Below are 131130 nucleotides of genomic sequence, written 5' to 3'. Positions count from 1 at the left end.
GACGCATCAAAGAACGCGTGGTGTTGTGAATCTGAAATTAATATTATGTTATTCCGGGCAAGTAAATGGTGAAAAATAAAATGGTGATTGACCACGGAAATTTTTTGATAATCGACAAATTAGACAGACTTTGATATTTCCACTCTTTTCAGCCAACTGGCAGAAAAAACTCAAAACACGCCCCCTATTACCCAATTAGCAAAATTCGAAATTAATTTTTTCATCAAATAATTTCTTTATATCTGTAGACTTGCCACAACAAATATTTTTTCAATACCTCTCCAAATATGTACTTGAGAGTTAAAAACATGCACTCGTCTAATTGATAGGCCTCGACCCTCCAACCTATGAATATTCAAGAGTGGGCTTGTCTCATCGAGTTTGTTTACAATATGCAGCGCCATCTTGGAAAAGCCGTGACGTCACCGCGGTATCCTCCTTGGGTAACAATCTTAAACTTGTTCGGTCATACTTCCAACAAGTGAGTGCGAAGTATGAATAAAATAACGAAGATGAGCAGTATTTTCAGCAAGGCAATTAAAGGACAACATCCAACACATCTTATTATGCCTTGGACAGATTATTTTAAGAAGTTATTAGTGGTGCAGGATAACAATATGGACCATGGTCGGACTACGTGAATAGATTCGTGTTATGGTGGAACAAATCAACCGTAGCGGTACAATTCAATAAAATTGAAAACAGTTAAAGCTGGGGCCAGTGATGACCATCCACCTGAGGTGAGCTCACCTGGTGTGGTTTTTTGGCAAACTTTTTCAACACCATACTGATGCATGGTTAATATCCCAAAGCTTGGTGTACCTCCATCCTATGTCCAGTATTTAAAAAAAGTGATAGATATTTAGTGAGTAACTACAGGGGTATATATTTAACCCCTATCCTTAACAAGGTTTACACGGGTGTGTTACTTGAGCGCATCAAAGATCGGAACATATTGGTCGAAGAACAGGCTGTCTTGAGAATCAACTATGCCACGGTGGACAACTGTTTTGTACTAAATGCAAAAATCCCGACAACATTGAGAAAACGCAACGGCTGATTATACTGCTATGTTATTCTATGAGCTCATTAAATGCCGCTTATCCAGAAACTTAAGTAAGGCACTCATGGTTATGAATAACAAAGTATCGATGACGGTTAGAATAAGTGTGCAATTTGGTCAAGAATTTGAAACTAACACAGGTCTAAAACAGGGCGGTTCGTTATCACCTCTGTTATTCCAACTGTTCACCAATGATATTGTAGCAGAATTGGGAAACGCTTTTATAAAAACGGGTGATGTCCTGAGAGATATCTATATTCTACTATTCGCCGATGACATGATCATCATGGCAAATAGTCCTAAGGAGCTTCAAGATCTCATCGACGCCTTGATGGAATACTCTAATAAGTGGGGCCTCTCGGTAAACCTAGGTAAAACTATAATCATTGTGTTCAGAAAAAATGGTATTTTAGCAGCTAGGAAGAAATGGCAATATGGACACGTTGAAATTGAGGTTGTGGACGCATATAGGTATCTTGGTATGCTTTTCCACTATAGTGGGAAATGTTCAAATCAGGTGGAGCAGGCAGCTCATTTGGCCTACAAGGCACTGTTTACAATGAATGGTCACATGTCGAAGTTTAAATATATCGATGTTAAAAATAGCTTAGACATATTCAACACCTACGGTGGCTGGGAAAGGACATGGTGATTTGTTTTTTCAATGACGAAGTTTTTTTTAATCTCAGTTGCCTGACTTACGAATGACGAAGTTATTTTATCTCGGGCGCCTGACTTACGAAATGACGAAGTTTTTTTTATCTCAGGCGCCTGACTTAGTAACTCAGGCACCTGACTAACGAAAACGAGACTGGTTGATACACGCGGCACTGGACATTTTGACAATTTGACATAAAGACCGAAGTACGGTTCCGAAGTGTTTAAGCATGGTAAGTTTCACTATTGTATAATGATAAACACCAAGACCGATTAAACAGTCCATCATCAGTCAGTACTTTGAAACCGTACTTCGGTGACCACGTCTCAATGTCTTTATGTCAAAATGTCAAATTTCCAGTACCGCGTGTATCAACCAGCCTCGTTTTCGTAAGTCAGGCGCCTGACTAATTTAGTCAGGCGCCTGAGATAAAAAAGAACTTCGTCATTTTGTAAGTCAGGTGCCTGAGTTACTAAGTCAGGCGCCTGAGATAAAAAAAAACTTCGTCATTGAAAAAAAAATCACCATGTACTTTCCAAGCCACCGTAAACACCTGTGTGACCCCAGTCTACGAATATGGCGCGGAGATATGGGGCTTTTCTAAATGTCAGGCCATTGAAAAGGTCCACACTGACTTTCAAAAAAGGTTACTGAGGCTGAAAGGGTGGATGTCGTCCTGGGTGCCGACAAATGGTACCCAGGTTCGAGATCGACTGGACAATAAGCACCCTGGGTGCCATTACACGAGACAAATAGCACCCAGCTTCTTTTTGCCTGGCTTACTGATCTTAGGGACGAAGACGTTTCTTGCAATCTCGTTTTATCGCGCGACGTGGTACTCGTAGCATTGGCAGTGCGCGAAATAAAAAGAACAGATAAACAGAAAAAAACGCGTTTAGGCCTATAGGTTTTTGAAAGCACATTTCGGATGATTTATTCAGAAAAAGTATATATGAGGGATATATCCGAAATGTGCTTTCAAAGACCTATAGGCCTAAACGCGTTTTTTCTGTTTATCTGTTCTTTTCATTTCGAGCACTGCTAATGCCGCTAGTACCACGGCGCGAGATAAAACGAGATTGCAAGAAACGTCGTCCCTCAGATCCGTAAGACAGGCAAAAAGAAGCTGGGTGCTGTTTGTCTAGTGTAATGGCACCCAGGGTGCTTATTGTCCAGTCGATCTCGAACCTGGGTACCATTTGTCGGTACCCAGGACGACAGCCACCCTTTCAGCGTTACTGAGTGTTAGACAAAACACCCCTAATAACGCTGTGCTGGCAGAGTATGGGAGACTACCAGTCTCAAAGGAAACACAAATTATACATGTAGTAACTAAATATTGGCTAAAACTGCTGGGGATGGATGACGATAGGTATCCGAAAGTGTGTTATTCGGAGCTACTTAAGTCTAAGAGTAAAAATTGGTCGAGGCAGGTCAAGAATCTACTACAGGGCTAGGTCTAGGAGATGCATGGGCTGCACAGGGGGTCGGGAGTAGCAATTCCTATCCCTTGTGCGTCAACGAATCAAAGACTGCTATCAGAAAGCCTGGAATACCGAGTCTAGGGCTATGAGCCGGATGCAACCTTTCGTTGATATAAAAGAGAACACCATCTTTGAAGTTTCGGAGCACTTAAAAATCAGCAGTAGTAGCAACCGGAAGACAGTTGACCTAACCAGGATGAGATCCGCTGCCCACAAGCTGGAGATTGAGATGGGTCGGTGGCACAAACCCAACGTTACACAACGAGCCGAACGTATCTGTCTGTAAAGTGTGTTATACAGGGTAGAGGACGAATTCCACTTTGCCTAGTTTTTACGGGATACACTGACCTTGGGAATAAATGTATTAACAGATACTACAGAGCAAGGCCAACCAGGGAAAAATTCGTTTTGCTGCTAAGGTCAACTAATAGGAAGGACATACATAACTTAGAAAATATATTGCTCCAGCAAATAAGGACAGGGAAGCAGTCCCTGTTTAACCCAGTTTTGTACTTTCTAAAGTTTATAGGTTGTATTTTCTAAATTATATTGGACCACCCCATATAATCTTATTGTAATATGTCATCATAAGTGTTACCATTTGTTACCATAAATGCTACTTTGTTACCATCCTCCTATTTTATGTATAACCCTGTACAACAGGCCAGTAGGCCTTATTGTCAATAAATTCATTCATTCATTCATATCTGTAGGCCTATATGATAGTCGTGCATGTATTTGTTATTTTCACCAAGAGAAAACAAGGAGCAATTTCAGTGTTTAAAAGTTAAGAGTTGTTGCGCCTCTTTGTCGGGGGAAGGGGAAATTCTAGCTCTTGGTCACCGTTAAGACGTCTTTCCTGTATTAACTTTATCAGTTCTCTTGTACAATCCGACACGGATGTAGAGCAAACATGCAAACATGCTCTACACCTGTGATTCCGATCACTGGTTGTTCTGGGTACTCTTTCTGGGGATTCTCTGAGGTTCTCTCTGGAGGGAAAGAAATCCCCCCCATATTTATGCATTGGTTTGTTGTTAACATGTGTCTAAGGCGACAGTGATATCTCTCCATGGTACAAGTGACGTGGTGGGCGTCAACTTGCATCATTGGATTTGTGAATCAATAATTATCGCCTCCCTCTAGAAGAAAAACTCAAACTCAATAACCTCACGTACCGTAAACAATTCCAAACTCAAAAGTACACATTATAATTGGCTTGTTTCCTTTTCCGTTTACCTTTCCTTGGTTGCTTCAATACAAAAGTTACTTTTAGTATTTCGCTAACATGAATAGAAATCAATTGAATAACCTTAATTTGAGAGGCCATAAACTAAGTACTTTTACAAGGACTTTTGACTTTAAAGGTTAACTGGAGTCTATACTTTTAAAGGAAGTACCCAACATTCTCACAGAGTTACAAGGTAACTGTGAATTGAGTTTTTGTAAAACAATATTCGCCAAGAAAGAAATTCTGTATGTAAAATGTATAACTGTGACCGAGTCTCGTCACGTATGAAGCCGACTCATTCTCCAAAGAAGACATGATATTCAACCCGTTTATCTATGCCAGTATTGGTGTCAATTGCACGTGTATTGCATGCATGATACACACGAATGCACGCAGAAAGAATGCTCGAACAAAATGTCATCAATGTCACGATTTTCTAAACATTTTCTAGTCTGCTCTGATGTAACCCTGTTTGATGTCACTAAAAGGTGAATATTTATTCCTGCTTTGAGCCCTTTAAAAAAGTGTAAAAAAAACTCACTTCGCTTCAAATGATCGTCAGCACGAACGAACCGAATCATACTCCCATTTCCACACGTTACAAAAATAGTGCGCATAAAAAACACACTTCGTTTTCGAGGAAATGTTTCGGACAAACACTTGAAATACACGAGACAACCTCTTTGAAATTGTGAAATAAAAACGTCTAGTAGATACGAGAATCAGCGATTAACGCACTTTCAGATTAAATGGCTACCAATTCAATTACTGCGCCAGGGTACCAATTCCTCAAGGGGGGGGGGTCCTCTCACACTAATCCGACACTCCAAATGATCCTTCTTTTCCTTCTATTTGGTATGATGGCCGATTTGAGATTATTGAAACTCACCAAATATCATCCCACATTTGAACAATGACAATTGGTTATGCCCTTCTTCGTCACAGCTGTGTCGTGTTGGGTTCACTTAGTCCCATTTTAGGGGTATTTATTTCACAGACAACAAAAATATACGTTTCTTTTTCATGGTGGGTCGAAAAAACTTTTAGGCATCCAAAGTCGAGTTATCCCGCTAGTTTAGGGGGGGTCATCTCACAGATGAGCTCTTACTGCTGTCGTTCGTCCCAGGCCCTCATTCATTGCTAATGAATGTTCTGACAATTAAAATTTGGAAAGCAATCCGTCACTGAAAGGCTTGCTTTAATAAATTGAACTGAATTTTCATGTTTTCATGTATTTATGTTATAATTGATCTGAAATATTCCTCATAACTTGAGACCGACACTGACAAAATATCTGCGTTTAGTAAAATAAGCGTACTACAAAGGCGTCATTGGCAAAAGTTTGCTTTTAAAGCATGCTTTACTTCCATCTGTTTACAATTTGACTTCAAGCTACAACACAATTAACAAACAAGGAACAAGAATTTTTGCGCCAGTGTTATATATTACACGTATCATTTATTCAACTGTGAAAATGTCATGCCTATATCTCTAGAAGAGGATGTTTAATTAAATCCACCGAGGAAAGAAATTAAAGGTAGTTGCTCAGGGTATGTCAGTGCTGATTTAGCAATTGTTTTGGCACAGACATGTTATTGGGAGTTTCTGAAACCTGGAGCGCTGCTCAATAAGCAGATAACAAGAAACTACTCATTCTACTGCTGCTGCCGACGTACATGTACACTTGTGATGTGCGTTGATCGGGCATGTGTTGAAATGCCGTCCAGTGGCAGTTGATGTGTTTTTCGCTGATTTGTGAAAGATTCAATAGGCCTTATCTTAAAGCTTGACCGTCGATTGTTTTCTGGTTTTCATGTAGCTTTGATAGCAACTGTCATTCACGGGGGAATGGTCCGTCACTGTATGTAGAGTTTTTGCGTTTTTCCGTGGTCCAAATGGCAATATTTCCACTAGGGGTGAACAGAGCTAGGAGCCAAGGCGACGCTGATGGTGTATTTAAAGAAATGAAACATCGGATTAAACATCCTGCAGAACGAGGGGAATCAGGCGTTTCCGGAGAGATATATGACACTAATGGGTTGTCCTCATGCAAACACCTTGGAAATGCATTTTAAAAATGTTTCGTCCTGTAAACAGGACACGTCATCATCACGCATGAAATGATCATAAATACCATGAAATAATTGCGCAAACTGCCCATTCACTATGGTCTTCATATGCTTATCTAACTACTTAGCACTTCAAATCAGGTATTTTAATTCACATAAAGAAGAAATTTAGGAAAACCCTGCGCCGTTTGACACTTACGGGATACAGCTGATTTTTCTCGGGTCACGGCAACGCGATAGATACAAAGTGCGCGCGGATCGATGACGTCACGACATTTTATGATGACGCGGCGCTGCGCTATCCCGGAGCTGATCTCGGAAACGGATTAGCAGAATCTGTCTATTATGGGAAAACTCCCTTACGAGACCTGACCACGACGTAACCGAGAAGTTCTACGTCACGGATTTCATGCGCGTGCACCCATGTGATACATAACCGTGTTACACGGAAAACGATAACACTGCTGGACTACACACTCGACCACGCATAGAAACATTCGAATAAAGATGTGTTCCCGAGTTAAAAATTCGTTGTTATCGTATTCAGACAAGAGTATGAAATAATGTAGGATTAATGATTTATTGTCAGAATTTGTATCATATTTGACTTTGAGACGGATTTTTGCTAAACCACGAAGGAGAATTCGCATGTGATTAAACCTTACCTCTATTTGATACATAATCCAACCTCTAGTAATCGTTACTTCATCCCTCTCCAAACATGTTCCCTTCTCAATGTGTATTCGGCAAAAATGGCCGCCTGTATGCTCTCGAGTATTAATAGTTTTGCAACTTAGCATCAAAAAGCAAACAACTGCGCAATGACACCTCGACCGCATGTTTTTATCAGGAAAACTTGGCTGAACTATTTCTTGATCACGTGTAACCTTCTTGTAAAGTCTGCTTTGGGTTGGGACCATTGTCAGTTATTGCCATGTACAAATGTACAAGACCACTATATCAAACACAAAGAATGATCATGACCACTGGGCGCAGTAATAATAAAAGCTGCACTAATTCATCCAACATCTTGACCTAATTCAATGGAAGGTGTGATTGGCTCTTTCAGACAACAACATTTCAACATCAGAGGGCATCAGAACTATTTCTGTGGAGCCGAAATAGTGACGATATTTTACAGGTAATACTATATTTTAACAAGCATTATTGCTATTTCACGCACTTGGATTATTCCAAAACACACTGAGGCAACATCTTGGATACTTTTATTAGAATTTGTTAATTTGGGTTTTCAGTGAAGCGGGAAACAACAGCGAGAAACCGCTTTACATCGAGTGATACGTTTAAGCTAATCAACTGCTCTGGCAAATACCCATCTGCAAGCAACTCATTTGCGACGATGGTCCAGGGCAAGCGAACATTGCCGAAAGGAAGAGCACTAAACTGAATAGGAGACTGCCTTACGAACGCACACGCTGAATCGAAACATGCTCGCTGCAGTGACGGCAAACTCTCCACAAGTTGAACCAGATGCCTCTTAAAATATTATATTTCATCCCTTTTTACTTTGCTTTTGCCATATCTAATCGATCATAGCTGCCAGCCCTTCAATTATCCTGAAAAAGCGTGGCAATTCAAATTGACTATACCGGTAACAGACCGCCTGAAATTGACAATTAACTCGAAGCCGTGAAATCGATGTTTTAAAAGACGCCGCTGCCCAGTTTCTTTTAAAAGTTTGGAATCTACGGCATGCTGATGTTACATAGGAATGAGCTACTCACGCCACATTTTTCATCGACTCACGGCTCATTTTCACGTGTCACTCCTCATTTGTCACGAGTGACCGCGGCGGTTTACATACAGATCACTTTTCGCTCGTTCATTTGTCACTTGGATTTTCTCGGCGACGCACATGGACTAAGAAGAAGAAGAGATGGCAGCCATACTGCTCCTGGTGGAGAAAAGAAAACGAAAGCGGAGGCGACGGACTAGAACAATGTGGTGCAGAGACCATTTTATGCAGCGCAACGTGTTGGGAGAATTTCACATGTCCTTTCGCTATCTCATGGACCATCCTGATGGCTTACTGGACTTTGCGCAATATTTCGCCAAAAAAGTATTTTACGCAACGGTCCCTAGGTGACTTTTCCTATTCATAATACACAGCCTGTCCATCCTAGATCGTGGTTACATGGGGAGTAATCGTTGTAAAATTAGGCCAAACGCAAAGACAGTTAACCCGGGTACCACTATGTTTACGATGCGAACGAGCCATATAAGTCATTTTCAGCATTTTTTTCATTGAACATTTGCGGGTACAGCGTCACAGGGAGCAGCATTGAACGGTAAACAGGTTCACATCATATTCAGACAACGGCTTGTAACGGCCATATAGGAAACGATTCGTATCACGCATACATTGCATTCAGACATTTGAGCTTCCAAGCTTTGAGAAATAACAGGTCATGTGCGAATTTGGCATGTAATTTTGGTAATTTACGTGAGTACATTTTCAACCCCGAAAAGTGTGACGTGAAGTTATGCTTTTATTCAGTAAAAATCGCTAGGCATGTCCAACAAGACATGTGTCTCAGCTGCCTGGGTGGGTGTGGGTCATCACTCATCCATACTGGTGACTGACACCATGTATCGAACTTGACGTACTGGGGTAAAACATAATGGTCGCTCCCCCATTTCGCTCGTTTCGTTTCGTTGCGCAAAGTCCAGTAAGCCCATCCTGATAACCTGTTATTTTTTAACTATCTGAGGATGTCATACCAAACCTATGCGACCTTGAAGAGGTTGGTTCTAGATCAACTGCAGCTAACTGGCTCAAATTGGGGAACCCCGATATCTGGGGAGGAGAAGCTTGTTCTCACGCTAAGGTAAGAAATTGAAAAAAAAACACTTGTAACTATGCTATATGAACTGTTTATTGTGTTTCCAAATCGAAATTGCCTGAATATTTACGATACAGCTGAGATGGTCCAGGATAATTACTAGTACCTGGCAAAGCGCCAAAGTGGGGAGTTGGATGCAATACTTCGTGCCTATATGGTGCACTGGATGAAGACCAAGATAGGGGCGTGCTGGCTCTGCTTTGATCAGAGCGTGATTGGTCTATGTTTGCTTGCTTTTTCAAATCATTCAAAACATCAATCTGAAATTCAAGGAACTGGTCATCTGTGAAGGAGTCTACCCTTGGCATCAACGACTTAAAAAACTTAAGTCTAGATGATTCCTTGTTCTCTGCAATGCGCTCCTTCATCGCTTTCATGAGCGCAGGCGTACAGTCGTCATCAGCATCACATTTTCTCTTCTTGAATTTGCGTTTTTCGGTAGGCTTGCTAGCCTTATTTATCTGACTGAGTGTATGATCAGGATTAGTGCTGGTGGCACGTTCTTTGTCGATGTCAGTATCGTCGAAGCCGTCAACTCCAGCGTCATGTGCTGCCTGTGATATAATTGATTCTTCTTCACCATCTGTTAATACTTCTGCCTCACCTTCCGATTCAGTAGGAAAACTATTTATACCGTCGTTCGTTTAGTTTTTACGGCAATGAGAAAGCTCATCGCTTCTTCAAACTTCTATGGCTGTTTGTTTTCGTTTGATGTCCCACTACCCTACTTCCTGTTTTTTCGTCTGTTGATGACGTTGGATAATCCTCTTGCGAGATTGTCCCAAGTTTCCTTGGCCGTTATACCTGAAAAAATATTGACTTATCATTAGACATTGCCATAAATCTCGGGTTTCTGCTTTTCTTTGCAGGCATTTAGCTACGGTCCTTTGCCTCTGTGTGTGTCCCATTCCATATGTCGAGATCATCGATTGGGAAACATGTTCTGGCGACCTGTGAAGTTCTTTGGAAAGTGCTGCAGCCCGTCGAGCTACCCAAACCAACAGAGCAACAATGGATAAGTATGGCAAAAAGATTTGGCAGCTTGTGGGACTATCCTTTCGCTGTAGGCGCCATTGATGGCAAGCATATTGCTCTGGTGAACCCCTCCAATAGTGGTTCAATGTACTACAATTACAAGGGATTCCCCAGCATTGTGCTCATGGCACTTAGTGATGCGGACTCCTGTTTCACAATCGTCGACTGTGGACAATACGGACGGGTATCTGATGCTGGCGTCTACCAGGCATCCCAGATTTCTCAACTCTTGCAGGAGAATAGGTTGAATATTCCCGAAGATAATGTCATAGTCAGTACATCCGACCACTATATCCCATATGTAATAGTTGGTGATGAGGCGTTCCCTTTAAAATCCTATTTGATGCGTCCGTTTGCAGCCAGGACGCTTGATCGCCACAGGCGTATATATAACTACAGGCATTCTAGAGCCCGTCGTACAGTAGAATGTACTTTCGGCATCCTGGCGCGAAAATTCGAGATATTTCAACGTCCCATGCGTCTCCAGCCAGACAAGGCAGTGACCGTGACAAACGCGGCCACTGTTCTGCACAACTTCATCAGGAGAAGAGATGGCCACATGACAGACCACACTTCAACGGTGCAGTATGAGACTGATGATCGACCCAAAGGAGACGGTATGTTACCACTTGCACGACATCAGCGTGGTGGTAGGACAGGTGAAGCTATGGCCGTCAGAGACAGAATCACCGACTTTTTTAATGACCCAGATGGAAGTGTTGATTGGCAGGATCAACATGTCTTCAGAAATGTAGTTATCAGTGATGATGAAAATGATAATTGACTTTTCCTCACCTTCTTTGTAGGGAGGTAACTTCTTATCTAGGTCAAATCTGCAGGCGCTGGTCCTTATCCTTGTAATCTGGTTCACAGGGATTCCATAGTAGAGGTCTCTCTTGTACTAATGTGCACAGTTTCTCTTTGTTAATCCCTTCCATCATTTTTCTGAAAAAATAAATATACATAAAAGTGCTGCATTTTTGTTATTGTTTCTCATTTTCAATCGAAATTAGCTATTGTATTAATGTGCAAACTAATGAAAATGCCGAAAAGTAGCTATACTCACAGTTTCGAAGGCGACATCGCTACAAATGCACATGGACGTCCACTTTCAGCTCATTTCACAAAGAATGAACATGTCCAATCATCGCCTCACTCGTGAAATGACATGAAATGACGTGAGACGACGAATGCGGGCAAAACTTACAAAATTCACTTCAATGAGAACATGTCAATAGGTTTTCCAATGTCCATTCATCAGGTCACGAATGACAAGTGACAAATGAGTCGTGAGTCGATGAAACGTGAGGTCTATGTAACTTCAGCGAATGATAAACTCCTTGCCTCAATATTGCATGAGAAAGAAATCAATCTGCAGAAGTATAGAGATTTCTGATAAAAAAAATGTTTCCTTTTTGACGCACGCCACCCGGTCTATAACGAACATGTTATTGTTTTTCTCCAAACTCATGAGAGCCAGGAAGACGGTCGGAATCAAATTCTCCATTCGATGGACTGCGAGAAAAGGCATTAGCATGACACTGTGAGCCTACATGCCGTCAACGTAATCGCAAGTGCTCGCACACAACGATCCCGATGGCCCGTCGCCCAGGCGTCCGCCTGATAAATGGTAGATCGAGCAGTCACCGGAGTCGAAAGTACATAGTGCTTGTGAAATTTGGCACTGTACTTCTTGAGGACCGCAAGAGCTCACATACCGATCCCGATGGCCCAGTGGCCCAGACGTCTGCCTCATAAATGGTAGGTCGAGCAGTCACCGGAGTCGTAGGTCCACCGTGCTTTATGAAATTTGGCACTCTACCAATGTGCTGTTGATGTTACCGCAAGATCTCACATACCGATCCCGATGGCTCAGAGTCCCAGGGTTCCGCCTCATAAATTTAAGTTCGAGCAGTCGCCCGAGTCCAAGGTACACCGTATGAAATGTGGCATTGTACTATCAAAACACCTTCGCTGGTTCAGGCAACGAGACCATACGCATCGCTTTATTGATCAAAATGATGTGTTCTTTTTACGATGTTGCACCCGATATCGTACTATCATCGATCAAGTGCGGATGAGAATAAATGTAGGATTGTTGAGAGACAATGTCCTTTCGAAAATTCAATATCAGGCCTAACGTGAATAAAACAGTACCGAACGTTAAGGACCGAAATGTCATGAAATATGTAGCATTGTTTTCAAAAAATGCATTAAGGCCTAGTTTTAGTCGCAGCGGTTTGTTGGTGTACTAACTGCTTAGGTTGTCAGGGTGTCTACAAAACCAAGACCCAAGACCCAAGACCCAAGACCCAAGACCCAAGACCTACAAAACCAAGACCCCCATCTACAAAACCAAGACCTACAAAACCAAGACCCCATCTACATCTCTCCTTTTTTCAGCAGGAAGTTGCAATTTATCAATAAAACAGAAGCTCCTATATAAACAAGCTCTTTGATGCTTTGTACTCAGATTCTGTTCAGAACATTTAACACTGGTTAAGCTTTTCCAAGAAAATAAGGATCTCGGGGTAAGGATATAACACAAAAGCTAAAATACCTTAAATAGTCCTCTCGAGGGTATTTGTGATAATATAGCCTAGCTTTCTAAAGGGTTAGGGTGAATGAAAAAAAACAACAATGTAATTACTTCTTGGGCAGGTACTATGGTACTAGGTACTAGTTTGGAGTAGGTTTGTTGATGGGTCTTGGTTTTGTAGATCTTGGTTTTGTAGGTGGGGGTCTTGGTTTTGTAGGTCTTGGTTTTGTAGACACCCGTGTGGGTGTCTACAAAACCAAGACCCAAGACCCAAGACCTACAAAACCAAGTCTTGGTTTAGTAGGAAACCAAGACCCAAGACCCAAGACCCAAGACCCAAGACCCAAGACCCAAGACCCAAGACCCAAGACCCAAGACCCAAGACCCAAGACCCAAGACCTACAAAACCAAGACCCCACCTACAAAACCAAGATCTACAAAACCAAGACCCATCAACAAACCTACTCCAAACTAGTACCTAGTACCATAGTACCTGCCCAAGAAGTAATTACATTGTTCTTTTTTTTCATTCACCCTAACCCTTTAGAAAGCTAGGCTATATTATCACGAATACCCTCGAGAGGACTATTTAAGGTATTTTAGCTTTTGTATTATATCCTTACCCCGAGATCCTTATTTTCTTGGAAAAGCTTAACCAGTGTTAAATGTTCTGAACAGAATCTGAGTACAAAGCATCAAAGAGCTTGTTTATATAGGAGCTTCTGTTTTATTGATAAATTGCAACTTCCTGCTGAAAAAAGGAGAGATGTAGATGGGGTCTTGGTTTTGTAGGTCTTGGTTTTGTAGGTGGGGGTCTTGGTTTTGTAGGTCTTGGTTTTGTAGATGGGGGTCTTGGTTTTGTAGGTCTTGGGTCTTGAGTCTTGGGTCTTGGTTTTGTAGACACCCGAAAGTATAGTGTGTTCAAAACTTCAGGTAACAGCAAATTACAAGTACCTCATATATATCTGGGGAACAAAATATCATCCAACAAATCATATTTTTTGGCGAGTTCGTGGTGGGGCGTTCCCATCATCTCTTCGACGTTGCAATCCGTTGCGAACACTGTAGGATCTGGTGCAAAAAAAGTAACTTTTCTCCAAAAGCATCCAATGGACGCTAAATCGTCCATATATAAGACTTTGACTGTTTGAATCAGATTTCTAATCATGTCTTTGACGGATGCTGCCAGTTTTCTCCAAAAGCATCCAATGGACGCTAAATCATCCATATATAAGAATTAGTCTGTTTGAATCTGGTTTCTCTCTATCTCTCTGACGGCCGCTGCCGTCCAATGAACGCTATTCGTCCGTAGGATATGTTGCTAACTCATATATAGGTCTATGTTTTCTCCCAAAGAGGCCTGATCAGCCAAGGGTTTGCATCATGTACGTTTAAGCATCTAATGGAACTGCTTTCATCACAAATATAAAATAATTATTTGAAAACAAATATATGTATATAGACGATATAAAAGAATTATAGGCCTATGAAATACATGAAAAATGTGTAACGATTACATGCAATCACACAGTGACCACACAGATCACACAACCGTAATACATCTTGAGACGGATCCCCATCCGTACAGACATCCGTTCATGGCATACGCGTGCGCACCAATCCCTTGATCCTGCCTAGGTCTATAGTATGATATGATCAGCTAGCATTGGCTCTTTAGGCGAGGGCTGTCCAATGGACGCTTAATCGTCCGTACGAATGATTGAGAAATAAACTGTCTTCTCCCAAAGCATCGAATGGACGGTAAATCGTTCATTGAGGCCTGATCAAATATTTAGGCGAGGGTGTCCAATGGACGCTAAATCGTCCGTAGGCCTACCACTGATTGAGAAATAAACTGTCTTCTCCCAAAGCATCCAATGGATGTTAAATAATCATTTGAGGCCTGATCAGCTAGCATCGGCTTTTCTCGTTCATCACTTTAGATAAGGGCTGTCCAATGGACGCTTAATCGTCCGTACGAATGATTGAGAAATAAACTGTCTTCTCCCAAAGCATCGCTTTTCAGTTAGGCCTTCATTGGCCCTACAGTGATTGACATTTGTTCCAGTGTCAGAAAGCAACAATTTTCTTTTTATCGCCACAACAACGCTGATATGATTGGTAGTTGTTTCAGCGGGCATGACTTGGGACATCCAGTGACACAGCAAAAAGTAGCGACGGTACTGCCAGAAGTAGCAACAACTCGCAAAACGGGATCCTTTTCTGGCTGGTGACTGGACCACTCTGTTGGTCACCATCATTGGTCACCATCAAATTAGACCTACAAATATCTTGTTTGGACATAGGTTGAAACCAGTTCTGTAATAATACCAAGGTCTCATCGAATTCGCAAACAACAAGACTGTTATGATTAAACCATGTCTGGTGTCTTTAAACGTAGTCCTTTGCATTGGTCGTATACTCGGAGTATCAAACTCGCCCTAAACAGGTCACTTGGCATACGAAATATGTGAAACTCCAACATTAGATTGTCTTCATTTTTAAAAATGACTTGATCTTTGAAGCAAGTATTCTCACAACCTGAGACAACCTGATATAAGATTGTCTTCATTTATGTCTTGATATTTAAGAAAGCATAGTCTCATGCTGAGACAACCTGATATGACGATAGAGACCAGCATAAGATTGTCTTCATTTATGACTTGATATTTAAGAAAGCGTAGTCACATCCTGAGACATTCTGATCTAATGATAGAGACCAACATAAGATTGTTTTTATTTAATGAATTGATCTTTGAAGAATTGTCACATCCTGAGACAACCTGCTACTATGATGATATAGAGACCAACATGAGATTGTCTTATTTTTCAAAAATGACTTGATCTTTGAAGAAAGCATTCTCACAACATGAGACAACCTGATATGATGAAAGAGACCAACATAAGATTGTCTTCATTTAATGAATTGATCTTTGAAGAATTGTCACATCCCGAGACAACCTGATAATATGATGATATAGAGATCAACATAATATCATGCTTCAATGGACGATTTAGCGACCATTGGATGCTGTGGGAGATTTCAGTTTATTACTCAATCAGTCGTACGGACGAGTTGGCATCCATTGGACAGCCCTCGACTTAAGTGATGAACTAGAAAAGCCAATGCTAGCTGATCAGGCTTCAATGGACGATTTAGCGTCCATTGAATGCTTTGGGAGAAGACAGTCTATTTCTCAATCAGTGGTACAAACGATTTTAGCGTCCTTTGGACAGCCCTCGCCTAAAGTGATGAACATTAGAGAAGTCAATGCTAGCTGATCAGGCTTCAATGGACGATTTAGCGTCCATTGGATGCTTTGGGAGAAGACAGTCTATTTCTCAATTAGTCGTACGGACGAGTTAGTGTCAACTGGACAGCCCTCGCCTAAAGCTATGAAGAAGAAAAGCCAATGCTAGCTGATCAGGCCTCAGTGGACGATTTAGCGCCCATTGGATGCTTTGGGAGAAACAGTCTATTTCTCAATCAGTCGTACAGACGATTTAGCGTCCACTGGACAGCCCTCGCCTAAAGTGATGAACAAGAAAAGTCAATGCTAGCTGATCAGGACTCAATGGACGATTTAGCGACCATTGGATGCTTTGGGAGAAGACAGTTTATTTCTCAATCAGTCGCACCCATTGGACAGCCCTCGTCTAAAGTGATGAACAAGAAAAGTCAATGCTAGCTGATCAGGTCTCAGTGGACGATTAAGCGACCATTGGATGCTTTGGGAGAAGACAGTTTATTTCTCAATCAGTCGTACAGACGAATTAGCGTCCACTGGACAGCCCTCGTCTAAAGTGATGAACAAGAAAAGTCAATGCTAGCTGATCAGGTCTCAATGGACGATTTAGCGACCATTGGATGCTTTGGGAGAAGACAGTTTATTTCTCAATCAGTCGCACCCATTGGACAGCCGTCGCCTAAAGTGATGAACAAGAAAGCCAATGCTAGCTGATCAGACCACAATGGACGATTTAGCGACCAATGGATGCTTTGGGAGAAGACAGTTTATTTCTCAATCATTCGTACGGACGATTAAGCGTCCATTGGACAGCCCTCATCTAAAGTGATGAACGAGAAAAGCCGATGCTAGCTGATCAGGCCTCAATGGATGATTTAACATCCATTGGATGCTTTGGGAGAAGACAGCTTATTTCTCAATCAGTGGTAGGCCTACGGACGATTTAGCGTCCATTGGACACCCTCGCCTAAATATTGATCAGGCCTCATGAACGATTTACCGTCCATTCGATGCTTTGGGAGAAGACAGTTTATTTCTCAATCATTCGTACGGACGATTAAGTGTCCATTGGACAGCCCTCGCCTAAAGTCATGAACAAGAAAAGCCAATGCTAGCTGATCAGGCTTCAGTGGACGATTTAACGACCATTGGATGCTTTGGGAGAAGACAGTTTATTTCTCAATCAGTCGCACCCATTGGACAGCCCTCGTCTAAAGTGATGAACAAGAAAAGTCAATGCTAGCTGATCAGGTCTCAGTGGACGATTAAGCGACCATTGGATGCTTTGGGAGAAGACAGTTTATTTATCAATCAGTCGTACAGACGAATTAGCGTCCACTGGACAGCCCTCGCCTAAAGTGATGAACAAGAAAAGTCAATGCTAGCTGATCAGGACTCAATGGACGATTTAGCGACCATTGGATGCTTTGGGAGAAGACAGTTTATTTCTCAATCAGTCGCACCCATTGGACAGCCCTCGTCTAAAGTGATGAACAAGAAAAGTCAATGCTAGCTGATCAGGTCTCAGTGGACGATTAAGCGACCTTTGGATGCTTTGGGAGAAGACAGTTTATTTTTCAATCAGTCGTACAGACGAATTAGCGTCCACTGGACAGCCCTCGTCTAAAGTGATGAACAAGAAAAGTCAATGCTAGCTGATCAGGTCTCAATGGACGATTTAGCGACCATTGGATGCTTTGGGAGAAGACAGTTTATTTCTCAATCATTCGTACGGACGATTAAGTGTCCATTGGACAGCCCTCGCCTAAAGTCATGAACAAGAAAAGCCAATGCTAGCTGATCAGGCTTCAGTGGACCATTTAACGACCATTGGATGCTTTGGGAGAAGACAGTTTATTTCTCAATCAGTCGCACCCATTGGACAGCCGTCGCCTAAAGCATGGAGGTATTCTTAATAATACCTCCATGCCTAAAGTAATGAACAAGAAAAGCCCATGCTAGCTGATCAGGCCGCAATGGACGATTTAGCGACCATTGGATGCTTTGGGAGAAGACAGTTTATTTATCAATCAGTCGTACGGACGATTTAGCATCTATTGGACAGCCCTCATCTAAAGTGATGAACGAGAAAAGCCGATGCTAGCTGATCAGGCCTCAATGGATGATTTAACATCCATTGGATGCTTTGGGAGAAGACAGTTTATTTCTCAATCCAGTGGTAGGCCTACGGACGATTTAGCGTCCATTGGACACCCTCGCCTAAAGTCATGAACAAGAAAAGCCAATGCTAGCTGATCAGGCGCAATGGACGATTTAGCGACCATTGGATGATTTGGGATAAGACAGTTTATTTCTCAATCAGTCGTACAGACGATTTAGCGTCCATTGGACACCCTCGCCTAAAGTCATGAACAAGAAAAGCCAATGCTAGCTGATCAGGCTTCAGTGGACGATTTAGCGACCATTGGATGCTTTGGGAGAAGACAGTTAATTTCTCAATCAGTCGCACCCATTGGACAGCCCTCGCCTAAAGTGATGAACGAGAAAAGCCGATGCTAGCTGATCAGGTCTCAGTGGACGATTTCGCTACCATTGGATGCTTTGGGAGAAGTCAGTCTATTTCTCAATCAGAGTGGTCCAGTCACCAGCCTGACAAGGATGAAGCAGTTCCATTAGATGCTTAAACGTACATAATGCAAACCCTTGGCTGATCAGGCCTCTTTGGGAGAAAACATAGACCTATATTTGAGTTAGCAACAGATCCTATTGACGATTTCGCATCAAATTGACGGCAGCAGCCGTTAAAGAGATAAAGAGAAACCAGATTCAAACAGACTAAGTCTTATATATGGACGATTTAATCTTGGCACTGAAAGAGTTAAGATTATAATATATTATACCACCTTGACTTACCTTTCTGAAACTTGGTGCAGACGACAGTAGTAAGCTAAGAAGGCCGATTGACTCCTACACTATAAAGTAAAGGAATTCTGAAAATATTGTTTCAAAGTTTATTGGATATTTCCAGTGCCCTACATGATGGTATGATAGCCGTTACTAGATTCACGTATGTACAAAACGTCAGCAATGATGCCTATTTACATTTTTAATCATTTCAGGGTCTTACACACAACTTCCTCAACATGGACCAGTCTATCAATCCTATTTCAATAAACATGTACATGGTTGTACATACATGTATACATAGTCTTGAAATTGAAAAGGGTTGCCATCCCATTGAGTTTCAGTCATGCAATTCAACCAAACTGCAAAAGTTCACTCGACGACAAAATGTTTAAGTAACCGAGAAACAGATTTGAACTTCCATAGATCATCATTTATCTGCTGGCCGGATATGATGAAATCAATAGGCAGCCAAAAAAAATTCAAAGCTGCTATCGCCAGGCAGGAGCAGTTTGGTGAGTTGCTGAACAATCCTTGCTGAAAGGGAGTCTATAGGTAAAAGCCAGGTAGTCAGATAAGGTTACAAGAAGCTGATAATAGGGGTCTCTCCTATCTCACAGGACATCAAACTATTCACGCTTGTACGTGGAATATATTAAATGCTGAATCAAACATGACCCTGTCCCCAAACTCTCCATATTAGTCACATGAAGACTACTGGGTTGACCCCTAACTTCTGCCTATAGTAACCCTTTTAGAACTTTTGATTGGAAATGAGGAGAATAGATCCTTATTAGCCAAACAAAGGGAACATATTGTTTAGGTCAATCAAAATAAATAACTTGTTTTACATGACCGTGCCCCTCAATTTTTGGCGCCACCTCAACAATTTTTTATATTTTATATTTTTCTCAAAAGCCTTTTTTTACTCATTTTATAATCATTATAATCAAAAGATCGTCAGAGCACGCGCACAATCTACCGTCTATTGATAGAACCTTTTAGTCGTTCAAAATCATCTTGTGTTTTACTCTGCACTGTGTTGTCAAGGTGATCCGGTACTCTGTGCAGACATGGCAGACTGCCATGTGGCGCGTCATTCCCACCTTTTTTCATCGATTTCTCGTCACATTGACGATGGTTTTCGTAACTTGCCAGATTGTTCGTGGGGCCAGACAGGGGATTATTGTTCAGTTTTAACCACAGTTTTAATCGTTAGTTCATTAAAGGTTTTCTTCCATTTATACTCGACCTTGACCTTCCTTATTTCAGCTGAAAAAATATATAAAATTTAAAATATAAATGCCCTACTCACCAATATTTTCCCAAGGTGGAGTCATGTAAAACAAGTCATCAATTTTTGATGGCCTTATGGAATGGAGAGATCGGTATTAAATCCAAACAGTGGGTAGTTTACATCAGACAAACCAATTTTCCAAAATGAACCAAGGTCCAACGACCACTCAACGAGACAACCTCTGACAAACAAGTCTGTTCTTAAAGCGACAAAAAATGGACGGACTACTTTATACAAATACCTTTAAAATAATTAATTCATGCATACATTCATTAAAAAGATTTCAACCACACATTCATTGGTTGCCTTATCAATCAAGGGACGGATTAGTTTAATTGTTTTAAAATCACCTGGCAAAAAAATATACAATTCGAGTAAAGAAGTAAAACATTAACACAACTAAATCATTGTAAAAATAGTGCAATACATCAAGCACTAGAATAAGTAGGTCTTCGGTGCTTTTTTGTTCCACACTTAAAGGGGTACACCGTTTTTACTTGTGGTCCAGTTAAATAGATGTCCGCGAATACACAATGCCATAGTATAGGTATTGTGAATACGAATTTGTTTAAAGTTGGTATTCATAGTATTTGTATATCAGTCTACACAACGACAATGTTGAAATTTATATTTCGTAAGTATTTCCGCAATTGGACATTTTTAAATTCAATTACAAATTCAAAATTTTTAACGAACGGCGTAGGCCTTTAAGCATATCAGAATGATAACTGACTAAGAGTTTTCTGACTTCAGCAGATTTCACTCTTCGAAAGTTAAGAGGAAGCGGATGTGTCAGGTTGTAAAGTCTTGTCAAAATACAGTTCTATCACAGACTTGCAGGTTATTTACATAACATTACTTACACAAATTAACAAAAACATTTGAAGAGTTCAGATGGAAAAGCCAGCAAATCCATTTTAGGTCGTTTCAAGGAAACACAACTTTTTTCTTCACCTCTAATGGTTTTCTGTGTTATCTTCTGGCAGAATATTTGATGGGGTCTTGCGGGTTTAGCTTCGAGTAGTTACGTATTAAAATCTTGGGTACTGTCAGCTTTATTTTACCACGGGCAAAATTATCTCATTTTTAGGAATGGTGTTTAGTGGCTTTTACATCTTCACTTTTTACTCTTCACTTTTCATGCAACAGGACCTTCTTCAAAATGCAAGGTCCCGGACGCGCCCTGAAGGTAACAAAGCTAACAATCAGTGAAAAAAAGCCAGAACTCAGTCACTGTTACAATGGATAGCATTGCATCTTCTTAAAGAGTTGCCGTCTGCAGGAAATCAAGGAAAATATCTTCTGGGGTCATAAATTGACAAAGTAGGAAAAATTGGGGTTCTTTATTGACTCCAATGTTTTAGAATAATGTTTATGGGGATGGTTTGATTACTGTACTGCCACTACTGGAGGAAGCTTCTGACCAGAATGCGGCCGCGAAACAGCCCCAGTTTCAATTTCTCGCAGGGAAGACCGCAATCTTTTCAATTCACTCTTCTGGACATCGACAATTTTTTTCGTTTCTTCTAAATCTCTTTCTAGCATGGCGTTCTTGTTTGTTCCTGCGACGGCGGCGAGAGTAGCAGCTGCCATGTTAGCGCTGTCTTTGTTCTTCCTGTGGAGGCCAAGGGCTGCTTCAAGGTCATGCACACCGGTGCGGGAAATTTTCAACTCTCGACGAAGGTCGTTGATTTCTTTGATCAATGACACGTTCTCCTGCAAACGGAAAAGAGCAAGGTTATCAATAAAGAATGTTCCGTTAAAAGTTTTACTGTTTTTTGTAATTAGAACTCCAAGTAACATGCTAACACGGAAGCCTACTAGTGTCCAATTAATAACCGTTAGTGTAAACACGGAAATGTTTGGGACTGTTTTTCTTTCATGTATCAGGAGGCGAAAGCAAACATTAAACTTGCAAAAATTAAATTTAGGCAGTAGGTGCGGAATTACCTCTACGCCAAATGAAAAATAAGCAAATTGCAAATTTTTCACTTTGTGATCATTACCCGATTTTTCCAGTAGGGTACCAACAAAACTATTGCCGCCACTGCATGGCGCCGACTGTCACTACGGTATTGCATAATTGTGACAAACGACAGAGATTTTAGGTTTAAAATTGATGTCACATTGACGCATTCTCTAGTGAGGCTGGGATACCTATACCATATTGGCTTGCTAGACATAATCAGAGTTCACCACTGCAGTAACAACTTTTTCAAGTTTTTGCAAATTATATTCAACCACTAGCTGGTAAGTCGGTCACCCTCAGTTACATCAACAACAAAAATTAGAATACTGTAAACCTAGAAAAGTTGTTGGTTATTTTTAATTTGCAGTCTTCTGAAATTAATTTAGCGTTTTGACAACTCTGTGACAGTATCCAATATAGATTTTTTTTATGACCGTAAATGTCGTGATTTTCTGTAAAGGTGAAAAATGCGAACATAAAAAGCATGCAAATATTTCGTAGTTTACAGTTCTTCTACCGCAGTTTCAACTGAATTTACCTGCATGATCCTGACGTTATCAGCGCGGTGGATCTCAGTATCCTTGACCAGTTTCTTCCGAAGTGATGCCACAGACCGCTCCAAGTGTTCACGTTGACGACTGTACTCTTTCTGGATGTCGGCATCAACGCTTGCACTCTCAGTCTGAAGAAGATCATATAAATAGTCAGATCTCACTCTCTGACTCAACACATTCTTAATAGTAGGCAAAGAATCTTCAAAATCCCAGTAATATTTTTGTGAATTGCCCTAAAGTGGAACCTCCCTTAGCAGACACTTCTCTATTAAGGACAACCTCTCTATTAAGGACACTAGGTTTGGTTCCAAATTGGTGGTTTCCATTCAATTTGACCTCTCTAATCAAGACACCTCTCTATAAAGGACAGCACTTGTCAGTCCCGAGGGTGTCCTTAATAGAGAGGTTCTACTGTACTTGAGAATACCAGGCTCCTCAAAGCCAATTCTATTTACTTAGAGCTTCCACATATTCGTAACTGAATAAACCTTGTTTTAAATAGCAATCCAGATTGACCAGAATGCAGATGAAGAGGGGATGCCCCAGACTATCATATCAGTGACTATGCACTCAAAATCCTGGACTATTCTAAAGATTATTTCAAAATTTCATGGTCAATTTCAAGGTCTTTCTGAAAAGAAAGGGGGGGGGGGCTAAAGACCATTAGCTCTCTCTCCCTTGGCTCCACTTGTGAACAAACTACTTCAGAAAATGAATTTATGTAGCTCTGTCCAATAGCTTGATGTTCAACTGTATTCTCATCCAAGCGGCAGTGGAAAAGTGAGAGCATAGTGGTACATGTAGAATTTAAACCCGGCTATTACAGATTTCTGATTTTGACGCAACTAGAAAAAACATGGACCAAAAACTTACAATATCTTCCTGTACGTGTTTCTGGTACAAAGCTTTGATGCTTTCCTTGAGCATCTTGGGGTCGAGGATGTAACCCACGCAGTTGTGAAGATCTGTCTTGAATCGTCGCACAATAGCCTCACCATCACGAACCTGACAGAGAAATAGCTCAAGAATTAATTTCAGGAAGTTTTACATTTTAACTAATTTAAGGGAGTTTTATGAGATTTAAAATTCTTCTTCAACATTTCCACTTCAGAAGTATGAGGATGAACATTCACCCTTCAACATCAATGTGTACAACTGTGGTTCCTAGCATATCAATAGTATCCAGTGAGTCCTTTCTCAGCATTGGTGTTGTGAATCTGTGGGAGATTTACACCTTCACCACTCTTTGGGATCTTCATGGTGCGGACACCCAGGCACATGAACACCACTTCAATGTCTGATGATGATGATGGCAACAGTCAGTCTAGAAGTTCTCACCTTCTGTCTCTCTTGGTGCATCTCTTTGTCTGTGGCTTTGAGTTTCTGTCTCAGTTCTGTTATGTTGAGTTCAAGTTGAGTGTTCTGTTTGTGGAATCTTTCTAACTCACTCTCCATCTACAAAACAAAGGGCACAAACATGAAAAAATACACAGCAAGTGAAAAAATTAGCATTTTCATCTCATTTATTGCAAAAATAAGGGAAGTGCTGTGGTATAGTGATCGGAAGGTTGTTATAGGCTCGTCAAGTGCCACTCAGTACTTCAGTATATGCACTACTTTTTTTAAAAGAAAGGTATCCGGATAAGGCTGGGAAATGAATGTAAAGCGCTTTGAGACATAAAAGTTGTAGAGTATGAAGCAATTTAAAAACCTTCTATCGAAAATAGTGCTTCCCCTCAAGATATCATCAATCTCAAAACTGAATTTTTCAATTCAAATACAGTAAATAACTCTGCCGACTGTAATGTTGATTCAAAGTCCTCAAAAGAGTTCAGAGGAACCTCCCATCAGCAGACACCTCTCTCAGCAAGAGACAGTGGCTTTGGTCCCAAATGGACAACTTGGACCCTGCCCTTTTTAGGAGATTATTGTGACCCACTCCGGCAAAATGAGGCTGTTGCCAGTGTTGGGTAAGATACTTGAAAATAAATTATTGGTACTGGCTTATTCTGCACAAACTATCTTAAAAAATGATGCCTGATACATGAGGATCTCTTGATGATGGGCTGAGAATGGACTCCAGAATATATCACTCTCTGAAGTAAAAAGTTGAGAATCCTTGTCCAAAAATTGGTTATTTACAGACAAGCATGGGAAGGAGCAACTTATTTTGCTGTATTTCATGGCTTTAGTGACCTCAAACACCTCTAGACATTGTTGAAATACCCAGGTAAGTCATAAAATCATTTTTCTCCAAAAAAAATATTTTCCTCCATTTTTCCCTTTTTCCTATATACGCAACTTCCGCCTCCTTTTTCCAGGACCAGGTCACATTTGTCAATCACAATGGTGTCCTTAATAATGAAATGGCCAGGGCCATTGTGCTCACCTCATGTGGAGGAAAGATGGATAAAGAGCATGGTCTTGTGTCATGTAGTGTTAGGTTTGATGTAGGTCCAAGCAATTACAATTTCCCCAAAATGGCCAATTTACAGTACATTCGACCTCTGTGACCTTGAAAAGTAGGTCAAATCAAAGAAGACCCGGGTGACACATTGAATGGTTGTTAGAATTAGATGTACCTATGATATAAAATTGGTGCCAATCGGGCAAGTCATTACTAGGAATAATGGCATTTTGAAGAATTTAGGATTTGGCCCCCTCCGTGGAGGCCAAACGGCAAATCAGATCGCACCAAACTTCGGTACCTGAGATCACCTGACCAAGGGGTACATGTGTACTTAATTTGTGATCAATAGTCATTGCAGTTAAGAAACGTGCCATAGTTACGGCCCGACGGCGAATTTACGCCATTTGACCTCTGTGACCTTGACAAGAAGGTCAAATTAAAAACCTGTGTGACATATACTGTATGGTGGTTAGATGTACCCATGATATCAAATTGGTGGCAATCGGGCAAGAAGTTAAGGAATAATCACATTTTTAAGGTTTTTGGATTTTGCCCCCTGGTGGTCAAGTGGTGAATCATATTGGACCAAACTTCGGTCCCTGAGATCACCTGACTAAGGGGTAAATGTGTACCAAATTTGGTATCAATAGTCATTGCAGTTTAGAAACGTGCCATCGTTACATCCTAACGGCCAATTTACACCATTTGACCTCTGTGACCTTGAAAAGGAGGTCAAATCAAAAACCCGGAGGATATATGATGCACCTTTGCTAGAAGTACCTACCATATTTTTTTCAAAATTTCCCGACTACTATTAAGGGAGATATTGCATATTTTCACTTTTAACGTTTGGCCCCCTGGTGGCCAAACCATGAAACGAATCGGACCGAAACTTGGTCTCCCAGGTGTCATTACATAAGGGTACATGTGTACCAAGTTTCAACTCAATAGCTCTAACAGTTACGAAACGTGCCCTGCTAACGGACGACGGACGACGACGACGACGACGACGACGACGACGACGACGGACGACGGACGCCACGGTATGGGATAAGCTCACCTCTGCTAAGAGGTGAGCTAAAAAGGTTCTGCTGAACTTGCCACTTTACCTCTTGAATTTGTTCCTTCATGGCCTTGATGTCATTCTCCCTCGGTTCAATCTGTTTCTTCAGCTCCTTGATCTTATAATCCAAGACAAACTTGAACTTCTCCAGTTCTTGATTCTTCTTCTTCAGATCGTAAATACGCTTCTCCTTATCCTGAATCGTCTCGTCACGCTCCTGGATTTCTTTCTTCAGACCGGCGATGTCCTTTTCAAGATTTCGAATGACGTTGTTCAATTTAGCCGTTTCTGCTTGGTATTTCTTGATCTCCTCCTTGTGATCGTCAATCTCTTTCTGAAGACTTGTGAACTGGAGGAAAGAAGTATTAGTATAAATAGTATGTATGAAACAAAAGTGTGAGTAGTTTTAATCATTATTGTCATCATCCAGGCATTGTTTCACTGGCAAGATTTTGCAAAACGATGCACCGACTTACATATTTGAGGATCAAGAAAGAATTTGTTCAAAAATGTTTAGACGTACAGAAATAAGCCACGTTCTTGTAAACCTGTATGATCTCCCAACTTTCCTATCAGTTTATACCAATTCGGAACTAAAATTGACTTATCAGTCAATCTGAAAACTACCGAGAATACCGGTAGCATTACCATGGCAAGAAATTGACTTGAACAAACTCGTCAAAATAACAATTTCTACGAATCTAATGAAGCCAGGAACAATAGGGTTCTTGCCGAGGTACTTTTCTGTCAATCCTGACAGAGTAGTCGGTAGTTTAATTAGCCATTTCCCTTGTGAAATAACTCAACTACTTCCAGGATAAAACCAAGGCAACTATCAACATTCAAGCAAGTATGGATTTATCTATATCTGACTTAGCGGAAAGAATTAGCTGTATGTATACCAATTTGTTGATACTGCAATGAGCCTTTTGACAGGATTGTAGGTTATTCAAATGCCATGTCTGAATCGACACAAAATAAACAACTGGGGCCAGTTGCCAGATCTGTGTCAAGAAGATCGGCAGCATCAACTCAACTAAACATTACCTCCTTCAGTAAATTTCATTACCGGGTACAATAGTAGCATTAAATGCCCTTACTGATAACACTGATTTCAAGCAACAAGGCCCTGATCCCTACCTTCTTCTTCATGATACCAGTCTCGCCCTTCAGCCTCATGTTCGCCTCCTTCTCATCTCTCAACCGACGCTCGTACTTATTCTTGATATCGAGAATCTCCCGATCAGCGTCTTCTTCAATCTGTCTCTTTGTCTCCTCGTACTCCCGATTTTGCTGCCGAGCCTCGTCATTTGCTTGTTCGAGCTGAGTGATCTTCTCCTGGAGTTTCGTCTCGTAGTACTCTGTCAACTCCTCCAGGGCGCGTTCTTTACTCTCCTCCATTTCCTGCAGCTGACGCTCATAATCCTCCTGCATTTTCTGACTCTTGGCCTGCAGCTCTTGGTACTTTTCATACTCCAGCATGAGTTTTTGGTTGTTGGCCGACTCGAGATCCTGGAGCTCCTTGCTGTGTTTCTCCATACACTCTTGTAACTCCTCTTCATGCTTTGCCTCCTCTTTGTCCTTGTCGGTTTTCAAAACCTGACGAAGAAAACAATTTCTAAATTTGGCTGATCGAGATATACATTGTACATCATTGATAAAACTGCCTGATCCAGATAAGTGATTGTTGTCTTGTGGAAAAACATCGAATTTTACACTAAAGGACTGAAATAGTCCTTAAAATAAGAAATTGAATAAACACGTCCAAAACATCCAAATTGATCACGAAGTCAGACAATCAGAAAAGTACAAATTGATCAGTTTGTAAAGTTATGTTTGTGCTTTGAGTTCAATATCTCTTGCCATGGCTACATGCACTTGACACAACACAGAATTAGATTATCACTCCTCTCAAAAGTAAAGCTCTTGGCCACATTTCGTCATTCACCTCTTTCCATATGCGCGCATCTTGCGGTGGATTGGCCGAACTTTGCCAAGTTACAGAATCAGGTTCTGCTGATTTCGACGTTACGTCAGGCATAATGCCGACCCCATAAGTCAGCTATTTTGTTACCCAACAAAAGAGCTCCACTACGAGAAAGGCTGATCAGGAAAGTGGCCAATTGTTCACCTACCTGATTTTTCGTCTTGAGAGATTCCATTTCTTGTATGAATTTCTCTGTGAGTTCCTTGATCTTCTCATTGTAGTTCATGTCCTTCAGCCTTAGCTGATACTCATTCTCCATCTTGAGTTCCTCAACACGCGTCTTGTATTCACTCATCATAGCATTCTAAAAGAAACGGATTCAAAACATTAGACAGACAACTCTAAATAAGGGCCAACATTTCACAATACCCGTGTTTCTTTAAAGCGGGACTACAGGCAGGTGCGGGGGGGGGGGGGGGTTAAATTGGCCATCTTTGGGTGACTTATTTGAAAAGTTAGGGCACTGGGTTGTGTTTGATTCGTCACTATTTTCGCTAGAGTTTTATTTTCCCTATTTTCGCTAATAGAGGGTCAAACACCAAATTTATCTCGTGATAATTTCCTCTCTAATGCATTAACCTTCAAGTTATGATCATAAACGCTGAATTTAATCCTCGTGAATCCTAAAAAGGTCAAAATCGTTAACATTTAAAGTCGTGAAAATTTCCAGGTTTACATACAGTATCCAGGTTTAAATGCCAAAATGGCTGCGGCCCCAGAATAGCTAAATTCTAATCCTGCTTACCTTCTCCTCCAAGTCGCTCTTGGTAATGAGGATCTCCTCAGCCCATGCCTCTTTGTCTCGTTTCAAACCTCGTCCCTCCTTATCTTGGATCTTCCACAGCAGGATGGAGGAATCTTCGGAGATTGTCACCAGATACTGATCATCATATGTGATCTTCATCTGCAAGAGAGTCATAAAGATAAATATTTTATTTATGTGTCACGAAAAAAGAAAATCGCCAGCCTACTAAGGCTTATGAGACACAATACAATAATTTTTTATATTCGAATACAAGATGGTGGCGACATAAACTGTGTTTTAACTGCGTATTCAGTTACGCAATGCATAAATGTGAAGACGTATGTAGTCCGCAACCCGACCAGCCGCTGGGCCTGACAGAAGCACACTCAATTTTTCTTCCCGTGAGATAGTCCTTACATCCACGCCAAATGACGTAGCGAAATAATTAAATAGATGGTTCCTCTCTGTGTCATATTTATCACATTCCAGAAGGAAATAGTATTCGTCTTCAACACTATTCTTATCACCATTTCGCAGGGGTATACCCTTGTATCGTCCGAGTACTACTGCTCGTTGACGGGGCACTTGGACTTGCTCACAGAGGTACCAGTGACAAAATTTGTTTTCAACACCACGGCCCAGAGTTGTCCCGAGTTTGATTGACATTTCAGACTTTGAAAACGTGCAGGAAAAATATATAATTAGATTCAAATCTCTTATGGAGGTTTTCTGAGCAAAACTCCTGTAATGTTTGCCATTGCCACGTGAAGATATCATCTTTTTGTTACCTTTGCAATAGCCTCAGAGTGACCCTGATGTTCGGTCCATTCTCCTGGCACAGTCAATGGGAACTTGATGGATCGGAGCGTACCAAGCTGGGTACCACCGAATAGCATACGACCAGAGTGCGACATCGCGACAGAGGTCAAGGTCAAATCGTTGGCGTCAATGTCCCTCAGAATCTGGAATTAAAGAAACAATGAATGGAAATTCCATGGAATGCATGAGTGCATTTAGTTTTGCAAAAGTAAGCAAAAACCATGTTTATGATGATAAAGCAAAATCACTTCAACTCGAAACAAACTTCCATTTCCATTCAACAAATCAATTGATGTCAAAAGCACTTACCTGTGAATCTGCAATCTCTTTCAGTGTCTTATCAGAGCCAACAGCAAAGGTTGTCTTTCCATCAGGTGTAACCGCAACGCTGGTATAGCTACACGACTTAATGACGCTTTCACCAACACGCTTCCCACTGTAGGAGTCCCACTCGTACACGGCACCCTCCATACCACAGGAGATAATCTTACTGTCGTCTGCGCTCCAAATGATTGAACGAATCTTGCCGTTGTGGCCCTTCAGGTTGGCAACATTCTCGAATGTTGTGGAGGAGTAGATTTGGATAACATTGCTATGGACAGCGGCGAAAAGATGGCCACCATTACTGAAGGAACACTGGAACAGAATCAAACACAATCAGAAATGGTTACTAAATTTGAAATCCTGTTTAGACGCGCACCTCAGAGTAATAAATGCCAAACTACTAGAAATCCAACTTGTACATGTACATGTAGATTGTACAGTGAAACCTCCCTTAGCGGACACTTCTCTACTGAGGACAACCTCGCTATTAAGGACACTAGTTTTGGTCCCAAATTGGTCGTTTCCATTCAATTTGACCTCTCTAATCAGGACACCTTTCTATTAAGGACAGCAACTGTCAGTACCAAGGGTGTCCTTAATAGAGAGGTTCTACTGTACTTCAGAGCCAGAAACATTTATGAATGGACACTGATAAAGTGATACAAAACAAGTGTCTTCATCAAACCTTGCCATTCTTACCTCTCTGCATCCACGGATAGTGAATTCCTTGAAAGTCCTGATATCATCAATGAGCAGATTCATCAAGCGTAGTTTATCACTGAAGCCAACAAGGATGTAGAGGCCAGACGGATGCAACGCTATACTGTACGCTTCCTCGGCAAATTCTTTATACAACTCGAGATTGCTGAAAGAGAATGGGTTAACGCATTGAAAAAATAAAGACACGTCATTCAGAAAATAAATCAAGAGGACTCATGTGCTATGCAAATGCGTGATGATCTTCCCAGATGGTGTTTCTCAAAAGGCATTCTTTCAGAGGATTCTTAAGGAGATTCCAAAGCTACTACAGACATCTTGTATATGTCAACTCTTGTTCATTTCAGTGTATTGGCATCACTTCCAAGACACAGAAATTGTTAACTGTACAGGTTACCATGTAACAAGACCAAAAATACTGTAAACCCAAAGACATTTGGGGCGGTTTTGTGAAATTGCAACTTTTGTCTATTTTTGATTTAGCGCTTTGACTGCTCGAAACAGTTACTTTATTCAAACTGTCTTGCTCGTGGCAATATTTTTTCGCGATTATCTCAAGGTGCTAAATATGCGAAGATAGAAGGCTCGCAAATATTTCTGGGTTTTATACAGTAGTTGATGGAAATTGCACTTCACTTACCATGTTTCGAAATTCCATATCCTGACCGATCGGTCCAAGGAGCACGTGGCAATAAGGGGCTTCCTGCTACAGACATCCAGCCCTGTCACGTGACTGTAATGGAAACCCTGAGCAAGCACTTCAAAGTGTGCCTGGTCACCCTTGCCGAGATCAGCGCTGGAGAGGGTGATGTTGTACAGCTGGTTGAAGTTTGTGGCCGCCACCAGTCCCTCCTCTGATGGACTCACGGTCAAGGTCATGATCATCTGCTGTTCAGCTTTGGTAGGATCGGAACTGTTTTGATCAGCTGGAATCTGAAGTGATGTATAGACACAGTTTGAACAAAAGAAGAAAATAAGATTGCAATTGGCAAAGTTTTGACGATCACATATTTCAAATTTAAATATATCATTGTGGATACGAAATGAAATAGTCATAGTTCTGGAAACTGCAGTCTCCTCCATTGTTTGTTTGATGCAACTTAAATCCTCCGAAAACTTGAGGCTTGGTAGGTAGGCAAATAACTTTTTTATCAACAGTAACACAAAAAATGCCAAGGGACTTAGCATGACCCCTAAAATGGGAATGAAGCTAAAGAAAAGCTAAAGAACAAAATTGTTTCAATGGAAAAATCTGCCTTTTGACTCAAAGGTTTTTATGAATACATGTAGGTGCAGGTGACAGGGTCAGGTTGCATGAAACAAAAAATTTGTTAAGAATGGCCTCAAATGTCTTGAAAAATTCACGGTGACATCTTCATTTATCAAATGCTAGCACATGCGATGGACATGTACCTTGCAAAAGCTCTGTGAAAAATACACACTCACTTTGATTTCTCGGATTTTCTTGAAGTATTCTTTGTCATCAGTTTTCTCAAACAGAAGAACAGTTCCAGGTCCACAGGCACAGGCAAAGCCCTTGGAGTAGGCCACTATGGCGGTGATCTGGGGTGGACCCTTTGGCCGTTCAATTTCACCAATGGCACTTCCACTGAAATAGAATAGAAGTGAAGAAATAAGATAAAATGCCTTTTTAAGTGTTGACCATAAGTACCACCATTTTGGCTAGAACTTGAAATCCTAAAGCAATTGGAACTCCTTCAAAGCGTAGTGAATGCTCATTTCAAGGGCCGGAGTCTTTGTTCTTTGTTTTCCAGAGAACAGCCTCCAGGGTTTTAAATGAGCATTCAATTCAGAGAAACAATCAAAAAGACAAAAAGTCATTTGTGAAAATAACGAGTTAAAGTCACCCGCTGTTGCCAAAATTTCTGATACCATGACCTTTGCCATTTTCTATTCCAGGAACAACCACATAAGGAACTCCTCGATAAATTAGATCAAGATACAATTTTATCATTAAATCAAGGGTCTTCCGGCCTACATGTACAGTAAACAACTCCAAATTCCAAAATCAACTCCAAATTTTAAATTATTTCAGGGTTTTGAGGGTCCGGGTTGATCAGAAGACATGCAGCCCTACATTTCAGGTATTGGACTGCTGGAGTGGTGGCATATTGGGGGTAATTTCAGCTGATTTTTAAGTATTTTCCAACTTTCACTAGTCAGAGTGGTGGCTTTTTTTGCTGAACGTTAGTCACCCAGACCAGTGCGGACCAACGTGTACATGGGTCCATGACAAATGATAAGGGCCATTTTTTCATTGACCACATGCATGATAACTTACAAGTCTTTATCTGTATCTTTCTGTTGCGCGGCCAGGTTGAATTCATGCTTGAGCTCCCCAGCTTCAAAGAGCATCAGTTTTCCCATGTCTGTCCCAACAACCACTCTCTCGTCAGACACCCATGCTTGACTCAAATAATTCTGCGGTTCCAATTTCTGGAAGGCAAACTGCTTTAGGTTGCCCTCACTGTAGCGGAAGAGTTTGAAGATACCATTTCCAACCACACAGAGCTGCGTGTTGTCTTGAGGGTTGAATGTGACCTGAAATAAAATTGAGGGACATTTTTTAATATGAACAGACATCTGTTTGTCATTTTTGTAGCTTATGACGTACGTTCTTTACATGTACTGTATGACACTGGCCAACCAAAAGAATATTTGATTGTGAGCACGCAACTAGCAAAACTTAATTCATTAACTAACCTCAAAATCTGCCAATTCAAGATCCACTCCTTTGACCTTTTGACAAAAATAATACATTTCAGTGTGATTCAGTCATTTTACTTCTGTTAACTTTTTCAGGTTGAAAAGCTTACCTGATAAACTGGTGGATTAGTCTGAGGATTTGTTGTTTTCGTCACAGCCATTACTTTCGATTTCTCCCAAGTCCAGTAGAGCAGGGTCCAGTCCGGCTGACCACCTTGGGCAACAAGATATTTGGAGTCTGGGGAAAATGCCAGGCTCACGAATTCTGTAGATGCCACCTCTGGTGAACTGAGGACCTTTCTCCTCCTCAATGAATGCAGGTCATAGACAGTGATGGTTGCCTTTTCTCCTTTCTCAGCAATGGCAACATAGCGGCGATTTGGACTCACTGCCATAGCGGTCATGCCCTGGCTTTTCTCAGAGGCTGGGATGAATTTCTGTGACTTCTGGTCGATGTTGTACAGGATGCAGTTGGCACCTGACGGATAGACGATGGTCTGTTCATCTTGAAATGCGATGTTGCCACTGATCCCTGTTTTCAAGCCAAAAATATGGCGGGGTTGAGCGAGGGCAATCGACATCTTGGAGGATTATTTACGACCTGAAAACACGATTTTGCAAGTTTTTTAAAAGATGAAAGAATAAGAATTAACTTCCTTTCAAGGACACTTAGATTAGAAATACAAGAAGCCAGATACAGGACACAATGTCATGCATAGAGAGCTCAGAAAGTTGCCAGTCAGATACACAACACTTTTCATGCACCTTACAGATCGCCTTTTGATTGTTTGATGTTAGCAACAAGAAAGCAAGCATTGTTCGATTTGAATTCTGCATAGTATAGTTGCAGTCTATTCATCATACATTTCCAAACTACCGGTAGTGCCATCTTTGTTTTGTGTGCACATGTAGACATTTTTTCTCCCAGCCTCGATCAAGGCAATATCTTAGCATGCTTCCAACAGTGAAATTCAAACCACCTGAAACGAGGCCAGTTGAAAAAACATGAAAAAGACAGATGGCGCCTTGGATATTTGCAGAGAGAACACAACGAATTAGCCACTGACCAATGAGTGTATTGATGGCAGACTGTACTCAATACCCAATAGACATCATCATACCAGTCAGAGGAAGCCACTGAAACCTGAATTATAACTGTTCGTTCTGCCTATGTGTAGGCCTTGAAATCAAAACTTATAAGGCGGGAAGACACCCAATTTAGAACTATTTTGGCCTTGGGTACAGGAAAATGTGAAAAGAAGCTTCAAAGGCCATTTTGGAGGGCAGCGTCTGCCACGGCAGCGGTGGCAATTGTTAAATTCAAGCCCAGCCCCGAGCAGGTTTGTTTTGACTCTGAGCGACCACCTCCAACTGTTGCGATGATGTCTATCGCTGTACAATACAAGTAGGCCTACAATCCTACTGCCGACAGTACTTCGGCAAACAAACATTTGTCACTTTCCTCTTTACGGTACCATACCTCTCAAGAGGGTCTGAAGTGAAAGAGTGCTGTGAATTTGAATGAAGAGGACACAACTGACATGGACGTCATTCTCATGGGACATGAGATGACTGTAGTCTGTACTACTAGAGTGTAGTACCGCAAGTTCGTCTTACTGGCCATAGGCCTAACATGCAGTCAGAAGCTTTTTGTATACATCTTAAAAATGGCATCACGCTTTTTCACTTTGTGCGCAATGATTTGCGTATTTTTGACAGATTTGTTATTTCCCCCCCCCCCCCCCCCCCCCGACTACAGCCTACAGTCAGTGGACAATCAATAGACCGACATGTCAAAATCCACTTGTTTTTAATGTTCAATTGGCCTATACTTAGGACAGGTAGGACTACGATGTCAACCACACATACATTACAGTACACAATCATAGCCTATGTGCATGTATTTTGTGTATTCCGAATAGCCAGGCTAGAAGACAGAACTGCTAAATTTTACATCAAAAATGTCAATGATTTGCAATGCTTGATTGCCGGAGGCCAGATTAACGAATAAATGGATAAACAGTACATTCAAGTAAAGTTATTTCTATAAATTACCAAGGTATCTCCCACGAATTCGTTGATAAATGCAGTTTGTTCCCAGTTTCACTGCTTCTTTCACCACCTGTTATGGGGACAACGTTGCTATGGAAGCATGAGTGCGCATACGTTCTGCGCAGAAATGTGGACCACAATGCACTCTGATACAATATGGTTGCCGGAAGCAAAAATTTTGTCAAATTGGTCCAAAAAATCTTCAAAAAACCTTGTCTGAATCTTTCAAATTTATTTCTGTCATGTCTATCATTCACAGACTGGTGCACCTAAACAGTATCAAGCGATTTAGCGTTCATCAAGTTTTGTCAATACTGATCTCGCCTTTTTATTCGTCAAACATTCTCCGTCAACCCTTCAGTACACTGTTGCACGCGACATCTGGTAAACCTGGTAGCGAGGTTAACTGTCATTTTGGTGTGAAAAATATACACACAAATTTGGCAAACCTTGTACCCAGCCTGTCTTGTATGGATGCCAGTGATGACAGTACATTTTCCACACTTTCTTCGGATATGCTGATTTATGAAAACTTTATCGATGAAGAAGAAGAAAGAGATTTGTTCAATGAAATAGAACCTTATGTGAAGAAGTTGAGATACGAATACGACCATTGGGACAATGTGAGAATGTTTTTCTTACTCTTCTATATTCTACTAGCCTACTACGATTTTGTAAATCAAAGTCAAAGAAAGTGGCTATTCTTACGGTACCGTAACAATAAAAATTCAGCGATTTTAGGGATTAAACTGATGATTAGGGGACAAGGATTAGTGTTACTGTTAGGGAAGGGTTAGTGTAAGGAGTAGGGGACAGGGTCTGGGTTAGGTTTGGGGTAGGATTAAGGCTCAAAAGTGAAAATGACCGCCGTAAGAATAGCCAGTTTTTCGAAACCAACAACGATCATGCGACATTGATATTGTTACATCACACCATCCTCTGTTGAGTGTCATATGCGCATGCAGGGAGAATTATGAGTTTTGTGTAACGTCAAGTCATCGAGAGCCACAGCAAATCAACCTCATAGTAATAAAATTGGTATCAATAACACAGACTAAAATTCCAAACAGGCTTTGCACAGTGATTTGTGAAACATAAAACTTTTTGGGGGGTTTTGGTTCCACTCTGAATAGTGCCGAGGATTTTAGAAATGGTCCTGAACATCATGTATGTTTGTGATAAGAAGGCAGGTTTCTTTGGGTTGTCTATGTAAAAATACTTTAATCACAAATTAGCACTGGTCTACTGCGAGTTGGAACCATGGTCAAATCTGGGAAACATTACCTAACTATCAACTCTAAACGTTTATAGATGACGATACCTTTTTGACTCATTTTTGTTCTTTTATTTATTTCTTGTCTACTTTGTTTTTTCCAGGCTATTCATGGTTATAGAGAAACAGAACGAAGAAATTGGACAAAGAAAAATAAAAGAATTATACAACGAATCCGAGACCTAGCTTTTCCTCCTGAAGTAGCACAGCTGGCTTACGTTCATATTCTCGATCTCCATGAAGATGGTCACATCAAGCCTCATGTGGATAGTGTAAAGGTAGCTGTCAAACATCAGTTCACCTTATTTTTTGGCACTGGCCCCGCTATAGTCAGATACCTTCAGGGCTGCGTGCGCGTACCAGTTTTCTAGGGGACAGGGGTCATTTTGAGTTCAAAATACAAGAAATAGGGTGTAAAATCCCCGAGGAAATGAAAAAAGGATCACCTCTTAGAAAAATTTCTAGCAATTCGGGGTCATGCTAAAAAATGAGGTGAAATAAATATGTTAATAGGTTAAACTCTTACAAGAAGTTCCTGAGAAAGGGGGTCCAAATTTATGTGGCAATTCCCTTAAAAGGGCATCGTTTTAGAATTTTGGTATGATTACTGGCCCCCGTAAATTTGCGTGAGGGAGCCAAGATTTTAGCTTCGGGACCCCAGGTTGAAATCGAGGACTGTCTTTCACCTTAAAGGATTGTAATTCAGAGAGACAATAAACGTGCTTAACAGGTTGTTATAATTAAAATGCAGTGCCAGTGGAGTAGCCTAGTTTTAGTCAATGAATTCTACAATCGAATGGAGTGGGATGCTGCTAAACTTGATAGTTTGGCTTGTTAGATAAAAACCATTAATATATCATATATCTTTTGATATATATATGGTAAAACCTCATTTGATAGATTGTTATCTAGAAGTATGAAAACTTACTCTGACTCTTCAGGCCTCCCTCCACAAGGGCTGAGCAAAAAATCCGAGAACCAACTGATAAAAAAGGTCTGGCCAAAGCATTTCAGTCACAACACTTCAGAAATGAGAATATTTCAACTGATTTCTGTCATGTCTGTTTTCGATTTGCAGTTTTGTGGAGACACAATTGCTGGTGTTAGCCTACTCTCTTCAAGTGTGATGGGATTGGTCCATGAGAAGGATGAAACAAAATGGGCAAAGTTTTTACTCGGCCGGCGGTCACTGTATATAATGAAGTAAGTAATGATGATGTTTTCTGAAATAATGAGAAGTTGCAGCATTTAATTTTAAGTCATGTGACGCTATGAAATTTTAGACTTAGTTGAGAAAAGCAAATTTTAGACCTTGTTGAGAAAATGAAATTTTAGGCTTTGTTAACCCTTTGAGTGCCAAAACCGTTGTTCGCAGGTTAGGAAACCCATCCGTTGAGTGCCAAAACTGTCGTTAAGACATTTTGAACTATTTCTTGAAGATCAAATTCACTTATGACATTGACAAGATATAGGACTACACTTCTGCAAAGTTTGATGAAAATCCCAGCATTGATTTTCTTTTAAATGACGAAAATGTATGTACACAAAATGTGCACAGACTCTATAGCAGATTTAATTGTGTACTTAGCCCTGCAGATGGGTGATCTTGGGATAAATCTTGAAACTCGAACTCTATATTTCAGGGGAACTGCTCGGTATGACTACAAGCATGAGGTGTACGGAGGCGATAAATCTGTCTTCAAGAATCGGCCGATACCACGTGACCGCCGCATTTCTGTGATTTGCCGGAATGAGGTGGCAAAATATAGCTGACAGGACTAGTAAAGAAATTAACAAGAAAGACTTGATCAAAAGATTTTCTAGACAAGATAGAAGTCAACAGGATAAAGGATAGATTCAAGTCCTGTTGACTTAATGTGTTTTTGGGATGCTCTGTTAAAGGGCCAACTTAAGTATAAAAAGACTTGTTGGTTTTCGGTACAAAACTTGCTTCCAGCAACTTCTCCAAATACAGCAACTTCTCCAAAAACTTCTCCAAATACAACAATGCAATAGAACGGCGGGTAGCCTTTGGCCTGGCTGAAATTTGCCAACTTGGGTATAAGACTTGTTGGTTTTCGGTACAAAATTGGCTTCCAGCAGTCCCGCAACTTCTCCAAATACAACAATGCAATAGAACGGCAGGTAGCCTTTGGCCTGCCTGAAATGTGTCATCTTGGGTATAAGACTTGTTGGTTTTCGGTACAAAACTGGCTTCCAGCAGTCCCACAACTTCTCCAAATACAACAATGCAATAGAACGGCGGCTAGCCTTTGGCCTGCCTGAAATTTGCCAACTTGGGTATAAGACTTGTTGGTTTTCGGTACAAAACTGGCTTCCAGCAGTCCCGCAACTTCTCCAAATACAACAATGCAATAGAACGGCGGCTAGCCTTTGGCCTGCCTAAAATTTGCAAGCCGAGTCCAAAACTGCCTTGCAACACTGGCGAAAATTATTAACAGAGATCAGAATTAGTGTGATGCTACCAGTGGCGGTGCATGGTGTCAAACAGGGGCATTATCCTCCTTGCTAGGTAAATCCCACGCCACGTTGTCCCTTTAAAAATAGGGCAAAAAATATTGAGAGATCTCCTCACAAGGAGTTCATATGACAAAAGCCACTTTCCTTCTTTTTTCTGCATAAGCATCAAGCACCAACTTTTGACAAAGAAGGTCATATTTGTGGCCCTTGCAATTTCTGAACTAATGCATTATCTCATCATCATCATCATCATCAATAGTGGCTTCGTGGCCCTCCTGGGTCTTGGCCTCCTGTTAGTCGTCTCAAGTAAAACATATCTTTCTGGGTGGAGTATGCATGCTAGTGCGGGTAAAGTGTCCAATAAACTTATGTACATATTTACACCGTCAACACATTTAAGTCAGTTTCCATATAACATAATAGCTAGAACTAAGAACAACCATTCCATCATCAGTACGAATATATGTCCTTCGCTGCCCAGTGGCTATCTAGTCGGCTTTTGAAGCATTCGATGGATGGCGCCATGACTACCTCTTCTGACAGCTTATTCCACTCTGACACCGACCTGTTTGTGATGAAGTGAGACCTAGCCCTGGTTGTGAAACGGGTTGGCTCCAGCTTGAGCGGATGGCCCCGGAGGTTTCTGTTTGTGCTGTATGGTATTTTGAGCCTCGTCTCTAAGTATCCATGTGTTATTTTGAACAAGATAATCATGTCGCCCCTCAATCTCCATGTCGAAGACTTGGCAACTTGAGGCGTCTTAATCGTTCTTTATAAGGCAAGTTTTTAAGGTTTCTAACAAGCTTCGTTGCCCTACGCTGGACCTTCTCTAGTTTGTCTATACGGCCTTTCTTCACCGGGCTCCATACTTCCTGTCCATACTCCAGATGAGTTCTTACAAGCGCTTTATATAGGAGGGTGAAAATACTGTGATTCATGTAGCTGAACGTCTTTTTCATAGTTCCAAGTGCTGCGTTTGCAGTCTTTACGATTTTATCAATGTGTTGTTCAAATGACAGATTCGAGTCTACAATTATTCCTAGGTTCTTCTCCATCTCGACCGATGCTAGGTAATGTGATGAGCCATCCGGGTTCCTTAAGTGATACTGACTTTGTAGAGGCCTGTCACCCAATCTCAATCTCGTCTCATCTCATCTCAATCTCGTATGTGAAATGACCATGTAGAATTAGCGAAATGAGCGGATTCTGTACAAAATATGATATAATTTCATACAAAATGGAACTTAATGAATTCATTCAGTTTTAATTTGTTCGATACGCCACAAAGATTATTTGAAAATCGCTTTTTACACTCGTTTAGCCATGACTCGCAATGAGGGCATGAAAACTGGTCTGTAGGGACAGTTTAGTTCAGTCGGTAGTCGTGTGCAGTGCTGTATTACCGTACCTCCTTTCGTCTTCAGAGTTCAGGCATGGCGACGGTCATCGCGACAAATACTGGCTTTTCCAGGTGATTGAAGCCCAGAATCAGCTCATTCTGCTAATTCTTGGCCATGGCCATGTGAAATTCATCTGTCGCTTCGATCAGCTGTTGCTATATAAATAATATTTAACTGTATGATGAGGACGGTAAAAAAAGGAACGTTTTGAAAAAATTCTTTGGTAAATTTATGGAACTCTCAATCCATAAACACCTTGAAAAGAGCTACCCCAATTGCCAATGGGAACTTGACAAGTGAGTTAGTCAAATTCAAGAAAACAGGCGTTTTATGGATTTGAGTTGAAATATAAAACAGGTTCAGTCCGGTGGCCACATTCGACCTGTACATTGCATGATATGCTGAAGTGAGGAATCTCATTATTCTTTTCCAAGAGCCCACTAAAGAATTAGCACGGAAAACTATGCTGCATTTTTCATGGCATATTTTGTATGAGGTCATCAACTTGCATTGAAGTTTCACCCTGTGATGAATGAATAGGATGTCATTTGTGTTACCAGGTGGAACTTCTTTTCTTTCAACTAAGTCCATGGAAAGAAATTTTTCTGATGTTTTCAAAAATTTGGCAAATCCACTTTCCAAGTTCCCTCGACGAGATGGTATCCCCCTTTCATTATCATCATCATCATCAGTCAACTGTGCAGCAGGCTGCCTGAAGCTAACCTTATCCCCTTGGTTAGTAGGCTCATCTCTCATCTCCATCTCCTAGCTTTGACTGGGTGTAAAACAGGAAGGACATACGCTGGGGCCTGGGCGTCTCCTACCATGCCCCGGGACCATGCGTCTGGCATTTTCATAAATTAGGCAAATCCACTCTTTGTCTTCTTGTTGATACTGGAACACAGTCTTGTTAAACTTGCCGAGTTCCCTCGACAAGATGGCGTCATCTTTACTTGGGGTAAGGAGGGTGAGCACATCAGGTACATGAAGATTGATCACCCAATCCTGATTGAAACGCCACCCAAACTGCAACATGCAATGCTATTATCAGATATTCCCCCCCACCCCAATTTTTCTGGATGCCTGATAAAACATACCAATGCTCAAAACAGTTGTAGTTTTGAGTTATGAGCAATATTCCAGCCTACCTTGATATACATATACATACATAACGGTACTGCAATAGGCTTTTAGCCTGTAGCAGGTTTTTTCTTCATTACTTTTGTTTGCGTGGGTATGGTGGGGTGTGTACGGAAGTTGATAATTGATCTAGGTTCTCTGCTGTAGAGTTCGGATTTGTAATGAGTGTCGATCATATTTTTAAACTAGTTTAGCGAGTTGGCATTCACTGCTTGTTCTGGCAAATTATTCCACGGATCTATGATTCTGTTGGTAAAGAAGTACTTTCAGATATCTAGTTTGGCTCTTGGTTTGTTTAACTTATACGAATGATCTCTGGTTTGATATCTATCTATGTTGTAGTAACCATGGGTGATCTTGTAAGTTTCTATTAAGTCCCCGCGAAGTCTTCTATAGGATAAACTCGGGAGTCCTAATTTGCAGAGTCTCTCCTCGTAACTGATGTCTCTTAATCCAGGGATTAACTTTGTTGCTCGTCTTTGTACGTTTTCCAGTACGGTTATGTTTTTCTTCAGGTGGGGGGCCCAGATGACATTTGCATATTCAAGGTGTTGCCTTGCCAAACTTTTAAACAGTGTCGCAAACATCCTAGTATCCAAATGGTCAAAGGATCTCCTGATCATTCCAACAATCTTAGCTACATTGTTAATGTGATTTTCAAAAGTCAGGTTTCTATCGATGATCACCCCCAAGTCCTTTTCGCAATCTGATTCTGAAACCTCATGTTTCTGGCCATCTTTCCTCAGAAAGTATTCTGCTTGTGGATTGTTTCTTTCGAGATGCATACTCTTACATTTGTCCATATTAAATCCGAGTTGCCATAGTTCGGTCCAATCATCAAGGTTGCTAAGATCTTTTTGCACCGACTGTGTCTGCGCAGTTGTTGCGACTTCTTGCTATGAGTTTGGCGTCATCCGCAAACATTATTGCTAAGTTCTCCATGCAGTGAGGGATGTGATTCACTTAATAAATAAACAATGTCGGACCAAGGACACTGCCTTGTGGCACTCCGCTGGTCACAGCCGCCCACTCGGATGCTGCTCCGTCTACCATAACCCTTTGCCTCCTATCTCTTACGAAGTCTCCAGTTATAAATATTTCCTCGCACGCCGTAGTTTTGTAACTTGTTTTTCAATCGCTCATGGGGCACAGTGTCGAAAGCTTTAGATAAAGTCTAGATAAATTACATCTACAGGGCTACCTTGATCTAATAAGTCGGTGATTTTGTCAAAGGAGGTCAAGAGCCGGGTGACACAAGATCTACCTTTTTGAAATCCATGTTGGGTAGCAGAAAGCTGCGGGGCTAAGTGATTGTTCAGTTTAGTCTTTACATAGCCTTCCGTTATCTTGCATACCACTGATGTTAAGCTAATTGGTCTGTAGTTCCCGCTCCTGGACTTGTCTCCTTTTTTGTGTATGGCTGTTATTTCAGCTAGTTTCCAGTCGGCCGGCAGTATACCTTCTCTTAGCGACTTGTTGAATATGATACACAGAGGGCTTGCTAATTTATTGCTTAGTTCCTTAAGGACTCTGGGGTGAATTCCGTCGGGGCCAGGCGATTTCGATGCATTTAAACTCTGTAGCTTCAGCAAGACTTCTTCTGGGGTGATGGAGAAATCGTTATTAATGTCTGGTATATCTCGAGCACTTGGGTAGGCACTATCAAATAAAATCTAATCATCTTCAATCAATGTGTGACCAGTCTGAACAGATAAAGCTCCTCAAATGTGAAATTTTAAGCCCTAGATGACTGAAATCGGTTGAGAATTACCAATTCTATGAGATTCCACAGTTTTCAAGAATCGCATAATTATCTAAGACTAATCTCTATTGTTTTACCATTTCTGGTATTTTGACCCTAGGATGACGGTGCCCACACCAAAAGTGCCATTTTTTATGTTACTAGCAACATAGGAAGATTGCATATCAAAATAAACAGCAGAACAAGGGCATACACATAGAAGCATAATATTTAACGAATATTGACATTTGGGTGAGAAATAATGGTTTATGTAACCATAGAAACGAGCAAATCCTGACGTTTTGCTGAAAATCCTTGAAATTTGCAATTCAAGGCCTCCCCTCCTTATTCATGTCAAAAGAGGCAAAGCTGCATACAATCACTCTTTCTGCTACACTGTTGGTGAGTTACTGAATATGAATATAAGACATTTCCCCTGGTTACCATGGGAACAAGTTTGATTGACAGGTGTAATGAAGTGAAGTTCAAGATACACTGACCATCCAAAATGAGTAATTTCAGGGCATTGATTGCAACCCATCTGTAGAAAATCATTCATATTGTGTACAAAAAGACATGGTTTTCATCAACAAAGTAGTATGAAGTACAGGTCAGCAGTAACAGGGGGGAGGTCCGGGGGGGGGGCTACCCCCAAATCACATTTTCCAGTAAAATTTGGATTCTTGGCCAGAAAAGAGTGTCTTTTCCCCCAATATTTCTACTGCCCTGTAAAACCTGAAATCAGCCTGAAGATCATCATACTTACAATAACATCATACAAGACCCTAATCCCACAGCACAATCAGATCTCCAATTCGTATGTCTGCAATATTATTTCATCAACTTCGAGGAATACACTGCCAGAGTCAAAGTCATACTGAATTGTGTACTCAGGCGGGTCGAAATTCTCAACGACCTCTTCAACAACACCTGAATACCATGTGTCAACCTTGTTATCTTCAGACCATTTATGCCTGATGACTTTCTGAACCAAAATCTTTGGATCCTTGATCAGTTCTATCAACCTCTCACTTTCTGGATCTACTTCACTGGACATCAATTTTAACAAGTTGCTTTTTAGCCTATCAACAGTGAACGCCTTCCCTTTCTCACTGACCTGGACCAGGGACTTATCAGCGGTTTGCAACAATATCCTTTTCCGATACTGAATTTGCACTTTCAGCATACTGCGCTTTTTGCCTGCTGTCACAGAATTGAGCATCTCATGCATGCGCTCTGCAGTCAGCCACAATCCCCCACATTCATGCAGACCGGTAAGAATGTTCTCTTTCAGTTCTCTGCTCCTTTCTTCCTTATTTTCTAGTGTACGCTGTTTGTCCTTTAATCGTTCTACTTTGGCCAAGTGAATTTGTTTGTGAATTTCCTTTTCCTCAACCCCTCTTATGCGCTGTTCCTTCCTTGCCCTCGCAATGATTTCTGTCTGCTGCTCATGTGATTGTTCTTTCAGCCAATCATCGGTCTCATTGTTTCTGTACAGAAGTTTAGATTCCAAGAATTGCGTCGATGAATGGGGACCACGGTTCAAGAGTTGGTCCAACTGACCGAAGACTCTTTCTCCTGAGAGATTGTTACATTCACAAGAAGCTGCCTGCTCTAGTAATTCCTTTGAGGGTTGGTGATGAATGCCTCCTGGCAGCTGATCTGCCAGTTGTCTCCTCATTGTCTCTGTTGAGAAAAGCTGGTAAGACGGTATTCTAACGACGAGCTACTTTATTGTCATATAGGCAGGTTACATGGCTAAGGAAGAAAGACCCAGATTATACTACAAAATAGGCCAAGGCATCTAAAGGCCTGGATATGCTAATTACTTGGACTGCTTCCAGCATCCATCAACATCCCCTCTTCTTAGATGAAATCTCCTTCTCAGGTGGCTAGCTGTAAACTCGGTCACTACTAACTAGGATATAGGACATTCATGTTTATAAAGTCATTGTCAATAAAAAGAGTCTCTTAAGGCATCTAAACAAGAACCTGAGTACTGCTTTGAAATGTGTCAGCACAACAAGTTGTCATCTAAGACTACAGAACGACTAGAGCTTATAGACCAATATCAGATATAGATTCATATATGCATGTGATGACCACGTCTGAGCTTGGCAACTTTGTCAATGCGCATGGCAACCATAAATGAAGTCAATAAACGAAGTTAATGATATCTTCTTTATCTTCAATGAAATACAGCTACAATTGCGGTGGCAGCGATTAACGAAATGTTTGCCTCCTTTGGGATCATCACTTAATTTCTTGCGTTGGCGTTAAAAACGGAAAAATTGCATATATATCAAAGATAACTAGCTGGATAGCGTATTGTAATTCAAATTCAAAATTCAAAATTCAAAATTGTTTATTGTGACCTTATAAAAATGTTTTACATAGGTTGAAAAATTACAATAAACTTGTGCAGCGTGCAGACAGGAGGAAGGAGTAAAAGATTAGAGAGTTTGTCAAGCAGGGATCTGTCTTAGGAATGTACCTTGCTTGTCAAGATAAAAGAATATTTACTGAGCACAATATCTGTGAAAACTACATGCATATATAGAAGTTACACAGTTGGATTTAAGCACTTTATAAATCCGTTTAATTAAATTAATATACAAATAAGAAGTTTGAGGCAGAATGGTAGAACTTGATATGGATTAAAAATGGAGAAATAGATTAAAATAAAATGAGATGACTAGACTAGGTTATACTTTGCTTCCTTAGGGCAAGAGCCTCTTTGCAGAAGGAGGCTACCTCCTGTACAAGAGTTCCTTCAGAGTTAACCAAGTAAAAGTAGAGATCATTTTGATTTAGAACAGTAGCCATAGGAGGTATGCCCTTAAGCATTGGGTTTCTGATAGCATTGTAAAGAGGACAGACTAACAGAAAGTGGAGCTCGTTTTCTATGTGTTTGTTTCCACTCACTAGGCAGGTAGGGCATATTCTATCCCCTCTCTCCAGTTTTGGCTTGGCATATCTCCCTCGTTCAATTTCTAAAGGGTGGTTGCTGATACGTAATTTAGTTAATGATGCTCTTTACCCTTGTCCTTAATTTGGGTTAGGTAGTTTTCAAATTTTTAAAATTGTCTTTGATATTAGAATAAAGATCAAGTTTCCCTCCCTCCTTATTAATGGTATTCAGTTCCCCCCTCCAGTACTCTGCAAATTTGTCCATCAGTTTTTTCTTAACAGTCTTTCCATCTATTGCTTCCAGACTGATATTCAGGGCGTCTCCTATCTTTCTAATAAAAGTAAACCATGAAAATACACCAGTTTTGTCTAATTCCACTGATTCATGAACATCATGAGTTAATAGTTTGTTACTGGATGTACCAGTCTTGATATATTTGTAATATTTTAGGGAGGACACGATTGAATCAATTAAGAGAGGGTAACGGCCTAATTCACCCCTTACTGCCAGATTACTGGACTTTTTAGAAACGCCTAAAATGTATTTACAAAAGGATAGATTTACTTTATCTGCTGGAAAATCATTCAATTTTTTCCCAAATAGAGTGGCCCAAACTGGCTGATTTTGTTTGAAAATATCCGCCGGTCCCCAGATCTCCGACCCATACAAGGAGATTGGCTTGATCAATTGATCAAACAGTTTTAGGTACACCTTGGGATTAATATTTGAGTTTTTGATACATGATGACAATTTGAAAAGGGCTTTTTTGGTTCTGTTTGCCAGGTTTAATTTAGAAGCAGTGAATGAACCAGAGGAGTGAAACTCCACCCCGAGATAGCGGTATTTCTGGACATTCTCAATTGGTGTTTTATTTATGGAGAAGATGTCTCTACATAAATGACCGTTCCCGCTGAATTTCATCACTTTTGTCTTCTTCGTATTAACTTGGAGATGCCATTTTTTACAGTAAGAGTCGAGACTGTTTATAGAATTTTGTAGGCCGGTGGGTGACAATGATAATAGGATTAGGTCATCAGCATACATCAGACATTTGATGTCCTGAGAGTGAAGAAAGGGAGTGTCACTATTCAAAGGTATACACTCAGGCAGGTCATTTGTAAAGAGATTGAAAAGGTTAGGGCTCAAAATCTCACCCTGTTTGACCCCTGCTGTAACATTGAATGGTTCAGTCACTTGTCTATCAACTTTAACACGCGTTACACTCTGCTTGTACATACTCTCTATTATGTTAAACACTTTCCCTCGGATATTCTGTTTAAGAAGTTTGAAGTATAAACCTGTGTGCCACACACTATCAAAAGCTTTCTTAAAATCTACAAAGCAAGCATACAGGGGCCTCTTCAGTTTTTTAACATATTTTTCAAAGAGAGTACGAATGATGAACATATGATCAGCTGTCCTAGCTTTTCTCTTAAAGCCAACTTGATAAGGATTAAGAATCTCATGCTTTTGCATATACTCGTCAAGCCTCGCATTTAGGATTGAGGTAAATGTTTTGGACAGACAGCTGTTCACAGTTATCCCCCTATAATTACCTGGGTCTGATTTATCACCGTCCTTATAGATATTAACTATGTAACCGCAGCTCCAAGATGCAAGGAACTGACCAATTAGGAGGATGTGGTTGAAAATCTTTGCATATACCTTTGACATTTTTTCTTGGGAGGCTTTCAACATTTCATTGCTCACCCTGTCTGTGCCAACCGCTTTACCGCTTTATTGCCCTGTGGACCTCCTCTTCTTTAATGGCAAAATCAAGGTCTGTGAAGAAGGGTGCAGATTTAATGATAGCAATCTCACTCAACATATCAGGTGGATCTGGAGGGGGATCCTTAGAAGTTAAATTTTTGTAATGATCTACCCAGGACTTGGCAGGGATATCATTCCCCGGTTTTTAAGTCTGGGGAGTTAAAAAGTTTAAGATCGTCAACCAATTTCCAGTATTGTTTTGGATTTTTGGCGGACATAGACTCCAAATTGTCAATAATCCTCTGTCTGCTTTCAAACTTTTTCCGTTTTACCACCCTTTTATACAGACTTTTCTGAGAGAAAAATCTTCCTCTCAGATTTGGGTCGTTTGGAGATTTGATTAATGATCTACCTAACTGTTGAAGATCTCTGCGTAAAATAGTACAATCCCGATCGAACCACTTCTTTTGTCGTGAAGAAGTTGCGGTTTTCTTCATTTTGTTACTACCCTTGTTTTCAAGAGACGTAGACGCTGCTGTTACTAAAATGTCATTTAGATCACTCACTGCAGCTTCTAGATTTGAACTGGAAAGGTCCTTTTTAAGGAAACTTTCTATTTTATTTGCACAGGACGGGGCAGCGAGTGCATTCTTGAAAAGTTCAGTTGAGTGCTCACTGTCCCAACAAAAGTTTGGAGGTATATCAGACATCCCCGTGTTGTCACTAGGTTGTCCAACCTTGTTTGGGGTAGTAAAAGAAATACGCAGAGAAATCATACAGTGATCAGTCAAATCTTCAAGGAGATCATGTACCTTAAAATATTCAATCTGTGAAAAAGTGCTATAATGGGCAAGTGCGTAGTCCACTGTGCTACTACCATTCCACTTATGGCATGTAAAATTACCCTTTGTATCACCAAGAACCCTACCATTCAGGATCTTAAGTCCAGATGAAGTACAGAGATTTAAAAATTTATCGAGGTGAATGGCTGGATCAACGACTTTATCACAGTTATTCCTATGTAACTTTACGATTTCAAGAGATTGGTCCGATACATATGAAGCAGGAAGTGGGATGAAGGAAGTATCATCATTTGAAATAAAATCAGGCTTGACCCCCGTCCTGGTGTTAAAGTCACCCATTAAAATGACTTTGCCCTTGGTGGAGTATGACTGAATGTCGTCTAATAAAATTTCCCACAAGTCAGAGTCTTGTGATTTAGAGAAAGTAGAATTTCTTGGACTGCAGTAGGTTACTCCAATAAAAAGATCTTCAGGAGACTGAGTGGGGGTAGCCTTCACTTTGCACCAAGCCAGATCCGAAGATCCGTTTCCGAATCGTTTCCTCGATCACTGGACCCAACGTTGGACGACCTCCTGCGATCTGAACTAGGATTTGAGCCGTACGATGATTTCCGTTTGCCGGTATTGTGATAATCAGGATCATGGATCTGGGCCTGGGGGGAAGCACTCACGATGCTCCGGGGTCTTCGATCTCCGCAGTTGAGCTCGTCTGATTCATATTCATTGTCTTTTTGAAATCGGCACGCATTTTCGAGTGAGGTGATTGTTTCTTTAGCGCACATTAGATCAGTTTCGAGAGCCTTTCGCTCACGGACTATGTCACCCAGGGTTGCCTTCAAAACTTCTAGTTCATCACTTTTCGAATTCACTAGTTCCTTTGCCATGGCCACCTTGTCAGCAAGTAGCTTAGTTTTAGTCAGAAGACCAAGTTCTGATTTATGTTTGACTATCGATTCCTGATGAATCAGATCTTGCGCGTTAAGTTTCGTTTCTAGACATTTGATTTTAGCCTAAAGACCTACGGTAAGGTTTGATCGGATAGCCTTCAACTGATATTCCAAGTTTGCCTTTGCAGTTTCACTTTTCTTAAGATCCTCGCATAGATGCTTATTGGCCGACCGAAATGATTTTACTTCCTCCGATGGTGGAGCAACCTGGGGTTCAATCGTGACTGTATTTGGCATAGCTGAATGTCTTTCAATGTTCTGAACAAACTGCTTTTCCAGATTATCGATTCTGGATGAGAGTTTTTGAAATAACTTTGCACAGTTTACGTGGTTGGACGAGGTCTCGACAACATCTGGGCTGTAGTCATGGTGCTCTGCGGCCGCTTCATTTGTACTGGAGTCGAGGGACGCGAGATCAGTGATTACAGGGCTGGTGTCAGATGGCTTAGGGTTCACGGCTTCAGGGTGGTGCACGGCATTAGTAGTGACGTAGGGAGGCTTTGGTTTGCTCGGTAGGTTGTTAGATACGAACACTGCAGTTTCACACAGCAAACATTCGTACTCCTGTTCTTCCTTTTCGGTAGCTAGGGCCAAGTCTTTCGGAGACAGCTTTGAGCAGGTAAAGTTGGCCCATTCATCGCATGAAGAGCAAGCAAGCATGTCCTTGTTATCCTCAGCAGAGCAGAACATGCATGAAGTTGAGAGGTGGTTTTCGTGTTGGATTGTTTTTGCCGGTCTCTTTTTTGACTTCCTGCTAACCTTCCTTTGGAAACCCTGCGCTGAAATGTCTTCAGGAGTAGCGGTCAGTTTCACAGTCGACTCAAGGATCGGAAGGGGGAAGCACTTGCCAGCTATGTTGGCAAGGATGTGTGGTAGATGTTCGACATGCCACATAAGGTAAGCACTTCCTTGGACCAGAATCGTACCGGAGTTGAATATCGATACGAATATTTTGTCTGAGATGCCTACATTTTTCCCTTTGTCATCTGGGGTGGATTCGTATACGTAAATCGAAGAGAATTTAACACCATGATCCAACTTTTTGGGTGGACCATAGATTGTGGAGCAAGCGATCTGCCATTGATTGACATTGTTCACACGTAGCACTACACACTCGCTATACTCCTTGAATTCAGTAATGAATTGTCTGTCCAGCAGATGGTCATCTGACTGGGTAAGGGGTGTATCACCAGCTGCCGCCTTGCCCTTGGAACATGGGATGCATGTCAAGTCACTTGATAGAAGTGCCAAGGCAACTTGTCAGGCCTATACCTCTGTAGTTATTACACTCTTTAGTATCACCTTTCTTATATATAGGACACAAAATACCCGTATTCCATGCAACAGGAAAGGAGCCAGAATGTAGAACCTTGTTGAACAGTTTGACCATTGCAGGTGCTAAAAAGTCCATTCCATTTTTTAACATTTCATTTAGAATCATGTCTTCACCACACGCTTTGCCATTTGATAGTTTTCTAATTGCAGTCTTCACCTCTTTGAAACATATAAAGTAGTCTAACTGACCCTTTTGCTGCTGAAGTTTCTTTTTTGTTTCTGCAAAAAAATCGTTATCTTTTTCATTTCCATCATTTTTCACTAGAAGGGACGAAAAGTAACTATGCCAGCTATCAGCTGTAATCTGATTGCCGACTGGTGTGTTTGGGCTCTTGTTGATTTCTTTCAGAATTTTCCAAAATTGGTTTTGCTCCCGACTGTCAGCGTCATTAAGTTTTTCCAGAAAGCTGTTCTCAAAGCTCTTTTTTGCAGCTTTAGTAGATTTTTTGAATCTCTTCAGCGATGAAAAATAATTAGACCGTATGTTAGGATCATGTGGATTTTCTGTTAATTTTCTACCCAGCTTGTTCAGCTCTCGTTTTTGAAGCTTGAGATTATTACAGAACCAAGGTTGGTTTGCATGCTTAATCTTTAAAGACTTCTGTCCAGCCACAAAAAGTATGTTTGTGAATTCATCAGATAAAGCGTCCACATGGATGTCACGTGCATCCCTAGTCATAAAGTTGTCAACAAGAGTTCTCACATCAGTGGTATTAAGAGCCAGTCAAAAGTTTGAGTTGGAATCACTCGCCCAGGTGAATTTTGGTTTAGTCGACTGTTCCAGATCAGTTTTGGTTTGGGTGTTTTTCATTGCATTTTTCTTAAATAAGTCCACCTCACACCGAATCCCGGCCGAGATTTGGCAATGGTCAGATAAATGGTTGAGCGAGATCTTTTTGTGACACACAAAAATCAACGGTACTAGAACCTGCAGGCCCAAAGTATGTGCATGATCCGAGACTGTCTCCATTTGTCCTGCCATTCAGGATGCTCAGTTCATGGTTCTGACATAGTTCTACAAGTTGTTTGCCTGCAACATTTATCACAGGGTCTTGGTTTATTCTATCTGCCACTGGGGTGTCTATGGCAAAGTTATTAGGGAGGGGTAGACAGTCATTAGAATCATTCACAATATATTCTTTAGGTCTACTCGTTCTAGAGTTAAAATCACCCATAAGCATTACTGCACCTTTTTCTTTGAACTTCATGATATCCGTTTCCAATATTTCAAGAGTAAATAGTGGATTGTTAGTTTCATTTACACAGCCTTGAGGAGGTATGTAACAGGTACAAAAAAATACATCCTGCCTTAGGCCAAAAAATGATTTCTTCAATTTGACCCATAGCAAATTTTGACTAGCACTGTCTAGTAGTTCAATACCAGGTTCAAGTTCTTTCCTAAAGTAAAAGAGAATGCCCTTTGAGGGACGTCCTCTCCCTTTTTTCTTAACTTTTGATTTGTTGAAATACAGATAACCAGGGACAGTGTAAATTACATCTGTCGATGACCATGCCTCTATCAGGCCAAATAGGTCATGTTTTGTGATATTATTCAGACAATCATTGTCTTGCAGTTTGTCTCCTATCCCATGAATGTTCCACGAGGATAGGCGCAGTAGCGACATGATATTTACACACTTATAATCAGACAGAAAAAAGATTACATTTTATGCAGAGTAGATGATGATATGAGTCAATGATATATAAAATAGATCGAGGTTCATATTTTACAGAGATCAGTTCACACTGATTATGACTAGTCTTTCATAAAGTTCTTGTCATGTCAGGCAGAGACTATTTTTATGACAGTCTGTGCAATGCATGCTGGGCACAAAAAGTAAACTATCCTAATAGCAATGATGACAGCATGTTTAGAATTTTAACTTTCTCTTCATGAGGGTCTATTGCACTATTGGAATTTGACGGAGAAGGATTTTTCACTATGTCACTGTAGGTGCCGTCCTTCATTGAATCACGATCTGTGGCCTTTGAATGAGTGTCTGGTTTTGATTGTTTGTCTGGCGTTTCCATGTGCGCTTGGCTTGGCGGTTGAAAGCCAGGTTCGTTGTAATGCAAGGCCCTCTTGATGGCACGCGCAAGGAAGGCAGTTCCTATGGCCGAGAGATGGTATCGGTCATACACGAATGAGGCAGGGCGGTTGGGGACCTCATTTCGTATAAAGCGTACATCGTATTCCTCACATAAGTCAGCTAAGCACTCATTCGTAACCATCACCCTGTTATCGTAGATCTGATTATCATTTCTCGGAGGTAGTTCGCACATATGGAGCAAGGCCTCTGGGTGGGCCTTGCCCACAGAGTGAAACAGAGAGACATACTTTTCTGACACATTGACAACATTGTCAGGGATCTTTCTCGCGACATTGTTCGTGCCTACAAGAATTGTTATAGATTTGAATTTTCTGCTGTCATGTTTTTTGATTTCATCTTCGATTTGTTCGATGGTCGCTCCAGGTATCGCATGTAGCTCGACTGTGGTGTCCCTGCCCGTCTTTAGTTTGGACTGATCGAGTAGCTTTCCCAAGGAGCTTGTCATTATGAGGTGATCGACATTTTGGTGAGGCTGTTTGTTGTCATCTGTTTTCCACAGGTGGCATAGTTTTTGGTTCAGCTTGTTTTTTTCTACGCTGGTTCGTCTGAGGCGTCGCTCTGTCCGTGTTATAACTCTCGCGACGTGCGCCTTGTCTGTTAGGCAGGATGGGTGGATCAGTTGTCACAGGAGACGACTGACTTTCCTTTCTCCGCCGAGGGGGGTTTGCATTTTAAAGTTTTGAGTCCCACTTTCCCAACAGTACTGCAATTGTTTATGCAGGTCCTGAATCTCAAGGTGTGCGCTATTTAAGTCCGAGTTGGTACTTGATAACCTAACAGCAAGATCCTCTGTATTGGACTCTTCGTCCTTAAGAACGAGGCGAGTCTGGTACAGATCGTCCTTGAGGCAACGCACAGAGTTATGGGCCTCCTTGATGCTTCTGTTACAGTCTTTGAGGTTTTCTTTCAGTGTGGCGTTTTCTTCTAGTAGAGCAGTATTTTTGGCTTGCGCCCTTTCTAAATCTACTTTCAGTTTCTCTATTTTGGTGTCATTGCGGTCTTTTAAAATCACATTGTCAGCGATTGGTTTTTCGATATTGCCAACGGTTGGCTTTTCGCCACACTTTCTACTGCAAGACATGGATTCTACGACTTGCATTCGCTTTGCAAGATCACGGTCTCTGTCCACTGCCTGGATCTTCATCTCGTCCACCTTCTTTTCTACTGAGACGATTACGGCCTTGAGTTCCTCGATTTCAGCAGTCATCTGATCTTTTATATCGGGTTCTCGTTCGACTGTAGGCTGTTCGTCTTTCTTGTCCTCCGGTGCAGCAGCATCAGCATACGACATCGTCTCATCCTTTGCAGTGACCTCCTCTGATACGATGGCAGGGATGTCCTCATTTTCACGTTCTGATATGATCAGGATGTTGTGACACTCGGGGCAGAGGTACTCCTTACCAGGGTTACTAAGTGACTCTAGTGCGCAAACTCCATCAGGTAGCACTGCTAGCGCCAAGGTAAACAAGTTTCATTGCGGGATAATTCAGAACTGATAACTTTCATAGGTTTGGCCGTAACATCCCGGCTCCTTAATTGCAGCACCCCAGCAATTACTAAAATAGCTTAGGCCAAACGTTGATTAAAACACAAAATTATATGATTATAGAGTGCAGGAAACTATATAGTAGTAAGCGCAACCAAAATGTCTATAGTATGCTTGATAAATCAATATCAAATCCAATCAATTGTCCTTTCAAAATGAGCGCTAGAAACTATATATAGCTTGATATCCTAGAAACCAGTACCCGATCAGGTCTCAAAAATCAATAAAACCAACTGAAATTTTCTACACATTATGGCAGAAAATCAAAATTGAAAAAGGTGAGAACCTGGGTAGTAGAAGCTCGTAAGATACCAAGACACGAAAATGTTTTTAGGAGCGTCCCTTCCATAGCGATACAACAATTCAACGAAATCCTCTTGGTGTGGAAGAATGTCACAGCCTTCTACGCTAATCTTCTCGCGATGTTGGAGCTGTTCTTTCATTCGTGTGAACATCACCATTCGTGGAATTACCATTAGACCTTTAGACGAACGTAGGGATGGTCTCTCTTGATTCTATGGTAGGTGATGTTGACTGTATCGTTACCATGACACTAGGGAGCTAGAATGGCAATGACGCCTTGCTCAAGGACGAACCATAGGCTACAGAGGGAAGGAGTTGCCTTACATGTGCTCCTTTGGCAGACGGCGGTGAAGCTAATCTACCCTGTTACCCTTCTTGAATCGTCAGTCTTCTCCATCCTCTTCCACTAACAGGCACAACTTGGCTATTGGCCTATCCAGTTGAGAATGAGCTGTTCGCACGCTTGCCGACCTTACAAGGCCCTCGGAATCCATTTTCACGGACTCTACTCTCGCTAGTAACCATGCATTCCTCGGTGCTGAATTCTCAACGACAAGAACTACATCGCCGGGCTTAACGTTCCGAGTTCTTCTCCTCCATTTATGTCTTTCTTGGAGTGTTGGAATGTATTCATGATACCAGCGTTTCCAGAATACATCAGCAAGGTACTGTATTTGTCTCCAACGTTTCCTGGAGTAGCTGTCCTTCTTGTCAAAGATACCTGGGGGCAAGCTGGCTTCACACCTTAAGATCAGCAGAGCTTGTGGCGTAAGAGGCGCGAGATCATTCGGATCATTTGTTGGTTGTGTGAGAGGTCTGTTGTTAACGATGCTCTCAACTTCGCAAAATAGGGTTGAAAGGCCTTCATCATCAAACTTGATAGCCTGTTCGCGGAGGAGAGAGAACAATTTTCCTTACTGTTCGAATCTGCCTCTCCCACACGCCTCCAAAGTGTGAAGCAGCTGGTGGGTTGAACTCCCAAGATATCCCTTTCTGGGCTAGCCATGCTGATATCTGATAATGGTTCCATTGGTTTCTAGAAGTCTTCAACTCGTTGTTGGCTCCAATCAAATTAGAACCATTGTCGGAGCGAATTAGCTTTGGTATTCCTCTCCGGGCGATGAATCTTCTTATAGCTTGCAGGCAGGAACTGGTATCCAGTGAGTGGGCCACCTCAAGATGAATTGCCCGAATGGCGAAGCAAGTGAAGACTACGCCATATCTTTTGAGGGTGGTATTCTGCCCCCGTTTGACTTCAAAGGGCCCGAAGTAATCCATTCCTAGCCTTGTGAATGGAGGTTCCTCTCCAATGACTCTATCTATTGGCATGTTTGCCATCTTCTGTTCTAAGGCCTTTGCCCTGTAACGCCGGCAAATGGCACACTTGGCAACAATTTGCCTGCATGATGAGCACAATAGCTCCTGGTATCCAATACAGTTTCCTTAATTCGGTCAGCACAGCACCTCTGCCCAGGTGCCCAACTACTCTGTGGATTCCCTCCAGTATTCTCTTGGCGATTGGTGATTGCTTGGGGATCAGAAGTGGATGTTTCTGTCCTGGAGTTAAACCTGGTGCCCTTTCCAGGCGACCACCGACGCGAAGCAGGCCCTCGTCCATAATAGGGTCAAGCTTTTGGATTGAGCTGGTTCTACAAGGTTCGTCTCCCTTTTCAGCTGAAATGATTTCCTGGAAAGAACCTTCTCTGCTCATGCCTGATGATTCTATCCTCTGCTGCGTTTAGGTCATCCACAGTGATCTCTGTCCTTTTACCTCCTTTCCATTCAACATACGAGCGACAGCACCTTTGATTACTCCCCACCTCGATACTCGGTTAAAGAGGCCTATAAGCTGTGAATCTTTGGCGACAGCGAAATTGACAACAGCCCTTTTTACTTCAGGGTCATCATCAGGGATAATCTTTACTCCCAACTCCAGACTTGGCCACTGATCCTCTGGCTGGTATAGGAATTGCGGGCCATCAATCCATCTCCGATCCTGAAGGAATTGGTCCACGTGCATGCCCCGGGAAGCGTCGTCTGCAGGATTTTGATTGGTAGGGACGTGTTTCCATTGTTCTGCTTTGGACCCTTCAAGAATGCCTGACACTCTATTTGCGACGAATGTCTTATATCTGCTCGTTTTGTTTCCTATATATCTCAGTACTGCTGTGCTGTCTGTTCAAAAGTATGTGTTATCGATTGGGTAGTCCAGTTCTTTGCAAATGAGGTAGTTCATTTTCACATCAATGTGTGCTGCTGTGAGCTCTAGTCTAGGGATGGTGTTCTTCTTTAATGGAGCTACTCTAGCCTTTCCCATGAGGAGTGTGCAGTGGACCTTTCCCTCATCATTCTGGATCCTTAAATATGAGGCAGTTCCATAACCTGCCTCACTTGCATCCACAAAGTGATGCAACTGACTAGTTCTTATTTTCCCAAAATGTGGCGGTTTCAAACACCTCGGTACTGTATGACCCTGTAATTTTGGCAGGTCTTCTAACCAGTTCGTCCATCGTTTGAAGTCTTGAGCATCAATTTCTTGATCCCATGCTAGATTTTTGTGGCACAAACTCTGGAGAAGGATCTTCGCTGGCAGAACGAATGGGACGAATGGGTGCCCTCTCAGTGGGAAGACTCTCATGTGCGAGATCAAGATCTTTAATGCCCTTGGCCAAATCTTCTTCAGCTATGGTCTCTAATACCTGTCTGCAATTGCTAGACCACGTTGTTAGTCGGAAGCCGCCTTTCTTAGCCAGATCTTGAAGGTCTTTCACGAGTGCTACTGCTTCCTTTCCATCTTTGACAGATTTCAGACAGTCGTCTACGTATAAATTACGCAGAAGCGTGCTGGTCACTGAAGTTGGGTATTGGTCATTGTCTTGTGCCACTCTCCTTAGAGCATAGTTGGCACAGCTTGGAGATGATGTGGCTCCAAAGAGGTGCACGTTCATCCTGTATTCCACGGCCTCGGCATCGATGTCTCCTTTGGGCCACCATAGGAACCTTAGATAATTCCTATCTTCTTCGGCCACACGTACCTGGTGGAACATTTTTTCTATGTCCCCCATCAGAGCAATCTCTTCCTGTCTGAAACGGAGAAGGACACCAACTAACTTGTTAGTTAAATCAGGTCCTTGTAGCAGCGTTGAGTTGAGTGATATTCCACAAAACTTTGCGGCACAATCAAACACTACCCTAATCTTATTCGGCTTTTGGGGATGGTATACACCATGGTGAGGTATGTACCATACCTTTCCTTCCTCGTGGTGGTCTTTCTCCGGTATTTGGCTAGCATACCCTTTCTGCAGTAGGACGTCCATGAAGGCTGAGTAATCTTCATAGAACTTCTGATTTTTTCTCATTTTCTGCTTGAGGCTATTGAGGCGTTGAAGTGCTTGAGTCTTATTGTTGGGTAGCTTGGTGTTCTCTTCACGAAAGGGAAGTCTCATTTCATAGTGACCATTCTGAAAATTGATAGAATCTTCTGCTAGCTTCATGAAGCGCTTATCTTCTTGTGAGAGTGCTTCTTCTTCTATCCCTTGCTCTGGGAAGTCATGGTTGAAAGAGCTTCTCACTAATATATCTAGCTCTTGCATATGGTCTATCTTTTCTATAGCAGTGACAGCTGTGTTGACTGGGACAGGACACATCGGTTGATCAGCTTCTTCACCGTCGCGTACTACATTCCATGCAATCCATCCTAGACGAGTTTTGACAGCATGAGGGCTTCCTTGCGGTCCTGTTACTGACTTAATTGGCGTGTACGCATCTGGAACACCATTTCCAATCAGCAAGCCTATTCCACCATTTATTTCCGGGAGATTAACTTCATCCAAGTGTGGCCATTTCCTGATGTCCTCCGTTCTTGGAATGTGTCGACTTGATACAGGGATTTTGTCCTTGGTGAAAGCTCTCAAAAGATGGATGGTATTGTGGCCATGGAGGTCACATATTTCAAAGTTCTTCAAAATGAAAGTATTGTACGTGTGCTCTGACCCCATTGTGTCCAGGGTAATCTTTGCCCGTTTTCCTCCGGCCCCTAATCGACTCATCAAGCTTTCTGTGCAGAAGTTAACTGTGCTACCAGGGTCTAAGAAAGCGTATGTTTCAATTGATCTGTTTTGGTTCTTCAGCTTAACTCTTACAGGTACTATTGCCATTGTCACTTCCGCATCACCGTCACTGCATGCTATAGTTCCCGCATTCGATGTGAATTTTTCAGGCTCCTTCTCAAGATGCAGTACAGTTGGATGGCGCTTTTGGCACACGCCACATGTGAGTCGATGCCTGCAGTCTTTACTTCTGTGGTTGGGCTTGAGACAGCCAAAGCAAGCTCTTTTTGCTCTGAGGACGTCCATTCTTTCATCCATTTTCAGCTTCTGGAAGATTTCACACTGGTCAATACTGTGCGTGTGACCATTACAGTGGAGGCATGGCTTCTTCTCAGGTATTGTTGCTGCAACAGTTTTAACTTCTTTCTCTTTCCGATCCTTCACTGTTGCGAAGGACCCCTTCGGTCTAATTGGGTTCTTCTGTGGGGGCATCTTTGTATTCTGTCCACCTGTTTTGCTAGTTCCTTTTTTCTGTAGGGCCTCTCGCCCGTATACTGGGTCATTGTATTTCTTTGCTTCTCGCCGGACATAGTCAGTAAGGTCACTAAACTTCACTGCAGACTTCCTTTCTCTGGCTTCATATGCAATGTTTCTCCATTTATGATGCATATGATAAGGAAGTTTCTTCACGAGCTTTATCGAATTGTCTGGGTATTCTAAAACTTTAATTGACTCGATACTTCTGACTGCGTTTTCACATTCTTTCAGGAAAATGCTGTAATCATCTAGGGCTTTGGTATTATCGGCTTCAATGCTAGGCCAGTCTAAAGCCTTTCTGATGTAGGCCTGGGCAATGTTGTTGTTGTCTCCATATCTTTCCTTCAGCTCCTCCAGTGCAGCGGGGTAACCTGTACTTGCTTCCAGGCAGCTGTAACCAAGGACTATTCTATGGGCTTCCCCACCTGTATACTGCTCAAGGTAATTAATGCGTCCCTCATCGCTAGTAGTATTGGTGACTATTCTCGATTCAAACTGTCTAATAAATCTACGATACTCGAGAGGGTCACCACAGAACGTTTTAATGTCTGATTGAGGTTTCTTGAGTTCCTTTATCATTGTAGAGATAACGTCATTTTCTGCATGCACCAGTGAACCAGGCGAGTAAAGATTGCTATCTGGGACCCATAGCGGAACTGGAATAGGTTTCTGTTTAGTTTCCTGACTAGGAGCGAACTCATCGGCGGCTGGGTTCAAACGCTTTGATTCTTTTCCCTCTTCGGAAGTAGTCCGTGTGACTTGGTGTTGACTCATAAGCAAGTTAGGATCTAGTTCTTGTGCTCTGGCATTCACAGGGGCATGCCTGATAGGCAGATGTTCAGGCTGTACAACGCTGTGGGTAGGCTTCTCACCCATTCTAAGGGGTTCATAACTACCCCCATCCTCAAGACGATCTAGTATCAATTTTCTTCCACTGGCAATTGCTATTTGTGTAGACAATTCCAACTCTTCTTCCCTCATTTTGATCTTTGCCTTTTCCATGGCAAGCTTTAGCTTTGCCTCTTCTATGACCTCACGTTCTTTCAGGGCAGCTGATCTTGCTGTATGTTCCAGCACCCTTTGTTCCTCTTTTGCCCTGGCACTTGCTATTGAGCTAACCCTACTCCGTGACGATTTTGAGGAAGAAGAAACATCATCATGAACTATTCCGTCATGCTCGCTTACCAGGGACTGCTGTTTCACCCACTCTTTCACGCTAGACTTGTGAAAGGCTCCCTGCGCCCTCTGCTGCGTTCTTTCTAGCAAAGCTTTGGCATACTCAAACCCCCTTTCGGTTGGCTGTGCGACTCGCTTCGATCTTGTTGAGGGCATTATTTACTCTTACTTTTCTTGTAAAATGCTAAGAATATATCTATACATACCAGTTATCTTTTCCTACTTCAACTTGCCATCTTACCATGTAGGCATTTCGTCAATGATGTGATGACCACGTCTGAGATTGGCAACTTTGTCAATGCGCATGGCAACCATAAATGAAGTCAATAAACGAAGTTAATGATATCTTCTTTCTTCAATGAAATACAGCTACAATTGCGGTGGCGGCGATTAACGAAATGTTTGCCTCCTTTGGGATCATCACTTAATTTCTTGCGTTGGCGTTAAAAACGGAAAAATTGCTTATATCAAAGATAACTAGCTGGATAGCGTATTGTTTGCTGCGAGATGTTGATGCAGTGCCCTAGATACGCCCCCCACGCTAACTAGTGCGCAAACTCCATCAGGTAGCACTGCTAGCGCTGTGGCAACTTACCCACATTGGTTTCAGGCGCTCTGCAACTTGGTGATGCACAACTTGGTGGCAGAACTTGTCTTCCTTCTAGGCATATAATCAGGGTCTTCAACGTTGGTGTGTTCCTTGTCTCGTGTCTGGGTTTGATCTGCCCTCTCCCTTGGAAGGGGCTATGTACATGACATAACAGCAGGCCAGAGCCAACCCAACACACAATAGCTTCCATATATAACAAAAGCCAAGAAGGGTTATATTTCCCTCACAAGATCTGGGCACAATAACCAGGGTTGAGACTCAACTTATATGTGATATAAGACTAGGCCCCTATTACTAATAAACTATAAACTAATACTCTACGTTCAAAACTATAAAGATCTCAATACTCTAAATGTTGCATTACGAGACTCCCACAGCGCCAAGGTAAACAAGTTTCATTGCGGGATAATGCAGAACTGATAACTTTCATAGGTTTGGCCGTAACAATGCAAAATCTACTATATAAATGGTAATAGAATTATAGTAATCTCAGAGTCTTTAAATCATCAGTGAACAGTTTAGATACAGCCAATACAGTTAAATGGTATCTATTTACTTAGGGCACACATAGTCCTTGAGACGCGCTGGTTCCCTGGTAATGCGGGTGGACCTTCTTAGCGGTATCGGTACCTCAGGCTCATGCGCTGTTTGATTCGGAAGGGTCGGTTCTGACACTATTGTATTTTCAGAAATGCTCTCTGGGATTGCAGGTTGCGCGTGCGGTGATTGAACATTCGGAATTCGGGACGGGGACACTTCTCGCATACTAGTACGCAGTTCCACCTTTGTGGGACGCATTTGCACACGGTTCCGGCGGTAGGTTCCGCCATTATGTCCTCTAACAGTATATGTCCTATCACCCAATACCTCGGTGATCTTACCCAAAATCCACCTCGCACGCTCCCGGTGCTCAAAGTAAACAGTCTGTCCTATTTCTAGGTGTTTTAGGTCTCTGGATTGCCGATCATGGCATCGCCTTACAGATCGCTTGCGTTTGGCACGCTTTTCCAATACACTTTCGTCTATCGTTTCCGGTTTTGCAACACACGGTATGAACGATCGTGTTTTGCGCCCAAATAGCATTTCATTGGGACTGAGTCCAGTGTCCTGGCTTGGAGTGTTGCGTAGCTCCAGCAATGCCTCGAACTGATCAGACCCATCATTCTGACATTTCGTCATCATGTGTTCTATTATTTTCACAGCGGCTTCAGCTTTGCCATTAGCGTTGTGATGACCTGGCGAGGACATCACGTGTTTGATTCCCCAGTCCTTTGCAAACTTTTTGAATTCTCTCGAAGTGAATTGCGGTCCTGGGTCGGAGACTATGCATTTCGGAATACCAAAACGTGCGAATTGTTTCTTCATAACACCAATGACCCTAGCGCTAGTGGTGGTTGTCATTTGATCAACCTCAATGAAATTCGAGAAATAGTCAATCGTCACCAAGTACTGTCTCCCACGGATTTCAAACAGATCTGTTCCAATCTTAATCCACGGGGCGTTGCCTTCCTCGTGTTGCCTTAGCGTTTCCTTTTGGTTACGCGGCCTGAGCTCCTGACAATGCTCACACGAGTCAGCCATTTGTTTCAGTTCATGCGCGTATCCGGGCCAGAATACAGTTCCTCTCGCACGTCGCATCATGCTGTCATAGCCAAGATGAGCAGCATGAAGTCTCTTCCTCATGTTGTCTCTCAGAGAGTAGGGGATTACGATTGCCTCCCCTTTCAGAATGACCCCATCTTCGTGACTAAGGTCATGCCTCATATCGAAATATGGCCTGGCCTCGTATGTGACAGAGTGTTTTTTCGACGGCCAGCCACTTTGAATGAGCGGTAATACTGCCTGCAGAGCAGTATCCGTCTTTGTCGCCTCTCTGACTTCATTAACCCTTGCATCTGGGAAATGTTCGAAAATGTCCACATTCATTATACGTGGTCGCTCCTCTTGGGTGCCTAAATATGCACGGCTCAAAGTGTCGGCGATGACTAACTTTGTGCCCTCTAGGAATCGGAATTCAACATCATATCGGTACAGCCGCATCATTAGTGACTATAGGCGTTTCGGCGCCATGCTCAGCGGTTTATTTAAGATGGCCGCCAAGGGTTTGTGATCATTTTCGACGACTACGGTCCTCCTGTATGTGTACTGATCGAAGCGCTCGAGTCCGTAGACCATAGCTAAGGTCTCCTTTTCGATTTGAGCCCAATTCCTTTCGGATTGTGTTAGAGTTCTGGACGCATACTCTACTGGCTTCCCATCTTGTAGAATAACTGCACCTAGGCCATCCTTGCTAGCATCCACTTGAAGGAGTATTTCCTTCTTAGGATCGTAATAGGCAATAACAGGGGTTTCAGTCAGTTTTTTCTTTACAGTTTTGAATGCAGCGTCGCATTCCTTCGATCACACCCACTCTGTTTCCCTTTTGGTCAGAGCACGAATAGGTTCTAGATCACTGGACAGATTCGGCAGGAATCTGGCCATGTATTGCACCATTCCGCATAAGCGTATTACGCCATGAACGTCAGTAGGTTTCGGCATTTCGCAGATAGCCTCGACCTTCGACTTGTCGACTTTGACCCCTTGGTCAGTGAACAGATGTCCATGGATAAGAGCTTGCGCTTTTTTCAGTTCCTTTTTAGCTCACCTCTTAGCAGAGGTGAGCTTATCCAATACCGTGGCGTCCGTCGTCCGTCGTCGTCGTCGTCGTCGTCGTCGTCGTCGTCGTCGTCGTCCGTCGTCGTCCGTCGTCCGTTAGCAGGGCACGTTTCGTAACTGTTAGAGCTATTGAGTTGAAACTTGGTACACATGTACCCTTATGTAATGACACCTTGGAGACCAAGTTTCGGTCCGATTCGTTTCATGGTTTGGCCACCAGGGGGCCAAACGTTAAAAGTGAAAATATGCAATATCTCCCTTAATAGTAGTCGGGAAATTTTGAAAAAAATATGGTAGGTACTTCTAGCAAAGGTGCATCATATATCCTCCGGGTTTTTGATTTGACCTCCTTTTCAAGGTCACAGAGGTCAAATGGTGTAAATTGGCCGTTAGGATGTAACGATGGCACGTTTCTAAACTGCAATGGCTATTCATACCAAATTTGGTACACATTTACCCCTTAGTCAGGTGATCTTAGGGACCGAAGTTTGGTCCAATATGATTCAACACTTGTCCACCAGGGGGCAAAATCCAAAAACCTTAAAAATGTGATTATTCCTTAACTTCTTGCCCGATTGGCACCAATTTTATATCATAGGTACATCTAATTCTAACAACCATTCAATGTGTCACCCGGGTCTTCTTTGATTTGACCTACTTTTCAAGGTCACAGAGGTCGAATGTATTGTAAATTGGCCATTTTGGGGAAATTGTAATTGCTTGGACCTACATCAAACCTAACACTACATGACACAATACCATGCTCTTTATCCATCTTTCCTCCACATGAGGTGAGCACAATGGCCCTGGCCATTTCATTGTCATCATTCAGCATGACATGCCTTTCAAGACACCGTTGGTCGAGCTTCTCCAACTTTCGATTGCTATCGAGTTCGGCGTCACGTTTGGTTGCGCCACACCCAGCGACAGTGATGTCATCTGCGATGGTGAAGACACCTTCTAGGTCGCCTAGAGCTTTGTTCAACTTCCGTTGAAAGATCTCGCTGCTCACCTTTAAACCGAAAGGTAGACGGGCCCACCTGAAACGGCCAAAGGGGGTTATCATCGTTGTAAGCTCGCTTGATTCCTCATCAAGTCTGACATGCCAAAAAGCTTCCTTTACGTCTAGCTTGCTGAACACCTTAGCATCTCTGAGCATTGGCAATACATCGTCCACAGTTGTGAGTTTGTAATGCTCTATTTGCAGTGCTTCATTGAGAGGCTGCGGATCAATGCATATCCTTAATTTAACGTTTGGCTTTTTTACAACAGCCATCTGACTGACCCACTTCGTAGGTTTAGTTACCGGAACTAGAACACCTCGGTCCACAAGAGTATAGATATCACCCTTGACGTCATCATACAGTGCGAGTGGCAGTTTTATGCATGGCAGTGCCCTGGGCTTGATATTTGGGTCGACCTGTAGATGAGCCTCTCCCAGATCACCCAGTTTCTGCAGCGGTTTTTTCTCTTCCATCTTGGCAATGAACTTATCCTCATTTATAGTGATGAGGCCTAGCTCACGGATTGTTTTTAGTCCTAAGAGACACATGTACGTATTTGGGACTATTGTGAAAGTCACGTGATCCGATAATGGTTTAACTTCAGTCTTATTCCACATAATCAGTTTCTGAGATGTTTCAGTCATTTGTCCACGCTTTACATATCGCTGGCAGATCGTATTTACGTCTGCTCCACTGTCCAACTGAAAACTAACGTCACAGTTGTTCACTTTCATGGTTGCGGTGACTACACTTTTGCGCGCGGTTTGCACTGAGTTTAACCAGTTACTTTCATCGGAGCTATCCTCGTTTGCATTTAGGACATTCACTTTCGGCTTCTTGCATTTAGACTTAAAGTGATTCCTTCCATTGCAATTTTCACTACCTTTGCCCCATGCGGGACATTTGCCACGCCCAAACTCGTGTTTATATCCGCAGAATTTGCACTCGGATTCCTTCGAATTCGAATCAGTTTTCGGATAATCCTTAGTTGCTTAGGTCCCGCACCTTTCCACTTATCTGGCTTTCCTTTGACTTTGTTTACGGATCGGGAACTCGCCTGGTGGTTTGCCTGTGCGTCGCGTATTTCCTTCACTTGCTTGTTCGATTCCTCGAAAGCTCTACAGAACTTAACGGCTATTGCAAGGTCTAGTTTTTCCTCCCTTAATAATAGTTCCTGTAGTTTCCCGGTTACAGTGAACACGATTTTGTCCCTTATCATTCGTTCCTTGTCTGCGAAATTGCACGAATCCGCGCGTGTCCGCAGTTCAGTTAGAAACGTATCGAACGGCTCTTGCAGGGTTACGTTCCAGAATATGTGCGACTGTAGCACCTCATTCTGTCTGGGACTACAGTATTCCTGTATTTTCTTGAGAACAACGTCCGGTTTCAGTTTGTCAGCATCGTCCGTCCACGTAAATTGATCGTAAATGTCAATTATCTGAGGACCAGCACAATGGAGGATTAGTGCTGTCTTCGTCTTATCGTTCGCTTTAGTGTATGTGGCATTCGCCTGAATGTTAATTTCTACTTGCCTCTTCCAACGTTTATAGTTTTCTGCAACGTTTCCATCTGTGACGTCCAGATTCGGTGGAGGTTTTAGAACTGCTTCCGCCATCTTGCATTAGGGGCGTATCCGCACAGTTTTCAAAAGTTTTCAGAGGTTTAGAAAAAGTCCATTCGTACAACACTTTCAGGTGCCATCCTCCGTTTACGGGTATCCTGTTAGTTCGACAGGACGATCCTAGTCCATATTATGACTTTTAAGCTGTCACCATGTTGAGAAAAGCTGGTATAAGACGGTATTCTAACGACGAGCTACTTTATTGTCATACAGGCAGGTTACATGGCTAAGGGAGAAAGACCCAGATTATACTACAAAATAGGCCAAGGCATCTAAAGGCCTGGATATGCTAATTACTTGGACTGCTTCCAGCATCCATCAACAGTCTCTAGCATACTAGTGATGATCAACTGGATTAAGTGCTTAACCTTTTGATCAGTTGGCTACGACTTAGACAATGAATGGAGAACACTGTCATCCTTGATCTCGATTTCTCCTGGGAAGAGTTCAGCATGTCCAGTAAGGACGTCACTTGCATCATTGGACCATTTTTCCAACAACTTCTCAGCCTGTTCTATAAAGGGGTTTAGCTCCAGAATTCTGCGGTTCGAATCGGTCAGCTTCATCCACGGCCCTGTGATACATTTGCCTACCAAGCCTAGTGCTCTGCAAGCAACCATCAAGTCCTCGTTTCTAAGATCTGCCAACACTGTGTGATGCAGGTCATTTGTAGGTGTCCACGTTTTTCCAAGTCTTGGGGTAAGGAGGGTGAGCACGATTGATCACCCAATCCTTAGAGTAACCAGCTCTACAGCCCCGATTGTATTAAACGCCCACAAACTGCAACGTGCAATGCTATTATCAGAGATATTCCCCCCCCCCCCCCCCCCCCATTTTTCTGGATGCCTGATAAACATACCAATGCTCAAAACAGTCGTAGTTTTGAGTTATGAGCGATATCCCAGCCCACCTTGATGAGGTCGCAACAGCTCCTATCCGATTTCGCAATAAAACTTCCCCGTCAGGCATATATCGCGTCATCATCAGAAGTTTTACTGCAAAACTGGCTAGGAGCTGCTGCGACTGTGAGCAATCTTCGTACCAGCTTCGGTGTCTTTGGCATGGTCTATCGCCATTTTGTGCAATATTCGCACATTAAACCGGAAAATGCCGAACTTCTCCGATTGAATAGAAGGAATGAAGGGCTAAAAAAGAACATTTGTCTTCCTTTTTAAATCACCAAGGTTGACTGTATAACCTTGTTTTTACATTAAATCTACAATTTTGAATGAAAATATTGTTCCTTTTCTTCAATATAAGCAAACTATTTTAGAACTACTTTTGTATCGCGCGAATATAGCAACTTATGATAGCGAACCGTTTGCAATATTCATACACTAAAAGTCTGTACAACGGCAGCGTCAAGAAGTGTAAGGCTGGCAATAAAGGAGAGGGGTAGGTGTAAACTGTGGACGAAAGTGTGGACAGCGGCCCTCTAAGTTTGGTGGGCTGGCATTTCTTTGTCTTTCAATATATTTAAAAGAAATTGCAGTATATTATGCATTATAATCTTTTTAATGGGTCAGCGAAAGAAAAAAAGAAAAAAAATATTTTGATGGGTGATTTTGATCAATGAGTGGACGGGCTTTTTTGCCCCTTTTTTGAAGGTTTTCGAAGTGGCCTTTGACTTTGTGGACGGGGAAATGCGAGGTCTAGTGTCCAAATGTGGACTAATTATCAAAGAATTTGTTGAAACTGTGATATTTCTAACTAGTCCAAATAATATTCTTTCACAAAAACTACTTTTATTTGAATGACAATGACAATATCATTCAGTTGTAGGCAAAAATAGTTGGCCCTCTCTCAGCTGCTCAGAACCATTTTCTTTGATCCGAGATGGCGGCTCTCCTCGGACTCCTGATCAGAAACCTCTTCAAAAATGCGTTTTTGTCAGAGGACAACCTATTGTCTTTGAGACACCCTGAATAGGGAGTTCTTCATCCAGTACAACATGCCCTTGTTCGAGGGCAACCTACTGTATTTTGAGACACCCTGAATAGGGCGTTCTTCATCCAGTACATCATGTCCTTGTCGGAGGACAACCTATTGTCTTTTGTGACAGCCTGAATAGGGAGTCCTTCATCCAGTACATCATGTCCTTGTCAGAGGACAACCTACTGTCTTTTGAGACACCCTGAATAGGGAGTTCTTCATCCAGTACATCATGTCCTTGTCAGAGGACAACCTGTTGTCTTTTGAGACACCCTGAATAGGGAGTTCTTCATCCAGTACATCATGTCCTTGTTGGAGGACAACCTACTGTCTTTTGAGACACCCTGAATAGGGCGTTCTTCATCCAGTATATAATGTCCTATTTGGAGGACAACCTACTGTCTTTTGAGACACCCTGAATAGGGAGCCCTTCATCCAGTACATCATGTCCTTGTCGGAGGACAACCTACTGTCTTTGAGACACCCTGAATAGGGAGTTCTTCATCCAGTACATCATGTCCTTGTCGGAGGACAACCTTGTGACGTAGCGGCTTTCAAGGCACTGGTACCTCTCTGTAAAAACAGCTGAACACCTATATCAAAATAACAAAGAGTTTATTATAAGAGAAAATTATGTACAATATTTATATAGCCAGCTGCTGAAATAAAGCATTATTAGTTATGAGAGTTCGTGTAGCAAAATGTAGCAATGTTCAGTTCAGTCCCTTCAGTTCACAAGGGCAAAGTCTCACACAGCAATGTTAACAGGGTAACTGAGAAAAAGGTCCAGTTCCAAAGATGAATTCCAAGTAGAACTGAGAAAATGTCCGGTTCCGAGTAAGGGCCCGGATATGGCGACACAGAGGTGTAAATGGTTAAGAGGCAATTATGAGGATACGGAATTAGAGAAACAAGGCCAATCAACTGTGTCTGGAGTGTAATGACAAAGTGGCTAAGTTTCATATTGACTCGGCCACATCCTTTTGCAAACAGGGCCTACAACAAGACTCCTCTTTGCGCATGAGGGAGTACCGGTACGGACTATTGTATCGAGTGAATGACCCGATATGTAAGAATGACGATAAAAAAATAGGCCATAATTCATTAGTTACAAATGGTGACAATGATATAGCATCAGTGAATGTACATTGGCCCCTAATCGGAGGAAATAACATATCCTGATCTGTTTTACAGTATGACTTGTCTCAGTGAAACTGAGTAGTATAGCTCCTGACTGATTTACAGTAACCTTTCAACAGGGCTTCAGTGGTGCCGCAATCTTGGATCAACGAAAAGTTGGTCTGAGAGAGGGCCAACTATTTTTGCCTACAACTGAATGATATTGTCATTGTCATTCAAATAAAAGTAGTTTTTGTGAAAGAATATTATTTGGACTAGTTAGAAATATCACAGTTTCAACAAATTCTTTGATAATTAGTCCACATTTGGACACTAGACCTCGCATTTCCCCGTCCACAAAGTCAAAGGCCACTTCGAAAACCTTCAAAAAAGGGGCAAAAAAGACCGTCCACTCATTGATCAAAATCACCCATCAAAATATTTTTTTCTTTTTTCTTTCGCTGACCCATTAAAAAGATTATAATGCATAACAAGCCTATCGGCGTCTGATTCACAATGTGGTTTGTGAGGAGTGTCATAGTCGTCAACAGTGTAGCTTACGTATTTCGAAGACCAGTGGAATTGGCAGCGTCAAATTATTAGTGAAATTTATAATTTACAAATTACAAATTACAAATCGTTTATTGAAACCGTGTAAAAAGTTACATTTTACATAAGATGAAAGTACAATGACCATAAGCATGATGAACTAAATAACTGGTGTGACATTGTTGTGGATTTGGTGGTGTGCAGCTGGAGGAGTGGACAATGTCACAACCAGGGTTCCTACATTATATACAGTGGAACCTCCGTTAGTAGACACCTCTCTATTAAAGACAACCTTTCCAATAAGGACACTAGTTTTGGTTCCAAATTGGTTGTTTCCATTCAATTTTGACTTCTCTAATCAGTCTTTGGGTGTTCCGAATGCTTGACACATTTCGAACGTTTTGGTTGGAAACAATCCTACAGTCTTACACTTATGGCTGAATGAATGACAGTGCATTTTCGTGAAAGCTCGGTGACGAAATGCTGCGACACTATTCGTCACCAACATGTTTGATGGGTGGTGCCATCTGCACAAAGGACGATGAATTAAATAACTGATGTGACATTGTCGCTGCATTTGCAGGTGTCCACATCGAGGAGTAGATGATGTCACTACATGTACCAGGGTTTGTACTTTCATATACAGTGGACCTACTTTTTGTGGACACCTTTCTATTGAGGACAACCTCTTTAATAAGGACAGTAGTTTTTTGTTCCAAATTGGTTGTTTCCATTCAACTCGACTTCTCAGTTTAGGACACCTCTCTGTTAAAACAGCACTTTTCAGTCCCTGGGGCATTTCTGGAAATTTCATGCTATAGAGCAATTGGTTCAGCTAAGTGACAAGAACAGTACTATAAGACGGTTTTAAAAAGTTGAAAATTATTTATTTAAATGACATATGAATGGTTCAGCAGTAATTGGCAGTGTGCATTATGTAATGAAATATGATTTACATAATATAACATTTTTGTGACAAATAGTACAGATGATGGATAAATCGATACAGTGGATAGCTGTTAGAATATGCAATACATGCAATAGCATTTGTTTTGATTGAGATTTTGCGAGAACCAAGTGGTATTTTGACAAGATAATAGAAAGCCAATAACACTACAAGAACATGACTTCAATACATTGACATTGTAGTACTTGGTATACTAAAAATATTCAAAGATGGGTATCTTGAGTTAAAGTACAAGATGTATGAATGAAGGAGGCACTCTGGTAAGAAATGGTGTCGCTAATGAAAGATTAGAACAGTCCGTCTCAACCTGCCAAGCTCAGAGCGACATGCGCCTGGTTTTGCTGTGACGGGTCACATATACAAAGTTTACATAAAACAAGATTTGTATGTTTATTTAGGAGGAGTACAAAAGTTGTATATAAAATGCCGACTTCATTATGATTTATAGGACACAAAATTTGACATGACAGCATTTTATAAAATATGAATAATCTATAATGAGAATAGTTTTGTAGCACCAATGATTTGAAAATACTGAATTTATTTATTGCATGAATAGAACACAAAAAACACGATGATTACATGATTGTCACATGCGTGAAATATATTGTCATGGATGGGCATTGGGAACAAAAAGAATTGCTGTTATCCGCTGCATTGGTAGCGATTGCTTTAGCTGATTTTCAGAAACTGACAGGAATGAGAATGTTGATATAGTGTTGAAAAAATATTTTTATAACATACATTGCATTCAAATAACACTAAGAAGTAGACGAGTTCTAATTTCGCACACTTGAAAATATTTGGACATTGACTGTCACTGGTAGTGGTAGTAGAGTAATTACATGCCATCAGCAGCACTAATTCAGACAGTTTTCGCTGTGCTTCAGTAACTGACTGGAATGACTAAGTTTGATTGTGCTGAAATGATACATAATAACGTACATTGCATAAACAAAATGATTACAAGATTTGTACTGTCTTGAAATATATGGACAGGGACAGTCACTGGAAGTTTGACATGCCATCAGTTGCACTGCTCCCGACAGTTTTCACTGTGCTTCACTAACTGACTGGAATGACTAAGTTTGATTGTTCTGTATTTGCCTCCATTTGGATTTTGTGAACAAAAGTTACTAACCTTGTGTAATTGAATTGAAGTGTCGAATTCGCCTTGGTCGAAATGATAATACAGTAAATAAATCTATTGAATGTTGCTGAAAAGAAAACACTTACTACGTTAGAAGCCATGTACATGATAACACCACCACCACCATTATCAATATCATCACAAGTCAACTGGGGAATATGTGTGATATTTGTTCAAAACTTGCGTATATGGTATTTGCAGGTCTATTGTATTGTAACATATTTTTCACTTTCAAAATTAACTTTTTTACTAGAAATTATGAATCAATACTAACCGTAAGAAGCGTATGAAATTACAGAAGGCCTTCGTCGAAAAATGTAATGTACTTGTACTCATTCGTGTCATTAAAACTGAAAGCAGCACAGCATAACAGTGAAATTACCGTGACATCAATGGATGTCAAACTAACGTAGTGACGTAAATTTGAATTCGAAGTGCACAAATTCACAATTAAGGTTTCGAACACATTGAGAACTGAAAAACTTCATACAAATGCTTTCACACCAATGATATGATTGTGGCGCTCCTGATGAGGTATCGCCCTCTGCTAAGCAGCTTTGGTCGTAACTAGGGTAAATGTTTTTTTCAAGTGATATGAGCGATGCAATACCTTAGTTTCCACCAGCGCCACGTAGCAGTCAATGAAGTTGTGCTGGTACTCCATTAACGTCATGCTTCAAATTTGAAGAAATTAATATTACCTTCATCAAGTACGTAATAATATTACACCAGGCCTTTGTCGAAAATGTAGATCTCGAAGTCTAACTGTAATGAAAGAAAACATCAATGTGACAATATGGTCTACTATGTATGAGGGGGAGAACGGGTATTTTCGGGACACTGGGATGGGCCGAAAATAACTCGGGATTCGGGATAGACACCCTTATTTTAGCGGGATTCGAGACAAGCCGTGTTTTGCGTCACGATTCGGCTAAAATTGCGTATTGGGAAACGGGATAAGCCTTTTTTCCTAACGGGACGTCGAGACAGTTACCCCCCCTTCCCCGTTCCCACCCTCATGACATGTAGCATTGTTTGTAGGCCTATTGTTACTCACAATCTATTTTTTTGTAATTGATACTGGTAGTATCAATGTGAAATATGCCACACGTTGGGAGCATGCAAGGCCTAGTACAATACACCATCATCACAATCAAATATTTCAATAATACACTGTCAACGAGAATGAATGTTCAACCATCAATCACGTGCATTGTAGTAGTGTACATCCCCCATCCCATGACGGCTTGCGCCCCGCTGACACGACGAGCACATGGCTGAGCCAATCCATCGCCTATACACTACTTTACAAAAATCGACACCTACTGAAACTTTCACTAATTATTCTCGGAATTGTACTTTATCGTTACATCAATAAATGCACATTCGAATTTCAAAACTACCACTTATTTTTGCCGTGAAACTGACCTGAGTTATCGAAACACCGTCACTGCGAAAAGAGGAAGAAGCAGGTCCGCATTTATCGAAATATTGCTAAATATAATTGTCAAAATGTCGACCAAATTACCAATTAAATCACAATAAACTTATCAAATGTTCACTCATGCCTTTGGGTGAAAAAATACTGATTTTTCAATCATTCTCAATTTTACAAATCACCAATCACAAAAAGAAATAATGATGCAATTACCCAAAATAGATGAGATTTGACCACTGGTATAATTCCGCCATCTTGGATATCGGCATCGTCACCACCACTTCAAATTCTAAAGTCTTATTCAGGCCTAATATGTGTCACCTGCTGTGGTAAAATGGCTTGTTTTATCAATAAATAACAAAATATGATCTTTGTAAATAAAATCGGAGATCTTCTGGTGTGTTTTTATGTGAATTTATTACGAACTATCAATGCAGCGCAGGGCAGCCATCGTGTTCTCATGCGTAGTGGCGATGCGATAGCCATCCGCGGCACTGCTTTTCAAGATGGTGGCAATTGCCCAGTGCTAGAGGCGTTGTAAGGAAAATTGAGAACAGGCCCCTAATGAATGAACTCTCAACGATATCGATATATTTTCGTAATTCCAGCACAACTGTTCACCAATGAACGTCCACCGACAATCCCACTTAACGAATATTAATATCAATTCATATCATGTATCTTAAAACGCTTTTATTTCATTTTAAAAAGAGTTATCGAGTGAACGATGACCTCCTACCGTACCCTCGAAATAAACAGCCAAAATGACCACAAAACACCTTTTTAGAAAAAAACAGCGATTTTTACGAAATAAATGTCATCAGAGACGAAACTAGACACTAATTTAGCTAGGTATGCACAGTAATAGTACCTGAAGTGATCGATTTCAAGGAGAAAATACACTGAAAACAACTTTTCAGGAACAGAAATAAGATCACATTGTGAATAATATACTGCAATTTCTTTTAAATATATTGAAAGACAAAGAAATGCCAGCCCACCAAACTTAGAGGGCCACTGTCCACACTTTCGTCCACACTTTCGTCCACAGTTTACACCTACCCAAAGGAGAGTGTTCAAAATGGCGGATCCGTCGTACACCGCGAAGGTGACCCACGCTCAAAATGCCTACAAAAGAACACTTTACAAGGAAAAATTAATGAAATTGCATGATGAAAGAAGGGGTGGAAAGTTTCCTCCATTTTCAATTGAGCCTGTACCGGGTGAACGATCGCGGTTGGCCTCTCCCATGACCGATGAAGTGCGTGCGCTTCGGAAGCAGTGGGTTCTTGATCAAAAACTTGCACCTCATGAACCCGTTCACGTCCCTGAACTCAAGCCATTGAATCCTATTCGACGAATGTATAGAGCTCCGGCAGATTTCCTTTTCTTGAAAGCTTTGAAACCTATCCTCGTGAGTGTATGGTGTAGTGTTTAGTGTAGGCTTCTCTCTGGCTGTGTAGTGTAGTCTGTGGAACTGGCATGATGATCAGATGATGAGCAGCTGAAAGAGACGTAGCCTTTCAGAGAAGTGACACCGCGACAGAGTACGACACTTAAGAAGTTGGCCCAGAATTGGCGACAGTACATTTTTGACAATGGGAGACTGCTAAAACTAAAAGTAAAATGTGTAATTTGCCAACTGGCAAGCGAGAATGGAATCATTCCCGATTCCACATTTTAGCAGTCTCCCCTTGTCTAAAAGTAAACGTACCGTTGCCACTTCCGGGCAAGCTTCTTAAGTGTCATTGGAAAACTTATAAACGATGTCAGAACTAGATCTATTACTATAATATCAATTCACAATCCAAAGATGCAAACATGAAGTAGACTAGTTTCACCTTGATTGAATGATGTGTAACAGTATAAGGTAAAGAGGCACAATTAAAGCCCCAGTACAATTATAGCCTCTGCTGTGGAGAAACTAGCTGGTAGTACACATCAGTGCACAGTAAGGCTTTAATTCTACTGAAGCTATAATTGTACCAGCGTATGTTTCTTCTGTAGCTCAGCATAAATGGTATGATTTTTGTTTTTTTCTTCAGGGTTCACAAGCCGCCATGTTCCGGTACTTTGCACCAAAATTTGGCATGGGACTGTTTGCCTTGTATGCCGCTTGCTACCACCTGAAATACAACTCTTCTGTAAGTTCATACATCGTACAGGCTGCTCAAACTTAGTACACTTTTCGAGTATAGACAAATTCGAAGAAGACGAATCAGTGCCAAAACAAATCAAATGCGCACACTCAGAACACGTCAGAAGGCCTAAGCCAAATTCGGACAATGGTCAATGCCTAGAGACACAGCGATCCTTTGTTCAAGTTGAAACGCATGACTGGTCAGTTCCAAAACAAACTTCTTCGAATTCGTCTATTCTGGCAGTGTACTCCATTCTGTCTCTGGTTCATTCTACGACCTTTACAGTCAAAAGGTGCCTGTTTCAAAGCTTGCAGATGGTGTGAGATTCTTGGGAGGTCTCTTTGACTGATTTGCCTTAAAATTCCACTTGGGAGAGGTGATGTGCAAAATGCATGAAATGTACAAAATGAATAAAAAATAAACAAAATCCACCTTGGAGAGTCAGTAAACTACAATCTCTCACAAAAGTGATCATTGTGTAATTTTTCATTTTGTTTAAAAATGCAGTCTGTGTTATGTCAACATTTCAGTGTCTGTTATTTGCTTCTAAATAAAATATCAATTCTGTCAATACATATTGGGTTCAGGTGATGACTGTCTGTTACATCTCACTGGTTTTCACAGGACTCCGTCACAGCCGCGAAATTCCACTGTAAATTTTACATACGGAATTTTTTCTTTGTGGATTTCTAACCCTTTCTTCTTGAGACATATTAATGACATTATGTCCAACGATTGAGTGGTGTTGTAATACATTGCATACATTTGAGCATTGTAGTTCTCTCTTGTTGTGTTGAAAAAAACATAGGTTCATGAGGGAACCAACATTCACCACTTGGGTTAAGTCAATCTCAATCTCCAGGCTGTAATGATGATGATAATGATACTTTCATTAATTTCAGGATTGGGAATTGTCAAAAGGATGGCACATGAGTATCAGCAGACCGCCGATGCTGCCTGTAAGTATTTCAGTTAATTTTTTTTTTTAAGTCTCAAAGATAGATCTGGCTTACGATATCCAGTTCGGCATATACAGTAGAACCTCCCTTAGCAGACACCTCTATATTAAGGACAACCTCTCTATTAAGGACACTAGTTTTGGTCCCAAATTGGGTGTTTCCACTTAATTTGACCTCTCTAATCAGGACACCTCTCTATCAAGGACTTCACTTGTCAGTCCCCAGGGTGTCCTTGATAGAGAGGTTTCTGATTTCTGCAAAATACTCCTTCGACTTCTTGTTTCACTTTGCAGTTGGCTTAGAAGTTATGCAGTGGTGCATGCATTTATGATTTGGAGTTGGGTGGCTTGATAAGATGTGATCATCTGTTGGGCTACTTATCATTCTTGAAACATTATAACCGCTAGCCAGCGCTGTGAGGCAACGCCATACTTTATTGTCCCATCTGCACCTGTTGTCATAGCATTGTCCTGACATGAGTAACCATTATTGTCACAAAAAGTATTTCGTCTGCTCTTACCCGGTAACAAATTTAAGCACCACACCATGATTGATAGATAATCTCAGGAACATCATTTGAAAAATCGAAAGGGAGGAGAAAATGATGCTTAAAGCAAGGAGCCTAAGAGGCTTGTCCTCATGTCTCGCACTAATTTGTAAGTTTACTCATATGCAGAATACGCTTTCATTGCAGACTGATGAAAATTATCCGAACGCAGTTCACAAAAGGCCCGACCAGTTCTACGACAAGAAATTCTCAAAGACTGGAACCAGTCTAATATAGACATTTTGTTTGAAGTTGATTAGGAAATAATGGTTGATATAGTCAGTGTGCTTGGAATATAAATTTGTTAGAATTTCTTATGACAGTTGAGGAAAACATTCAAGACTTCTCCAGGAGTGGTTCTATCCTCCAGCCGACCTCAAGTTGGTTCAAAATGTGCAAGTACTAATTGTCACTTAACTTGCAAATCATTCTTTAGCTTCATCACACAGACAAGGATACAATATCACAAGAAAAGAAATTTACAACTCAGAATGCTGTGCTGTGGCTTTTTCATTTATCTTTGTTGTCAACTTAAGGTCGGCCTGAGTATATGCATGACCATGTTGTAAAATCATATTTCAGTTGGTGGTTCTGATAGTAGAAATGGTGAATATCACACTTCAAGCCATGGAATAGTAAAAATTGTACATATTGTATGTGTGAAATATGAATAAAGTATTTGAAAAGAATAATTTACCTTTGTTTTTTACTTGCCATGTTTATCTTTTTCATTGACAGTAAATAAGGTAGTTTTGGGATTGACATGCTCCGCAGGGGATCTAAAATACTCATGGATTACCGACATCAAAATAGTCACAACCAGTCCAGACTGATCAGAGCCACAGTTTTAACTCTGTTGATCTCAGTGGCCTAGTCCTAACTGGACAGGACAAAGGCACTTCAAACGTATTGGATCTCGTGGCATTGTCACAACCAGTCCTGTCCAATCGGAGGCACAGTTCTAACACCGTCGATATAGTCGCAAACAAAAATATCAAGGCACTTTTTCGATGCAGTTTATCTGCACAGTGTAGTCACAGTCCAGACAGATCAGAGGCACTGTTCATAGCCTTGTGATTCTGCTGGTGACCACGCAATATGGCCCGGGGAGAACTGACCACGCAATAGGGCTCGGGGGGAGAACCAAGGCTTTCAAGGAACTAACATTCCTGGCTCTTCACAGTCCTTTGAATGAGATGTAAAACCTTGGTGAGTGTATCTGGTGTCTATGCCAGGGCAAGCCAAAGACTCCACCAAGTGAGAAACATGAGTAGCTTGCATGGACTCTACCTCTGTATGTCTGGCCAAAGTTGGAATCACAGGGCAAATAAACCGAACTGGCACTGTAGTGGCACGCTAAAATGCTCATCCCACCTTGGAGGAGGAATACCCCCTGGAGATAATCACCTCCAAATCCAAAGCGAACGCCCAAAAAAGAAGAGCCACAGCTGCAACACATTGAATATTTGTGACATGGTCACCACCATTCCAGATAGATCAAAGGCACTGTTTCAACACTGTGGAACTGTAGTCACAACAAGTCCAGACTGATCATGGCCAATACAGTGAATCGGTCTAGACACATCAAAGGCACTGTTACAACAATGTTGCTCTCAACGAAATAGTCCGCCCGAACACTGTGGACCTCATGGCTATAGTCACAAATAGAAAAAGACAGAAGGCACTGTTTCGACACAGTTGATCTCAGGAACATAGTCAGAACCCAGTCCAGACATATCAGAGGCACAGCTCCAACACATTCAATCTCAGTGACATGGTCACAATCTGCTCAGACAGATCAAAAGCACTTTCTATCACTGTGAATCAAAGTGACATAGTCACATCCAATCCAGACATATTAAAGGGATTGTTGATCTGTGGATCTCGGTGACATAGTCACAACCAGACAGATCAAAGACAATGTTCCAACTTTTCTGGCTCTGAGGATCTTTAGTGACATGTCACAACTACTCCAGCAGATAAAAGGCCTTATTCCAGCACTGTGGATCTCAGTGATGTAGTCACAACCGGTCCAGGCAGATCGGAGACATTGTTCCAACTCTGTGGATCTCAGTGACATAGTCACAACCGGTCCAGGCAGATCGGAGACATTGTTCCAACTCTGTGGATCTCAGTGACATAGTCACAACCGGTCCAGGCAGATCAGAGACATTGTTCCAACTCTGTGGATCTCAGTGACATAGTCACAACCGGTCCAGGCAGATCAGAGACATTGTTCCAACTCTGTGGATCTCAGTGACATAGTCCCAACCAGTCCAGGCAGATCAGAGACATTGTTCCAACTCTGTGGATCTCAGTGACATAGTCCCAACCAGTCCAGGCAGATCAGAGACATTGTTCCAACTCTGTGGATTTCAGCGACAAACATGACATAGTCAACCAGTTCAGACCAATCAAAGGCACAGTTCCATCAGTGTGGATCTCAGTGACACAGTCACAACCGGTCCAGGCAGATCAGAGACATTGTTCCAACGCTGTGGATCTCAGTGACATAGTCCCAACCGGTCCAGGAAGATCAGAGACATTGTTCCAACGCTGTGGATCTCAGTGACATAGTCCCAACCGGTCCAGGAAGATCAGAGACATTGTTCCAATGCTGTGGATCTCAGTGACATAGTCCCAACCGGTCCAGGCAGATCAGAGACATTGTTCCAACGCTGTGGATCTCAGTGACATAGTCCCAACCGGTCCAGGAAGATCAGAGACATTGTTCCAACGCTGTGGATCTCAGTGACATAGTCCCAACCAGTCCAGGCAGATCAGAGACATTGTTCCAACGCTGTGGATCTCAGTGACATAGTCACAACCGGTCCAGGCAGATCGGAGACATTGTTCCAACTCTGTGGATCTCAGTGACATAGTCCCAACCGGTCCAGGCAGATCAGAGACATTGTTCCAACGCTGTGGCTCTCAGTGACATAGTCCCAACCGATCCAGGAAGATCAGAGACATTGTTCCAACTCTGTGGATCTCAGTGACATAGTCCCAACCAGTCCAGGCAGATCAGAGACATTGTTCCAACGCTGTGGATCTCAGTGACATAGTCACAACCGGTCCAGGCAGATCGGAGACATTGTTCCAACTCTGTGGATCTCAGTGACATAGTCCCAACCGGTCCAGGAAGATCAGAGACATTGTTCCAACGCTGTGGATCTCAGTGACATAGTCCCAACCGGTCCAGGAAGATCAGAGACATTGTTCCAATGCTGTGGATCTCAGTGACATAGTCCCAAGCGGTCCAGGCAGATCAGAGACATTGTTCCAACGCTGTGGATCTCAGTGACATAGTCCCAACCGGTCCAGGAAGATCAGAGACATTGTTCCAACGCTGTGGATCTCAGTGACATAGTCCCAACCAGTCCAGGCAGATCAGAGACATTGTTCCAACGCTGTGGATCTCAGTGACATAGTCACAACCGGTCCAGGCAGATCGGAGACATTGTTCCAACTCTGTGGATCTCAGTGACATAGTCCCAACCGGTCCAGGCAGATCAGAGACATTGTTCCAACGCTGTGGCTCTCAGTGACATAGTCCCAACCGATCCAGGAAGATCAGAGACATTGTTCCAACTCTGTGGATCTCAGTGACATAGTCCCAACCAGTCCAGGCAGATCCGAGACATTGTTCCAACGCTGTGGCTCTCAGTGACATAGTCCCAACCGATCCAGGAAGATCAGAGACATTGTTCCAACTCTGTGGATCTCAGTGACATAGTCCCAACCGATCCAGGAAGATCAGAGACATTGTTCCAACGCTGTGGATCTCAGTGACATAGTCCCAACCGATCCAGGCAGATCAGAGACTTTGTTCCAACTCTGTGGATTTCAGCGACATACATGACATAGTCAACCAGTTCAGACCTATCAAAGGCACAGTTCCATCAATGTGGATCTCCGTGACACAGTCAAGCCAATCCAGACCAACAAATGGTGTTGTTCCAACACTGTCGATCCCAGTGTCATAGTCACATCCAGTCCGAACAATCAGAATATTTTTATTTTCATGCAAATTTGCTTAAACTTTGCATTATATTTATCAGCCTACAACAATGGCATGGTTGAAATTTATACCCAATGCATGTTCAAACAATTGGGTATTAAATACTTTTGACCAAATTGAGTAGGGTTTAAGTTGAAGGAACAAAGGACATAACATTTGAGTTCTCTAAAAATTATTTGTATTGCAGTACAACAAAAATATTTCAAGGAAGCATGTACAACATTACAATGATCGCATCGCTGGCATCTATCTACAATATTTTTATCAAACACCATGGGAAATCATCAAAAATCAGAGTGCCATTTTTTACGTGAAATGGAGTCTGCTCTCCCCCCTGCATGTATATGTTATTGCGGTTCCTGAGTGACCAAGTTCAGACTGAACACCAAAAGTGTACAAACATAAACTTCATGACCAAGTGGGACAGACTTCTAATTTTCATTTCGTATTAAATTCATTTGCCACATATGTATACATATCATATAGTCATGTTCACATGGTACAGGGTTTTAGTCGGGATGGTTTTTTGCATAACCTTTACCCAGAGTGCTCACTGCTGGTACAGTGATGCACCATCTCAGACGATGGCTTTGAGAAAATCTAAAAAATACTGTTTTTCTTCCTTCTTGATGGAAAGTGCCTTTTGATATAAAGTAAGGTGATACAATTATAGCCCCAGTACATTTATAGCCTCTTGGTGAATTATAGTGCGTACTTTCAGCTGTTTTCTACACTGTAGGGGAAATAACTGTACCGTGGCTATGATTGTACCACTTTACCTTACATAGAAAGACATGCTTTTAGTACCGGGAGTGGAGTAAGATGAAATGACACTGACATGTAAAAAAATTCTTGGGAAATGTTTTTATACCCCTGATGGTAGCGCCCCTACATGTCCAGGAAAAAGACCTGGCTCAAATCCTGTTGTACATCCTACAATAATTTGTAAGTACATATACCTCCACTAAATTCCTACGGCAGCTTTTTTACACCCATTTCCTAACTCTCAATTATTTACAAAGAATTTTCTACCCATCCATATCATAAAGAAGAAAATCACAGACACTAACACTGTTGAAGGTACCAACAGAATATAGTACATCATGGGTTCAAATTCATCCATTTTTAATTGTTTGTAAACAGATGGTCCACAAAAATTCCAGAAAAAAATTCCGATGCACTACAGTCACCTTCCCTTCTGAAGAAAATTCTTCTCGCCCTTTTTTTGTCTCTAACTTAACTAAATCGACAAAAGTCAATTTCTAAACTTCCTAATCACGTTCTCACTGTCTGATGTCTTGGTAATATGTTAGTCTAAAGCAAGGTCTATCAACTACATGTATTAATGTACGTATCAGACTAACCAAGCTAATGTCCTAGACTAAAATATACACCCAACGCCACAATAAAAATTGTATTGTTGACACACACTGCTAGCTATGTCTCCTTTCAACAACTTTTTCTGCAAGATTTACTTGTCTCACTCTTAGCTTGTCAACATTTCAGATTGAATGGCACTTATCCTGAAAATATCATTCAGCTGAGAGTACTTTTTAACTGAACTGAAATAGGGGTGCTGAAATATGGCAATGTCGAAAACCTCGCTTAGGGCTGGTAGACCAATGAATTCTCAAACGAATAACAGAAATCAAGATAACAACCACAATACGGAGAATAGCTCAGCACTAAGTGTCCTCTGTCATCTCTTCGTCCTCATCTTCCTCATCATTTTCTGTGGATTCTGGTATCAAACATTCAGCGACGAGCTGCAGCAATTCCTCGATCTGTTCCTCAGTTAAACGTTCCTCGCTTTCCTCGATCAATAACTGAATCTCAACGGCAGCTGTGGGACGATGATTCAACAACTGTAACTTCTCGGCCTTCGTTAGATTATATCGTAGCAATGAGTTCATGAATTTCTCAATGATTTCCGGAGATTGATCCTTGCAGGGAGTTTTTTCAAGATACTTTGTTGTCTCGTAAGAAATTGTTGCTAAGTTTTGAAGATATTTGTTTGGTTTCTTTTGTCCATTTTCACCTGCCTGCAAATCAGTCAATAAGTGTAGCACTTCGTAGTTACTGAGTAGCGCAGCATTTTCGTTGATAACCTCCATTTCCCGGGTCGGTACTACTTTGTCGCCAAAATGGTGTCTTGCAGATAGGCTTGTGAAGTGATTAAACCAGCGAAGATCGCAAAACCCCAGGCAACTCCCACAATGAGACAGTACGTCTGGAAAGAAACAAAGTAATTGATTTTTAAATCATGGAACCAGGATCAGGGAAGTTTTGTTCGAATGCCACATTTTTGTCCAAATGATAGCAGTGCGACAACCACAAAATGAAACAATATGGCAACTAACTTTGCTTTAATTGCAAAGAGCTTCAAGGGTGACAATAGACAGGAACTGGGGGTCCAATTGGTGGATATCATGGAACTGGGTCTGGTTGAGTTTGGGATAAAGTGAATAGTGCTGCATGTCATGATGTATTGTAAGATCTTCTAAATCACCTGGATTCAGAATGAACCACACTTTTTTACCGAGCCAACGAAGCCTCGTTTTGTAATCAGTTCATTGATGCAATTTTTAGAGTTAATCAGACTTTTTTGGCTGACAGTTCGGCTATCTGACAGCAGCATGCAGCATCCTTGATCCTGGCTCGTGTGGTCACATGACCAATCACACCATGTGCGCGCACTTCATTCAATTTCAATCGATCAATCGGATGAAAGTGGCCGATTTGTCAAAGTGTTTCATGCAGAAAACGGTCAGCCGATCGACCGAAGATCGACTGACTCAGAGACAACAGCCAATCGAGTGATTTGTTCTAGTCCAACTGGTCAGTGCATGTTTTTGCCTGGCTTTTGTTTGTTCATGTGTAACTGTTACTCGTCTCATCATGATCATTATGTATGTAGGCCTGCCTATTATACGGAACCCCTATTATAAATTAGCCTATAGGCAGACTTTTACTTTAAAACTGCACAACAAAAAAATTATCATTTTCTTAACAACAAGAGTTCCAACCCTTACAATATTTTGCAGAAGGACGACTTCTTTTTTTGACCACCACTCAGCCATATTTTCGATCGATACTTAAAAGGTTTTGATTTATATTTTCTTGCTTTTGATGGAGAAGACTAAAAATTCTCAAAGCAAGAAACCATTTTGGAATTCAATCAACCTTGTTTCCAGAAATATTGTCGTGTACATCTCGTAGTCCATGATCGTGTACAAAAAAACCAATTTTAACGTCACCTGGTACCAAGAATGGCCGAGCACAGAGCGCTTGCGTAGAAGACTGAAAACAACTTCCTGTCAAAAATTAAAATTTTGCAAGGTGATTCTCCCAATATTTGTCGATTCTTCTCGTTTTTTTCAGATCGAAAAACGTTTGTTTAAGTAACGCTCCTATGTCTGTATACTTCTGAACTCGAAAAGTTTTGTAAGGATCCAGGAATCTTGAGGAAATCGTTTAAAACATGACTGAAAAGTGAACCCATCTCTGATCGACTGATGTGTCATGACAGACTTGATGATCATCATGATTATGATATTGAATGTCATGATCCGACCACTCACTTAATACTCACTGTCACCTGGATGAACATACATACTAGGCTTATTCACAACAATAATGACATCTCACTAATGACATTCACACTCGAGCATTATCACTGCTGATCACTCGCACTGTTCCAAAAGTTGAAAAGAGAACGTCAAAATCACAGGATCATCACAATCACATCATGAGATTTGGGTTAGGCCCTATAGACAGATCTAGTAACCATATCTAAGCCGCCATATATAAGTTGACTTTTATTTCACGGTATTTTATTTGCTGCTTGTTTGTTGTGGCCAGCAGTGGCTTCGTCCGCCACAGTCGCAGCAAAAAGGCCCCATTATTTTAATATTGCACAGACAGTGACTGTCAGTGTCGCGTGCAATAGACGAATTCGAAGAAGTTATTTTGGCACTGACCAGTCATGCGTTTCACCTTGAACAAAGGATCGCTGTGTCTCTAGGCATTGTTCGAATTTGGCTTAGGCCTTCTGACGTGTTCTGAGTGCACGCATTTGATTTTTTGGCACTGATTCGTCTTCTTCAAACTCGTCCATGCGTGGCTTCTGTTACATGAGTTGAATATTAATGTGATTATGAATGAGTCTTTCTGAAGTAAAAATAGTTGTCTCATCTGTGCTCGAAGTCGAACATGTGTGTCACAAACTCGCAGTAGGCCTAATCAGTCTGCACCATCACGCTTTTCCGGAAACGCACGGAATCCTCTGTCATGTCTGTGTAAAATGATTATTCTTTTTCTAACCAAAAGAAAATGTTATGCAGATGTGAAAGCTGTTGAAACTCCAGAGTAATACTTTTTTTTCACGCTAGTAAGTTTTCGAAAGGTAGTAAATTTCCCAACCTTTCTCATTGAAACTGGAAGCCATTAGTCTATTTGGACGACGTCATGAAGAATGACTGTGCCATGCTGAATGCACTGATCGGAACCAATTTTTTCATTGGAGGATTTTTAAATTTGTTCTAATTTGCATATTTTCTATGGCAATACACATGTGTTGGGTCTGTAAATCTATTTCTGGCATAGGAAAATTTCTCGATTTCTCAAGGTTTTCGGAAAAGCACGATTGTGCGGACTGGTAATGGTCTGTACACAAAATACACGAACTTTTTAAACCTGTGATTCAAAATGCAGGGTCACCATACAATTACAGACAAACAGCTTTAACTAAGTCATCCTTAGTAAATCGTAATTGTAATTTTGTATTTTTTAGGTTTGAGAAATGATGCCTCTCGCAGACAGATAGCAGACAGAACAATAAGATGAGCGTTGGTCCTCTCGCTGTGGAGATCACTTGTGTCTGCATCTTGGCTGCGCTCCTCCTTCATCGCTATGGCAACTGGAGGAAACAACATGTCTTGGTTACCTTGGCAACCTTTGTTGCTTGGTACTTTTCCTTCATGATCATCTTCATTCTTCCTCTGGATGTATCGTCAGTAAGTTCTGGAAAAAATGCTCATCTTTTTACTTATAAATCCACTGGTTGGTTTTCTGAAAGGTTTGTCACACTATCATTCTGTTCGGTTGGTTTTCCGTTCTCGCACGAATAGTAAAAATAAAATATGTCTTTGTTCTTAATTGTACATACCAAGAGCAAAACGAAATCAGTAAGAGTACGATGTTTTAAAAATGTACTTCTAAGTATCGGTGCTTAATAATCATCATCAAATCATCATCATCATCTTCATCATCATCATACCTAGCGCCGTAACCATGTTGGATTTGTACTGGAGGTATGGGGCCCATGATGGGCTGCTCTCCCCATATGTCGGATCTGTTGCTTGCCATGGCACAGACCCTCCGTCGGTGGGCTCCGGTACAATGGACCACAGCTTTTAGTCTCATCCGACTGACCTTCATTTAAATCTATCTCGTAGTGATCCTCAAACTAAAGAAGCACTGAGTGATTCGAAAGCATCCTTTTTTGGTACAGAGACATGACTGGTGGAGACTTGTCATCAAATCATAGATCGTATCCGGACTATTCCAGCTTCGAAAATGATATTCAAAAACTTTATCTCATTTTCAGACATTTTATCGACAATGCTTAAAGGAAAATTCTCCTGCTATCACAACAGCTGCCCCTGTAAATGATTCGACACGAAACAATACCCGCCATTCAACTACCACTACCACTACAACAGCTCGCACCATCACGAATGTTACAGCAACCCCAACAACAGCTTTGAACACATGTGCTGTCCCATGGAGCCATGTACCTGAACATATACTGCCAGATCTGTGGCATGTGGTCTATTGGACTTCTCAAGTTCTAACATGGTAAGTTTCAACCTTTACATAAAATGTGGCATTTGTGTTATCATAGATATGTTGGGCTTACAATGTGCATGTAGATTTAGAAGATTTCACATTATTATAAATGAAATTTTAACGCTCTCATTGGTAAGGCCCATGACTGCAACCAGCTGAGACTACTTCAGAACAGAAGTAAAGAAAATTTGTTTTTGGTTTTGACTTCTCAATCACATTTCATACAACAAAGACATTGCAAACTAGTATAAACAAGTCTCCTTCAGCCTCAAAATCTCTTTCATCAGTTCTCACTATAGCTTAAAGGGGGACTATAGGCAGGAGGAGAGGGGCTAATTTGGCCTTCTTCAGGTGGCTAGTATACACAGTAAGGGCACTGGGTAATGTCAGATTCAGCACTAAATATATTCCTTGTACAAGGGTGAATCATTTCGACGTACTGTGAGATGTGAGAGACCCCTATTGGCGACTTTGTGTAACTTTATCTTGCCTGCGTAGCTGCTGCCTATTGTCCCTTTAACAAGTCTCCTTCAGCCTCAGAATCTCTTTGATTAGTCCTAACTATAGCTTAATCTGTCTTTAAAAGTGAGTTTTGGTGGGGACGCTGCACATATTTCGCGGCATGATTATCAAGGGGAATATTGATGTTCTACACTATTTCCTATTGCAGGCTTATCTTGCCGATGATGCAGTCATACTCTAACGCTGGTGATTTCACTGTTGCCGGCAAGCTGAAGTCCGCCTTGATTGAGAACGCCATCTATTATGGAAGTTATCTCCTTATCTTTGGAATCTGCCTGATTTACGTGGCAGCCCGGCCTGATTTAGACATAGATGGGTGAGTGTTAAGAGAGCCTAGAAACTTGTGACCATTTTATACTGTGCACTGTTATGCTTGCAACTGTTACATAAAGGCAGTCCGTCCAGATGGACCAGTATTAAGTTATCTTTTTTTTTTGATATCTTCTTTTGGTATTATTGTCACCATCTTCAAACATTTTGTGTAACTAGTCTTGTCATTGGAAAAAAACGTTTACAGTTAAATCGTTTACTTAAGGTGATCTCGGAAAAAATGTAAAAAATTCACAGAAAAAAATCAACAACTTTGACACATTTTTGAAGCCCAAGAGAGGTCAGTAATTTCTCTAAAGAAATTTGGTTATAAATATTGGGGGTAATAGAATTAACTGTTGACTCACATTCACAAAAACTATTGCATTCTGAAATGTATTGTAAAATAAAGTTAAGTTAATGTCTGTTCTCTGTGAAATTTTACCTTTGATTTCAGGCCTAAATTAAAAGTGATAGGCATCACAGCAAGTAACACATGGGGCCTGTGCCTATTGGTACTTCTTCTTGGGTATGGCCTCGTCGATGTCCCAAGGATGTGTTGGGAGAATGCAAAGAGAGGGCGTCAGCTGCAGAAGACCCAGTTCAAGATATCAAAACTCAGCACCGAGAAATCAGAAGCTGAAGAAAATTTGGAAGACGTCCTTGATGTAAGACATTCCTTTTAATAATGTAATATGTAATATTTTTTTAATATTAAAAAATTGTTGTGTATGTTATGTTCATATTGCTGTATATGACTCATTGCAGGTGTTATGACCCGGGTGTTGTGAAGACAAATGATGAATAATGGTTTTTAAGTATATGCATTTAATGATGGAAATATGGACTGGTTTTTAAAGGATATTTAAAGTCTTGAAGTTGTGAGAGTTTCTTGAAGTTCAAATACGGTAGAACCTCTCTTAGCTGACACCTCTCTATTTAGGATGACCTCTCTATTAAGGACACTAGTTTTGGTCCCAAATTGATTGTTTCCATTCAATTTGACCTCTCTAATCAGGACACCTCTCTATTAAGGACAGCACTTGTCAGTCCCAAGGGTGTCCTTGTAGAGAGGTTCTACTGTATTTTCAAATATAGACTGGAGCAAAGCGGATGCTCCCCTAGATGTTTACAGCACAGAAGTTCAAACATGAAGAGACAACTAAGATCCTACGGGCCTTTGTAGGCCCCTTGGACAATTGGATCCACACAATAGGAAGTATGACTAAATGTACCCAGATGGCAGCATAATATACACAACATTAGCCCCATAGGCCTAGTCCTAACAGGAGATTATCCCTGTAATTCGTAAATGATAAAATTGCACTGATGTATCCAACACTACTAAATTTGCCAGAATCGGGACAGATCATGACCAAGATCGAGTCACTGACGTTTCCCGTCATTTAAGGCTTCACTTCCACTTTTCGTAAAATTAAGGAAAGAGTTCTGGTGTATATTTGAGCATAAATTCAAAATAACTTTGATTTTATGAATGTAACAAAGTTTCAATGAACTAGAATAGAAATTGCATTTGACTGTCATACTTTTCCTGTCAATTTCTTGGGGAAATGCTGTCTACAGTTGAACCTCTCTATTATGGGACCCTCAGGACTGACAAGTGCTGTCCTTCATAGAGAGGTGTCTTGATTAGAGAGGTCATATTGAATGGAAACTACCACTTTGGGACCAAAACTAGTGTCCTTAAAAGAGAGGTTGTCCTTAATAGCGAGGTGTCCACAAAGGCAGGTTCCACTGTACTTGTAACATACGGTAACATCTTGTATCATAGTTCAAATCATTCACTGTGAAATACTTGCATATCAAGGTTGAAATCTGTGTTGTTCTTTCAGGAGGTGAAGAGAGCTGCAGAAACTATACGGACGATCCATCCTCTTAGAAAACATGTTGAAACAATACTAACTAAGGTAATCTTCTCTTCCATGATATGCTTTGTGGTAGGCCTATGTCTAGGCTGAAAGCAGTGTAAATGTGAAGTTTGTTTATTATAGTGTCACCCCTAATGAAAGGGCCAGCCAGCTTTTGGCTTATGAGACACTCTTTACTTCCAAACTCCTATCTCTAATGCCAGGCGCCTGGCGAGAAGGCAGTTTGTACCCCATATCTAACTAGCTGGCAACTAACCAACCGGCCGCATTCGAAAGAGGTTACCAGCGGGCCTCGAACCTTCGACCTTCCATTCACGAGGCGAACGCCTTAACCACTAGGCCATCGAGATCGGTGTATGACCGTGTGTGCATACACACTACTGGTGTTGATAATCACTGGGGTGCTGCAATAATCAGTGTGTAATAATATGATAATCGGTGTGAATTATTTATATGGACAAGGGTACATCTTTGTCACAGCATTCAAATGCGACAATCTTCCTCTTTTTGAGTCCATATACAGTGGAACCTTAGCGGACACCTCTCTAAAGGACAACCTCTCTACTAAGGACACTAGGTTTTGTCCCAAATTGGATGTTTCCATTCAATTTGACCTCTCTAATCAGGACACCTCTCTAATAAGGAAAGCACTTTTCAGTCCCGAAGGGTACAGAATAGAGAGGTTCTACTGTATATCGAGTTCATCTCTTTCAGTGTCCTGAGAATATCCAAGAGTTTGCGAAACGTAGATTACGGGATGAGGATGATTCGAACAACCCAACCGAGACGCCGACAGAAAAGTCGCTGGTGCGTCTCCATAAACGTGTTATTCGTGCAATGCAGGACCACCACAGGACACAGTGCCAGTGGAGTCTACTTATGGAGAAGGCATTTGAGCTGCAAGATATTGCTCAGAATGAAGTCAGTCTCGATCGTCAGTTTAAACATTCGTTTGAACCCGAGGAGAGCGTTTGTAAGAAGTGCTATAACCCAACCATAGGTACGTTGAATAATCATGCGTCATCCATGGGTTATCTTTATATGCTGCTGTGTTGCTTCAGAAAAAACAAACAATGGCCAGGTAGAATCCTTAAAAAAATCAAAAATCAAAATTTGTTTTTTCATTTTGATTTGCCTGTTGGTTGATAAAAAACCCCAAATATTTTGAGTGTTCAACTGATAAAACATCATTCAGAGACTTCTTTTTTCTTATTGAATCAAATGAAACCTCAATTTGCTTTATTCAATTTCTGATTCTCGTTATCCATGTAGATTCTGGAGCAATAACATGACTGTTGTGTACATGCAGCATATGAGTACATTAAGTTGCATTTATTGCATGCTTGCGTGCTGACTGCTTAGTCTGTAGTGTTTTGCTGCGTCTGAGCAATTGTTCATCTCTGTGCCGAAACCTTTCAATTGTTGCATTGGGGCTACATCCTAATGGACTGCATTTGGGAACACCACCATCCCTGAAACATAATTCAACACTGCTGTGCTATTTTGTAATCAACGAAAATGCACAGCAACAATAAATTATGAAGAAAATACAAAAATTATACAAATTTGTCGCCGAAAATCGCATTTCCTGAACTTGGATTTCTCTATCTGCAATTTTTGACACTGCTACTAACTTACTTGTACATGGTGCAGTGGGCATGCAATTGAGAGGCCTGTGGTCCCATAATGTTCATTCTCATTTAGCGTTAGCCTACCCAAGCCCATCCTAGCATAACCAGTGGTTTTTGAGTGCACAGAAAACCATTATGTAACAAGTTTAATCCAAGCAGTTTTAAATGCTGCTGTGTTTGTTATTTGTTACAATGAGATTTCTTAAATTTTGGGGGTGTTGATCAGAACATTATGATCCCTTATTGTCCCTTTCAACTGGTCCCCATTCGAACCTGAAAAAATATTTTTTAAACATACATGACAATTCGAGTTGACTATGTTTCCATGAACTCACTGCACTAGATCTTTTTCCCAATGCTGTCCTTGTCATTGTTGTCTTCCATCGCTTTGATCACAAATGCTTTCCATATCTGTACTGTCTATTTGTTGTTTCATGTAGTGAAATTATTTTGTGGATGCCGTCCGTGTAAATGGTTTGGTAAGTTGTGTTCTTTTAAGTATTTATACGGTCTCTGGTGATTAACCCCCTGTGTCTAAAACATACACAAACACTTACACACTAGTCCATCTTCATTTCTTCTCCTCTGCTATTTTTAGCTTATTGTGCATACAACAAACAAATCACCCTGGACACTTATTCTATGAGGCGCTCAAGGAGACAGTCACAACCTCTATAAACAGCTAAACTTACATCACCCAGCAAATGAATCTCCTCTGTTCTATTAACTAGCAGACATGATAATGTATCATACTTGTTTATAAATCACAATGTAATATACTGCTTCCATTTTCACATATTCGTTGCCATGCCCTTTCCTGTCCTATTCCCATTGCACACATGTAAGGTAGAATGGGGTAATTGTAACCCCGGTATAATTGTAGCCCTGCCTTTGATATTGATTGATATCCCCATGCATCAAACAATGCAGGGGCTACAAATACACTTCCCTTGGTAGACCTACACTTCCAACAAGACGTACCCAAACTACTTTCGCATGTATTAACTTCTTACTCACCCTTGTACTGAATTTTGAAGTTGTTTGTTCGATACAGAAAGTATTTGACCATTTGCTGAGTGGTTAAGGTGGGGCAGGGAAAATGTTATGTCTGTAGTTGTTTCGGTTTGGACGGATTGGTTAGGAGTGTGGAAGTGGAAGTGATTAAAGAAAGTAACCTAATGGGAATTGTTTCAAAATAGTTGTGTAAAAACTTTCAAAATTAGGATTGGTGCTTGTTTAATTTAGGCCGTTCTCGTGCCTGCGTCACTATGCACCAGTAGAGCCGAGCCAGATCATACCAAACAATACACAGAAAGGCCTTTTATAGCGACCGCTCAAGCGGTTGGCGGTAAACACGTGTATTTGATTGTGACTGCTACAGCGGTCGGCGGTAAACACGTGTATTTGATTGTCACCTCGATAGCGGTCGGCGGTAGTCAAGAGGTTATTCAGTGTACTATGTCCAAAATAAGAGGCCACAAGTGTTGTAATAAGGCCATGTGGAGTGCATTGCACTCTCCACTAACATGTGTTTCATGTTTTGTTCCAGAATGGTATTGGTTATGCTTGTTACGTCCGTGGGTGTTGCGAGTAGCGGCTGTGATCCTGGCGCTCTTCTCCATCCTTGTCGTCTGGTCAGAGTGCACGTTTTTCTGCCCCCAGCCTGTCCTCTCATTGTTCGCCATATTTATTGATTTGGCCAAGAGGAATTTTGATTATTTCAATATTGAGGTGAGTTCAAGTTGCGTGCAGGTATATTTGGCTGTAGACCAGCCTGATAAATGTTTCATTTTCCCAAACTTAAATTAGTAGTAGTACCTAGTGTTTCAGCCAGAAATCTGGAAGGGCAAGGCAGGTGAGAGCACACTCTGAAAAAGGCAGGGTGCGGCGCCCTGCTTCAAATGGAAATGAATTGGCCAATGATGACGAAAGGCAGGGCAATAGAAGGAAATTTCAAAAAGGCAGGGTGCCGCACCCTGCTACAACTCTTTAGCTGAAACATTGGTACAATAGTCTGCTTAAACAGTGTCAAAAACTATCAAAGCTTATTGCAGAACTGACTTGGAAATAAAAGATAAATAACGTTACCTCTTTGCTTGAATTCGGTAGTGCTTTGACCTTCCCCAGGCAAAACCGTTTTGTCAGTTGAAACTTAAAATTTTGAGCTCGTGTTGGGCGACAATGTCAAGATTCTTGCCATGATTATTTTCACACATATCACATTTCAGACAATTTTTTGAGTAACTGTGTAATAACACGCTTTTCTGTCAATTAGAAAAACTGTATTTCTAAACTTGATATGAGGTTGAGAAGTGAAACACTCAGACTGAGACATTTTTGGTGTTGGTCATGTTTGATCTACATGTTACACTTCCCTCAGAGCGTCAAAACACTCATCGGTGGAATACTACAGTGCACTGAGAGCTTGATTGGTGACCGACCACACTCAATTAAACCTGATTGTGTGCAGAAGTGTCAAAAAAGTGAAAATGCCTATTGCGCAAAACCAAATGCAGGTATCGAGACCAAACAAACAGTAAACAAAAAGTAGTGATCTCTAGTTCACATTGACACATGGTAGAAATTTTGTAAATATTAGATTGATATCTTGGAATTTATTCGAAATCAAAAGTAAGTAGCCTTTTTTGTGTCACCTAGTATAAGGTTACAGAGTGTTGTTGTTTCTTCCAGTTGGCTTCCTGTGTGATCATCTCCTACCTGTGCGTCTGTGCGTACTACACAATCTTCAAGATACGTCTGCTCAACTACTTCCAGCTTGTCTCTCATCATCAGACGGATGAAAACAGTTTGATATTTAGTGGAATGTAAGTCATGATGTAAACGCTGTCCAACAGCGTCCTTTACATGAAGCAGATATAAGTCGTGTGTTGCAGTAGAGAGTAATTCATTGACATACAGTGGTACCACCCTTAGCGGACAACTCTCTATTAAGGACACTAGTTTGGGTCCCAAATTGGTACTTTCCATTCAATTTGACCTCTCTTATCAGGACACCTCTCTTTTAAGGACAACATTTGTCAGTCCCAAGGGTGTCCTTAATAGAGAGGTTCTACTGTAAGAATCAGGCATTTTACTATTCTGAATGGTGGTACTGTAGAGTTTGCGAAGACTTAAAAATGACGTTAGTAACATTTCAACTTACACCAGGATTTGACTTCTCGATCTTGATTATGGGGGTGACTCTGCTTGACTACTAATGCATGTGTAATAAATAGTGGAGGTGTGACAAGGCAGAGACGCTGATGCCAGATGGTCTGTTGTGCTCTGCTCAGTTATTAGTCCCCTATATAATGACTGATGAAACATTCATAAAGAGTACAGCTATACTCCGTCAGTAAAACTTATTCAGAGGTTGTTTAGTTCTGCACATGAAAGCTCTTAAGTCATCAGATTCTACCCAAAGTGTTGTGTAGAGTCACATGTGCTAAAATCCATTTCAAGCATCGATCTTTCATGCTTAGAAATTTGTGCTTATTCTGCTTGAAAACAGCCAGGGAACAACTGCCAGAAACGTGGCTGCCCAACGTACACCATAGGAAAAGATCCAAAACGCTCATCAATATCAATCTTTCCAGTGCAGCTGGACACTCTGATTGCCTGCATCAAGAAGGATACATTAACTCTTTGAGTGCCTATTGATTTTTGCGATTTGCCCCTAGTGCCCATGAGCGGGAATACACTCAGGAAGCACATCTGGGGAATCCCAACTTCATCGACAATCGTTAGACACTGTTTCGTGGCGATTATGAGGACGTCTACCGTTCTGGTGATGAACTTACGTAAAATCGGAAAGTTCCGTCGTTGGCACTTGGAGGATTAGACGCAAAATGACATTAATTGTTTTTCTTTTCCAGGTTATTAGGCCAGTTAATGTCATTAATTGTTTTTCTTTTCCAGGTTATTAGATCAGTTAATGTCATTAATTGTTTTTCTTTTCCAGGTTATTAGGTCAATTAATGTCATTAATTGTTTTTCTTTTCCAGGTTATTATGTCGTTTGACGCCGCCATTATGTTTAAACTTCCTCGGCTTGATTCATCTCGACAGTCATATAACTCAATCTCATAAATTAGAGGAAACGGCTTATACGAGGGTGAGTGCTGATAGAATTGTTCGAGAAACTTTCAGACAAAACCTTTTCCCCTTAGTCGATGTAAAGCCCAGGAAAATCCAAACATTAAGTGATCCTGTTGACTGTCTGTGCCAAAGAACCCAAAACGTTTTACCGTTGTTAACAGTTAATAATACGACACAAGCTACCAACCCATTGAGCTGGTGGTGACACCAGCCTGCCTCTAATGTTCTTATATTTTCGTTTCATTTTCGTTACAGATAATGGGTCACATGGACGTCATCTCCATAATCTCAGATGGTTTCAACATCTACTTCCCGATAGCCATCCTGCTCCTGTGCTTAGCGACCTATTTCCATCTTGGCAGTCGCTGTCTGCACATGCTGGGATTTAATCAGTTCATCGGAGACGATGATATGACATCAGAGTTCATTGAGGAGGGCAAGCAACTCATTAGCAGAGGTTAGTTCTGATCCACTTGTCTGTCTATTAGTTGATAAATTAAAACACAAGCAGAACTTCTTGATGCGGACATTGTTGACTTGCATCATCCTCTCACTATCTCACACCCAATACCCTGAAAAGGTATGCATGCCAATTTTACTCATGCTATTTGACTACAGTAGAACCTCTCTATTAAGGACACCCTCGGGACTGACAAGTGCTCTCCTTAATAGAGAGGTGTCCGCTAAAGGAGGTTCTACTGTAGTATTTGAACAGGAGGATTTGCAGGCGGTTGTCTGCACTACAGTTAGGCACCAATTGTGTTTATTCGCCCAGTGATTCCATCTTCAGCCAGTGGTAGAGTCCATCGCAAGCTGGTTATGTTTCTCACTTGGTGGGTTTATATGCCTGCCCTGGCAAATACACAAGTTTCAAGGAGCCTCAGTTTTCCGTCTCATTCAAAGGACGAAGCAATTTTGGGTTGAGTGTCTTGCTCAAGGACACAAAAACAAATAGCAATGATCCTTCTGAGAGATGAACTTACAATAAGTTCATGATGAAATGGGGCCTTCTCATAGATGCCCTGGAAAATATAGCATAACATACACTGTACATTTCGTCGAGTAATTGCACGCTGACCCACTTTTGCCTTGTTATCTGTAGCCGCAAAAGGAATTTACTATACCCTGAACCGTTTTGAACAACAAGGTCGCCATCTATCGTTTTATATTTTAACAATATTATGTACTTGCATGCCCTCTTATTCTGTAGAACTTCATGTAACAGTTGTGTTTTTGGTGAATAAAATTATCAATTACAAAAATAACCAATTGATTATGGATACTTGCAATTACCCATGATTCATCAAGATTGTTGCTTAATTTTTTTCAGAGCGTAGACGAAGAGAAAGAATTGAGGATGGGGAAGCCAGAAGAAGGAATTGGAGAGAAACATTTGGTGAGACGAAACGCCAAAGCACTCACGATGATACACCACCCCCAAGACGACCACCTGGTAAGATTTGACAGGGATAAGTCGCATTGGAGACTACCAGGGGGCCAGGGATTTTTCACTAATGAAAAGATGATGACCATCTCATAAAATCTACCAGAGATGCACTGGTGTTAACACACTGAGAAATTCGCCCATGAAAAATAAAAATATTTGTGACCTACCCAAGTAGAGAGTTTTTTTTTAAATCCTCAAATTAGAAGGAGGCATGAACTTCCTCTTCAGGTTCTCAAATTTTTTATATCTTATAAATATTGAACATTTCAAATGTGATCTCTTTAAAATTATACTTTTTATCAGGATTCTCCTGATCAGTCCTGGCACTTTTAGACTTGCAACAGACACAATCTGTGTCCCTCCGTTGCAATATTTCTATACTCCGACCATTCAGCAAATGAAAGTTCTCAATTTTAGAGGGGGTCTGGTGAATTTGATAAGTTTTCTAGCGTTTTGCACAACTTTTTGGTGTTTTTTACAAGATCCCAAAGCAGGAACCATCACTATGATTTAAATCTCCTGAGGTGGTGCTGTGAGCATTTGCATTTTGATGGCAATGTTGAAATTAAAGTTAAAGTTAAAGTTTAGGGTTTATAGTCTGATATCAACTATGATGTAGGTTATCATCCGACTTTACACTTTAACCCCTTTCTGTCCTGAAACCTTTCAGTAGATCTCAGATGAGCTGCTCAACCAGCGCTATAATCTGTGCATTTCTGACCGGTACCCATTTATACACCTGGGTGCAGAGAGGCAAGTAAGACAAAGAGACCTGCCCACAATCTCACGCTGACAGTGGGGATCGAACCCGGGACCTCTTGACCGCTAGTCGAGAGTCCCAGCCACTACACCACAGTTGCTGCCGACTGCCGGCTGAAGTATATTGTGATCAGCCAATTCACAACACAATAGACGTCAAGACACATGCAGCCAGGCATCAAGATCGTTGATGTTGTCTTAAATGTCAACATTGATGATGCTATACCTTAGCATCAACATTAATGAGGCCATATCTTATGGTCAACAATGCATTTGTTCATTTGATCTATCTTTTTATTGAGGGAAAGGATATGTTACCATTTGCCATAAGATTGCAAACATTTGCAGCGCCAACCAAGAAGATTCATGTCGCAAGTTTTTCTTTGGCTATCCTTGATTAATTCTCCCTCTTCCATGGTGTATTTTCCAAATTGTTCCCAAATCTTAAAATTAAAGGAGGAGTGTATCGAGATAATGCTTGGCCGACACTGATGTAGTTTGTGGAGTTCCTGTATAGAGCCCAGCTAGAGGTTGGTTCCTGAGACAAGACCACAATTGATTTTTTAAGCCTTTTAGCAGTTAAATTGTCAATGTTTGACCGTGACGCATCAAATAATGCGTGCTGTTGTGAATCTGAAATTTAGATTATGTTATTCCGGACAGTCGGGCAAGTAAATGGTGAAAAATAAACTGGTGATTGACCACGGAAATTTTTTTATAATCGACAAATTAGACAGACTTTGATATTTCCACTCTTTTCAGCCAACTGGCAGAAAAAACTCAAAACACGCCCCCTATTACCCAATTAGCAAAATCGAAATTAATTTTTTCATCAAATAATTTCTTTATATCTGTAGACTTGCCACAGCAAATATTTTTTCAATACCTCTCCAAATATGTACTTGAGAGTTAAAAACATGCACTCGTCTAATTGATAGGCCTCGACCCTCCAACCTATGAATATTCATTAGTGGTCTTGTCTCTCCTGGATGTACAAGGAATAGAAGTAGCCATTCTATAAACTTTGTGCAGTTTGGATGTACCTTTATAGTGCCATCTACAAGGGTACACCGTAATCACAAAAAGTGCTTGCCTGGTGTTATCATATTTGACCTGTCCTAGCAAAACCAGTCGCATGTCGCACAGAAGATGAGCCTAAGTGACACTAGGAGATAATGGAAGAAATTAATGTCCTCATATTTCACAAAAGGCAGACAACAGAAAAATGAACAAACAGTCCGTCTCAACCTGCCAAGGTCAGAGCAACATGCGCCTGGTTTTGCTGTGACGGGTCACATATCGAGACACCTGGGGCCGGTTGCACAAAAGTTATGGTGATAAAAGTATGTTAGTTTATCTTTTTATGTTAAAGTCCCTAACTTAGCGTTAGCTAACATAACGCTAAAATTGAGTTTCACAAATCACTGTTAGGCCCAATGTTAACTAACGCTACTTTTAAGTAAATCAATGTTAGTTGCTAGGGACATTTCCCATAATGCATTTGGTCCTCATATTGAAAGCAAGACATGCAAGATGGCTGCCTCCATAGAGAATCATTCATCTCAAAAGACAAAAAGGGAGAGAAAACCAAATTTTTCACACTCAGAAGCCGAAGTTTTAGCCGATGTTGTCATAAATGAACTTGGGATCTTGCGATCCAAGTTTTCGTCAGATGTGACAAACAAAATGAAAAAAAACAAATGGGATGAAATTGCCCTAATGGTTAGTTCCTTGGGAGTGGCCACAAGGACCGGGGATAACTGCAGGGAAAAATGGAACCAGCAGCTTTCAAAGGCGAAAGAGATCCATTCCCTGCAGCAAAAACACCAGAGAGGGACTGGCGGAGGGGGAAAGATGCCACAGGCCGACCCTACACTGCAGAGAATAATAGAAACATTCGAAAAAGACGCAGCATTCAGAGGCATCACTGGTGGATTTGAGTCTGCAGGTAGGTACACCAGGCTCCGATTTAGCCTAATTAGGCCATAAAACGCTATCTACTTCTACCAGCATATATTTCTGAACATAGGCCTAAGCCTTACATAGGTCTAGATTTCATAGCCTGATGTCAATCTTCAAAAACATTGGTGGAATTAAGCTCAACTCGGCCCTACCCTGGCTAAGTTCAAAGTATGTCGTCTGGTGCCTGCATCGATATTGGCACTCTGCCAGCCATTTCTGTTGGACTTCCTGTGTGTATAGCGACCATGTGTACATGCTGACATGACAGTGCATGCATGCATTTTTCAAGCGGCCGAAAGTACAGCTTTTCATGACCGTCACTTAGAAATAGTACCATAGTAGTTGACTTCATAGCTCTATAAATCAAATTCATCAGCAGATAAGGTAGTTCAACTGCACAAAAGTACAGAAAATGTGGTTATTCGCTGCTCCAAATACGCGCTTGCAAATTTCCCGACTCCACTGTACACATTAGGCCTATTGTTAAGCTGACATCACCCTGTTTTAATGGAATATCCATAGAAATTTGGATTTTCAATGGATTTAATTAGAATTTATTGATTTTTCCCGCCAATTTATGTGATTCATTCCCTTTACACTTTAAAACTTTCATTTGTTAATATTTTCAGTAACCACACCTATAAAGGCTACAGCAGCAGTCTCCCTCCCTGTTACATTACCTGATCTGGCTGGTTGGACTCCTGGTAAGTTTAATTTAAAGGTGCTGGAAGCTCGATGATAAATATGCCCATGTCAATTAAGAGCCGAGTATTTCTTAGACTATGATACATTACATTGGTACCGGTATACAATGGAAGAAATACAAGTAGGCCTACTGAGAAACAGAAAGCGACTGTAGTGACCCGGTTAGACATCATGCGTCTTTAATTTAGAAATAGTAAAATTATTTTTTATGATAATTTCATTTAATTTTTCAGTAAATCAAGCTGCAGATGTTGATGTCGACTGCTCAGATGCAGTGGTTGTGGCAACCTTTGATCGTCAACCACACGAAACACACATAGAGGGAGCCACAATAATTCTTGGTATGCTATTAGATACAGGTTCGGTCTTTCAGTAGGCTATTAGGCCCGGGGTCTAATACTGCATCCAGCCAAAAAGAAGGCCAAACTGTGCAAAGTCACTGGTGAGTAGTTGGGACTCTAGAATGGCGAAAGCCTTTCTTGATTTTAAGCAGTCCCTACATAAATCAATCAAATGTGCTAAAATGAGCTCTGGCCGTTCACAAAGTGACAAAATTGAAGTGCTGTGTGATCCATTTAACCCGTCATAATTTGTTTCATTCTCTCCTAGGTGCCAGGAAAGCACATGCGAAGGGTCTGCTGACAGACGCCATGTGCCGACAGAAGACTCAGCAGGATGTATTTAACATGCAGCTTGAGGTCCTTGAGGCAACTCTTGTTACGCAGAAGGCCACAACACGTACTCAGGAAGTTCTTCAGAAAGAGGCTGGCCTTCGAATAGAAAAGCTACAGCTGGAGATTGCTCTGCTGAAGGAAAAGGAGTTCTTGGGTCTGTCGGGCATTGAACTGTAAATTTATGTGTAAATAGTATCTATGTTTATAGGATTTGAATTTTTTAAATATTAAATATATTAAATAGTAAATATATAGTAAATATCAAGTTATTTAAAACACAAAGGGAATGTATCAAAATTAGAAGCTACAGTGTCAGTGACATGATGAAAATGTTATGGTATATTTCTTACGCGAGTGTTGATTATGCAATACATATAGTTATAGTTTTTAAGTTTGAAATTGGAAAATTCACTGGCTGTAGCTTCCACTGTTTTGATATATCCCCTCACTCAGGTTGCAGTGGATCACAGTCAATTAAGCAAAGTAGCGATTGGCGAGGTAGTCCCTGTAAACACTGCCAGAGTTTGGGCCAGCATACTCCTCATCATCATCTTCATCATCTTCTTCGTCATCACTGTCGTCGTCTTCTGGCCGGGGGTCACGTTCTCCTCTCATCTTTGCAATATTATGCAGGACAAAACAGGCAGAGATGATCTTAACTACACGGTCTGGCTGCATACGAATCTCCCCATGGAGAACATGGAACCTCCTCTTTAACACTCCAAAGGCATGTTCTATCCTCACTCTTGTGGCACATAAGGAAGTGTTCAATCTCTGCTGGGCTTCTGTTGTGGGTGCTCCGTACGGGACGATGAGATACGGCATACAAGGGTATCCACTATCTCCTAGCAACAGTCCATCTTCACCTCTGGGGTTTGTCAGTTCCAGGTGCTCTTTAAGGTCACTGTTCCTCCAAATAAAGGCATCATGGGTTGCCCCTGGCCAACGTGCAACTACATTGGTGAATTTTCCTGAAAAGGAAATGTATCATTTTAGTTAGGAGGGCTATTGATCATTATTACACGACCACTCCGTATTTTATTATATTCAACATATTTCAGCATCAACAAGTTTCTATGCAATTAACGATGAAAAAATACAAAAACTATGCGTATTCTATCTTTATGAGCAACAGTGTACAAGAGATAATTTTTGCATAAATGGCATTCCATATGTTTTGTTGGTCAGGCAATCATGGAATTGGTCAACGTTCGTTTACCAAAAAAGGCATGTCAGTCATGGTGCATGTCATGATGTCGAGGATGTGGCGCTTGTTGTGATATCATGGATATTGGCCCTAGTATTTAGCATGTTTTCAGGTATAATTATAAAAGTAATTACCCTTATCGTCAACCACTGCTTGCACGTTGATGGAGTGATATCCCTTCCTGTTTACAAAAGATGCTTCGTAGGCTGGAGCTGGAGGAACTTGCGCGGGTTGTTCTGCTTCTTCCATGGCTTCGCCTTCGCGATCTGCAGGCATGGGCAGTGCAGGTGCATGTGCAGGATCAGGAGCATGTAGGCCTATCTGGTCATCTCGCATCTCCTGGTCATTCTCAGCAGCATTGGCTGGTTCTGGGATGTGATCAGCATCAGGACGTGGCTCACTGGGGCATATTATTCTGATGTGCGTGCCGTCGATGCATCCCAATACTTTGGGAAAATGTGCGATCGCATAGAATCCAGCTTGAATTCGACGCCTCTCCTCCACCGACTGGGGCCACACAATAAAATCGTCCCGTGCAGCATCTAACAGGCCAGCCACCCTGTGCACCACACGACTTACACTCGCTTTGTCTACACCGAAAGTGTCCCCAATAACTTCAAAGAAAGCTCCAGATGCAAAATAACGGAGAGCAATCAAGACTTGCACCTCAGGCGAAATTGCATGGCTTCTGTTGGTGGCACTTTCAATGTCCTCCCTGAGCATATCAACTATCAAAACAATGGTTTCTCTGCAAAAACGGTATCTTTTAAAAAGTTTTTTGTCATTGAAGAACTCCAAGTGGTTGATTCTTTCTCTAAAATGCCGTGGAGCTTGAAATAATGGCTGGAAAGCCACAAACAGGGCCTGGTTGTCCACCATTTTGTTTCAACTAACTCCAAAATAGGGATTTATCTTGGGGTTAGGAGGTCAGTTAAAGTTAGCGTTAACTTAACGCTACTTTTAAATAATTTTCTTTCTTGCAACCCAAATTAACTTTTTGGAGTTAAGTTAACGCCAAGATAAACTAACAGTGATTTTTAACTATTTTTTTCTTTTGTGCAACCGGCCCCTGTGCTTTAATCCACCCTCATTTCATCTGTATGTACCCAATCTTTGGATGGTTTATGAGAACGTCAGGACTTTTGAACAGCCCAAATTATCTCGTACACTTTTAATAAATATGTTTCCACCAGACGACAGCACAAGCTTTAATATTTCAGTGTTCATTCGGGAATGTAAAAGTTTTCCTGTTTAACTTGAGAAGCCTCCAACTAGAATGTATTAACTAGTACTAGTAGTATGGGTGATGTCTTCCAATACACAGAGACCGATGGTAGTTGGGGCATCTGCCTTGTGAATAAAGGGTTGATGGTTCGAGGGCCCGTGGTAACCTCTTTCCAATGCGGCTGGTTGGTTAGCCACCAGCTAGTTAGGTTAAGGATACAAACTGCCTTCTCGCCATGCGCCTGGCATTAGAGAGAGGAGCTTGGAAATAAAGAGTGTCCCATAAGCCAAAGCTGGCTGGCCCTTTCATTAGTGGTGAAACTATAATAAACAAACTTTACTCTTTATACCTGTCTCTAGCTTAGCTGGGAAAATCCCAGGTGATGATTATATTGAATCAGTATTCTCCACAAGGCCATTTGTCAGGGCAGCCCAGCCTACATTGGCAGCTCACCACCCTCCATTTGTAGAGCCACCCTACCTTGCTCTAGAATTTTTTAAAGGGTTTCTATACGGCCACCCTTCCTTAAATTGCTGGCCACCCAACCCTGTGTTGCACACTGGCAAAACTTGAAGAATATTAAGGGTACACCCTACTTTGAGAAAACCCTGTGGAGAACCCAGGTAAATGTCGTAAAGCGCAGACAAATAATGCAATGAGCAGATCGACCAGTATCATTTATCTGTGTTTCATCAGAAATAATGTAGAGAAATCGATTGATGATAAAGGGGCCTACAAAATTGATGTTTTTCTCCATAGTTTCAATCAGAAGATAAAATAAGTGATGTAAATGTTTATCTTTAGAATTCGTGTATGAGCGATTCAACTGAGTACACTCTTTCAAACACTTTCTATGAACTTTTTTGCTTCAAATTCTTGCTATTCACTAATTTCAGTTGTGCTTGTACCTCTTTGGCGTACTCGAGGTGGCGACTTTCCACCTGATGAAATTCAGTTTGCGTCAAATGACCAGTTTGCTCGAAATGACCAGGGTAGGACAAATTACATCTCATGGTGTTGCTGATGCCTAAGCCGGGTTGAATTACATCTTGTGGTATTGCTGATGCTAAAGCGGGTTTGAATAACATCTTGTGGTATTGCTTATACTGCTACTAAGCCGGGTTGAATTACATTTTGAGGTATTGCTTATGCTTAAGCAGGGTCAAATTACATCTTGTGGTATTGCTGATGCATAACATGGGCTAAATTACATTTTGTGTTATTGCAGATGCCTAAGCAGGGTTAAATTACATTTTGTGTTATTGCTGATGCTTAAGCAGGGTTGAATTACATCTCGTAGTATTGCTGATGCCCAAGAAGCATTAAAATACATCTTGTGGTATTGCAGAGCTTCATAGCCTGGTGGTTAACACTGCTGACTACCACGCGATCCCGGGGTGAACCCAGGATTGTATTTCTGGATGAACGAGCTTGGCTTTCAACGAACTTAAATTCCTGGTTCTCCACCGTCCTACGAATGAGACTTAAAACCGAGGCTCTTTGTGTCTGGTGTCTATGCCAGAGCAGGTTAAAGACCCCACCAAGTGAGAAACATGAGTAGCTTGCTTGGACTCAACCTCACGCCGAAGTCAGATTCACGAGGCAAATAAACCCAATTGGCACATTACTGCAGGGTCACGCATAAATGCTCATCCCGCCTTGGAGGAGTAATACTCCCTGGAGAAAATCACCTCCAAGTGCCGAGCGAACGCTGAAGAATGACCCCCCCTTTATACATGAATAACATCTGTTACCAAGGATTGATAAACATGTCATGACATGCATTAAAGATGCTTTGATTTGGCTATTGTGTCCGTCTTTTTTCCCCCAAAGTATGTACCAGTATTGAGCAAGGGTTATGTTTGGCTTGGGACTGCTGAAAAACTTTTTTTAAATTCTCATTTTATATTTCATTTGGGCTGTTCAAGGTTGGTTCTCGTGATTTGGCATGGTTTTGCTTAAGGTCTCAACTAATGATTGGTGGCAGAACTTGTTTCTCCCATCATTTCCATATTTCACTGCAATTTTTTATATAATTTCTACCTTTTCCATATTTCACTGCAATTTTTTGTATAATTTCTACCTTTTCCATATTTCACTGCAATTTTTTATATAATTTCTACCTTTTCCATATTTCACTGCAATTTCACATGTATTTGTGCAAGTTTGCTTCACCTTCTACATTACAGTCCCGTCCTACCTCCCTGGCTGGAGTGACCGCCTGGTGATAGTGACCTCGTTGTATCCTTTAACGTAGGTCTCTAACTGGCTCCCATTTTCTTTGTGCTCCAGGTGACCTCACTCGTCGGTCCGCGACCAGCGGAGGTGACCGTGACAGGCTGCTAGATCATGCCGCACCCATAAACTACCAGACCCGTGGACACGAATCGGACAGATTTGACAGGGGTACTGCATTTTATCCTTGATTTCCATTGATTGTCAGATTCAGAACAGAACTGGTAAGCCTTTGCTAACTTTACCCTTTTTCGCGTTTTTTTTAGGCTCGTCCCTGCGACCTCAAAGTTCTGACGAGAACGACTCAACAGAGCTTCTCAAGCATGCCGAACCGGTCGACTTTAATGAGGAGGATACCGATCTCTTCGATTTAACTCTTAACAATGACACCGGGGGGCGTCACCAACCGCCCAGCCATTCTACTAACCGTTACAATGCTCCAAGACATGCGTCTAGACCAAGCAAGGGTATCTTTGATGACGTCTAAAAAAACATTCCATATTGTTAGTGATTATAGTTATTATTGTTTGCATTCTTTTGGAGGGTTTTTGTCTTTTCTAGTCATTTTAACACAAGAGTTCAGGTCATCAGTGTTGGTCTGTCTTACCCTGGATAACTGACCACACAGTTGCTGCTTCTAGTTTCTAAGTGACAAGATATCACCAACACAGTGGGCATACGACTTGTTGCTGGAACTAAACTGACCAAAGTCCAGGAGACATTATGGGTATATGTGACCCGTCACAGCAAAACCTGGGTATATGTGACCCGTCACAGCAAAACCAGGCGCATGTCGCACAGAAGATGAGCCTGAATGACACCAGGAGATAATGGAAGAAATTGATGTGCTCATATTTCACAAAAGGCAGACAACAGAGAAATGAACAAACAGTCCGTCTCAACCTGCCAAGGTCAGAGCGACATGCGCCTGGTGTTGCTGTGACGGGTCACATATTTGAAGCATGAGGTGTGTTCTTGATTGTATTTGGATTTGTTTCATGGGGCTGTTGTTAAAATCAGCTGTGGAGTTAACCTTTCAATTTTCATATTAATGCACATAAATTTAGCAGAAGTAAAACAATTTTTTATTTTAGAACGACTCTTGGTTAAAAAAACTAAGCAAGTTTGTCAGTGTGAATGTAGAAGATTTACACTTCATCATTGTTGTACATTGTACATTCTTCATTGCATTCAGTCGAACAAATTAGACATTTTTCATGCATTCCGTATGAATAGTATCAAGCCTTTCAATTGCATAAGTTTGATCACAGCTTTTTGTTTTAACACTCATACGGGTACCTTAAATTTTTCTGAGATTTGATGCATAACATAGTAAAAACAACACATACCCTGTTGGCAGTGAAGATAACTAGTGCCGTACATGTACGTCAATATAGAAAGACCGATCTCGATGGCCTAGTGGTTAAGGCGTCCGCCTCGTGAATGGAAGGTCGAAGATTTGAGGCCCGCTGGTAACCTCTTTCCGATGCAGCCAGTTGGTTTAGCAACCAGCTCGTTAATATAGGGTACAAACAGCCTTCTCGCCAGGCGCCTGGCATGAGAGATAGGAGTTTGGAAGTAAAGAGTGTCTGATAAGCCAAAAGCTGGCTGGCCCTTTCATTAGGGGTGATACTATAATAAACAAACCTTACTTTACTTTTTCTGTTATAGAAACTGCCTATGGGTCACTTGTTAATAATAATTACAAATGGGCCTTACCTTTGGGCTTACCTTTGGGCCTTACCTTTTGTGCTGTCATTTGCATCACCAGTCATAAAGTTGCCCTTCACGCAAAGAAAGTTAATTTTCAAGACTTCTTATATTATTTAAGGCATTTGGGACCATGGGGTTGTAAGTTCAGGTGGGATCTTATTGGCTGCAGCGGGCATTTATTGCAGTCGTAAATGCTGTGAACTTTCTATAATCAAAAGGTCTGAGTATGTGTTGACCACAATTGTCTGCTGCACTCAATATTGTCCGTTGTACTCATGTACAGGTGGGACTATTAAAATTCTGAACAAAGTTCATAGGGAAAACGTTTTAAATTCTAGCAAGTTTTCTTGAGAAAATAGTATAATATAAGTAGGGTAGAATGGGGTAGTTGTAGCCCCAGTTTGATTGTAGCCCCTGCCTATGATATCGATTGATATCCCCATGCATCAAACAATGCAGGGGCTACAAATACCCCATCCTACCTTATATTCTGTCTGGATGGATATAGTGTATTCCAAGAGATTATTTATTTATTATATTGTTAAATTGATTGTAAATTTGCTTCAATATTTAAAATATAGTAAATGCCGTTATTGTAATATGTAGGTGTTGATAGAAATCAATGTCAGATAAATATTCAAATTGAGAGAAATAAACTTGCCATCTTTTTTGTGAATGAATTGAATGATTTTAGATTGTGGGACCACAAAGTTAAAGTAAATGATTTGATCATCAACTGCATGCATTCCTGACTGTCCTTGTGTTGGTCATTTCTGGAAAGGTTTATACAGATCTATCTAACTTTCATAGCAAGCAGTCTCCATCCTGTGGAAGTCAGGGGTCAGTGTTTGCTTTTGCGGCACACAAACCCCTGAGATATTTCCCCTCATTGGCTGAACAACGGGCATAAAATACCTTTATGTCAACATCCAGGGATTTATTTGACAACATTGGTTCCAGGATGTCTTTATGAATGGAAGCAACAATGTGTATGGCAAAGAGTTGTAACCCGCCAAATTTTTCCTGACGTTTGATAGTTTCCACTGATTTAGCAAATTACGATTTGCTAAAATGAGAGGAGCAAAATATTTTCTTGATTGGAAAACCCGGAAGGAGTTTCACAGCCCTCCAAAATTGAAATAATTTTGGAGGGGGGGAATTTTCACACATTGCAAAAATATATGAGCACAAACATTTTCAGATTCGCATCACTCTTACTTACTTTTTACTTTTCTTCTTTTCACTTGATGTCTTGTTTATCTTTCAGTTGACTGTACCTAGCTAGTCCTCCTCAGCTATAAGGCCTTCAACTAGCTCCCGCACTCTATACATTCTAGATCCAGTTGGAGTATTCTGGGTGGTGCATTAGTGTTCCAGGGCTGTATCCTTGTACTTTTTGGTGTGGCCTTTTTCTAATGCATGCTGATTTTATCCAGGGCATCTTGACCTATCTCTTAAGTCTGCAACAGTTGTGGTCAGCTGATTTGAATGGAGGCACGAAGTTGAAAATAGACAACATACAATGTCCATTTCTACTTTGCTTTGTCACGTCATGACACCACCGAATTTGGTGCCTGGGTTTGACTGCCATGACGTCATAGTATGGGTTGGTTAGGTCACATGGTGACGCTATGTTTCCGCGCTTTAGCCAACAAGACATTTTTTGTAGTAACATCTCTTGGGCCTTGCCCCTCCCTTTTAGGGCTAGTTCTTTTGGTTAAACATTATACAGTAGAACCTCTCCTTTAAGGACACCCTCGGGACTGACAAGTGTTGTCCTTAATAGAGAGGTGTCCTGATTAGAGAGGTCAAATTGAATGAAAACAGCCAATTTGGGACCAGAACTAGTGTCCTTAATAGAGAGGTGTCTGCTAAGGGAGGTTCCACTGTATTATCCGATCTCAAAAAAAATTGCATGTAAAACTTTGTAAAAAGCTTGCTATTATCCTAATTTGGCAACCCCCTTTCCGGTGACTAATTAGGGCTGCTTGCACTTTCCCATATTTAGCTCATCTGGGGAGCTTATGTCATCACATCTTGTCAGTCGTCTGTCTGTCAGGCCGTCTAGCCATCCGTGTTCAGTCAACAATGGTGGCACGTTTGCTCACTGTTGAGTCTAGGAAGTTGAAACTTGATGTGTGGATGACAACATGACTATACACACAAAAAAATCATCGCCATTTGACCTACTTTCTGGGCTCCTGGCAGCCATCTTTGAAAACCTAATTTTGTCAATATCTCATGAACGCTTATAACTAGAACCATGAAAATTTACTGTCAATACTTCTGATGAGACTACATGAAATAATGTACATGTTTTTTGTTGATTTGACCTACTTTTGAAGGTCACAGAGGTCAAACAAAAAAATTCAGCATAGGTAGCACATTTTGTCATTAATTTTCCTAGACTTTAAATTTTATATGTAGAGACCAATTAGGCATCTGTATATGTCAACAAAATCTCAGTATAGCCACGGCACTCAAGAAGACAAGGTGTAAGATTCAGGAATACATATAGATTTACTGCAACATGAGAAAACATATCAATTACAAAACAACGAGTAACGTACGGAAATAAACATTACAACACAGGAACACGACTAGCTGTTTACGATTTGCTGGAAAGAAGTTTGAAGACATCACCATGAAGGGAAAGGGTTGTTTGAAACAAAAGAATTCAAAGAAGGAGACTTCCTCTTGGAATATCGAGGCGTACTCCTTGATCAGGACGAGGGCGTAAAAAGGGAGATTCTCTATGAAGGAAATCAACACACCTATATTTATCACTTCGGTCATGAAGGAAAACTGCCGAGATATTCGACCTCTGGTGCAAGTGAAGCATCCAGTGATTTTTTGTTTGGAATGAATTTGTGAAATCAATCTCAATCCCTTTGAAATCTCAAGTTTGTATAAATGGTTTGGTGATACAGTTAAAGGCCTACGCCGTTCGTTAAAAAATTTGAAATTGAAATTAAATTCAAAAATGTCAAATTGCGGAAATACGTACTAAATATGAATTTTAACATTGCCGTTGTGTAGACTGATGTAGAAATACAGTAGGACCTCTCTATGAAGGACACCTTCGGGACTGGCAAGTGCTGTCCTTAATAGAGAGGTGTTCTGATTAGAGAGGTCAAATTGAATAGAAACTACCAATTTGGGACCAAAACTAGTGTCCTTAATAGAGAGGTTGTCCTTAATAGAGAGGTTGTCCTTAATAGAGAGGTGTCCCCAAAGGAGGTTCCACTATACTGTGAATACCAAGTTTAAACAAATTTGTATTCACGATCACTTCACTACGGCATTGTGTATCAGTGGATTTCTAGTTAACTGGACCACATTAAATATGAATGGCATACCCCTTTAAGAGACCAGTGATTGAGCTGTGTTCAAATTTTACCATCCGGACATTTTATGCCGATAAGGTACCCCAGCAGATATGACTAACGACTAGCTATTGTTGTTGGGTAGCTTTTAAATATTTATTGTGCTGTTTTGTGTCTATAGATCTGTTGTGAGATATCCAGAGTCATTTTCATAATCTTTTCAACATGAGAAAAGTAGTGTTGAAGAATGGATAATAAAATATTTGCTATTTACAATAAATATATTTTGTCTTTAATTTGATTTTGAATAAAATGACCTTGTGTCAGAGTTCTCGTTGTGACTTCATCCTGCCAAGACTGCGTATGTTGCACAGTTTTCTCTGTCCTGTGTTCAGTTGTGACCCCCATGAAGCGCCATACACAAAATGAGCCTTTGTTTGGCTTTTGGAAGTCCCCATTCTTTGAACCAGGGAAAATACTATGGAGACAATTGAAACAACGCCAAAAGGGAACAGCCCTTTGGATACGCAGCCCAAGATTGCACAGGAAATAGAAGGTTTTTTTTGAATAGCACAGGAAATACTGATTGCTCCATAAGGCGACAATGAATGACATTAAAGCGACATTGTCCTCCAATCCTTTTCCCAAGTGCACCCTCTGATGTTCAGAGTGCTTCAGCTCCCTTTGTCTCAATCCTATTGATGTGACTCTTATCTTCTAATGATATAAATGTCCTCGGACCCAGCCTTGTCCACACAAGAGGAAATATTCAAACTTGCGTAAAAATATTGCAAAGACTCCACCTGTATGTAGATGTGGTGGCAGCTGGCAATGGTGCTAGAGAGGCAGTTGGATGTGCTTTTGTCCTCTCTGACACAACATGTCTTGCCCAGGCCTGGCCCATCAGGGTCACATACAAGGGTCACGTCAGAAACACCCCCCCCCCCCCCTCTCCCCATACATGTGAGGAGAACTATGAAAGAAGACTCCAAATTAACTGCTGACACTTTCCCCTCCCTTCGCAATGCGGTTTTGTCAGACCAAATGCCCATGATCTCATTGACGTCAGTGGGGCCACCATATTGAATCACAAATTGACACATTTGAGGATTTTACAATTTTGTAAAGCAATTTATCTCGTTTATTATAAGCCTCAGAATGAACAGGACACAAAGAGAGAAAGATAAATCATTGCAGGAGAAAAATCAGACCATATTGTCTCAATTACTGAAGGATGAAGACAACAAATATTGCGTTGATTGTGACGCAAAAGGTGGGTGGGATCTTTCTTTTTGATAGTGGTGGACATGTACATTTTGCACACTACAAAATGTACAGTGGCAGTGCATTTGTGTACATTTACATTTTGTACCGGCTTTTCTATAATACACAGTATAATGTCAATAGACCCTTTGGCGTTTCCAGATACGCTGGTACCACATAGCCTAGGGTCGGCAAAAAGAAACTATTTTTACAATAGATCTTAAGACGCCAGACAATGGAATGGCTGGAGTCTGGAGAGGCATTGACCATAAAAACCTATTAAAAAATAGGCCATGTTGTAAAAATAGTATCTTTTGCCGGCCCTAGGTGGTGCCGGCGTATCTGGCAGAGGGCCTATTCCTCACTTTGGAAGTTTGATCGCAGATATGATGATGGTATGGTTTAAGAAGTCTCGCACGTAACTGACATTACCTAGTAGTAGGCCTAGGTTAACATTTTCAATCCCTGATCGGAAATGACGTTGTTTGAAATTGAACATATTTGCAGTGGTCCTTCTTTTCATCCGGTGACTTTTTTCTGGGCCGTAAACGGGAATTGTAAACTCGTTCCTAGGCCTGTAACACATCATGACATACGGTACAGTATCTAAAAAAATTCTGCCTGTTCTTGACCATGAGTCATGACCATGTCAACTGCCTCAGGCTCGGGTGCCTGTCGCAGTGTTGGGAAAACAAACCATCTTTACAAAGGTTTTCACTTTCAAAGACAATGTAGAACTTGGACAAAGACAAACCAAAGCCCAAACAAAACAAGTGCGCACACTCAGAAAACGTCAGAAGACCTAAAGCCAACTGCAGACTATGCCAAGCCACTGTAGTGTAACTCTCTGTTCCAGATGAAACTGAAACATATGACAGGTCAGCATCCAAACAAACTTTGTCGCAATTTCTATGCGTCTCGAGTCATTGTCTGGAGTCTTTGATTTTGACCGTGAAAATCAATTGTAAAGATGGTTTGTTTTCCAGACCTAAGTGTGCATATACAGGGCAAAAGCCCTATGCCCTATGGGTCAGTAGACATCCTCGCACCAGTTGGAGGTGGTCATTGAAAGCCAATGTTGTAACTGTTGGTCTTCTTTCACTTTCCAGGACCAAGGTGGGCATCGTGGAATCTAGGCATCTTCCTTTGCATAAGATGTGCCGGCATTCACAGAAATTTGGGCGTTCATATATCACGAGTCAAATCGGTCAACTTGGATTCATGGACAGCAGAACAAATGCAGGTGAGATATCTAGATTAGATTCATTGACATTAGACACATTTCTAGATCAGATCAGTCTCAGATAGTACATTGCTGACTCATCAAGAAGCTGTGATCTATCAATTGGTCGTTCGTCAAAATTTAGCATTCTCACATCTCATTCATCTCCAGTGTTCTCCACACCCTTTAAAAACGATGTCCGCCACCGTTAAAGGAGTACGCTGTTCGTAATTACTGGTGGTCCAGGAAAGGAGAAATAGAAATACACAGTGCCGTTGTGCAGTTATTATGCATATCAACCAATTTCCTGAAACTTGGTATTTAAAGTATTTGTTTGTCTCCACAACGGCAATGCAGAAATTTAGATTTTTCGTGCGTATTTAATTGAAAATTTTCAAATTCAGTGACAAATTTAGGCCTTTAAAAATGGTCATCCCCTTTGTTTTTGTTTATTTTGTTGAAAATGGCCTCTTAATTCGTTTTATCCACCTTAAATTGCCACATTATGACCCCAAATGCCTCTAAAATGCTCCTGAAGTCCTTGAAATCTTCAAAATAGGACCTTTTAACAAGAATTTAAGAACAATTTTCCCAGTGCGCGCAAAAATGCGGCGAAAAAAACACAGCGAAAACAGAAAAACTTTAGATTACCCCCCCCCCTCTTAACTCAAAGGCTGTGGAGAAAACTTATCTCGTGTACTTTCGTAGGAGGTGAATTGGGGCTGACTCACAGTTTGTATGGCAGTCTCCATTTCCATAAGTATTTCTGCCAGCCCTCTTAGCGATGGTAACCATGACAACTATAGGTGTCTTATTGATGTGACACTTGAGCTTCTTCGTTTATTAATTATTGTGTGTTTTATGTCTGTTGGTAGGTTTTAAAACAACGCGTTCACAGTACATTATTAGCTTGGTGTAAATGGGAAGATCAGTGGCATAGTGGTTGGAGCAGCGGGCTCATAATCAGGAGGTTATGGGTTCGATTCTCTGAATGGTCACCACTGTTTCATCTTGTGTCCTTGAGCAAGGCACTTTACCCTACTGGCCCCCATTGTTCTACTTGAGCCGATGTTCGAAGCGGCTCTAGGAAAATTCGTCCCCGGAAAACTCGTCCCCGGAAAATTCGTCCCCTAGGAAAATTCGTCCCCGGAAAATTCGTCCCCGAGGATAATTCGTCCCTGGAAAATTTGTCCCCGAGGATAATTCGTCCCCGAGGATAATTCGTCCCTGGAAAATTCGTCCCTGAGGAAAATTTTGTCCCCAGAATATTTGTCCCCGGAAAATATGTCCCCTAGGATAATTCGTCCCTGGGAAATTCGTGCCCGAGGATAAAACGTACCCGGAAAATTAAACAAAAGTTGAAAGTTTCTGACATTACTTTCTAATAGTAACTACTACTTGCTACTTTCGACTTTTCACATTCAGTGTTATATCTCTAGTTACTACCCTACTAGCTAGTTACCTACTCCACTCTTTTCATAGTAGGTAGAGGTAGGCAGGCGAAATAATTTATTTTTTTACAAATAAGTATTTTTACTGGTCAGAATGAAAGAAAAACTCTAAATTCTTCAATAAAATATTTCGCCTGCCTACCTCTACCTATGAAAATAGTGGGGTAGGTAACTAGCTAGTAGTAGGGTAGTAAAGAGAGATGTTACACTGAATGAGAAAAATCGAAAGTAGTAGTTATTACTACAGTCCATTCGACAAGACTTAGAGTCTTGAAAATTAAAGTCAGAAACTTTCAACTTTGTAAAATTTTCTGGGGACGAATTATCCTCGGGGACAAATTTTCCAGGGACGAATTATCCTCGGGGACAAATTTTCCGGGGACGAACTATCCTCGGGGACGAATTTTCCTTGGGGACGAATTATCCGGGGACGAATTTGCAGGGACGAATTTTCCAGGGACGAATTATCCGGCGACGAATTTTCCTGTAACCGTTCGAAGCTGAACTTCTGCTCTGACAACTGGCGAGTAAAATTACAAATATCATGACGTTGAAATTGCTAATTTTTAGTAATTTTTCTGGAGATACAGATATGAAAAAACAATTAAAACACTGGAGTGCATAAAAGAGTTAATTATAATCGAGCACTGCCGTTAAATCAGAATAGCAGCTGGAAGCCAAGTCTTACACATACTGCAGTACATTTGACCATTTTAGTGCTTAGTTGCGCGACGAAGTCAGTTGCAGAAAGTCGACCTAATCACAAGGTTTAAGGAACAAACGCGGACTTCGATTTGAGAAGCCAAAAAAGTTAACTCTTGACTGTGAGTCAGAAAGTCTAATAATGACTAGTAAGCAAAGCATTTTGGGTTTTTTTAGGGGGTGGCAGTGCACATTTTGGGGTATAAAGGGACTAAGGCACACCCAGGGGTGGCTGAGTGCTGCACCCTTTTAAATATGCCTAGACTAAGCTCTTAAGGTAGTCGGTTTAAAGAAAAACAGACAGCTCCTCTTCTAGTACTATTTTGTACTGATCAATAAGCCAGCTGTCACTGTCAGCGAACATGTCCTCAGGGAAACTGAACCAGCCCAAAGTGTTGAGACATCTGTCATGTAAGGTCAAATGGTACAATACACATTATACAGTACAGTATACAGTACAGTATAATTGTACTGGGGCTTTAATTGTACCACCTTTCCTTATGTGGTTCCTGTGCTGATTGACCTTCTGATCTACGTGTGTACATAATGTCGAACAGAAAAGGATAAATACCCCATTTGCTGGAAGGAGGGGGTATCTGAATTGCGAAAAATAATACGTGAGGAAAGCGTAATTTTTGTAGACATTAGCAGTCACCTTGGTTACTTTTGATGATATATAGCAGAAGCCATGCCTGCTTAGCCTTGAACCTGATGTCTGTATTATATTTTGCAGATGGTCCAGGAGATGGGTAACAGTCGAGCGCGAGCAGTCTATGAGGCTAATCTCCCCGATGATTACAGGCGCCCACAGACAGACTCGTATCCTATGAAATACATCTGAAGAAGTTTGATTGACACGTATGAGTGTTATGTGGATTTTGCCGAGAATATGCCGGATGTTTTTGCTATGATCAAAAACATATTCTTGAGCCCGTAGAAGTGTAAACAAACTTTGATGAATTGCTATAGCGTTTGTTCTGACAGTCTTGGTGCAAGTAGACTTTCTATGGATGGAGCTGAGAGTACTCGGCCCATACATAACTCAGTTTAAATGTGACCCGTTCTTGGAAAACAAGTCGCATGTCGCACATGAGATGAGCCTAGACGACACCAGGAGATAATAAAAGAAATTGATGTCGTCAGATTTCACAAAAGGCAGACAATAGTCAAATGAACAAACAGTCCATCTCAACCTGCCAAGCTCAGAGCGACATGCGACTGGTTTTGCTGGAACGGGTCACAAATGGTAGACATTTGTCACTTAAACCAGAACTGTAAAAAATGACACGTCATCATGGCAGTCTTGGCATTGTATTTGAACGTTTTGTTCAGGGGCAGTCGTACCGGGCATGCAATCACAAAGGTTGGCTGAGGGTGGCATGATGCAATGCAAAAAAATACTTCTTTTGAAACAAAAATTTTTATTTTGAATAATGTTATAAGTGATGGCAAGTATATACTAATCTATACTTGGTAATGGCAATGGTTGATTAACATGTAGATGCTAGTGATGTCCTTGACACTGTGTTCAGAGCATTAGAATGTTTTATTCGCGAAAAGTACGAAAAGAAGAAGTACATAGCCAAAGAATGGATACCACCACAGCCTAAGTCCGCTGTAAGTATATTTAACGTTAATTTATTGGTTCTTTGAAAAAATATCTAACAAATACAAGAAGAAATATAGATCTTACATAATGCAACAAAACTTTTTATGGTACACTGGAATTGGACAGGATCTAAAAGCATCAAGGACGTTTTGACTCTTATTACCTGGGGACATTTTGACCTGAGACATTTTTACTGTTTACCAATTTTCTCTGTGTACTAACGTACCATTTACCATTTAACCCTATAACACCTGGAGGCGCCCTATGACGCCCGCCGCCGATCCCCCTGGAGGCGCCCTATGACGCCCGCACACCCATATTCAAATTTCGCACGCTTAGCTTCCGATCTCCTTCAGTGCGCCGCCTATTATTAATCTATGAAACTTAAGCTTTCGAATGCCCGGATGAACAATGGTGGTTGCTGTAGAAGTTTTTGAGATATTTGACAATTAAGTTTTTGTTTCTCTTCAAGCCAGTAAATTCAGGTTGGACATTTGAATTGCTGAAATGGATCGTTTGTTTGATTCCGATTTGGATGTACCCTATCTAATAGGGAATTTCATCTTCTTTTAAATAAACAGGACTTGTAATACATTATTTGGAAGTTCACCTATGTCATTTTGTAAAAAACTGGACCCATCGCAAAAAATGTGATTTCCGGGTAAAATCACGTCGGGGCCTAGTGGAATAAGCACTTGCGCTGGCAATGGCTCTAGGTGTTATAGGGTTAAGGGCATTGGAAGAAGATTGCGCAAAACAAAACAGTCCATGAATGACATTGTAGTAGTGCTATTCAGTAAATCAAAGTGTCTCAGGCTTATTCCTATGTCTCAGGTTCATTCCAATGAATGTTTTCATTGACAGTATGATTTGGTTTATTACAGTCAAGTTCTGTCACTGAGGAGAGGAAGGAGAAGAAGCGACCGAAACCGAAGGCGACTGCCCAACTTCAGCTCAACTCGGTAAGTCCTGGCAGCCTGAAGAATCCAGAACCGAGCAGCCCGGATCATCAGCAGAACTAGAAAGCATGACCACATCACACCTGTCCTCAAAAGTGACGACTGGCTCCCTGTTAAACAGAGAATACAGTTCAAGATACTCCTGCTGTGTGTCAAGGTGGTTCATGGTATGGTACCAGCCTACCTGAATCTCAAGTGTATGGACAGGCCGCGTGCCACCAGATCGTCATCTGACACGGTGTGCACACGATCAACAACCAAGTTTGTTGACCGCTGCTTTTCCTCATGCGGCCCCTGCTTATGGAATGCCCTGCCGAAGCACATCTAACTTGGCCTTCAAGCGCCTTTTAAAATCCTGGCTGTTCGATACTGCATTTTGGGGGAGGTAGCACTTTGAGCTGATTCTATCTGGATTCTGCGCTCTATATAAGACATTATTCTATTGTATTGTATTCTATGTTGGGATACTATGACAAAGACAAATATTGACCAAAGATGATGAGTCGCTTGCATTTGGGTCGTTAGGAGCCAGTATGTGGTCACATACATATTTGCTTCATCAAGTCGCCACTCTTTGCTGCAGAGAAACAGCAGTGCTTCACCGAAGTGATTTCAGAAGAAAAAAGTCCTGAAAAATCATGAACTTCAAAGCTTATGGGAATTTCTTGGCTAACTCTGTTCTGTGTTTTTGAATTTCTTCAGACGAGTACTAGTAGACCCAAGTCGAACACATCGGCCACAAGTCCTGGTCCAGTCTCAGCACCCAAGGCTCACAAACAACCCCCTGCTGAGAAAAAGGCGGCCGCATCTGTAGATCTTTTAGGATTAGGTAAATAATAATACACTTATTATCTTAAAGGGACAATATAGGCAGCAGCTAGGCTGGCAAGATAAGGTTACACAAAGCTGCCAGTAGGGGTCTCTCACATCTCACAGTAGGTCGAAATGATTCACCTTTGTACAAGGAATACATTTAGTGCCGAGTCTGACATGATCCAGGGCCCTTACTCTGTATACTAGTCACTTGAAGGTGGGCACATAAGCCCCTCTCCTCCTGCCTTTAGTCCCCCTTTAAGGTTTATAATTTTTGATGTTTTATGTCTGCTCCTGTACTTTCAACAAACGTTGAAGGCATCTACACGGGTAAAATTGTGTTATTTACTGTTACTAAGTAAGATTGACAATGTTTATGTCTATCAATGGTTTACGTATGACCTTCCACAGTGGTCTTCAATCCAATCTGGAGACCATTCTTCTGTACAGCTATTAACTGTAGAGTTGTTCTTATTTCCATCACATTTTGAAGGTATTTGATGATAGGAGATTGGCTTCAGTTTTAGCTGATAACAATTGTAAAAAGAATGGAGTGTAACTGTTGACTTTACAAGTCTCCTTGCCATAGACATTTGGTAAACTTTTTTGACCTCCATTTGATCAGAAACCTTTTGATGTTTGTCTCTTTAGATCATCCTAGTCAAGGCGCTATCTCTGCCAGTAACACGAGCAATAGTTCAGACCCATTTGGCGACTTCCTCAGTGCTGCTCCCACCACGACGGCAGCAAGTCCTGATAAACCAGCAGAGCCAGCAGCTCCACCTGCTGCTACAGAAGACAATGCTTCATTATTCGCAGACATGACACTAGGGGCAGAGAAACCAAAGTCAACGAAAGATTCCATAATGGCGCTTTACGGGTCAGGTGCGGGTCAATCACAACAGATGTTTGGTGTACCAGGTAAGATATTGCGACTGTTTCCAATATTTTTTTTAAATACTCTTAATTTTTCTCCAGGAATGAGTCTATTTCTAATCAACTGGCTTTTAAAATTATGACTACCAGTATTGAAGTAGCAGAACTGAGTCATTTAAGAATACAATATCCAGCAAATAGGCTTTAATAACCCATACCTAGATGCTTTTAAAATAAAAAGTTGGCTGACCATATTGTTGGTGGTGCCTTCCAATGGCAACTTACTATGGTCAACTTACTATGCCGTTGACCCCAAGTGACTCCTTACCACTGGAATATCATTTAAATAAAAAAGTGGCAAGTTACCAACTTTTGAACACTGTCAATAAGAAAAGATTTTCAGCTATTATCAGCTATTTAACTTTGGTGTAACTTTAATTTAGCACTTTGACAACCCTTTCAATAAATTTTTTTTTGTTGTGTTTTTTTTCGAAATTTATTTTTTCGCCAAAAAATGCGAAATTCAAATGTGTGGTAAAATTTTACAGTTCACAAAATTGGATTATTCATGAATTATTTTGATTTTACAGTGTGGTAATAATTGGAAAATTTCAACATGTGGGCTGGGACTATAAATATAAATTGATGGTGATGGAAAAAAACCAGTTGGTTAGAAATCATCTAGTTTATCTTACAACACTGTCCAGTGGTTTTTGTAATGTTGCCTTAACAAAGTAGGCTCATGCCAACAACCTCAGTATTGCACTCTATGTTATAGAATACGTGCCTGTTCACCTTTAAAGTTAAAAAGCAAAAGATGACAGAAAAATTTCAAACTAGTAAAGAAAGGTTGAGAGGTCCTTATTTGGTCAAAATGTTGCAACTTCAAGAGAGTTACTGGGGGTTATTTTACATTTGTTTGGCTTGGCATGCTTTACTGCTAAAATATGTAAATAGACAATAGAGAGAAAGTCTTAGCTATAATTATACCATTGTTTATTTCGGCATAAGCGATAATCAGAAAATTGGTGAAAACAAATTTTTTAAGCCATTGCATGTTTAATCAGTATAGCACGTGGTGCATGACTAAATGTTTAGATATCTCACAGTTTTGTCACCCAGGGCGGCATGTTCAGTATGACTAAATGTGTATACGTTCACCAAGGAATATACTCTTTGAAATTGTCCATAATTTATACTTTACAAAAAGTTAAAAGACCTCATTGTTTTTGAGATCATTTTGAACATAAATTAGAAATTCATGATATTTGTTCCAATTGTTTTCAAGGCGCTACTAATCCCACTCCACCCATGAGCACTGCCAACACTGGCGCCACCTTTGGCTATTATGACGGTACTAACACTAACACGAACTATGGCTACTACGATCAGGCTCCCGCTGCTGGTGGCGTTAGCGCCAATTATGGTTATTATGAAGGTAGATCTTACATATCTTAACAAATTGTTGGGTGGTAGTGATGGTGTATGTTGGCTGGTTCCCTGTTTGACATGAACACTGCTGTTTCTGAGACAAAGGCAAATGACTGGTTTCATCTGAGAATGTCTAGGAGTACATTTCATTTTCACTTTGAAAAAGGTGTTCACCTGGTGGAGGTGCACTAGTTAGAAAAAGGTGTTCACCTGGTGGAGGTGCACTAATTAGAAAAAGGTGTTCTCCTGGTGGAGGTGCACTGATTAGAAAAGGTGTTCTCCTGGTTCTCCTGGTGGAGGTGTCGTTGAGAAAGAAACTCATTGATAGCAGATACCCTTTGAAGTCCGTCAGAGCCAACGCAACTTTCACACATGAGCACCTGTCTGAATGTTATCCCAAATGTCACAGAATGTTGAAATGGCTCCTGGCTGATTTTACAGTGGTCTTTACAGTGTATGATGTTTATATATACCATTGTCGTTTGACTATGATGCATTCTAAAAAAAAAGTCCTCTGATATACTTATCATCAACTGGGACCAGCCACTATTCTTTTTACTTCAAAACTCAGCATTGCCTGTTGCTGATACTTTCTAGTTTCTTGCTAATTATTCCTTTACAAGCGTTTCATCTGCCATGTGGCGGTAAATCAATTTAAAAATTCTAATTCGCTTCCTACATCTAAAAAGCTTATGTTATGGCCTTGGTGCTTTCAGAAAAGTCGATGATTCGGTATTTCATCAGAGTCATCATTTGGCGCATGTCATCTTGTAAACCACAAAATGTTCACGCCTATTCAATTTTGCAATTTTACAATTCAGCAATACGAATATGACAATCAGTATGGTGAATTTTGCTGTCTGCACCACAGATGTGACCGATCACAGCAAAACCAGGCGCATGACCCTATGAGCCTGGCAGGTTGAGACGGACTGTTTGTTCATTTCTCTGTTGTCTGCCTTTTGTAAAAATATGAGCACATCACTTTCTTCCATTATCTCCTGGTGTCATTCAGGCTCATCTTCTGTGCGACATGCGCCTGGTTTTGGTGTGCCGGGTCTGGGTTATTAATCTAGTGGGTTAGTGGAGGAACAGCCGATATTTCCCGTACAAGCTCACTTGACAGGGTCAGCAGCTTCGCACCCATGATGTCAAGTAAAGGACGTCTGAGGTAAATAATCGGATTGTTTCCTACATCATGACACAGTAATTTCTGACGTCATGATTGTAGTAGTGATCATTCCAATTATTTAATTCATTCCCAGTGGTGTCACTATCATGAAATGATGGTATAGGACATCGGGGTTTCCGCCAGGATTAAATTTGAGGGGAGCAAACAAATTTTTTTTTTTTCTAAAATTTTTTTTTTTCTCAAAAAGGGTATATGACCCCATTTTTTGGCCCTTTAACCGCTACAATTGGCTCCCAAATGCTCTTATTTTACGTATCAAAGTATGAAAATTACTCATTTGACAGTAAAACAAACTTTAGTGCTCAAAATTAAGGGGGGGGATATCCCCCTTGAAATATTTTAGGGGGGGATGAATCCCCCCCCCTCTGGCGGAAACCCTGGAAATCATGTCCTTTGACCCTGTCGAGTGCTGCACTACAGAGTGTATCAAAAAAGTTATACACTTTTAAAATTAGGCATAATTCGGTTATGTTATATTAAAGCAGGTAAATATAGCCCTACATTTATCTTGTAAGCAAAAATGCTGTATAAGGTGTGCATAATTCAAATTTTTTTGTCTTGCCTATGTCCATTTTATCAGAGGCGAAACATTGTGTCTGTGATATTGCTGCGCAAATCCCCAATATTTCAACTCAAAAGTGAAAAAATAGCAGAAGTGTTTTTCATTATTGGCATTAACAGATTGATAATTAAGAGAAATGCCATATACACTTTAAAAGAACTTACTGTTTACGCTGTGTTTTATGTTTTTTTGAAGCGGGATCAGCTAACCCTCCAACTAGTGGCGCTACTAACTATTACGATCAAGGTATTCACTGGATGTTTAGATTCTTATCATAATGTAGATGTAACCTGTAGTGGTGTGCATGTTGAACTTCTTGTGGTGGGCATGTTGGACTCCTGTTGTAATGTGGTGGGCATGTTGGACTCCTGTAGCTGTAGATTCTAATGTTGTGGGCAAGTTGTACTCTTCTCCTGTTCACTACTAATTGTAAAGCAGGTCTTTTTTACATGTGGTGCAGTCTTTAATATTCACTGCTTCTACTGTAAAACAGGTCTTCTTTACATGTGCAATCTTTAATATTCACTACTTCTACTGTAAAGCAGGTCTTCTTTACATGTGCAGTCTTTAATATTCACTATTTTTACTGTAAAGCAGGTCTTCTTTATATGTGCAGTCTTTGATATTCACTGCTTCTGTTGTAAAACAGGTCTTCTTTACATAATATTCACTACTTTTACTGTAAAGCAGGTCTAATTTACATGTGCAGTCTTTAAAATTCACTACTTCTACTGTAAAACAGGTCTGCTTTACATGTGCAGTCTTTAATATTCACTATTTCTATTGTAAAACAGGTCTTCTTTACATTTGCATTCTTGTCCACTACTTCTGCTGTAAAATAGGTCTTCTTTACATGTGCATTCTTGAAAAAGTGAAGAATTCAGGCACTATCAAATGTTCCGAAAAATATTTTCTTCCCTAAACATTTGGACCAGTGTCGAACATGTAATGTTCATAGCACAGTTCAGTGTTGCCTCCTCACTTCACTTCAACACCAGAAGAACATCATCAGTGTTGCTCTTCCAGCAAGTTTATACCTTCATTTCATTCTCCAGCTTTAATGTGTTTTTCAGTTGCAGTAACATATGATTCAATTTTCGAGTTTTGTCCTGTTAACACTTCTACCACACTTTTTTCCTCAAATCAGAACTGTCTTCCATGTTTGGTGTGTAGTGTGTACCATACTGGGCATGTGAGGAAATTCTCTTGCAGGCTCTTAAGTGTCTATCATACTGGGAGATCATGTTACAATGCTGCAATTTTTTTGATATAATGAACAAGTTTTTCAATCACATCTCTTTGGCTACTTCACACCCTATTTCAGCCTTAGTTTGGGCACCTTAGACTCCATCTACAGCCTTCATCTGTATTGTTATACCCCTTAGGACACTAAAGCAACCGAGGGAAATGATAGCAGTATAGTTTCGTCTACTCTGTCAACATCTGCGAACATACTCATGACACTGCGGGGCTGGGGGGGGGGGGGCTGGCATCCATATGGCTTGTATTCTGTGGACTTCTTGTTCATTCCATATAGCTGTACTCTTTCCATTGTCTCTTTATTGTCTACTCTGTCAACATCTGCAAACATCACTCATGTATGTGACATCACGGAAAGGCATGACTGTACAGTAACAGTACTGACACTGCTTGCATACATGTGGCTTGTATTCTGTGGACTTTTTGTACTTCATTCCGTAGTTGTACTCTTTCTATTGTGTCTTTGTCCTCTGTGTCAACATCTGCAAACATCACTCAACCTTTGTCATGTATGTGACATTGAGACAATGACTTTACTGTTTACTGTACAGTGACAGTACTGACACTGCTGGCACACATGTGGCTTGTATTCTGTGGACTTCTTGGAGTTCAAGCCATAGTTACAAGTTACACTCTTTCCTTTGTGTCTACTCTGTCAACATCTGCAAACATCACTCATGTCTGTGACATCACGGAAAGGCATGACTGTACAGTAACAGTACTGACACTGCTTGCATACATGTGACTGTGTCAACATCTGCAAACATCACTCAACCTTTGTCATGTATGTGACATTGGCGATGGAATTACTGTACAGTGACGGTTCTGACACTGCCAGCATAGCTTGTATTTTATGGACTTCATCATGTTCAACCCATGGTTTCTTTCTCTCCAGGTGGTATGTACATGCCGCAGCAACAAGCGCAGTACGGGATGATGCAGAACGGTGCAATGGCCCAACAGAATAACCTAGTACAGCAGAACAATCTGGTACAGCAGAACAATATGGCTCAGCAGAACAATATGGCTCAGCAGAATAACATGGTACCTCAAAATAATATGATGGCAAATAACTTGGGCTTGATGCAGGTGAGTGTAGTTTTATGTCTTCTTGTTATACAGGGTGGTCCAGAAAAAACGGAACCGGATACTTTCATTATCAGGGGGTTAAAACCATTGATACCAGTGGATGGGAAATCTTTCTAGAAGAAGAATGATACCGAGATAGACGGATTCCGCTCAGTAGTTTTTGTTGTAGAGACGTTTTTGTGAAACAAGGTTGGAGTCCCTTGGCCAGGTTCAATGCAGAAAAACAGAACGCTTCTGTTGTAGGTTACAAACATCTTGGTGGTGTGCTGAGGCCTGTCCATGCCAACACAACCTTGACTCAGTTGCAAATGATATATGTACCATGCTTTGCAGGTTGGACAAAAGTATGTTCCACTAGAAACTTTCTCCTTTCTAGGCTTTACATAAATCATGTCACTAAATAAATCATCTGTTGCTTGACTACGTAAATCCCATGAGTTATTTCTATCTTATAGTTTTAGATGAACTGTATGTTTTAAAGATAATCAGCTTGGATTTAAACTTGCAAATGATGCAATTTGACAAAAGAGTAAAGAAAGGCTGCAGCCTAATTAGGATAGGTAGGATAGGAATGTTGTTCATTGCTTTTCATTTATTTGGGTATATTAATATCATCCTGGCCAGAAATTCAACAAACTTATGGACAGAAGACATTACTGTTGTGTTATAATCTGTTGAGTAATTATACAAACTTATGAAGATGTTGAAAAAAAAAAGGTTTGGGGTAAAACGACCGCTCCTCCCTATCGATGTTTGGTGAGGCATCCAATGCTGACAGTGAGGTATCAATTTCTATTTTGCAATACCTTTTTAGGCCACGGACAATCTGCTTTCGATGCATTTTATACCAACCCATGATGTTGGTATGGTACCTCGCCAACACTTCTGTGGTGAAAACGAGGCCAATTCTTAACCCCTATTTGAAAAATGAAACATTGTAACCCAGGTGTTTTAGAATGTGCTTTATGATTGACTTTTACCTGTTTTCAGCAACAGTCACAGCAAGGTCCGATGATGAACCAGAATATGGGTATGCCTGCCGGGGTCAATATGAATATGATGGGTGGCCAGCCCAGTGTCTACAACAACCAAGTACAACAACAACATTTAAGTCAGGTGAGTGGTGTGGATATTACGCGACACAAGTAAAGTTATAAATTCTCCTGTGTTCTGTGCTGTACCTCTCTGAGAAGTCATACCTCATTGGGTCGGAGGTGTCTCGATCGTGCCCAAGGATAATAGTGATGCTCCTGTGCAGTGAGGTATATTATTACCTTGCTGAAGGACACATTGAAAAAATGGTCAGCGTTTGAAAAACCCTGGTGTGATAATTTTGGCTACGCTTCATTTGTACCAGTCATGCATCATTCCAAATGGCTGACTGTGTTGAACAAAAACAGCTGCGGATACGCAAAAAATAAAGCATACATCACAATTTTATTCGCTCGAATATAGAAGACAGAGATAGAACATTGATTTGAAAGTCTGCACATGGCTCCTTGGGTGCCCTGGCATAGCCTCACCATAGTAATAGGAAGCTGTAATAGGATGTACGGTCAATTCAGAAGCCTTCATTAGAGGCAGCCTTCAGTCAGAGGGCAAGTTTCCTCGGAGAGGTGGTTAGCCTTGACTTGGAGAGCTGGCTGCTGGTTCCACAGGTTGACTTTTTACGAAAAAAGGTGCAATGGGGTATCTAGACTGTATTTGATGTTTTTGCCGCGTCCTGTTAGAAAATCCAATTTGAACCAACATCCGTGTTTGTCTAAAAGATTAATCTCATGTTTTTCAGATCCAACAGCAGATGGCCTCTATGAAGATGAACAATCCCGGGATGGGTGTTGGCATGCAGCAGCAAGCACAGCCAGTCGGAGCTGGAGGCATGGGCTGGGGCACACAGCAAGCAGGACACACACTCTCAAACAACCTGTGGCAATGATAGTACTGTGGTTTTAGGCTTTGTTCTTTTTCTTAATGTGATAATATAGTGTCAACAACCAGCGTGCAGTAAGGCTCTGCCTGGTTCAGAGGTTGGTTTGTACATTCCATTGAAGTCGACTCATGCCATCCAGATCCAGTAGAAAAGTGAAGAAATGGTGCCGTAGCTGCCATAAAAGTTAAAAAGTTGATGGATGCAAATTCTCTGGAGCAGAAGTGCAAGAGTTTTTATTCAAATCGGAGGAATCTCACTTCTTCAATTGGTACTGAGAAGGAGAGCTCTAATCGGAAATTTTTCAGAGATACATGTAGCAGGTATTCATTTTAACCATACCTCGGTGCATTCTAGTCTAAATGACACTGCTGGTGTATGCCAAATGATGCAGTCTTCGCTATGGTTTGGAGTATCCTTATGCTGGTTATACTCTGGTCGGCCGTGATTTGGAGTACCCTTATGCTGGTTATACTCTGGTCGGCAGTGATTTGGAGTACCCTTATGCTGGTTATACTCTGGTCGGCCGTGATTTGGAGTACCCTTATGCTGGTTATACTCTGGTCGGCCGTGATTTGGAGTACCCTTATGCTGGTTATACTCTGGTCGGCCGTGATTTGGAGTACCCTTATGCTGGTTATACTCTGGTCGGCCGTGATTTGGAGTACCCTTATGCTGGTTATACTCTGGTCGGCAGTGATTTGGAGTACCTCTAGGCCTATGGGCACTGATTTGGAGCACTGTGTTGGGCAGTGGTTTAACCACTTAGATCCCAACCGGCCGATATCTGGCCACTGACTCTCATCTATATATCCCAGACCGCCCCGCCAGTACATACCTATTCTCGAGCGACACCATCGCCACCTCTATTTAAACAATGAAACTAAGCCTGGTTTTTGGGAGGTTAGGGATCTATCTATAGACATTCAGTGGCGCACTTGTGCAGGGGTGCTTTGGGGGGTCATTTTGGTCGAAATTTGCTGAAATGCTCCAGGGAAATATGGGGAGATGTTCCAGGATCTAAAGGGTTAAAGTAGACGAAGGGTCATTGTTCATGATACAGTACTGCTGTACATATTACTCTGAGCGTTTCAGATTTTCAGATGACCCTTGTTGAAGATTGTCCATTGCATTGTATTTATCTGGGGCGGGTGGGGGGGGGGGGGGGCTAATAGCATTCATGGATGCCTAACACATTGGGGGAAATTTTACACCATTGCCAGGCCTGTTTACACTTTCTTAGGGCCATTTTACACTTTGACTCGAGGAAAATTGTTTAAAAATCATGCTAAAATCATCAGAAAACCCAGGAATTACCCTTTCTGTTGGTGATTTACACTTTTTCACCAAGGATTTCACACATTGCTGGACTCGTGGGTAGTCAGCTCTGTATTATTATTTGCGTAATGTGGTTGTCACTTCAAGTGCAATGGATTACATCTGAAAACATAAAATTTTAACGTTAGCACCAAGGTTATCGAGCTTATGCTTTGCTTACCAATCTTGTAAAAATCGTAGTGATAAAGGTAAGGCAGTACAATTATAGCCCTTTTGTCATGTTTGTGCAATAATGTGTACTGCTGTTTTTCATGCCATAGTGGCTTAGTGGCTATAATTGTACCAGGGTGATAATTGTACCCCTTTACCTTATATTTAGTTTGTCGGTAGTGTTTTGTGCTTCGCTGTCCTTTATTGACTATCCATTGAGTGGGTAGACAACTGAATGGGGAAAAGGGGGTGTACATTAATGGGATTGATGTTTCCTTGAAGCAAAAGGTGGCATTGCATTTTAAAAAGTGGGAATGTGAATTGTCATGCAAGTTGTTCTTAAATTAAAGGCTAGAATAATGTCTTTAAAAGAAAGCTGGAGTTGTTTAAAAGGTGAAAGATAATAATGTGCCATGTCCTGCATATGCTTACAGCCTGTAGTGTGTCTGCACAGGTAGCCAAGAAGTCTGTATTTGGTGCCAACCCAATGAGTCACTCACCCACACCTCAAATGATTGTGAAACCCTTGAAAGAGAAACTTAACAGATTAGATCAATGAATGACATACAGTTGATCTACTTTAAATTAGTGCCAAGTTGACAAGTATATCTAATAAGCAGCATGGGGACCATGTATATAACACGTATTTGTCTTGCAGTCGAAACAATGGGTGTTATGAATACAGATTTTACTTACGTTTTGTACAGCAAGGCCAAGTTTTCAGTAAAATAAAAGCATATTTACATCAGTAGTGTGTGGCAAGGCCTGGTCAGTCAGTGTACTGTAATTGTGTGTGAAATTTGAAAATTGATCTTTTCAGTAAAAACATTTACTAGTCTTTATTCGTATCACCCAACGTTAGCGGTGACTTTGCTAGCTTATTCCAAAATCTTTATAAACCTCACATAACATTCTAGAACTTCTTTCTGTTCACGGATTGGGCCTTTAAAATCACAATTTACATGAAAGTACAAGCAGTTGTGGTTATTAATATCATGTTGACCTGATTCCCGCATGGAATTGCAAGCCAGACTTATGACAATGACAAATTCTTTTCAAAATAAATGAAAGTTAATGTTTTTGGTCTATAGTCTGATATCAACAACAGTAGCAGACGTTATCACCCAACTTCACATTCTATCCTGAAACCTTTCGTTAGAACTTAAATAGATGGGCTACTCAATCAGCACTGCAACCTGAGCATTTCTGACCTGTACCTATTATTACTCCAGGGTGTGGTGTAAGGCAAGTTGGTCTAAGAGACCTGCATAGAGTCTGACACAGTGTGTGGTTCGATACAAGGGACATATTGACTGGCGCTCGATGTAAGTTCGAGCCACTAGACCACAGCAGCTTCATGGTACTGGAATAATTTTTTCCCGCCATGACTGAAAAAAAACTGCACATGAAGAGTTCAATTGCAAAAGCCACTGAATCCACTTGGGACATTTTCGAGTAAAACTCAACTTTTCTGCTGGGGTGATTTTTTGCAGTAAAAGCAAAAATATTGACATGATTTACAGTCTGTACTGCATATACAAGATCGAGTGGGTTTTGCATTGAAATGATTGGGGTATTCAGGTGCGCCAGGTACCATCAGCTAAGCTTTACTATAATGAAATAATTTCTAGCGGCTTTTGCATCTTAATTCTTCATATTTTGTATTGAAGAAAGCAATTTTCCGACATGTAGGTTTCCTCCTGCATTACCATGTGAACAATTATGCTCAGTCATGGATCTCGATAATTCGGGCATTTACCAGTATTCCTTGTGTATCTTTTAGACTCTGATGTAAATATTTCTGTTGTGGTGTAATGTATACATTTTATTTCTCGTGAT

At 41.1% G+C, this 131130-nt stretch overlaps 11 protein-coding genes and 1 long non-coding RNA gene across 22 annotated transcripts; 6 read left to right on the top strand and 6 right to left on the bottom strand.

The window, feature by feature from the left end:
• The first annotated feature begins 10282 nt into the window (after positions 1-10282).
• Positions 10283-11188, top strand: LOC135486037 (uncharacterized). Its single transcript, XM_064768500.1, has one exon. It carries the CDS (start codon positions 10283-10285, stop codon positions 11186-11188), a length of 906 nt encoding a protein of 301 aa, XP_064624570.1.
• A 7961-nt stretch (positions 11189-19149) lies between these two features.
• Positions 19150-35823, bottom strand: LOC135487251 (cilia- and flagella-associated protein 57-like). The gene is made up of 16 exons (XM_064770776.1): positions 35724-35823; positions 33779-34269; positions 33244-33503; positions 32388-32550; positions 31582-31874; positions 30924-31089; positions 30210-30536; positions 29870-30043; positions 29082-29240; positions 28485-28640; positions 27490-27948; positions 26396-26698; positions 24215-24331; positions 23750-23881; positions 22861-23004; positions 19150-22069 (listed from the first exon to the last, which is right to left on the bottom strand). The coding sequence occupies exons 2-16, from the start codon at positions 34247-34249 to the stop codon at positions 21743-21745; spliced, it is 3651 nt and encodes a 1216-aa protein (XP_064626846.1). The 5' UTR covers positions 34250-34269; positions 35724-35823; the 3' UTR covers positions 19150-21742.
• A 62-nt stretch (positions 35824-35885) lies between these two features.
• Positions 35886-39132, top strand: LOC135487253 (alpha-ketoglutarate-dependent dioxygenase alkB homolog 7, mitochondrial-like). The gene is made up of 4 exons (XM_064770778.1): positions 35886-36343; positions 37098-37271; positions 38072-38196; positions 38637-39132. Exons 1-4 carry the CDS (start codon positions 35963-35965, stop codon positions 38764-38766), a joined length of 810 nt encoding a protein of 269 aa, XP_064626848.1. The 5' UTR covers positions 35886-35962; the 3' UTR covers positions 38767-39132.
• An 18817-nt stretch (positions 39133-57949) lies between these two features.
• Positions 57950-61339, bottom strand: LOC135486033 (uncharacterized). The gene has a single exon (XM_064768495.1). The coding sequence runs from the start codon at positions 61337-61339 to the stop codon at positions 57950-57952; it is 3390 nt and encodes a 1129-aa protein (XP_064624565.1).
• Positions 61340-62345: 1006 nt separating this feature from the next.
• Positions 62346-63833, bottom strand: LOC135486031 (uncharacterized protein K02A2.6-like). Its single transcript, XM_064768487.1, has one exon. The coding sequence runs from the start codon at positions 63831-63833 to the stop codon at positions 62346-62348; it is 1488 nt and encodes a 495-aa protein (XP_064624557.1).
• A 7255-nt stretch (positions 63834-71088) lies between these two features.
• On the bottom strand, positions 71089-75176 carry LOC135486399 (uncharacterized). The gene is made up of 3 exons (XR_010446693.1): positions 74219-75176; positions 72782-73555; positions 71089-72561 (listed from the first exon to the last, which is right to left on the bottom strand). It is a non-coding gene; the product is annotated as an uncharacterized LOC135486399 (long non-coding RNA).
• A 27-nt stretch (positions 75177-75203) lies between these two features.
• LOC135486398 (uncharacterized) lies at positions 75204-78560 on the top strand. Its single transcript, XM_064769160.1, has 4 exons — positions 75204-75642; positions 76274-76372; positions 77272-77328; positions 78023-78560. The coding sequence occupies exons 1-4, from the start codon at positions 75310-75312 to the stop codon at positions 78110-78112; spliced, it is 579 nt and encodes a 192-aa protein (XP_064625230.1). The 5' UTR covers positions 75204-75309; the 3' UTR covers positions 78113-78560.
• A 5021-nt stretch (positions 78561-83581) lies between these two features.
• Positions 83582-84010, bottom strand: LOC135486030 (DNA-directed RNA polymerase III subunit RPC9-like). Its single transcript, XM_064768486.1, has one exon. It carries the CDS (start codon positions 84008-84010, stop codon positions 83582-83584), a length of 429 nt encoding a protein of 142 aa, XP_064624556.1.
• Positions 84011-85190: 1180 nt separating this feature from the next.
• On the top strand, positions 85191-110936 carry LOC135486063 (G-protein coupled receptor-associated protein LMBRD2-like). Of its 7 annotated transcripts, none has more exons than XM_064768551.1 (16): positions 85191-85235; positions 86689-86911; positions 87505-87755; positions 88417-88584; positions 89035-89245; positions 90431-90505; positions 91181-91466; positions 92538-92576; positions 93647-93828; positions 94789-94922; positions 96102-96210; positions 96450-96651; positions 97525-97647; positions 105070-105165; positions 106466-106632; positions 109389-110936. In XM_064768551.1, the coding sequence occupies exons 2-15, from the start codon at positions 86738-86740 to the stop codon at positions 106597-106599; spliced, it is 2184 nt and encodes a 727-aa protein (XP_064624621.1). In that variant the 5' UTR covers positions 85191-85235; positions 86689-86737; the 3' UTR covers positions 106600-106632; positions 109389-110936. The 7 variants fall into 7 exon arrangements, with proteins under 7 accessions (XP_064624621.1, XP_064624616.1, XP_064624618.1 ...); XM_064768546.1 differs by lacking the exon at positions 109389-110936 and adding an exon at positions 106675-109321 and having other exon boundaries at positions 106466-106579; XM_064768547.1 differs by lacking the exons at positions 85191-85235; positions 109389-110936 and adding exons at positions 85322-85340; positions 106675-109321 and having other exon boundaries at positions 106466-106579.
• Positions 99838-101918, top strand: LOC135485952 (uncharacterized). Its single transcript, XM_064768380.1, has 4 exons — positions 99838-100348; positions 100992-101066; positions 101301-101408; positions 101677-101918. Exons 1-4 carry the CDS (start codon positions 99868-99870, stop codon positions 101916-101918), a joined length of 906 nt encoding a protein of 301 aa, XP_064624450.1. The 5' UTR covers positions 99838-99867.
• LOC135486066 (putative nuclease HARBI1) lies at positions 101649-103660 on the bottom strand. Its single transcript, XM_064768558.1, has 2 exons — positions 103083-103660; positions 101649-102712 (listed from the first exon to the last, which is right to left on the bottom strand). The coding sequence occupies exons 1-2, from the start codon at positions 103282-103284 to the stop codon at positions 102216-102218; spliced, it is 699 nt and encodes a 232-aa protein (XP_064624628.1). The 5' UTR covers positions 103285-103660; the 3' UTR covers positions 101649-102215.
• Positions 110937-112523: 1587 nt separating the features above from the next.
• Positions 112524-128945, top strand: LOC135486139 (stromal membrane-associated protein 1-like). Of its 5 annotated transcripts, none has more exons than XM_064768680.1 (12): positions 112524-112720; positions 113820-113953; positions 116819-116904; positions 117618-117702; positions 118579-118656; positions 119356-119482; positions 120118-120387; positions 121631-121780; positions 123723-123773; positions 125683-125876; positions 126873-126992; positions 127666-128945. In XM_064768680.1, exons 1-12 carry the CDS (start codon positions 112606-112608, stop codon positions 127810-127812), a joined length of 1557 nt encoding a protein of 518 aa, XP_064624750.1. In that variant the 5' UTR covers positions 112524-112605; the 3' UTR covers positions 127813-128945. The 5 variants fall into 5 exon arrangements, with proteins under 5 accessions (XP_064624750.1, XP_064624749.1, XP_064624752.1 ...); XM_064768679.1 differs by having other exon boundaries at positions 126867-126992; XM_064768682.1 differs by lacking the exon at positions 121631-121780 and having other exon boundaries at positions 126867-126992.
• Positions 128946-131130: the final 2185 nt, after the last annotated feature.

This window comes from Lineus longissimus, chromosome 4, assembly GCF_910592395.1.
Source record: "Lineus longissimus chromosome 4, tnLinLong1.2, whole genome shotgun sequence".
Taxonomy (NCBI): Eukaryota; Metazoa; Nemertea; class Pilidiophora; order Heteronemertea; family Lineidae; genus Lineus; species Lineus longissimus.
The sequence above is the reverse complement of the archived record's forward strand: the minus strand, read 5'-3'. Positions and strand labels throughout refer to the sequence as shown.

Excerpts from the sequence above, each read along its gene's own strand:
- LOC135486037 (XM_064768500.1), top strand. The coding sequence starts at position 10,283 with ATGTCGAGATCATCGATTGGGAAACATGTTCTGGCGACCTGTGAAGTT.
- LOC135487251 (XM_064770776.1), bottom strand. The coding sequence starts at position 34,249 with ATGTCGATTGCCCTCGCTCAACCCCGCCATATTTTTGGCTTGAAAACA. Across the intron at positions 31,090-31,581 it reads ATATGGAATTTCGAAACATG|CAATCTCGAGTTGTATAAAG; the intron begins GTAAGTGAAGTG and ends ATTCTCTTTCAG. Across the intron at positions 26,699-27,489 it reads CTGGTATCATGAAGAAGAAG|TTCACAAGTCTTCAGAAAGA; the intron begins GTAGGGATCAGG and ends TCTTTCCTCCAG.
- LOC135487253 (XM_064770778.1), top strand. The coding sequence starts at position 35,963 with ATGTCTATCATTCACAGACTGGTGCACCTAAACAGTATCAAGCGATTT. Across the intron at positions 37,272-38,071 it reads CTCATGTGGATAGTGTAAAG|TTTTGTGGAGACACAATTGC; the intron begins GTAGCTGTCAAA and ends TTCGATTTGCAG. Across the intron at positions 38,197-38,636 it reads CGGTCACTGTATATAATGAA|GGGAACTGCTCGGTATGACT; the intron begins GTAAGTAATGAT and ends TCTATATTTCAG.
- LOC135486033 (XM_064768495.1), bottom strand. The coding sequence starts at position 61,339 with ATGCCCTCAACAAGATCGAAGCGAGTCGCACAGCCAACCGAAAGGGGG.
- LOC135486031 (XM_064768487.1), bottom strand. The coding sequence starts at position 63,833 with ATGCGGCTGTACCGATATGATGTTGAATTCCGATTCCTAGAGGGCACA.
- LOC135486398 (XM_064769160.1), top strand. The coding sequence starts at position 75,310 with ATGGCGGATCCGTCGTACACCGCGAAGGTGACCCACGCTCAAAATGCC. Across the intron at positions 76,373-77,271 it reads ACCTGAAATACAACTCTTCT|GATTGGGAATTGTCAAAAGG; the intron begins GTAAGTTCATAC and ends CATTAATTTCAG. Across the intron at positions 77,329-78,022 it reads GCAGACCGCCGATGCTGCCT|ACTGATGAAAATTATCCGAA; the intron begins GTAAGTATTTCA and ends CTTTCATTGCAG.
- LOC135486030 (XM_064768486.1), bottom strand. The coding sequence starts at position 84,010 with ATGGAGGTTATCAACGAAAATGCTGCGCTACTCAGTAACTACGAAGTG.
- LOC135486063 (XM_064768546.1), top strand. The coding sequence starts at position 86,738 with ATGAGCGTTGGTCCTCTCGCTGTGGAGATCACTTGTGTCTGCATCTTG. Across the intron at positions 92,577-93,646 it reads CCGTCCGTGTAAATGGTTTG|AATGGTATTGGTTATGCTTG; the intron begins GTAAGTTGTGTT and ends GTTTTGTTCCAG. Across the intron at positions 94,923-96,101 it reads AGTTTGATATTTAGTGGAAT|GTTATTATGTCGTTTGACGC; the intron begins GTAAGTCATGAT and ends TTTCTTTTCCAG.
- LOC135485952 (XM_064768380.1), top strand. The coding sequence starts at position 99,868 with ATGTTAGTTGCTAGGGACATTTCCCATAATGCATTTGGTCCTCATATT. Across the intron at positions 100,349-100,991 it reads TGGTGGATTTGAGTCTGCAG|TAACCACACCTATAAAGGCT; the intron begins GTAGGTACACCA and ends TAATATTTTCAG. Across the intron at positions 101,409-101,676 it reads GGGAGCCACAATAATTCTTG|GTGCCAGGAAAGCACATGCG; the intron begins GTATGCTATTAG and ends ATTCTCTCCTAG.
- LOC135486066 (XM_064768558.1), bottom strand. The coding sequence starts at position 103,284 with ATGCGAGATGACCAGATAGGCCTACATGCTCCTGATCCTGCACATGCA. Across the intron at positions 102,713-103,082 it reads AGCAGTGGTTGACGATAAGG|GAAAATTCACCAATGTAGTT; the intron begins GTAATTACTTTT and ends TTTCCTTTTCAG.
- LOC135486139 (XM_064768679.1), top strand. The coding sequence starts at position 112,606 with ATGAACAGGACACAAAGAGAGAAAGATAAATCATTGCAGGAGAAAAAT. Across the intron at positions 116,905-117,617 it reads AGGCGCCCACAGACAGACTC|AGCATTAGAATGTTTTATTC; the intron begins GTATCCTATGAA and ends CACTGTGTTCAG. Across the intron at positions 120,388-121,630 it reads ACAGATGTTTGGTGTACCAG|GCGCTACTAATCCCACTCCA; the intron begins GTAAGATATTGC and ends ATTGTTTTCAAG.